General features: G+C 41.5%; 2 protein-coding genes, 1 long non-coding RNA gene, 1 other non-coding gene and 3 pseudogenes across 7 annotated transcripts; 4 read left to right on the top strand and 3 right to left on the bottom strand.

Moving 5' to 3' along the window:
* Positions 1–6752: 6752 nt before the first annotated feature.
* LOC137226656 (large ribosomal subunit protein uL23 pseudogene) lies at positions 6753–7242 on the top strand (annotated as a pseudogene).
* A 15874-nt stretch (positions 7243–23116) lies between these two features.
* Positions 23117–45583, bottom strand: LOC137223384 (uncharacterized). Its single transcript, XR_010942845.1, has 3 exons — positions 45191–45583; positions 41236–41315; positions 23117–24437 (listed from the first exon to the last, which is right to left on the bottom strand). It is a non-coding gene; the product is annotated as an uncharacterized lncRNA (long non-coding RNA).
* On the top strand, positions 32072–32707 carry LOC137206857 (calpain small subunit 1 pseudogene; annotated as a pseudogene).
* Positions 44856–61382, top strand: LGALS3 (galectin 3). Of its 2 annotated transcripts, none has more exons than XM_067735025.1 (6): positions 44856–44993; positions 51909–51930; positions 53379–53738; positions 55194–55282; positions 59119–59284; positions 61074–61382. In XM_067735025.1, the coding sequence occupies exons 2-6, from the start codon at positions 51913–51915 to the stop codon at positions 61227–61229; spliced, it is 789 nt and encodes a 262-aa protein (XP_067591126.1). In that variant the 5' UTR covers positions 44856–44993; positions 51909–51912; the 3' UTR covers positions 61230–61382. The 2 variants fall into 2 exon arrangements, with proteins under 2 accessions (XP_067591126.1, XP_067591135.1); XM_067735034.1 differs by lacking the exon at positions 44856–44993 and adding an exon at positions 47539–47665.
* LOC137208159 (U6 spliceosomal RNA) lies at positions 57850–57956 on the bottom strand. Its single transcript, XR_010935504.1, has one exon. It is a non-coding gene; the product is annotated as a U6 spliceosomal RNA (small nuclear RNA).
* Positions 61383–64715: 3333 nt separating the features above from the next.
* Positions 64716–103816, bottom strand: DLGAP5 (DLG associated protein 5). 3 transcript variants are annotated; one of them, XM_067734876.1, is made up of 19 exons: positions 103667–103816; positions 100824–101062; positions 98316–98509; positions 94680–94742; positions 93145–93229; positions 92952–93071; positions 91807–91877; positions 89691–89965; positions 88813–88937; positions 88292–88421; positions 85574–85659; positions 84651–84811; positions 78458–78550; positions 74904–75123; positions 71677–71860; positions 69847–69907; positions 68778–69021; positions 67891–67940; positions 64716–65235 (listed from the first exon to the last, which is right to left on the bottom strand). In XM_067734876.1, the coding sequence occupies exons 2-19, from the start codon at positions 101059–101061 to the stop codon at positions 65095–65097; spliced, it is 2541 nt and encodes an 846-aa protein (XP_067590977.1). In that variant the 5' UTR covers position 101062; positions 103667–103816; the 3' UTR covers positions 64716–65094. The 3 variants fall into 3 exon arrangements, with proteins under 3 accessions (XP_067590977.1, XP_067590983.1, XP_067590992.1); XM_067734882.1 differs by having other exon boundaries at positions 92952–93047; XM_067734891.1 differs by lacking the exon at positions 67891–67940 and having other exon boundaries at positions 64716–65231.
* Positions 101214–101471, top strand: LOC137226623 (large ribosomal subunit protein eL43-like; annotated as a pseudogene).
* Positions 103817–144179: the final 40363 nt, after the last annotated feature.

The following is a 144179-nucleotide window of genomic DNA, read 5'->3' as shown; positions in this document are numbered from 1 at the left end:
GTGTCCCCTGCATTGGCAGGCGGATTCTTAACCACTGTGCCACTAGGGAAGTCCCCATAGATTTATTTCTAACCCAGAAAAGCTGAAGTCTATATAAGGTACACAGGGGAATTTCAAATCAACTGCTTAGTCTATGGCTGCCTTAGGAAACATCTACATTTCCCAGCCCTCTTTAAGGCCTTGCGCAGAGCAGTCCCCTAGGGGGCATTTCCCAGGATGTGTTCTATAGAACACTAATTGCTAGATATATACCTCGAGTAGAGTTCCATGGGTCAGTAAGTTTGGGAACACTACGAAAGGTACCCCTACATGAGTGTGTTAAGGCACTAACAAGTCCTGCAGTAAAGAAACCCAATAGTTCCCACGTGTATTTTACAGGGACTTTTTGTTTGAATAATTATATTTCTATGGCAAGACTACAAGAGGGTATTGCTTATTTTTTTTAAGATTTATTCAGTGTACACCATGTCCAAAGTAGGTGAGTGTGTCACAGAGAGATGAAGGAATAACAGATGGGGAGAGTTTAGGACATTTGGTGTATAGTTTTAATATATTTAATTCTGTAGACGATAAGAAATGGATGGATAAACTCATAAGATACATCAAGTAAAGGTCAGAATTAGTAAATAGAACATGTGTGGGTTAAACATTGATGAAAAGGGGCTAGAAGAACCAAGAGTACATGAGGTAATAAACATACATGAGGGGCGCCTGGGCACTAAATATTCAACGATACATTCGATATCAATATTCATGAGTCCTTAATTCGGCCACCCATTAGTGATACCTAGTCTGGCTCCATGTGCCCTCCATGGCTGTTCAACAGACGATTTGACAAGCTACAACTGTGGCTATAACTTCATGTCTCCAACAGAGCAAGTATGTATCACTGACATAGGACCCCCTAGCTCGAACCTCAACTCTAGTCTTTGTATCTGCATTGCCAGCAAGCAGGGAAAGCTGACACAGCACAGAAAGAGAAAGACAGAAGTCCTAGGAACATAGCACACCCCAGGATTTCAGTAGCACAGTCCTATCAATTCCACTGGTCCCTATCCTAAGTGTTTGTTTAACGTAGCCATTTCCACTCCCTTGTTTCTCACAGTGTGTTTTACGTTGACTTAATAAACTTTGTGATCCAAGCCCTTCGATTTGGTGTGTGATCTTTTATATTCCATGAACCCCGGGATAGCTTGCCTAGTAGTGTATTTAGAGGCTACTATTGGATGAAGGTAATTTTCCACGTAACAGAGTGACACACATAGATTTTTTAAAAATTAGCTAATCTAGTCAATAGCATTGGTAAACCTAGGCTAGATTGATCAGGAAAAAAAAAAAGGAAGAAAACACAAATTACTAATATTAGGAATGAGAGAGAGGACATTTCTACACATTCTGCAGATACTAAAAGAATAAGGAAATATCAACAACTTCATGCCAATAAATTCAACAACTTACATGAAAGTGACAAATTCTGTGGAAGACATAAACTATCAGTGCTCACTCAAGATGAAATAAATAATCTAAATAGCCCTATCTTTTAAAGAAATTGAAGTTGTAGTTTAATACCTTCCCATAATTGTACAGCCACTTGGAAAACAGCCTGGCAATTTCTTCAGAGGTTAAACCCAGAGTTACCATATGACCCAGTAATTCCACTCCTAGGTATACACTCAAGAAAAATGAAAACACATGTCTACACAAACAACTGTACACAAATGTTCATAGCAACATTATTCGTAATAGCCAAAAAGTAGAAAGAACCCAAATGTTCATCAACTGATAAATAGATGAACAAAATGTGGTATATCCATACTATAGAATATTATTCAGCCATAAAAAGGAATGAAATACTGATATACGCTATAACATAGATAAACCTTGAAAACATGCTAAGTCAAAGAAGCCAGTCACAAAGGACCACACTGAGTATGATTCCATTCATATGAAATGTCCAGAATTAGCAAATCCATAGAAGTAGATTGGTGGTTGCCAGGGCCTGGGGACAGGGGGGAAGTAGGGAGTGACTCCTAATAGGTACAGAGTTTCTCTTTGGCGTAAAGAAAATGTTATGGCATTCTGATTGCAGTAATGGGTGCACAGCTCTATAAATATAGTAAAATCCACAGAATTGTACCCTCTAAAAGGGTACACTTTATGCTCTATGAATTATGTCTTAGTAAAGCTATTATTAAATCAATCTATGTAATTCACCATATTAAAGACTAAAAAGGAAAAAAAATCATAATTGTATCAGTAGACACAGAAAAATACTTGGCAAAATCCAACATCAATTCTTGATTAAAAGAAAAAAACCTCTTAGCAAACTAAGAATAGAAAGGAACTTCCTCAACCTGTTATAGGGCATCTATAGCTAACATCATACTAAATGGTAAAAGACTGAATGCCTTCCCTCTAAAATTAGGAACAAGGGAAGGATGTCTGCTTTCATCACTTCTATTTAATATTGTACTGGTTCAAGTCAGTATAATAAGGCAAGGAAAAGAAATAAAAGACAATCAAATTGAAAAGAAAGTAGTAAAACTATTCATAGAGGACATGATCGTCGATGCAGAAAATCCTATGGAGTCTACAAAAATAGCTTATAAAAGTAATAAGTGAGGTTAGCATGACTCCTGGATATAAGTTCAATATATAAAAATCAACTGTATATCAATATATTAGCAAACAACTGAAACCTGAAATTAAAAATCGTACCATTTACCCTAATACCAAAAATGTCAAATGCAGAACAATAAAATTGACAGAAGTGCATGTCCTGTACACTGAAAACTACAAAATATAGCTGAGAGAAATTAAAGGAGACCTCAATAAATAAAGAGCTACTCTATATTTGTGGACCAGAATACTCAGTATTGTTAAGATGTCAATTCTCCCTGAGTTTACACATAGATTCAATGCTATTCTAATCAAAACCCCAGCAGGTTTTTTGTATAAAACTTGACAAGCTAATTCTAAATTTTATTTGAAAATGAAAACAATCTAATAGCTAAACAACTTTGGAAAAGACACAGTAATCAAGACAGTATAGTATTGGCATGAAGACAGATCACTGGGGGAAAAATAGAGTGTGGAAACAGACCTACACATATATGGTAAATTGATTTTTCAACAAACATGTAAAAGTGATTTAGTAGAGAAAGGATTGTCTTAACAGTGCTGAAATATTGCCTATCCAAGGGGGAAAAAAACTACTTTGATTCATATCTCACACCATACACAAAAATTAACCTAACATTTATAGACCTACATGTAAAACTTAAAACTATAAAACTTCTAGAGGAAAACATAGGAGAAATCTTTGTGACCTTGGATCATAATACCAAAGACATGACCCATAAAAGAAAAAATTGATAAACTGTATTTCTTTACAATTAAGAATTTCTATTCTTTGAAAGACAGTGCTAGGAGAATAATAAGACAAGTTACAGACTTCAAGAAAATATTTGTAAATCACATAAAGGATTTATATACACAATATATTTTTAAAGTCTCAAAACTCAAAAATAAGAAAACAAAACCCCATCAATATTGCGTAAACAATTTGAACAGATAATTCATCAAAAAGATGAATGGCACAGTGGTTGAGAGTCCGCCTGCCGATGCAGGGGACGCGGGTTCGTGCCCCGGTCCGGGAGGATCCCACATGCCGCGGAGTGGCTGGGCCCATGAGCCATGGCCGCTGAGCCTGCGCGTCCGGAGCCTGTGCTCCACAATGGGAGAGGCCACAACAGTGAGAGTCCCACGTACCGCAAAAAAAAAAAAAAATTTTATATATATATATATATGGCGAAAAAGAGCACATTTTAAAATGCTCAACATCATTACTCATTAGGGAAATTAAAATTAAAATCATAAAGAGATACTACTACATACCTATTAGAATATCCAAAATTAAAAAGACTGATCATACCAACTATTGTCATCAATGTGGAGCAGCTGGAACTCTCATATACTACTAAGGGGAATGGAAAATGGTACAACCACTTGGAAACTAATTTGGCAGTTTCTTGAAAAATTTGACATTTACCTACCTTATGACCCACCCATTCTACTCCCAGGAGAAACATAAGTTTGTGCCCATATAAAGACTTGTACACAAATGTTCATAGTAGTTTTATTTCTAATATTTCAAAACTGAAACAACCCAAATATCCATCAGTAGGTGAGTGGATAAACAAATTGGGGTATATCTGCCTAGCATTTGATATACTCAACTGCGGAAAATTACTAAGCAACTGATAGATACACTCAACAATACAGATGAATTTCAAAATAATGCTGAGTGAAAGAAGCCAAAAAAATAGTGCATACTATGTGATTCCATTTATATACAATTCTAGCAAATGCAAGCTAATCTGTAGAGACAGAGAGTAGATAGTGGTTGCCTGAGGACAAATAAATGGATTACAAAAGATATAAGGAAACTTCGGGGGGTTATGGATATGTTCATTAACTTGATTATGGTTTCACAGATGTGTACATGTTAAAACTTATGACATTATATACTTTAAACATGTACAGTGTATATTACATCTCAATTACTTCAATAAAACTGCTTAGGGAATTCCCTGGTGGTCCACTGGTTAGGACTCCGAGTTACCACTGCAGGTGGCGCAGGCTCGATCCCTGGTGGGGGAACTAAGGTCCCACATGCCTCGTGGCAAAGACAAAAAAAAAAAAAAAAAAAAAAGGAGTAGAAAGATCAGAGAATAGATAGAGTTTTCCAAAATAAATGGAGTACTTACTTAAAAAATAATAGCCAATATTTATTGAACATTTTTAAATGCCAAACACTATGCTAGTTAAGAGTTACTACTTCCTTTCATTCCCGGTAACTTTATGAGGGAGGTACTATTGTTTCCATTAAGTAGTTCACTCAGATTACACAAGCCAGTGAGATGCTAAGCCAGCATGTGAACCCTGGACCATTTGACTTCACTACCCACAATCATAACCACTTGATAACATGATTCCAGGAGGCCTTCAAGGAATTTAAAGTCCAGGGGAGACAGAGACACCACCCCTCCCCAACTACAAGAGAATAACTGAAGGGGAAAGAAAGAGAAATTTTAGTAAAGCTGAAACTAATCTCTTGCAAGGTTCCAAACCAGACCATTGGCACTGCATGGGTAAGGCTCTAGATACAGAGTCATGGTGCTTCTATAGGGCCACTGGAGAAGAAAGGGGCTGGCAAAAGATGGGAAGCCTCTATGTAGACCAAAGGAGATTGGACTGTGCACACTCGGTGCAGGCAGTCCCACCAGGCAGGGCTCCCCCAGTTTCTGCCCAAGTTAAAGACAGTCAGAAGCAACTGGGCAGACATTGCCTTATCCCACTTCAGGGATAAAGGGATAAAAAAATTTTCTGTTTTGTTTGTTTTTTATTAATTTTTACTGGAGTATAGTTGCTTCACAATGTTGTGTTAGTTTCTACTGTACAGCAAAATGAATCAGCTATACATATACATATATACCCTCTTTTTTGGATTTCCTTCCCATTTAGTTCACCACAGTGCATTAGAGTTCCCTGTGCTATACACAGTATGTTCTCATTAGTTGTCTATTTTATACATAGTATCAATAGTGTATATGTGTCAATCCCAATCTCCCAATTCCTCCCACCACCACCCCCACCAAGAGAGGTTTTTAATTGAAAGACCTAAGATTCAGAACTTCGGGTGAGTCCTTTCACTGCTCAGTATTCCTACTTCCTCATCTCTAAGATGGGAAAGTTGAACTAGGTGTTGCTGTGGTTCCTTCTAGGTCTCACATGCTCTGTCCCAGCCTGTTATTATGGTTTTCCCAAAGAGTATGAAGGCTCTGATGGCCATCCATGAAGTGTTTAGTAAGGTGACTTGACGTCTCTCAGCAGCTCTGCTGATTACAGGAAAATGTACTGCGATTACAAAGCAGCATCATTAAATGACTAAAAAGGAAAATCATTAACTTCAGATGCCTTTATATTATTAGTTACTTTTCTGATTACCAAAGTAACAGAGGTGAATTATAGACATTTAAGAAAATTCAGACTGTGAGGAAAGAGTTAACACAGCAGGTCTGGTTGCCTACTCCCTACCTGTCTTCAAGGACCCATGATTAACCCTTGGCCAACCACTGGGAATGTGGGCTTAGAGTGTTCTTTTTGTTAGTGATTGATGGGTTTCTTATACACACCTGGAGCAATGGACTGTGTCATACCTGCTTGTCAGGTTGCTTTGCACAAACATCAAAATCTATGATCTGCACCTGGTTTCATTATTAAGGTCGTGAGTTTCGGTTGTCATGGTTGGTTGCATAACAGGATATACCTATGTGACCAGCTCCCCATAAAAGCTTTAGACTCTGAGACTCAAACAGCTTCTATGGGCAAAGACATTTCACACGTGTTCATAGTCAACAGTAAGAGAAAGAGTACTCCTGTGTGACCTCCGAGAAGGAAGGACATCGGAAGCCTGTTTTGAACCTCTCTGGATGCCATTAATGCATGTCTTTCTCCTGCTGCTTTTACTCTGTACCTTTGTTATCATAAATCCCAGTGAGTATATAACCTGCTATTGGGTCTCGTGGATCCCTCTGATGAATCACTGGAGGAAACACAAATATATCTATGTATATATTTATGTATATATTTAAAAATAACTACGTATATAGATATATTTAAAACCCAAATCCCTCCACCTAGATATAGCCATCTGGCTAACTTTAAAAACAGGTTTTGACTGCACGAAGATGGCACGTAAGGCGAAGAAGGAAGCCCCTGTCCCTCCCAAAGCTGAAGCCAGAGCAAAAGCTTTGAAGGCCAAGAAAGCAGTGTTGAAAGGCATCCACAGCCACGAAAAAACGATCCGGACGTCACCTACCTTCCGATGGCCCAAAACACCGAGGCTCAGGAGGCAGCCCAAATATCCTCGGAAGGGCGCCCCTAGGAGAAACAAGCTTGACCACCACGCCATCGTCAAGTTCCCCCTGACCACTGAGTCAGCCATGAAGAAAATAGAAGACAGCAACACACTGGTGTTCATTGTGGACGTCGAGGCCAACAAGCACCAGATTAAACAGGCTGTGAAGGAGCTCTATGACATTGACGTGGCTAAGGTCAACACCCTGATCAGGCCTGATGGAGAGAAGAAGGCATATGTTTAACTGGGTCCTGACTATGATGCTTTGGATACTGCCAACAAAATTGGGATCATCTAAACTGAGGTCAGCTGGCTAATTCTAAATACCAAAGTTTTCCCTATAAAAAAAAAAACAACAACAAAAAAACAGGTTTTGACCTACTAAATCATCGTGTGAAAGTCCTTCTAAATTGTCAGAAGGCAAACAAAACTGCTAACTGATGATAAGCTGTATTGTGGCGTGAAGATTAAATTTTATGGAAGCCCCATATTAAGACTTAAAAGAATAATTTTGCTGTTTTAAATAATTACCAAGATTTATTGTACTTTGCTTTGGTGACATAATAATGGCTTAGTCCATTAAATTGGAATCCAACTTTTAAGCTTGATTGGGTTCTGATGGGAAGAAACAGGACACTCTATAAGAAATTGCTTTATAATATCCCCCAGGAACAGGTAGTGAAAAGCTGAGACTGCCTGTACATGAGAGTTTGGAGAGACAAGGTGGGGGGAGGTGAGCAAGATTAACTCCCGTGCCATGGACCCATCACTCTTTAAATCCCCTTCTTTGACAACTTCCCTCAATAATCTTAATAATAATAACTAACATTTACTGAGTACTTACTCTGAGCCAGACACTATTCTACGCACATATTTTGTCTTAATCTTCATAATAGCCTATTCAGTAAATATTACTATTTTCTCTTTTATACAAATGAAGAAACCAAGGCTAAATATAATTGAGTAGCTAGTTCATGAAGCTAGTACGTGAACTTAAACCTGAACTGAGAAAGTCACCTGCTATATACTTTGTGTCTCTTTACATTCAATATATTCAAATGAGATGTCACTGATATAAAATGGAATTCGGACTAGGTTTTGCATCAGTCAGGGTTCTCCATGGAAACAGAACCAACAGGAGATATATACACACACACACACACACACACACATATATAATATACACACACACATACATACAGTTGAAACGCTTGAACAATGCAGGTTTGAACTGCATGGGTCCACTTTTACCTGATATTTTTCAATAGTAAATACTACAGTACTACACGGTCTGTGGTTGGTTGAATCCGTGGATGTGGAGGAACTATGGATACGAGGGCTGACTATATACTGGATTAAAGTGCACACTGTTGAAGGGTCAACTGTATACACACACACACACACACACACACACACACACACAGTTTTACCTTAAGGAATTGGCTCACATGATTGTGAGGACTGACAAGTCTGGAATTTGTAGAGCAGGCTGGCAACCTGGAAATTCAGGGAAGAGTTGATGTTGTAGTATTGAATTCAAAATCTGCAGGCTGGAAACACAGAGTTCCTATGTTGCGGCCTTGAAGGAGAAATTATTTGGGAAACCTCAGTTTTTGCTCTTAAGGATAAGGCCCAGCCACATTCGGAGAGTAAAAAAAGGACTGATTTAAATGTTAACCACACACAAAACTAACCATCATAGTTGTGATCTTTCGTTTTTGAAGAGGAAAGGAAGGGTGGATCCCCAAATGTGATTTATCCAAGACTAACCCCAAGATGAACCTGCTCCCAAATGAACGACCAGCCCCGTGTCACAAGCCCCTCACCCTAGCCACAGCCGTGCAAGTGTGGCCTTGGCCAGAAGAGGGCACTGCCATCTACTTGTGTGACTATCTGCTTGGGAACCAATAGGGTGGAAGAGGTTTTGACACGACTTTCAATTAATTATTAATTTTGACAGCCCCTGAGTTAGCATAGTACAACCTTTGGGAGAATAAATGGCTGTGAACTTTTAGCGTCACTGTGAGACCAAACACCTCCCTGACATTACTCAAACCTGACATTCAATAATGCAAGAGGGTGTGGAATGCTCGTGTCCTTTGGCTCTCCTGGTGCCTTAAAACTGGCCCAGCTGGGCAGAGTCAAACCAAACAGATTTTCCAGATCAGGACAACTCGGGGTGATGCAGAGGAAACAAAGAAGTTGGGCACTTGGGGACTGAGAGGAAAAACTGGGAGGACCCCTGGGGCTCCAGGCAGGTGAGGAATCTTCTGGTAACATACAGAGGAGGACAGGCTTGGGAGGTTACTCTATGTGTCTGGGTTTGAGAGAATAATATTACAGGCCCCTCTGGCAATACCACTCTGTCTAGCAGAGCAGTTAATCTAATCTCTGGATTCTTCATTGGAAACGGAAATTCACACCAGTATAGTTGTTCTTTAGTTCTCATTAATAATTAAAAGTCTCCCTCCCCTGCTTCCATGTTAATGACAGCTTCCATTCATGCAGCTTGAGACTTTGCAGAGGGCTTTCCCACCCACAGCAAGGAATAGAGCAGGTACTGATTATTTCCAGTTTACAGTTGAGGAAACACAGAGAGTGAGTGGTTTACTCTGGCTCCCCTGTAATCCAAGCCTGGGAGGTGACCAGAGGTCTGGGGCCTGATCTTAGCCCTGTGCTCTGTCCCCTATCAATACTACATTCCTGGGCTTCCCTGGTGGTGCAGTGGTTAAGAATCCGCCTGCCAATGCATGGGACACAGGTTCGAGCCCTGGTCTGGGAAGATCCCAAATGCCGTGGAGCAACTAAGCCCGTGCGCCACAACTACTGAGCCTGTGCTCTAGAGCCCGCGAGCCACAACTACTGAAGCCCATGTGCCACAACTACTGAAACCCACACACCTAGAGCCCCTGCTCCACAACAAGAGAAGCCACCGCAATGAGAAGCCCGTGTACTGCAGCAAAGAGTAGCCCCCGCTTGCCACAACTAGAGAAAGCCCACATGCAGCAATGAAGACCCAATGCAGCCAAAAATAAATAAATTTATTTTTTAAAAAAAACCCACTACATTCCTAACTCTTGCCACTGCTGTTTCCAAGGTCTGTTAAAAGCTGAATGTAGGGCTTGCCTGGTGGCGCAGCGGTTGAGAGTCCACCTGCCGATGCAGGGGACACGGGTTCGCGCCCTGGTCTGGGAGGATCCCACATGCCATGGAGCGGCTGGGCCCGTGAGCCATGGCCGCTGAGCCTGCGCGTCCGGAGCCTGTGCTCCGCTCGCAACGGGAGAGGCCACAACAATGAGAGGCCCGCGTACCGCACAAAAAAAAAAGCTGAATGTATGCAAACCCTGTGACTCAGCAATTCCACCTGTAGGAATGTATACAGCAGAAGTGGGTGCCCACAGGCACCAAAAGGTATGTGCAAAACTGTTCATAGCAACATAATGTGCAATAGCCCCAAATGAAAACCAACCCCAAATCCCACCAACATAGAATGGATAAATTGACTGTGGTATACTTCTATCATGAATTCCATGTGGTAATGAGAATAATGAACAGAATCTATGCAAAATGTGAATAAATTTCACAAATATATATAAAGTTCAAAACAGTCAAAATTAATATAAAGTGTTGAAAGGTTAGTGGTTATACCTCAAAGGACTAGTAAATGGGAGGGGGGGGATACAGGGGTCTACTGGGGTGCCAATAATGTTCTACTCCTTGACCTAGGTAGGAGTTATGTGGGTGACATAGGTGTGTTCACTTTGCACAAATTCACTAAGCTGTATGTTTATAATTCATGCACTTTTCTGCATGTAAGTTACACTTCAATGAAAAGCTTTAAAATCCTGATTTGTCTAAATAAATTACTTTTGCATGAGCAACTTTAGTACTGCTCAAACGTAGCTCATCCCTGATTAAAGCAGACTTGCTTGTTGCTCCGCTCTGACAGTGACCACACCACCATTCCCCAGAGAGTTCCCAAAGGTTTGAGAGAGCAGGTCAACATCTGCCTTTGCAGTTGTGCATGCAAGAATACATTTCAGGAGGCTGCCACATGGGAAGTTCAGCCCCTGCCTCCACTGCTACAAACATATGTGCATTCTGTGTGTCCAGAAAGTAAAAAAGAAGGAAACACACAAGCAGGATAAGCCAAACACAGCAAACATCTCCCCCAAATGGCAAAGCTCCCCGGCCTGTCCCATTTTTAACAGCCAATGACACTAGCACTATCTTGCAGGAAAAACAAGAACTCTAACCCCAGCACCCTAAAGACGCAGATGGCACCTCTAGACAAGAGACCCAAAGCACAGGGCAGCAAACTGAAGCTGTTCAGACTTCCATGGTAGGGCCCGGTGAAGTCATAAATGGAACCAGATTTCCTGTTTCCCAGAGTACAGCCTGCTTCTCATTAGCCCTTACTGCTTCTTACAGGGCCAGGGGGCTTGAAAATCTTAAAGGACAAAAGTACAACAACACGTTAGATCAAGGACTGGCTATCTCAATCCATGGGCCAAGGACGTTTAGTCTAGGGCCACACACACACACACACACACACACACACCATACTCCCTGGCTCCCTCTGCTGCTTTGGAGAGCTTCTAACACCACTTCAGCTCCTTGTATCTCCTATGTCAGTTCCCAGGGGCAAAAGAGTGAGGATCTTGAAAACCACTTGGATAGGCAGCCACTTTCAGACTTTCTCCAACTGGATTGCATTTGGAAAAGCTGGCCTTCTTTTCTTCCCTCCCAACGGTCAGAGGGACACTAGCCATACTTTTTGCACCTTTGCATGATGTGGTGGTGTTGCCAGAACTCTGGAAGCTGGGCCATAAGGTATTCTCGACCACAACAGCAGAAAAATAGGACGAAAGCAGAGGTCAGGACTGAGCCTGCTCGAGCTCTTCCAAAGCCTAAGTGAGTACTGGCCGTAGTGGAGACACCCTAGGGTATGCATAGCTGAAGCCCAACACCAGGAGTCAGGTAGATGGCACAACAACACGCACACAAATGAGTTCACTGCAGCACTGTCGTCAAAGAGAAAAATGAGAAGCAAGTGAAGCATCCAACAACAAAATGTGTTACATTATATGATCTCATTATATACAATGGATTATCATGCAGCCATGAAAAAGAATCAGGCAGCTCTATACTAACTAACACAGAAAGTGGTCTACACTTTAAAGTTAAATGGTAAAGGCAAGTTGGCGATAACTACATATAGCATGATTCCATTTATATATTTTAAAAATCCTGTATGCATACACATATAATCTCACACACGCTAGCACTGTTAAATGATCTAGAAGGATACACACTTATCAGGTTACCTCTGGGGAAGGGAATGGAAGTAGGAGGTGAGGGGGAATCTTTCCAAATTTGCCATTTTTTGTTTCTATAGTATTTGTTTATGCTGTACCAGTAGCTCTATAGTAATTTAAAAAGCAATCTAAAAAACCAAGGCTATGGGAACGGGGTATGGAGGAGGCACATCTGATGGGGGTGGTCAGCACAGCCAGAGGCTTCTGTGGGTCAGGACCAAGGGCTGGGAAGTAGATTCACCCAGAATTTTGGGAGAGGCTCCAAGCTCTTGGTTAGGCATAACAGATTTTTCTCCTGTTTTCCCTCTTTGGGATCATGTGCTCTTGGTTCTCTTTGGGTCACTTCCAACCCAAGGCAGCTGGAGGAGAAGAGCCCCTCTCTAGTAAGGCCCAGGGAGGATGGCTGGGGCCCATTTGGCCTGAGGCCTTCAGAGGAAACCTCCTTTTCTCCTTGGTGCACATTTCCTTGGGGTTCTTTTCCTGGGCCTTCGCCACCCCTGGACAAGATCTCCAAGGGCTGAAGAAAAGGGCCCCCAGCACTGGGCCAACCTTTAGTCAAGCCTACTGTTGTTCTCTTGGGGAGGTTTTTTAAAAAATATAAGCCTCAAATATAGATATACACATTGAAATATAGAATAAATGCTTTGTTATGTTAGCAAATGACCGATGCTGGGTAAAATGGAAATTTTCACCCATTCTGGAACGAGTGTAAATTGGTTAAAAGCCTGTCGAAAAGCAACTGGACAATATCAAGAGTCTAAAATATTTTCAGGAACTTCCCTGGTAGCGCAGTGATTAAGAATCCACCTGCCAATGCAGGGGACACGGGTTCGAGCCCTGGTCCGGGAAGATCTGACATGCCGCGGAGCAACTAAGCTCATGCGCCACAACTACTGAAGCCTGTGTGCCATAGAGCCCTCAAGCTGCAACTACTGAAGCCTGCACACCTAGAGTCCGTGCTCCACAGCAAGAGAAGCCACTGCAGAGAAAGAGTAGCCCCCGGTCCCCACAACTAGAGAAAGCCCGTGCACAGCAACAAAGACCCAGTGCAGCCAAAAAATAAATAAATAAAATAAAATATTTGCATACTATTTTATCCAGTAATAAAGCTTCTGGAAATTTCTCCTAATGAAATACATAATGCCTCAAATAGGAAAACTTATGTGAAGATTGCTCTCATTGTTTCCTTTTATTATAGCTAAAAATTGGAAACAAACTAAATGTGCAACAAACAGCAGGTGACTGGTTAAATATGTGTGCTCGGGACTTCCCTGGTGGTCCAGTGGTAAAGAATTTGGCTTCCAACGCAGGGGATATGGGTTCGATCCGTGGTCGGGGAACTAAGATCCCACATGCCACGGGGTAACTAAGCGTGCGCGTCACAACTACTGAGCTTGCGCGCCTCAACTAGAGCCCGTGTGCTGCAAACTACAGAGCCTGCGCGCTCTGGAACCTGCGTGCCACAACTAGAGAAGAGAAAGCCCGCACGCCAAAACTAGAGAGAAGCTCGTGCGCTGAAATGAAAGATCCTGAATGCCACAACGAAGATCCCGCGTGCCGCAACAAAGACCCGACACAAATAAATAAATACATACATACATACATTGGATTATGGTTTTTTTTTTAAAAAAAATATGTGTGCTCCATGGAACATTGCACAAAAATTAAAATTATAAAGAAAATTTGTAATAATAAGTTCAAATGTACTAGTGATGGCCTTGTAGCGCTTTTTTTATACAAAAGTAATTTTGTACTTATATAAAAGCTCATTTCATAAGAAAGAATAAACATGTTCAGGCCTCATCCCAGTCTAATTAAATCAGAAGCTCAGGAAGCGGGGCCTAGACATCAGAATTTTTTTATGTTTCCCCAGGTGACTCTAATTGAAGCCAAGGGTGACAGAGAACCATTGGCTTTAGATCAAAGTGAGACCGCCCACTTCAGTTGTGGCCCAGTCCAGCTCAACTGGATGGAGTTCTACATGGGGTACTGAATGGCCTATGTTCCCCTGGCCTTGTCTCCAAATATAATGACTAGTGGGTTGGGTGGTGGCCCCCCCCAGTAGGAGGCTAATCATAAATTTGAGATTAGGGCCAGATAGCTTTACACTTTATCACAACCAGCAGGCCGGCAGACTCATTAGGAAGTAGATAGTTCAGATAATCTCAGTAAGATGCATGAGGTCAGAACGGGGTGAGAGGCATGGCAGAGGCAGATCCTCCACAGCTAGGCACCTGAGCTAAAGAGTTGGAACCAAATCCCGTAATGTATGTCATCTGTCGAGGGGGGGATGCAGCCCTACAGAGCCCCTGGCTGCCTGCCTGCTGGTGTCAACCTCCACAGTCTTGCTAGCAGGGATAAAAGCAGAAAGCTTCAGAAGATTTGCCACTAGGAGATTCTGGTTTCTACAGGGCTCTTTAGAAGAAGCTGTGACAGCAAATTTGCTGTTGGGCCAAAGGAAACAAATGAAAATGGAATAGGAGAGAAAACTCAGGAAAGGTAGACAGCAAAAGGGAACCATCAGCAGAATATAATGACCCCTTTATGGCATCCAGGCTCCCTGTTGCCTGTAATTCCACTATGAGATTAATTCCACTTGGGTTATTAAGAATTGCCCCTTCATAGCTGTCCTCTTTGAAAATGTGGACTCCTAAAAGGAACGACACTTTGATTCAGCAACAATTTAATGGAATTAGCTCATGATTTACTCAGCCAATTTGAATGCCTACTCTGGGCTTGGTACTGCACTGGGAACTGGGATACAGTGGAAGGAAGACCTCGTTAAAATGACTAAGAAGACTCCATTTATTTTTTTTATTTATTATTATTTTTGGCTGCGTTTGGTCTTCGTTGCTGCTGTGCACAGGCTTTCTCTAGTTGTGGTAAGCGGGGGCTACTCCTCGTTGCAGTGCGCGGGCTGTAGGCACGTGGGCTTCAGTAGTTGCGGCACGTGGACTCAATAGTTGTGGCTCGTGGGCTCTAGAGCGCAGGCTCGGTAGTCGTGGCTCACAGGCTTAGTTGCTCCGTGGTGTGTGGGATCTTCCTGGACCAGGGCTCGAACCTGTGTCCCCTGCCTTGGCAGGTGGATTCTTAACAACTGTGCTACCAGGGAAGTCCCAGAAGACTTCATTTAATTCAGAAGTATCTACTGAACATGTCTTGTCACCGGACAGGGAGCTGGTGCTGAGACAGGAGGAAAACAACACTGTTACCTCCCTCAAGGAGCTTCTAACCTTGCTTGGTTAGATATTCTTTGGAGCTGCGTCAAAAGTCCAGTAGGAATGAGGGGTGTAGACTAGTGCAGGAACCGAATCAGCATCTAGCCTGTAGGAGGAGCAGACTCATTGGCACCAGAGATTGCAAAAGACTGGAAGAGGAACTGGAAATCAAATCTGGGATTGCCAAGGAAGAGCAGCACAACAAAATCTAAGTCCAGGCACTGAGGTGGCATGAGCCTTGGAGCGGGAGAGCCCAGAGTAGAGCACAAGATGAAGATGGGGGTTCAAAACCAGGGCAGCTAATTGATGTCTTCAGACTAAGCAAAATACTGGAACAGTGGTTGCCTAAGGTGGGTGGGTGGGACTGATTGGGAAGAAACATGATGGGACTTTCTGAGAAGATACAGAGATGAATGTCCCATATCTTGAAAGAAGTGTGGGTTATGTGGGTACAGCTATTTGTCAAAAGCCGTTGAACTGTATACTTAGGATTTGTGCATTTCAATGTATGTAAATTTTACCTAAAAAAACAGTAAACAAATCGAACCTTGGTTAAGTTTACTTTTAGTAGTGCTAGGAATTAGCAATTCTGAAACTACAAGCTGTATATTCTTGGGCACGAGGTAAGTGGGAGTCTGATTTCCAATTGTTGGGGAGAGAAATTACAGATACAGAAGAGGTGTTTTTTGCATTGGAATTGGAGTTATCCATATAACTATATATGACTAATATAGCTCTATATATGCCTCCAATATATTTCTAATACATTATTAGAAATAATAATCTATTTATAGATAGAAAATAATCTATTTCTGTGTGTTTATGTAGGTAATATAATCTAATTCTGTCTGCTAAAAGGGACTAGAAGCAATGACACAGTGGGAATGAGCATATTTAACTCCAAGACCTTGGTTTCTAAATACCATTCCCCACTGAAGGAACCAGGGATCCTTGAGAAATGGCTTGTTCCAGGGTTGGGGGCAGGAAAAGTACAGGATGAGCCTGGAACATCTTGTTGAGCCAAAAAGTAAAGAAATACTCAAAGAATCATGTTGAAAGGACTCAGAAGCTAGCTTGATGGGGCTCCCACTGGCCCAATCTGGGACAATCTTGCATCAAAATAAATAATATTTGTAATGGATTATACCCCACTAAATAAAAGAAGAATCCATATTGATATAAATAAATAAATGAACAAATAAATAAATGGAGGTAAAGGGAAACCTCTTCACTACAGTAGAACACCAAAATAACAGAGGTAGAAAACTGATAGGGAAAAGTTTGACAGAAAATTGGATAATTACTGGACTTCCCTTGTGGCGCAGTGGTTAAGAATCCGCCTGTCAATGCAGGGAACACAGGTTCAATCCCTGGTCTGGGAAGATCCCACATGCTGTGGAGCAACTAAGCCCATACGCCACAACTACTGAAGCCCACGCGCCTAGAGCCCATGCTCCGCAACAAGAGAAGCCACCTCAATGAGAAGCCCGTGCACTGCAACGAAGAGTAGCCCCCACTCACTGCAACTAGAGAAACCCCGTGCGCAGCAATGAAGACCCAACACAGCCAAAAAAATTTAAAAAAAAAGAATGAGTCTCAAAAAAAAAAAAGGACAATTACAGAGTTGCAAAGTATGCCCCCCAATTACTTATTGACTACAAAGGAAAAAATAACAACTTCACAGTTATTATTAAGGCAGAAAGCACTTAATCAAGTAATCAAACCTAACAACGCTATATTGATATAAACCAATATCCAATACCATGTGCCTTGGATTGGGATTCTTGGAGAAGGACACACCAACAATTCTGTGATATTCCTGCCAAAAATGCATAACCTGAATCTAATCATGGAAACATGAAACAAACTCACATTGAAAGACATTCTACAAAATAACTGGCCTGTACTCTTTTAAAATGTTAGGGTCAAGAAACATAAAGAAAAGCTGAAGGAATGTTCCAGAATAAAGGAAAATAAATAGATCTGACAACTAAATGTTGTGTGTGATCTTGGATTTGGTCCTGGACTTGGAGAGAAAAAAAAAAAAAGTAAGGACATTTTGGGAACAATTGATGAAATAGATAGTAATATTGGATTAATGCTTAATTCCCTGATTGTGTTAACTGAACTGTGGTAAGAGAATGTCTTCCTGGAAAATGCACACTGCAGTGTTTAGCAGTAAAGGGGCACCACATCTCCAACTCACTTTTAAAAGGGAGGGAGGGAAGGAAGGGGTGGGAGGAGAGAGAGAGAGAGAGAGAGAGAGAGAGAGAGAGAGCGCCCAAGTGCAAATAAGGCAAGAATGCAAATAAATGGATCAAAGATTGTAGGAGCTCCTTGTACTGTTCTTGTAATTTTTCTGTAAAATTGAAATTGTATCAAAACAAAAATTCCTCTTTAGCAAGTGGTGCTGGGAAACTTGGACAGCCACATGTAAATCAGTGAAGTTAGAACACACACTCACAGCATACACAAAAATAAACTCAAAGTGGCTTAAAGACTTAAATATAAGACAAGATGCCATAAAACACCTAGAAGAGAACATAGGCAAAACATTCCCTGACATAAATCATACCAATGTTTTTTTAGGTGAGTCTCCCAAGGCAATAGAAATAAAAGCAAAAAATAAACAAATGGGACCTCTTTAAGCTTATAAGCTTTTACACAGCAAAGGAAAGCATAAACAAAATGAAAAGACAATCTATGGAATGGGAGAAAATATTTGCAAATGATGCGACCAATAAGGGCCTAAGTTCCAAAATATACAAACAGCTCATAAATTCAATAACAAAACAAAAAAAACAACCCAATCAAAGAATGAGCAGAAGACCTAAATAGGCATTTCTCCAAAGAAAACATACAGATGGCAAATAGGCACATGAAAAGATGCTCATCATCGCTAATTACTAGAGAAATGCAAATCAAAACTACAATGAGGTAGTGACTACCTCACACAGGTCAAACTGGCCATCATTAAAAAGTCTACAAATAATCAATGTTGGAGAGGGTGTAGAGAAAAGGGAACCTTCTTACACTGTTGGTGGGAATGTAAATTGGTGCAGCCACTATGGAGAACAGTATGGAGGTTCCTCAAAAAACTAAAAAATAGAGTTGCCAAATGATCCAGCAATCCCACTCCTGGGCATATAGACAGACAAAATATAATTTGAAAAGATGCATGTGCCACTGTGTTCATAGCAGCACTATTTACAATAGCCAAGACATGGCAACAAACTAAATGTCCACTGACAGATGAATGGATAAAGAAGATGTGAGATATAGATATATATAGATATAGAGATATATATATATATATATATACAGTGGAATATTACTCAGCCATTAAAAAGAATGAAATAATGTCATTTGCAGCAACATGGATAGACCTAGAGATTATCATACTAAGCGAAGTAAGTCAGACAGAGAAAGACAAATACCATATGATATCACGTATATGTGGAATCTAAAATACAACACAAATGAACATATCTATAAAACAGAAACAGACACAGAGAACAGACTTGTGGTTGCCAAGGGGTGGGGGAGGGGAAGGGAAGGATTGGGAGTCTGGTATTAGCAGATGCAAACTGTTATATATAAGATGGATAAACAACAAGGTCCTACTGTATAGCACAGGGAACTAGATTCCATATCCTGTGATAAACCATAATGGAAAAGAATATATATATGTATAACTGAGTCACTCTGCTGTACAGAAGAAATTAACACAACATTGTAAATCAACACTATATTTCAGTGAAATTTTAAAAATAAATTAAAAAAATAAAAAGATCCTCCCCAAAATGAAAGAAAGCAAACAAATCTACGGGTGTGGTCAGGAACCAGGAAACACTCTGGCACTAGCAGCCAAGAGGCCTGTGTTTCCTGCTGGGGCGGGAGCCAGTCCAAAGTATGGCCATTCCAGGGACTGCAGGAGGGGAGGGGTAGCCACCCTGTAGGGTAGGCTTAGTGGGCTGGAACTCGTGTTATGTAAATTTTGTCATCAACTAGACCACAAACTGGGGTGCAGTTCCTGGTAGAGCATGGAACTTATACCATCATGTCCTTATAGCAGAGAGGCCTTACAGCTGTTTTGTGTCAGATGACTCATAGATACGATGCAGCAAACAGAAAATCATTGGGAAATGTGTGAACTGTGGTCAGATTTCATCTCGTTTTATAAAACTGACTATTGTTTAAGTCTTCTGCTTTTGTTACAGCCCATCTAGAGACAGAAATGTGTTTGCATGTTTGCAAGGAGGCCTGAATTTTTTAAATCTGGTAAAAGAGTTTAAGGTTAAAAGAATTTAAGGTAAAATAAGTCAAGGTTTTCCCATTTAGCAGTAGCAGGAATTAAGGCATAAGCTTTCCCTAAGCAATTCCTTTCCAAAGAGAAGCATATGTTTAAACGTAATTCATTAATATCTCTTCTGTGGCCATTATCCAGTGTTTGGCCTTCTGCCACAGCTCTAGAGCACAGTGATTTCTTTTTCTCTGTCATCTCTTTTTTTCTTTTTGGCCAGAGATTCTGAGAATCTCTAAATCGCTAATTCTATGATTTCCTCTGGTTTGCCCCCAAAAACTTAACAGTCTGATTTTTTTTTTTCCAGGAAATTGATGCCCCACAAATCTAAGACCAATTAGCTGAAAATAAGACAGGCTTCTTCACACAACCCCTAGGTGGATATCACCACTGCCTTTTCTCAGAGTCAGAGATAGCCAAATGGATCTCACGGGCTTCCCTGGTGGCGCAGTGGTTGAGAGTCCGCCTGCCGATGCAGGGGACGCGGGTTCGTGCCCCGGTCCGGGAGGATCCCACATGCCGCGGAGCGGCTGGGCCCGTGAGCCATGGCTGCTGTGCCTGCGCAACCGGAGCCTGTGCTCCGCAACGGGAGAGGCCACAGCAGTGAGAGGCCCGCGTACCGCAAAAAAAAAAAAAAAAAAAAAGGATCTCACTACAGAAGTTCTTCCTAACCCTTAACTGGTGCCGGGGAAAGGCCAAGAGTGGCTGCAGTGTTGGGGAGTGGGACACACCGGAATTCACCTTCCCTTTCCCTCTGCCTGCCTGTGGGGAGTGTTTCTGACTCGCGTCCCGGCTCAGGCAGGGCTCTGGTGGCCTAGGCAGCACCTGGCCGACGTTAGAGGGGGTGCTGCCCCAGGAAGGCCTACAACACACAGCTCGTTAGAGCGAGGCTGAGTCGTGGGGTATGGAGGCTGTTGGGTCCCATTCCTGCAACATAACAAGCAAACAGAGTACTGGCAGAGAAAATCCAGACTGTGGAGTCTGTAAAACTTTTTCAAGGCCAGTTCACGAAGGCATTCACCAGGTCTGTGAGAGTGAAATAAAAGGTTAGCAGAGCCGGTCAGAACTGCACAAGGTTAGGTTAGCCCGGGGCTGACCTGAAAGAAGAGGCCTCTGGAAAGGCAAATACCTTTCGGGGTCTGAAGTCTCCAGCAGAGGGAGGGCATTCAGCCTTACTTATAAAAAGGGCTAAAGGGACTTCCCTGGTGGCGCAGTGGTTAAGAATCCGCCTGCCAATGCAGGGGACACGGGTTCGAGCCCTGGTCCAGGAAGATCCCACATGCCACGGAGCAACTAAGCCCATGTGCCACAACTACTGAGCCTGTGCTCTAGAGCCTGTGAGCCACAACTACTGAAGCCCACGCACAACAAGAGAAGCCACCACAATGAGAAGCCACCACAATGAGAAGCCCGCACACGGCAACGAAAAGTAGCCCCCAATCGCCGCAACTAGAGAAAGCCCACACACAGCAACGAAGACCCAACTCACACAAAAGTAAATAAATAAATTTATAAAAAGTTTAAAAAATAAATAAAAAGGGCTAAGGATTGAGAAGCGACCTCTCTCAGGGCGACTGGGTAAATCTCTTACAAGCCTCTGGGCTCCAGCTTTAACTACTCTTGGTCTTGAACTCCTACCAGGACAGAGTTTACCAAAGCAGGATGTAGCCCTTCGTACCCTGAATACCAGGCAGAGAGGAGTGCTTTGAAACTGAGATCTGTTTCCAGGGCATAATTGGTTCAGATCTCTGAAACTGGAAGATGAAAATACGGTACACCTGAGAAGCAGGTTTGCTGGAACCTGAAGGTTCACGTAGAATAATTGAGACAGACCTAACTTGTTTTCTTCCTAGCTTAAAACTATTTCTTTCAGGCAATGATCTGAAGGGGAACACCTGGCCCTGAGACCAAACTAAGCGTTCATCCTTACAAGGAAATGTTTCCGATTGATCAAATAGTAGGAGTCCACGCAAGCCGAGAATGCGGAGGCTAACACACTGGTGTGATGGCCACGCCCATCTCCGGTATGGACACCACCTCCCCAACAGGACATCTTGAACCTGGCATTGAATATGCTATGAGAAACATGAAACATGTTTGTTTTCACTCTCATGATCAAACGGTGAGAGATGCTTTCTGCCTTCTTTTTTTTGGCCATGGCACGCAACTTGCGGGATCTTAGTTTCCCGAGCAGGAATTGAACCCGGGCCCTTGGCAGTGAAGGTGCCAAGTCCTAACCACTGGACCACCAGGGAATTCCCACTTTCTGCCTTCTTGCCTTTGGTTAGTTTTCTCCCATTTCCCAAGCTTGGCTGAGGAAAAGAAAAGGTAGGAGAAACCTCGAAAGAGAAGAAACTTCCTCCTGTCCTCTCACAAATTTCTGTTCCGCTCCTGTGGCTGCGGAGCCAGGGCCTGGAATGGGTAGTCTGCTCACTCACATTCTGGTCATTTTCTTTCTAAAGTAGGATGACTAGCACCTCCACTTGTGTTGAACGTTTCTGTCCAGGGCCTGTGTATAGTCCTGCAGATGTGTCGCTGGCAGCAAGGAGGTGCCAGGTTTGGCAGTGTGTGGTGAGATGCAAGTCCCTCTTGCCTCTGGGAAAACAAGTCAAAGGCATGCCTTACTCAAGGTAGGCAGACCCCCTCTAAACCCAGTATTATGGGATGCAGAAGAGATGAGAACTAACATTTGTTGGGGGCCAGCTAAGTGTGCTGGACACTTGAGTTATATTCTCACTTAACCTTGCAACAACTCTGGGGCAGATGGCATTATACCCATCTTACAGATGAGGAAACTGCAGCTGTGTATTTGATAAGGTACTAGATGCAGGACCTTAGGTAACCAGCAGAGTTAGGACTTGAACCCAGGTGGTACACGCAGAGGCCTGTGTGCTTTCCAAGGGGCTGTGCACGCTGTGCTTGCCTTTTCCACTGGCTTGACCTCCAGCCATTTGGTCATCTCTGGTCACCCAGAGCATCTTCAATCTTCCATGAGTTTTTGCATATTGTCGGGAATGATGGAGAGGTCACTAGTGATTTGAATTTGATTTGAATTTCACCTTCTAGCTATATTTGATTTGAATTTTATATTTTAAATATACCTGGATTTCATTTTTTAACATACATTTAAAACTATAATTAAAAACACAAACATGCAGCTGTGTTAGCTATCAAATCATAACAATGGAAAACACTGGCACATAAACTTTTTTTTTAATATCTTTATTGGAGTATAATTGCTTTACAATATTGTGTTAGTTTCTGTTGTACAACAAAGTGAATCTGCTATATGTATACATATATCCTCATATCTCCTCCCTCTTGCGTCTCCCTCCCACCCTCCCTATCCCACCCCTCTACGTGGTCACAAAGCACCGAGCTGATCTCCCTGTGCTATGCAGCAGCTTCCCACTAGCCATCCATTTTACATTTGGTAGTGATTATATGTCAATGTTACTCTCTCACTTCGTCCCAGCTTCCCCTTCCCCCCCGTGTCCTCAAGTCCATTCTCTATGTCTGTGTCTTTATTCCTGCCCTGCCACTAGGTTTATCAGTACCATTTTTTAAGATTCCATATATGTGGCACATAAACTTTTGCTGACAAGTTTATGAGCAAATCCTGGGATAGAGTTTCTTGGGCCCTCCCTGCTTCTCTCTCTTCTCCCTCTCTCTTTCAGCCAATAGGACTTTGAAGTATAATTTACCTACAGTCAAATGCACAATTCTTAGGTATACAGCTCATGAATTTTCACACATATATACTCCATATAACCGCCACCCATATCAAGATATAGACAATGTCCAGCACTGCAGAGAGTCCCCTTATGCCCTTTCAGGTCACTGGCACCCTTCTCCCATCACCATCTGACTCTACCACCATAGACTAGTCAGTCATGTACCACTGATTAGGAAGGTTATGGGTCTGCACTGACCTTTTATGTCTGTTCCTGTAACAAAGTTCTCCAAAATGCAGCACTCAGTCACACCAGACTCAGAAGCATCTATTTGGTCCCTGCTCTTGTCAGGCCTCAGTGATCTTTCACAAGTGAATGCGTAACCTGTCACCTGGCTCTACTGCTTATAAAAAGTGTTGGGTAGTTCATGACTGACTTTTGTATCCTGGACAAGAAATTCAATAGTCTTAATTATGATTATCTGGAAATTTTTAAATGTTCTAATACTCCTTTTTTCAAATTTCTGGATCAGTTTAAATAACAGGTGATTAGGCAAGCTGTTTTTGTTTTGTTTTCTAATAAATATTTGTTTACTCTTTGCAACTAAAATAATGCATAGAAGTAAATTAAATGCTGAGCTTATGTAAGATTGCAATGGTCATACCTATATTAATTGTTCCAAATTTGGTATTCATCAAGACAATAATTTTTCCTCATAGATTAACTTTACAAGAAGTGAATGTTAAATAAGTTTTAACTTTAAATGTATACAAAAAATTATTTAAACATTAAAAAAAAATTAGGGTTCATATAAGATTTGTCTGAAAAAGTTATAATACTAAAAATTTGCAACCCACATCCTGGGACAAAATATTTCTAGACATAGAAACTTGATGGCCCTTAAAGTACCTGGATTTTCTCTTCTTGACATGCAGTTGATCTCAGGCTTACATTCTTCTGGACCGCCCTTGTTCTTTTCCTATCCAGCTTGAAGTGATTTCTCTATTTGTGGGAGCAGTGGAAACAAGGTAGTTAATATTCTACCACTTTCACCAGGAGAACCCTACCAGTCCCCTTCCATGTAAGACTGGTTTTTGAAAGCCCCTTTTGGAGAGTGTGTGTACGTGTGTGTGTGTGTGTGTGTGTGTGTGTGTGTGTTATTAACAGCATTAGGGATTGCTGTTCTTATTCTGTGTAAGTGAGAAGTATTTTTCTATTCTTAAAAAAAAAAATAGTGAGACCGTTCTCAAAAGTCATTTCCTGAAATAAAGTGGGGAGGGAAGGCATGGGCGTGAGGGCAGTGAGTCATCAGAAGGCAGCTTGGGGAGAGCACGGGGTTGCTGGCGTGAGCTGGGGGAGCCTTGCTTAATCCTGCACAAGCCTCTCCGATCAGTGAGCTGAGCAGGATATCAGGCCCTTCTGATGTGAGAAGAGGGCCTCGTGAGAGGTCCAGAGGGGGCTGATGTACAGGATGGTGGGCAGCTGGGGGCAGCTGGAGGTACAGGGGGAAGGCAGACAGACAGGTCCTGGGATTTCGGCGGGGGCCACTCAGCTGCTGGAAAATGAGGCTCAGAGAGTTGCTTGGACGTGTGAATCTGGACTTAGGATAGACCGTGCCGTAACACTTGGTTAGGTAACACACACTTCAGGCACCCTGCACAGGGATGTGAACTGGATCATGGGAAAAGGCAAGACTTCGAAGTGCAAGAGGGCAGAGCGAGCATAAGGGGGCAACTCTACCATCAGCGCACCAGCCTGCGGCCCTGAGAGGAATCACGGGGCTCTCAACTTGGACTTGATTCAAGCAATTGCAGAGAAGAAGGGCCAAAGGGCAACCAGGAGGCCCTAACCAGAGGAAAAACCGAGGAGGAAGTTCTTAAAGAGGTTGCAGAATCCATGGTTGGGCAACTAGGGGAACCCAGTTCTGCTCCCAGCTAAAACTGGAGATCATGACTCTAGCAGCTGACCCTGTAGGTGGTGGGTGAGTGGGAGGATGATATTCTAGATAAAACCTAACTGACAGGGGCTTCCCTGGTGGCACAGTGGTTAAGAATCTGCCTGCCAATGCAGGGGACACGGGTTCGAGCCCTGGTCCGGGAAGATCCCACATGCCGCGGAGCAACGAAGCCCGTGCACCACAACTACTGAAGCCCGCGTGCCTAGAGACTGTGCCCTGCAACAAGAGAAGCCACCACAGTGAGAAGCCTGCGCACTGCAACAAAGAGTAGCCCCGCTCTCCGCAGCCAAAAAAAAAAAAAAAAAACTGACAAGTCCCACTAGAGCTTTGAAGAAGGAATTAGGAAAGAGGGACCACGAGTTGCCTAGTCCCACTTGTATCAAATTTAGAGTAAGTCCCACATGACCAGTGACTTAGTCTAAGTTTTTTAGTCTAAGGTTTTTTTTAAAAATTAATTTATTAATTTATTTTTATTTTTGGCTGTGTTGGGTCTTCTTTGCTGCGCACAGGCTTTCTCTAGTTGCAGTGAGCGGGGGCTACTCTTCGTTGCGGTGCCGCAGGCTTCTCACTGCAGTGGCTTCTCTTGTTGCACAGCACAGGCTCTAGGCACGCAGGCTTCAGTAGCTGTAGCACACGGGAACAGTAGTTGTGGCTCACAGGCTGTAAAGCGCAGGCTCAGTAGTTGTGGTGCACGGGCTTAGTTGCTCTGCGGCATGTGGGATCTTCCCAGACCAGGGCTCGAACCCATGTCTCCTGCATTGGCAGACAGATTCTTTTTTTTTTTTTTTTTTTTTTTGCGGTACACGGGCCTCTCACTGTTGCGGCCTCTCCCGTCGCGGAGCACAGGCTCCGGACGCACAGGCCCAGCGGCCATGGCTCACGGGCCCAGCCGCTCCACGGCACGTGGGATCCTCCCGGACCGGGGCACGAACCCCTGTCCCCTGCATCGGCAGGCGGACTCTCAACCACTGCGCCACCAGGAAAGCCCCCAGACAGATTCTTAACCACTGTGCCACCAGGGAAGCAGCTCAACTGCTCTGTCATTTGCTACCTTTGCTATCTTCTATTTCTCAATAATTAGGAGTGCATTGCAGTGAATAACAGTGGTCAAAAAATCAGACTGCCTGGCTTCATACTCTAGCTCTGCCACTTATTAACTGTGTGGTCTTGGCCAAGTTTTTTTGTTTTTATTTTTGTTTTTGTTTTTAGCCAAGTGTTTTTTTTAATGTCCCTGAGTTTCTATTTCTTTAATTGTGAAGCAGAAATATTGATAGAAACAACTCATGACATAAATGTGATTAAATCAAATGTAGAGCCTTTGGCACACGGTAAGGGTTCAATAAACATTTACCCATTGTGGTGATGAGGCTAGAAATAATAGCACTAGGAGTAATGATAGCGACAAACCAAATGGCAGTCAGGGACTTGTTTCAGGGATGGGAGAGTGGAAGAGAAGTTGGGAGTGGTGCCCTATAGGTTTGGGCTTCCTTCCGTGGTTAATCTCTGGGCACCTCATCATCCCAGGTTGGTTCCCTTAAGCCTGCACATAGCTCTGGAAATCCTCCTTTCCTTCAGTCTCTACATTGGAACCATGACAGTGGATTCCTTCTACTGCTGGGACCCTGACTGATCCAGTACCTGATGGTGGTTGTGTGTCTTTCCATCAGTCTTTTGTGCTAGGACTCAAACCAGCCCCTTCTTCCAACTTCCCCCCTTGGCTGTGGGTAACAGCATCTGACTTTCAGCCTCTGATTTGTCATCAGATTAGTCTTCCTAACTCTGGGGCTTTCAAAATTTTTTGGCCATGACTCACAATAAGAAATATATTTTAGGGACTTCCCGCGTGGCTCAGTGGTGAAGAATCCGCCTGCCAATACAGGGGACCCGGGTTCGAACCCTGCTCCAGGAGGATCCCTCCACATGCCGTGGAGCAACTAAGTCTGTGTACTACAACTACTGTGCCCTAGAGCCCGCGAGCCACAACTACTGAGCCCTCGTGCCACAACTGCTGAAGCCCGCCCGCCTAGAACCCGTGCTCCACAACAAGAGAAGCCACCGCAATGAGAAGCCCGCGCACCGCAATGAAGAGTGGCCCCCGCTCACCGCAACTAGGAAAAAGCCCATGTGCAGCAACAAAGACCCAATGCAGCCAAAAATAAATAAATTAATTAATTAATTAATTTAAAAATATATATATATATATTTTCTTTTTACCTCACAACCCAGTACACACATACAAAACACACAAAACAATACTGCAATCTGATATTTTTTTTATCGTGAGACCCACAAAATTGAATTTGTGAGCCACTAATGGATCATATCCCACAGTCTGGAAACACTGCCCCCCACAGAGCTTTAATCACGTCACTACCCCAGTGAAAGATGTCAGTAGTCCCCATCATTGACTGAATTTAGTACAAGTTGTTTGACCTGGCATCAAAGGCTTCTATAGGATGCCCTCAATTTGTCTGCCTAAACATTTCTCTCCCTACCTCCATTTATGTCATTTTAACCTCTCTGAGCTTTTGTGGTCTAATATATAGAATAAGAACAAAAATATTTCTCCAGCATGAAGGCCAGGGGTAGACCAGATGATACGTTAAGTTTCCTCTTTAAGGGCTATAATTCTGGGATTCTAAGTGCCCAATATCCAGTAACCAAACATATCTCCTCTCTGGTCTCCATACACTCCCAGATCTATGCTATCTATGTTCCTATTGCCCCCTTTAGCCATCTTCCTCCATCTCCCTCTATCTTCCTATGTTGAAATCCCATCAAAGTCTAGCAAGGGCAAAGGACACAGGAAGGAAGGATCAGAACATACTCAAGCAAAGCAATTAGTCCCCTAAGAGTGGAGCCACTAAGGCTGGTATGTTACACACAGGTGGGAAGAAAGATGAGACTAAAGAGGTGGGCTAGGCTAGATTATGCCAAACCGAGACCCTCAGGCTGAGATTTCATCTTAATTTAGAGGTCATGGGGAGTCACTGAGAGTTTCTGAACAGGTATGATATGACCAAAGGTGAGGTTTAAGAAAACTGATTTGCCTGGAGCTGGGGCATCAGAGGTTTTTCAGTAGTAAAATTGACATAGCCTAGATGTAGTTGGTCTCATGACAGGCCGGGTCAGGGATGGATCCCAGAAATTCAGGCAGGCCGCATCAAGGAGGTTCAGCTTTGGCCACAGATAAGCATCCTGGAGAGCCCAAGGAACATGGTGTCTAGTTATAAGGAGCAGACTTGAGCAGAGGGCCAACAAGGTGCCTGGCTTCCACCAGCTCTGGCAACACAGTGCAGGGGCCCAGCCAAGAATCGGGACTCAGGGGCAGGAGGCCAGTCCTTGACAGGGCTGGTGAGAGCAAAGCTTCTGGCAAAAAAAGAAAAGAAACCACACCCTTTCCTCAGATCCTGTATGTGACAGTTTCTCTGCCAAGCACTTTTGCACACTGGCCTATCGGACTCCAAAGCCTGAAGTGTGAATGACACCAAACTGCTCCCAGTGTCTCTGAGGACAAGAAGTGAATTCTCTCTCCTCCTGTGACCTGGCAGTGCTTGTACAGAGTAAGCCTAGATAAATATTTGTTGGATCGAACTGAAAAGAGATGATCATTCCTATCACCCCATGGATATTGCTGCTGGTTCGTCTATCTTGACTGGTGATTCTTGATGTCCTGGGCCTTACGCTGTTTAACTGAAAGAGCCTGAATACCAAAGCTCTGTGGAGGATTATACTGATACTCTGAATTCATTAACCTAAACGTATTTCTGGATGAAAGGCTTCAGGTGTGGCTTTAACGACTGACTATGTGTGAACAGCCAAGGGAGAAATGAGCGTTAGTGTCGTCTTTCATCCCAAAGGCTTTGCGGGGCAGCGAGAGCTCAGCTCTGCAGCAAAACAGGAGCTATAAATCATCATGAGATTTGTTTCCCCTCGTGCAGTGGGAGAAACCTGCACTATCATTATGTCTCTTTTCACGTGCCCTCTTCCAGATATATCTTGGTCTCCCCACCACCCAAGGTGCTCAGTAGATGGGTGGAGCCATTCGAGGAGCAACCGGGGTTGGGAGGAAGCTGAGTCTTGTGCTAGAGCTGTTGGGCTCTGTGTGGAGCTCACTGCAGCTCTGGCAGCCCTGGCAGGGGTGGTAGCAGCTGGCTGTGTTCCCTTGGAAGCAGTACATTCTCGGGGGGCGAACAGGAGATATATGACTGCCAGGAAAAGGGTGTAGAACTGTTTCTCTTGGTAAACTGTCCATAATCGTGTATTATTCAGACTCCCTGCCTCCTAGTTATTCAGTCAACACTTACTTACCAACAGCCCCTGTTAGTAAGAGCAAGAAAGCAGAGCGAAGGCAGGTTAATTCTATCTTTGAGGCTCCTAGGATATTTAAAAAATGAACAATGGCTAAATAAGATTTTAAGTCATAGTAAGTTTTAATGTTTGTGTATTTAAAATTAAAATTATATGATGAATACTGTCTTCTTTCCCTCCTGTAACTACAGCTTTGTGTCTGAATTCATAACCTCATTTGCAGGTAGTGCAGAAGTCCAAATTTGAGGCTCTTATGAATATGGGAACTGGATCTCTTGCCCTTAAACCCCCAGGCCTCCTGCCTTGTTGCCTACCAGGCCCAGGTGCACGGAGGACTGAACCACAGTTCATATGGCTTTGACTAACATCAGACCGTCCACTGCATCCATTCAACCACAGAGGCTCCCTTTGACTTCAAGTCTGGAGCTGTGAACTGCCCTGAGGGGCTACACCCAGATGCAAGACTCTGTCCTTGTCTGAAGCACGTCTCCTGGGTCATGAGAGTCTCTACTGCCAACTCAATGCAAGCCAGTAAACCATGCTACTTGGCTTGAGTTCTATCTATGTTTTCCTCACATGCACTTAAGCTGTGAGGACGCCCTATTTCTAAATGCTTGGACACACTCACCTGTAGCAACAGGAGACGAAGGGATTCCCCAGAGAGGCTCTTATGCTTAGGCACATGACACATACCTCTAAACCCACTGAGCCAGGAATAGGAGGTACCCTGATGTCCAAACACAGAAACACATGATTTGATGTCATTGTGATAATATGAGGAACCACCAAGCATCCTCTTTTAAAACACAGCCAAAGGGACCTAACCCAAAACATTAACACATCTACTCCGTAAGATTTTGGCTTTAGGGAACGATGGTCAGAGGGACCCATTTCTTTGGGATGGCTGAATCTGCCTCTTATCCAGCTTTGCGAGGACCCACCCTGGGGGCTCCTACAAGGCCAACTGACCTCCGACTCAAAACCACGTTGGATTTTCCTCACTCAGACCTTTCCTCTAAGAATCTCAAATCTGTTTCGAGAGAATGAAGGAGTTAGCAACCAACCTGTACAGTCCCCATAAAAAAAACAGCGGTTCTGTCTCTTCAAGAAGTGGGAAATCTGAGGCCCTAGGGCCTGTTCTGTGTCCTGGGGTGGCAGACCTGATTCCTGCCCCAGAGTTCACTGACAGTTGAAAATATAATGAGGTGGTGAGGAACGGGGAGTGACGCAGTTAGAGAGAGCTGTCTAAAGATCTCAGTAACCTGGAAACTACTGACGTGTAAAAGTGCCTACTGTTCCGAAAAAGCAGATAAGCAGATGAGAAAGAGCAGAAGGAATAACATAGACTCTATAGTATCATTAAAGGAATAAAAATGTTTTTTACAAACCTCATCTTAATTATAAGGAGGTACAAATATAATGACGAAGCTGCAAGAATTATGATTTTTTTTTGGCAAAAAGCTATGCAATTTTGGGGCTTCCCTGGTGGCGCAGTGGTTAAGAATCCACCTGCCAATGCAGGGGACACAAGTTCGATCCCTGGTCTAGGAAGATCCCACATGCCGCGGAGCAACGAAGCCCGTGCGCCACAACTACTGAGCCTGTGCTCTAGAGCCTGTGAGCCACAACTAACGAGCCCGTGTGCCACAACTACTGAAGCCTGTGTGCCTAGAGCCCGTGCTCCACAACTAGAGAAGCCACCGCAATGAGAAGCCCGCACACCGCAACAAAGAGTAGCCCCTGCTCGCCACAACTAGAGAAAGCCCGTGCGCAGCAACGAAGATCCAACACAGCCAAAAATAAATAAATTAAATAAATAAATTTATTTTTTAAAAAAAGCTATGCAATTTTGTTTCCTCACAGGCTATGTCAAAGGGAAAACACTGAAAAAAATTTTTTTAATCCCAAAGGGAAAAAAAGACACAAGTGGAAGAAACACTTTTTTCCCAGACCTGATCGCACTTACATTTGAAAAAATAGTGCACCTGTATTTATTTTAGAAAGTTTCCACCTATCAGAGAAATGCTAGAAGACAAAGCTGGTTATTCTATGTTTGTCTGGGTGTTATCTCTTGAAAGAAAAGTATAAAAGAAGTACCATATCCATCATTAGTCACTGAGCTTTAGAAATACTTAGTCACATCACTTTTAGTGTGTATTTCTAAAGGAAATATTGACTGTTGCCTTTCTTTCTTTGTCTTTAAGAGTGAAAATTCTGGTATAGCTTTTATGTGAATTCTGGTGGATTTGATCATAACTGGACCACCAGTTTCTCTCCCCACACCTGCACTCTTCATCACCTTCTTTATCACCAGTTAAAAAAGATTGTCTCGGGGCCTGGAGGAAGAGGCTTGTCCGGTAAGAACAGAATGGGTGAGGCGTCTGCGCAGTACAACCCAGAGCCCCCGCCCCCTCGCACCCAATACTCCAACATCCAGGCCAATGAGAGTGAGAAGGCCCGGCAGTTCCGGAGGCTCTATGCCCAGCTGGCTGGAGAGGACGTGGAGGTCAGTGCCACAGAACTCGTGAACATTCTCAACAAAGTCGTGACCCGACATCCTGATCTGAAGACTGATGGTTTTGGCATTGACACATGTCGCAGCATGGTGGCCGTTATGGAGTGACACGACCGGCAAGCTGGGCTTCAAGGAATTCACGTACTTGTGGAACAACATCAAAAAGTGGCAGGCCATATACAAACAGTTTGACATTGACTGTTCAGGGACCATTGGCAGCAGTGAGCTCCCAGGGGCCTTTGAGGCAGCAGGATTCCGCCTGAATGAGCATCTCTACAACATGATCATCCAACGCTACTCAGATGAGGGAGGGAACACTGATTTTGACAACTTCATCAGCTGCCTGGTCAGACTGGATGCGATGTTCCGTGCCTTCAAATCTCTTGACAAAGATGGCACTGGACAAACCCAGGTGAACACCCAGGAGTGGCTGCAGCTGACCATGAATTCCTGAACGGGAGTCACAGACCTGCCCCCTCATCACCTCGCTGTAGGTTATCTACTCCATAACCCCTCTCTTGCATCTGTGCCAAGCCCAACATTTGTGTTGCTTGCACACCCCAAGGGCCCTTCTCTCAGTTCTGGGAGGATCACTCCAGTCCCTACACATCCTGGCACACCCACCCAGTTACCACCCAGGCAGCTGAACTCCAGGCCATAACAGGTCACATGCCCCAGTGCCTTTGTCTGTACTCTGCTCCCAGCCTGCCAGGCCCAGGAGGAAATAAATGCACCCTAGTTGCTGCTCTCTCTGGAAAAAAAACAAAAAAAAAGATTGTCTCCACCCCTTGCTATCAAGAATATTAGTCCTAGTGACTCCTTCCTTCATGTCTAAGAAAAGGGGATGCTATTTAACCATTTATTCACTTTATTCAACATGTATTCATTCAGTGCCTGGTGGTGTTTTTTTTTTAAAGACCATTTTTATTTTCATTTATTTTTTAATTAATCTTATTTACTTTTGGCTGCGTTGGGTCTTCGTTGCTGTGCACGGGCTTTCTCTAGTTGCAGCAAGCGGGGGCTACTCTTTGTTGCGGTGCAGGGGCTTCTCATTGCGGTGACTTCTCTTGTTGTGGAGCACGGGCTCTAGGCACGTGGGCTTCAGTAGTTGTGGCGCGTGGGTTCAGTAGTTGTGGCTTGCAGGCTCTGAGCACAGGCTCAGTAGTTGTGGCGCACGGGCTTCGTTGCTCCGCAGCATGTGGGATCTTCCCGGACCAGGGCTTGAACCCATGTGCCCTGCATTGGCAGGCGGATTCTTAACCACTGCGCCACCAGGGAAGTCCCAGTGCCTGATGTTTCCCTGGGCACTGTGGATAAAGTAATGACCGAAAAAAGACAGAGCCTTGGACTGGTGGTCAGAATCACACCAATAGATGTAAATTACACTCTGTGATAAGTGCTTATCTTTCCAAGAGGAAATTCTCCCTGTTCTTAATTTGTCCCTTTTGCCTCCTTGTATCCCAGCTGCTTCCCCTCTCCAACATCAATCTCATCCACCTTCTTCCCTGTCAGCAACGTGCTCTGGTTCTTCCCTTTTACCCTGCCTCCAAACATCTTGACAGAATAGTTTTATATTCCTCACCTTCTTTTCAGCCAGCAAACCATGTAAGTTGGTTTCCATCCACCCCACTCTACTGAAATGCTCTCTCAAGGTTGGCAACAAGGATCCCACCATTACAAATCCTCATCGCAGCTTCATCGTGGCTCTGGCATCGTGGTCCTCTCCCAGGACCTAACACCCCAACTACCTCCATCTGCGAACGTTCTTCCCTACCAGACGGTGCTCTCTTCTTTCTCCTTACACTGCCAAGCCACTGGTGTTCCCAGGGTTCTGTCCTCAGCCCTCTCTGTCTTCTCTCCAATCTGGGAGATGCCATTCACTTTCCAAACGTCAGTGACACTCTCTTTAATCACAGCTCCAGTTTGGGTCTCTCCTGGGCTCAGATCCATATTTCCATCTCAGCCTTTACTCTTGGATGCCCTGTTGAACTTCAGATCTAAGGATGTGCAAAACAAAATTCATGGTTTTCCCTCCCACCCTGCTTCTCCATTTCTATCACAATCAATAATATCATTTTCCATTCAGGCACCCAAGTCAGAAGCCTCCAAGTTACCTGTGATCACACTTTCCTCCTCATTCAGGCATTCTATCTGCCATTGAGTTCTACACCCAGAATGTCTATCCCAACAAGGGATGGCAAGTAGGTTTCACCTAATGTACCGACTCTAACCAGTTAGTAGTGGCTGCCTGGAGGAGCACTACTGTGTTGGGAAGGATGCTGAGGCAGCTTGTGGCCTAACCAAGAAAAGGCACCGTGATCAGCTATCGGTTCTACTTTGGGTGGTGGTACACATGCCAGGTATTTGCCATCCAGCTCTAAACCTTCCCTGGTGAACAAATGAGATCACCCTTTACCGTTCCCATTACCCCTGCTCTGGATACTCTCTTAAAACGTATTACAGGGCTTCCCTGGTGGCGCAGTGGTTGAGAGTCCGCCTACCGATGCAGGGGACGCGGGTTCGTGCCCCGGTCTGGGAAGATCCCACATGCCGTGGAGCGGCTGGGCCCGTGAGCCATGGCCGCTGAGCCTGCGCATCCGGAGCCTGTGCTCCGCAATGGGAGAGACCACAACAGTGAGAGGCCCGCGTACCGCAAAAAAAAAAAAAAAAAAAAAATGTATTACAATAGTCTCTGGGGGTTGCCTCCTTTCAATCTCTCTCTTCTCCACATCATCAATCATCCAGACCTTGGTTTAGCTCTCCGAAGCAAAGATCTATCTATTCATGCCTGTTTAGAAAGGCTCCCTCATACCAGAATAAAGCATACAGCACTAAAGGCCATTTAGACTCTAACTACAGCACACCTACCTACTGCCATATGCCCTGTGCCTCCCAGGCAGTATAGCATCGCGGTTCACGGAACAGACTTGAGACTGCCCTGCCCGGTTTCAAACTTCAACTCTGCCACTTTGGTTGTGTGACCCTGAGCGAGTTATTTGACTCTCTGTGCCTCAGTGTCCTCATCGGCAAAATGAGGAGAATAATCCTACCGAGCTCATAGGGATGAAATGAGTTAAAGGATAGAAAACACTAGAAGAGCTCCTGGCATGTGATAAACCCAATATAAACATTGACTCCTATCACTGCTACTACGCCTGGCACACTTACCCCAGTGACTCTGGCCAAGCTGTTTCCACTGACCCTGCCCCACCTTTCCTCACTCCCAGGAAGAATACATGTTCCTTGCTCTGTCCTCCCCCAGAATGTGTCATACTCCTCAACTCCAGCGGTTATCACAGTGTACTGTACTTAGTTGTGCTTTTTGTTTTTTTGGTCGAGCACAGCATGTGGGATCTTAGCTCCCCAACCATGGATCGAACCTGTGCCCCCTGCAGTGGAAGGCGGAGTCTTAACAACTGGACCGCCAGGGAAGTCCCTGTACTTAATTTTTTTTTTTTGCAGTACGCGGGCCTCTCACTGTTGTGGCCTCTCCCGTTGCGGAGCACAGGCTCCGGACGCGTAGGCCCAGCAGCCATGGCTCACAGGCCCAGCCGCTCCGCGGCATGTGGGATCTTCCCGGACCGCGGCACGAACCCGTGTACCCTGCATCGGCAGGCGGACTCTCAACCACTGCGCCACCAGGGAAGCCCGCTGTACTTAATTTTTAATGTGTGTGCCTGACCCAATAGTTGGGGGCTCCTTGAGGTCAGGGAAGGTTCATGAGAGAAAGTTTAGAGACGGATGGGTGGGTGTCTTATTTACTTCTATGTCCTCTACTTCTAACATGGTGTCTGGAAAATAGTAGATATGATTACGTCTGAATGACGACATGATGGATGAAGGAAGAAATGAGTTGGCAGAGGCAGAAATGAGCACTGGGTAGTGATAACGATTATAGTTGAAACTGTGGTTTATCTACAAGGGAGCTAATAAATAACAGTCAATCTATTGGAATCCTATATCAGTAGCAGGTATATTTGTTCTTACTTTTACACCAGTGCATCACCAGGAATCGATTACCCACTTCTGACCTTTTCTTTGGCCCCAGAAAGGGCTTTTATTCACCTAAATGTTATAGTGCACATTCTCATCTCTATAAACACGAACTGCATTCTTCACGGCCCAATTCCAACGTCACCTCCAATTCTATGCTAGATTTAGCACAAACAGAAGCTCCTTATTGGACTGTAAGACCCTTGAGGATCCCATGATCATGGCTATCAGGAGCCTGTCAATCCTGCTCTAACCCTACAGTTAATGATAAAAAGGGATTTGGAGAGCTTTGACTTACCACTTGGATTAGAAAGAATTAGGTCTCTTCTGAAAAGTACTTATCACATCACTGCCTAACACTCTGGGTATGATTCAGAATGTACTTTTTTTTTCTTAACATTTTTATTGGAGTATAATTGCTTTACGATGGTGTGTTAGTTTCTGCTTTATAACAAAGTGAATCAGCTATACATATACGTATGTTCCCATATCTCTTCCTTCTTGCATCTCCCTCCCCCCACCCTCCCTATCCCACCCCTCTAGGTGGTCACAAAGCACCAAGCTGATCTCCCTGTGCTATGCAGCTGCTTCCCACTAGCTATCTATTTTACATGTGGTAGTGTATATATGTCCATGCCACTCTCTCACTTTGTCCCAGCTTACCCTTCCCCCTCCCTGTGTCCTCAAGTCCATTCTCTAGGAGGTCTGGGTCTTTATTCCCGTCAGAATGTACTTTTGTAGGCAATAGATTTCCACAGTTTATAATAAACAGCCAGGCATACTTATATGCCTCTTAGCTTCTCTTCGAGATTTACCACCTTGGTTCTGCCCTTGTGGGTTCAGGGCACATGGCATGCCCTTCAAACATGCAGAGGGGGGAATCCTCCTCCATGTTCTCTTATTTTCTGCACAAACCAGATCTCCCAGTTCATTCCACAGAGATATTTGTTTGCTGACCAGCAGATGCATTGAAAATATGCACAGCACCTTGCCAGTGTGCAGATTGGAAGGACCTGTGGGCAGGAGCCTGTCAACTCTGTTCCACCCCACCCCGCCACAGCCCTGGCAATGTCCAGAGTTCCCTTTGCTCCGCAGACGAGATGCTCATCTATAGCGGCTGAAGTGCTTTCCAGCTGGCCTTCTCTTTGCTTCCCCTAACCTAACAGACTGGCAGGTTGGAGAAGACACACACAGAGAGTGTATTGACTGTTCCAGTTTTAGCCGAAGGCTGAGGGAAATCCACGTAAAGCAAGCCTATGTGATTCTGTGCTGGGGGGAGAGGAGGTTGCATAATTTGGGTGTGTATATATGATTTGGGGAGGGAGAAAAGAAGAGGATAGAATCTGCTGAGGGATAGGTGGGGAGAAAAATGACAGTCCTGGAGAATGCAGCAAGGTGGAGGCCGTGAGTATTTGTTGGGGACGAAGACCAGATAACCGTGAACCTGAGCAAGCCTGGGCTGACAGTGGACAGGCTACCTTGTAGAGAAGGTGTAGCCCAATGCCAAGTTCCCAGAAAAGACCTCCCAAGAGCAGGGTGTTCCCCAGTCCCCTGAGTTGTGGATGGGCGGTGTGAGATTCAGCAGGGAAATCCTGGAACATGAGTCAAATAGCAGCAGCTATGGCAACAACACCGAAAGCCAGTTCTGGTTCAAGTCTTTCTTTCTTTCTTTTTCTTTCTTTTTTTTGGCCATACTGTGTGGCTTGCAGGATCTCAGTTCCCCAACCAGCGACTGAACCCGGGCCCCAGCAGTGAAAGCCCGGAATCCTAACAACTAGGCCACCAGGGAACTCCCCCAATTTTTTTTTTTTTTTTGCGGTACGCGGGCCTCTCACTGTTGTGGCCTCTCTCACTGCGGAGCACAGGCTCCGGACGCGCAGGCTCAGTAGCTGTGGTGCACGGGCTTAGTTGCTCCGCGGCATGTGGGATCTTCCCAGACCAGGGCTCGAACCCATGTCCCCTAGCATTGGCAGGCAGATTCTCAACCACTGCGCCACCAGGGAAGCCCTCTCTCTTTTCTTTACTCACCCTCTTTGCTCCCTTCTTTGTCTACTCTCCCCTGGCTCTCTCTAACAAAAGCTCCCCTCATTCAGGCACCCTCAGGATCTTCTGGCATGCCACCAGCTTCCTCAAAGTTCCTCCTCCCCATCCTGGTGAGAGGCCTCTCCCAGGGTCCTTGCTTTCACGGCAGGGTCCTAAAAATCTCTTTATCAGTAGAAATCAGCCAAACTATCGCTCGAGGGCTAATACTGGGCTTGTCCCTTATTTCAAATAGCATAGTGATTTGTATATAGTAGTCACTCAATGATATTTTTATTGATGTTATTAGATTGCTTTTTACACTTATCTTGGAAGAGTTTTATAGGCTTTGGGTAGGATACTGTTGACTCATTTACTGCATGTATACAAATTATAAATTCCTAGGCACACCCGATCATAGCAAAACCCTTTTGTTAGCTCTAAGGGGCATGGATCTGACACCAAAAAGCGGTGCTTGGGGATGTGCAATTAAGGAAGTGAAGCGAAAAAGAAGTTTGAGCACATGATGAGCCCACTAAGTAGCAAGGGCATGAGCTTTATCTATCCCTGAAATGACCGAGGATTACTGGAAAGAAAGGCAAGAGGGTGACTCCTCTCTTGTCTTCATAACAACTGCTTTGGCCATCCCTTTTTCTTATTACCAGAGGCTAGCCCTCTAAGGACAGCGATGCCACTCCTCGCCCTGTGGCCTCATGACTCAGTCTTAAGATTTACAGCATTTTCTGAAGAGGCAAAGGCCCTTCCGGTCGGTAACTCCTTTTTAATACTCATAGGTTAGTCACTTACTATGGATGATTCTTTCAAGTCAATTGGTTGCCAGGCACCCTCTTCAGAGAAGGGGTTATATTTTCATAAACAATCCCCAGCATACAGTGACTTCTATGTATAAGCCTAGAGGGGACAGCAATGAAAAAACAGTACCAGCCACTAAGGCACTTTCAAATGCATCCTAAAGGATGCAAGACACCTTCCCAATTCCATCAAGTGAGTCCTTCATGTGCACACTTCCCTCCTATGGTAGAAAACTGGATGAAAGAATTCATCTTTACACAATGAATTATTTGGTTATTTTAGAGAGGACGGGAATTATTTAGGAACCAGATTATACCTGGTTTCCTCCCTAGTTTACATAAGCCAGTCCCTGCAAGGATTCACTGCTCCGTGTTTGTCTAGATAAGTTGTAAAAGTCAGGACTTCTGTTCTGTTCCTAGACATGGATGAGCTTGGATAACTGTCACTTTCCCTGACAGTAAAAATGAGATGATAATACTTATGTATGTCTTCCAACAAAAGGATAAGACAAAGTTAAAAGGAGAGTATACATAATTTGACTTTCCTGTGCAAAATGTACTAAGGAGGGGCTTCCCTGGTGGCGCAGTGGTTGAGAGTCCGCCTGCCGACGCAGAGGACATGGGTTCGTGCCCCGGTCCGGGAAGATCCCATGTGCCGCGGAGCGGCTGGGCCCGTGAGCCATGGCTGCTGAGCGTGCCCCGGTCCGGGAAGATCCCATGTGCCGCGGAGCGGCTGGGCCCGTGAGCCATGGCTGCTGAGCCTGCGCGTCTGGAGCCTGTGCTCCGCAAGGGGAGAGGCCACAGCAGTGAGAGGCCCGCATACCGCAAAAAAATTTAAAACGTTTTTTTTTGCTTTTTATTGTTTTGTTTGTATTTTACAAACATAGCAACCTATTAATTGAATTCTTCATTATTAAAATTTTAATCATTTTAAGAGGCATTAAATAGTTAACTAAGAGGGAAAAGCACTGAAAGTGATAAAATCAAACGGCCACAGGGTTTTTCTCCAGTGCTCACACTATGAATTTATTTACTTAGCAAATGTTGAGTGCCTACTATGTGCCTCTTTGATTCATCAGTGAATAATACAGCAAAGAACTCCGCGGTCAGGGAGGGGAGTAGAAGAAAGTCAGGGGGAACCAACAATAGACAGTAGGTACAAGAAATAAATCAATTCTGTAGCATGCTGGAAATTGATAAATACCATGAAGAAAAGAAAAATTAGAGCAGGGTAAAGGGGGACCAGCAGCACGAGGAACTGGGGAACTTTTGAGCTGCAATTTTGAATAAGGTGCTAAAATATTGAATAGTAGACTCCTGGAGAAGGGCCATTCGAGCAAAGACTTGAAGGAGGTGACAGAGTCGGTAATGGGAGGAGAGAGTTTCACATATGGGGACAGCCAGGCAAGGATGCTAAGCTCGGAGTGTGCAGGGATGGAACAGCTGGGGGCCCTTGTGGCCCCAGTGTGTAAGCAAGGGGAGGAGAATAGGAGGGAAGTCAGAGTTAAACTCCAAATATAAATGTTTGCTTCCTTCAACTTTCTTAGGGGCAATACAGCTTTATATATTACATATCCTTCATTCTCTGACATCATAAGGCCCACGCAAGCAACACTGTCAGGCTACCTGGGTCACCTTAATGTAATGTCGGAGTTCACAGGAACGTTGCAGTCCATCATGAATCATATATTTTAAAAACATTAATGTATTTTAGTTTTCAGAGTTATTTACAGATACATAGAGTGATAAATATTTATATATCTAAATATATTCTGCGGACATAACATGTAATTTGGACTTTTCATAAATTTCTACCCTTCGATCCTATTGTATCAGAGATTACACCACGAGGCCACATTTCCATTTTCCACTTTGGTTTACTGAGTGAACTCATTGCCCAAAACACAGAACACATGTAACTATCACCAAGTTACATCACAACTCCCAGTTGGCCAGTTCTAGCGAGGCCTCCTTTGTCCCACTGTGGGACTATGCTTCCCATAGTCCGTTCTGGCACAGAGCAGAGCCCTCCGCAGCCCCTCCCCTGCTCAGTTCACCCCAAAGAAGTAACCTCTGTGGACCCTACTCATGCTAACAAACCAGTGTGCTGGCCACCTCACCTCACTCCCCTACCCCCCACCCCAGCCCCTGGCAGATGCAGCCTCTGCCCGCCCCTTGGGAAATGTCCATTACCTACATGAGGGAACTCCCAGCGCCAGTGGGTCTTCCCGGTGAGAACGCCAACGTCGGTCCCAGGAGTCTACTCTGGAAATCTGCAAAGAGCCAGCAAGTCCTGGGGTGTGTGCAGAAGGGGAAAGGACAGACGCCTTATACCCCAGAGCTGTATTTTGTCACTTGGGCCTTGATGCTACTTCTCAAAAAGCTTTCACAAAGACAGCCCCATCAGCTTCTGGCCCCATTCCTCTCTCCCTGGGGCTCCAGCCCAGCAAAAGAGGCTGGACTGGAATTGGTTTCGACATCCCCTCCCTAGTTCTCTGTCCTTACTCCATTGTCTAGCACCAAGTCCCTTCCTCCTCTAGCCAAAAACCCAAAAGCTCCCAGACACAGGTCAAGCAAATACAGAGGCTTTCTCACATATGCTATCAGCCAGACACAGAATCCCACTATAAGACAGAAAACTGTCCCTCAGAATTGAAACACTGGAATCAAAAGAGCAAGTCTGCTCCTCTGTTCTTTCAGAGATCATTTCACGGTGAGGTCAATTCTTCTTTCCTTTTCTGAATGATCCCCTCCAACTTCTAAATCTACCAATTTTTGGTGGTCTGCTGGCAGTGGCGTTTTCCCTCCCTCCCTCCCTCCCTTCCATCGTTCATTGGTGTATTCTTTGCCTCAATCTGTGGAATAGCAAATCCCATTTCCAAAGGCTTATTTCTTAGACCCGGACATACTTTCAACTTGATCTGTGTTGTGATCTTGGTCATATCTAATTCTCTATGCCTCAGTTTTTTCATCTTTAAAACAGGGATAAAAATACCTACCCCCCCATATATGCATGTAAAGAACTAGATATAATACAAAGCACATAAGAAGTGCTTGATGAATAGTAGCCATTAATATTATCTAAACTTCATTTACATATACACATAAAATGAGATATATTTATGTATAATGGATATATATACATATATATATATATATATATATATATATGAAATGATTACCACAATAGTTACCACATCCATCACTTCACATAGTTACCTTTCTGTGTGTGTGTGATGAGAATATTTAAGATCTACTCTCTTAGCAACTTTCAAGTATTGTTAACTATAGTCACCTTGCTATACATGAGATCCCAGAACGTATTCATCCTGTAACTGGAAGTTTGTGCCCTTTGACCAATATCTCCCCATTTCTCTCATCCCCCAGCCTCTGGCAACCATCAAACTATGTTTCTGTTTCTATGAGTTCGACTTTTTTAGATTCCACATGTGAGTGAGATCATTTCGGTATTTGTCTTTCTCTGACTTACTTCACTGAGCATAATGCCCTCAAGTTTCATCCATGTTGTCACAAATGGCAGGATTTCCTTCCTGCCATTTTTTATGACTGAATAATATTTCACTGTGTGTGTGTGTATGAATGTGTATAGATATAGAGACAGTATATAGCTATAGATATATATCTCACATTTTCTTTATCCCATTCATTCATCCACGGACACTTAGGTTGTTTTCAGGTCTTGGCTATTATAAATAATTTTGCAATGAACATGGGGGAGCAGATATCTCTTCAAGATAGTGATCTGATTTCCTTTGGATATGTACCTAGAAGTGGAATTGCTGGATCATATGGTAGTTCTAGTTTTAAGTTTTTGAGGAACTTCCATACTGTTTCAATTTACATTCCCACTAAAAGTACACAAAGGTTCTCTTTTCTCCATCCACATCGTCTCCAACACTTATCTCTTGTCTTTTTGGATAACAGCCATTCTAACAGGCATGAGGTGATACTTCATTGTGGGTTTGATTGGCATTTCCCTGATGATTAGTGACGCTGAGCACCTTTTCATGTACCTGTTGGCCATTTGTATATCTTCTCTGGAAAAGTGTCCGTTTGGTTCCTCTGCCCATTTTTTAATCAGATTTTTTTTTTTTTGTAATTGAGTTGTATGAATGAATTCCTTACATATTTTGGATATTAACCTCTTCTTTGGATATATGATTTGCAAATATTTTCTCCAATTCTGTAGGCTGCCTTTTCACTTTGTTGATAGTTTCCTTTGCTGTGCAGAAGCTTTTTATTTATATATTGGCTGCATTTGGTCTTTGTTTCTGCACGCGGGCTTTCTCTAGTTGTGGCGAGCAGGAGCTACCCTTAGTCGCGGTGCACGGGTTTCTCATTGTGGTGGCTTCTCTTGTTGTGGAACACGGGCCCTAGAGTGCATGAGCTTCTGTAGTTGTGGCTCGCTGGCTTAGTTGCTCCACGGCAGGTGAGATCTTCCCAAACCAGGGATCGAACCTGTGTCCCCTGCATTGGCAGGCAGATGCTTAACCACTGCGCCACCAGTGAAGTCCCTGTACAGAAGCTTTTTAGTTTGATGTACTCTCACTTGTTTACTCTGAGCTTTTATTGCTTGTGCTTTTGGTGTCATAGCCAAAAAAATCATTGCTAAAATCAATGTCAAGGAGTTTTCCCCTGTTTTCCTCTAGGACCTTTATAGTTTCAGGTCTTACATTTAGGTCTTTAATCCATTTTGAGTTAATCTTTTTTTTTTTTTTTTTGAAGTATAGTTGACTTACAATGTTTCAGTGTACAGCAAAGTGATTCAGTCATATATATATTATTTTTCAGATTCTTTTCCATTATAGGTATTACAAGATATTGAATATAGCTCCCTGTGCTATACAGTAGTTCCTTGTTTTTTATTTTATATATTGTAGTATGTATCTGTTAATCCCAAATTCCTATTTATCCCCCCCTCACTTTCCCCGTTGGTAACCATAAATTTGTTTTTGATGTCTGGGAGTCGAGTTAATTTTTGTGAGTCTGAACTTAAAAAGAAATTCATCTTTGACATCCTTAGCCATTTCACTCAGCTATTACCCAGCTAAATGCTACCAAACAAATACCATTTCTCTTGGAAGCATCACTACTTGTTGTAACAACCTTTTTGTAGCCATAGCTTTATTTTATTTAATTCTTCCCTCCTTTATCAGGACTCTTCCCAATAGGAAGTGGTTCACCATTTCAATCATTCATTCATTAAACAAATATTTACCAAACACAGGGTAGATGCTAAGGATGCAGTGGGGAGCAAACAGCAAAACAATTTAGGGCTCCTAGTCTGAGGTGTGGACCCACATCACTGTTCATAAAGGGAATGAAAGCAAGGCCAAGAACAGGGAGCATCTCACCTAGCATCTCAGAAAACTGTGACCCAAGTCACTGTGCGAAGGCTTTGATGCTGAGAAGGGATTTAGGTAAAGTAAATGCAGAAGGGCTGAGAGTGCCTGAGATTCAGGCAGAAAAAGAGTAAACACGGTTAAAGCAAGTAAGCAAGCAAAACTCCCCAAAGAAGCACACACAAAAAGCTTCGCAGACTCTCCCTATCTTGGTCTGAGGAGTTAGCAGGTGAATCTGGTGAGAGGGCGGTGAACTCCGATCTCCAGCGGCTGCGGAGGGGACCGACTGGACGCTGCGGGGATGGAGGCCTCGGGTCAGGGTCCCACCCGCCGCTGTTCCGAGTCAGGCGTCTCCTCTGCGCCCTGGAACCGCGGCGCCTGGGCGCCCGGGCGTCCAGCGAGGACGGGGACTCGCCCCGCCTGGTCCGCAGAGCGAGGCCGTGGGTGGCAGGGGTGGCGGCCCCGCCCCGGGAAAGGCGGGCCTGGCCCGGCGTATTTGAGGCGCAGAGCCGGCCGCCGCCCAGCCAGGACGACAGCACCTCTGCCGAAGCCACCCCCGCAGCGCGCGAGCTAGTGCCGAGGCGTCGGGTGAGTGGCGCGGGGCGCCGGGACTGGGGCGCGCACGGGCTTGCTGGCGGCTGAGCCTGTCAGGGCGAGGGCGCCCGGGCGCTGCTCGGTGCGCGGCCGGGGCTTGACTTCCTGGAGGCCCGCGGGAGGGGGTCGCCGAGAAGGGAGAGCGGAGTCTGAGACTCGGGGAAAGTTAGCAACGCCTTACAAGGACTCACCTGCATTTACTCGAGGCGGACGGGTGTGTTACCCTCTGAGGCGACTGGGAGGCTCAGCCCCGGCGTCGCGCCCTCCCGTCGTCGGCCGCCCAGGGCCGCCGGCGGTGAGCGGCGGGCGCGCGCGCATCACCCCAGCCGCGCGCTCCAGCTGGGCGGGAGGAAGCAGGCCTTCCTGCCCCCAGTCCGCAGAGGGTACTGCTCCCGGACTCTGTCGGGCGGCTCCACGACCCCTGACTTGGCTGTCGACCACTTGATCTTGCTGTGGGATGGGAATGCGCCCTGCTACCTGGCCAACAGGGTCAAGGGCTGCAGCCTCTCTCAGGATGCTGATCCCGTAGAAAAGGGTGCTGCCCCAAGGCTGAGTGGACATGTGCCCGGCTTGACAAAGACCGTACACCCTCAGTTTTTGCAAATCAGTGACTCATCCCTGTCCAGGTTTGGGCATTAACGATCTGTGCCGGGGATATGTGGGGTGTGGCACAATGTTGGTCCCAGGGTGCAGAGGCCTAGCTGAGGCGGGGGTGGGGAGGCTTTTCAAACATGTTTGAGCATTTATTCTGGATTGTGAGTTGCTCAAATCAAAGCACTAAAATGCATGCATTTTGAGGAGTAAGAGCTCAGGGACACAGGGCTTGAGGCCGTGCCTTAGGCTTCATTCATGCCCTCCCCTTAGCGATTCCTATTCCAGATACCGTGGAATATTTGTAAACTGACTCCTGGGAGTTGGGTTGCTGGACAATGAGGACAGTTGGACCTCAGTGACCCAGTCTGTTTCTAGGATTCTGGAAAGGGAATGGAAGAAAGGCTCATTTAGTTCTGAAGAAAACGATAGCAATGAAAATTGACCTCTTGGCACAGAGCATGAGAGAAAATTTTCACCAGCTTCCAAAATTCTGACTCATTTGCCTCAAGTTTATCTTTCATACTAGGAAATTGTTTCCATAAAAGTTAAAGTTTAATAATAAAAATTTATTGTTCCACAGTAGTCTCCTTTTCAGACATTGACTTTGAATCCCTAGAGGAGAGTCTTTCAATCCTTTGATGGCTATGCCTCATCCTTGATCTATGGGAGATTGGAGCTCTTTCCTAAGTTAATAATGTGTGGGCGTTATACTTAGAATCAGCATTTACTTCATATTCTTGGGAGAAGTTTGATGATGGGTCTTGAATGTTTTGAGCTTAGAAATATTAGGTGGTGCCTCACCAGTTTACATAAGAAGCAGAAAAGAAGGAGCATTGACCCCAAAAGCTAGTTTTTTGGGGGGTTTTTTTGTTTTTTTTTTTTTGCGGTACTTGGGCCTCTCACTGCTGTGGCCTCTCCCGTTGCGGAGCACAGGCTCCGGACGCGCAGGCCCAGCGGCCATGGCTCACGGACCCAGCCGCCCCGCGGCATGTGGGATCCTCCCCGACCGGGGCACGAACCCGCGTCCCCTGCATCAGCAGGCGGACTCTGCGCCACCAGGGAAGCCCTGGTTTTTTTTAAAGACATGCTTTTCTTTTGTAAGTCACCAATGCCTTTTTAATTTTTATTTATTTATTTAAATTTATTTATTTTATTTATTTATTTTTGGCTGTGTTGGGTCTTCGTTGCTGTGCGCGGGCTTTCTCTAGTTGCAGCGAGCGGGGGCTACTCTGCGGTGCACGGGCTTCTCATTGCGGTGGCTTCTCTTGTTGTGGAGCACGGGCTCTAGAGCGCAGGCTCAGTAGTTGTGGCGCACGGGCTTAGTTGTTTCGCGGCATGTGTGATCTTCCCGGACCAGGGCTCGAATCCGTGCCCCCTGCATTGACAGGCGGACTCTTAACCACTGCTCCACCAGGGAAATGCAAAAGCTAGTTTTAAAAAAAATGGAATAGCAAATTTCACTCTGTTGAGGGGTCCTTAATCAATGACATTTTGCTATGCCACAAATATGCAGAAGTGCTTTATAAAGACTTTTTACTTACTGCTAGTGAGGTCAAAGGCCAATATTGGTCTCACCTGTGATTTAGATACTGTTTGCCTAGAACCTTCATCAGTCAGACTCTAAATTTTAACTGTAATACAGATATTTATTCATATAGTAAAACTTGAGACTCTTATGTTACCTTAAGTACCAGTTGGCTTGTAAACTTCATATACCTGAGACTCATTGTAACTGATCTAAAACTTAGCCTCTCTTTCCTGTGATAGTTTGGGACACAGGCTTCTCTGAGGACAGCTAGTTAACATTTTGTGTCTGGTGCCTGAATGGGTTCTTCTCATTAAATTCTGAGTGGTAAGCCTGCCAGGGCAGTAATTCCAATGTGCTGCTGACTAAGTATCATGTGTTCTCTCTTGACTGATGTTCAGCTTTTCCATAAGGGAAAAAAAAATCAGTAACTGAGAGGCACAAAGTAACTTTACCTTCCTTGATGCTGAGGAACAATGATGAAAAAGAAATCCTAGTAAAGGACCAGTTTCCTTTATTCTAACCAGCATCATTGAATTTGGCTTTGGTAAGTGAGCGTTCCTCAAGGCCTGTTCCGTGTTTCTGTAAGTCCAGGACGTAGACTGCCTGTCCTGTGTTCTTTGGGGAGGAGTGTGGACAGTGCTTGGGGTTCTGAGGAAATACGTTTGTGATCTACTTCCCTTACAGCTCGTATAAAAGTTGGGGCCCTTTGTGGGCAGAAATTTCAGAAGTGCTCCTGGGAACCCTGGCAACTGAATTAATTGCTGCATGGGCCTAGAATAGCTTAGTACAGTGGATAGCTACTCTTTATGAAGGGCAGAGCTGCAATTAACAACCGATTAAAGTGGCCTGCGTTCTGACTCATGTTTAAATTCCTTATTCCAAAGCAATACTGAACTACTTTCTGTAGGTTTTTCCAAATGTGAAGACTCAGGTAGTAGTTTTTAAATGTTTTTGTCTTTGACGTAGTGTTTCTATCCTGGCTTTTCAAAATTCTCTGATTCTGGGAATGCCAGAGTTCACAAACCTATAGTACCTGTGGAGTGGGAAGATTTTTTAAATTTTACATTTGATTGTCTCTATAAGCTACTCCTCTAAAAAAAAAAAGAAAGAAAAAGAAAAAAAAAGAAAATTTCCAGGCAAGTAGGGAAGATATTTACCCAAATAGATGTGTGTTTTTTTTTTATTCTTTTTTTGGTTCCTTTTTTTGTTTTTAAGTTCTAAGGTTGCTAACCTTGATTTCAAAAGAACATTGGTTAAAACCTGTTTCATCAGAGATCTGATGGTTGGGAGTTGACATAATCAAAACAATGCATACCCAATTTTTGGAGAAGTAAGCTTTATCGGTTTAAATGTGGTTATAATTAGCAAAGTGACTGTGCAAAATGCCATCCTTGTATTCAATATCACTGCACACTGAGTCACCCAGCTAGTTTTCTGACAAAAACATGATTTTTTTTTTAACTTATTCATTTTATTTACTTATTTTTGTCTGCATTGGGTCTTCGTTGCTATGGGCGGGGCTTCCCATTGTGGTAGCGCACAGGCTCAGCTGCTCCACGGCATGTGGGATCTTCCCGGACCAGGGCTCGAACCCATGTCCCCTGCATTGGCAGGAGGATTCTCAACCACTGTGCCACCAGGGAAGTCCCCATGATCTCTTTTTAATTTGTTTACAATTTCAGCATGTTTATGCAGTTCTGAATGTTTAAGCCAGAGAATGAATTTCTAAATGAAGTAACTAACACTTTCGAAGGACTATAAAATTTCAAAGTGTGAGGTTTTAAACTAGTGTAAAATCAGCCTGAATTAGGAGTCAGGATGCTTGGACCCTGGTCCTTGGCCTGCCAATGACAGAATGACTTTGGGTCACCACATTACCTCTCTGAGATTCAGTTTCCTCACCTTTAAAGTGAGGATATTAATTTTTCCCTGTCAATCTCATAAGATTATTATCAGAATCAAAATAGGTAAGGTATGTGAAAGTGCTTTGTAAACTGAAAAGCACCACATAAATGCAGGGTGTCATTATTCTAATGGGCTTGTCTAATGTGTCACAACACAATCCAAACTGTCATCCTTGGTGTCATGTGAAACACAGTAGAAATAAAGTGGAATCTGCTTTGTTTCTTAAATTGTTTGGGGCTAGTTGGAAAATAAACTGAATATGCTTGAACAGAAACTTTGAAAAGAATAAATGTTACATTTTAGAAATGTAAATGTCTTTGTGTGAGTTTCTGGTTATGATCAGCCTTTAAACACATCTAAGTTTAATTGGATTTATGTTAATACGACACTTTATGAGGCCAATGGAACAGATTTAGCTAGTTTTAACAATTGAAACTACCTTTCTGTTTTTTATTGACCTGCATAGGTACATTTATGTGAGGATACATATGCTAATTAGCCTACACCAGTGGTTCTCAAACCAGGCACAATTTTGCCCTCTTCCCGCTTCCCCCAGGGTTATTTGGCAATGTCTTAAGACATTCTGCATTATCACGATGGCGGGGGAGGGGTGCTACTGGCATCTTGTGTGTTGAAGCCAGGGATGCTGCTGCACATACCGCAATGCAGGGGACAGCCCCTCCCTACAAAGTATCCCACCTGAAATGTCAGTGGTGTGAGGTTGGGAATAAGCCTGAACACAATGGGGATATTTAAAAGAAGTCAAAACACTTACAGTGTTATTGCTGAGGCTTTGATACGTTGCCCAGGAGTGTAATCAAAGGAACTAAGCTTTCTGCCCACTATGAAGTTCAATATTGTTTCCTACTGGCATCCAAAATGAGAAGCTTTATTTTCTTGACTTAAGAAATGTCCTTTCTTTCTCTTTAACAACTCTTAAGTTCTTTCCGGGGTAGCAGCACAGTTTTCAAGGCAGTGGTAGCCTTTTGGGGAAGGAAGCACAGAAGAGCACCTGACTTTTGCTTTAAAAGGTCAAATACTATATACTAAATACAGTGAATATAAGCCCTGGGAGAGTCACCGTGACTTCCTAATCAAATTGCTAGCAGTTTCCACGTTGGAAGGTGGGCACAGTGGTAACAGTGACAACCTGAGTGTTTCCAAATATATTTGAGAATGCCCAGATTAAAAGAGATGTGCAAAAAGAAAGAGTATTTTATCCTACAGCAGAGTAGGATAAAATATCTGGTGTATAAATAAAGCACACATTAAGTTCTAGGAGGAGGTCTGCCTGTTTGGTTTTTTAACAATAAAATCTAATATTTTACATTTTTAGGACCTATCAAGTAGCCACCATTTACTCATTTATTTTAAGAATAATAATTGAGTAACTATCACAAATAGGCGACTTAAGGAAAAAGAGATTCTGATTGTTCAAGTCCAGGTAATTTTGGCCACAGCACCAGTGATCCTGAGCTGAGAAAACTCACCCAGGCCTGAGGAGTCCAAAGCTACTCTCCTCCCCTCACCGCTAGAGAGCACCAGCAGCGGGAGCAGGTGTAAAACATCGTGTTTGGATGGGGCCTTGGCACAGGGGGAGGAGCCGGAGAAGCAAGAATGATGTCTCGGGGCTACCCTTTGAGGCAGCTGTGGGCAAGGCCAACCCTTTCTGGTAGCATCCTACCCAAAAATATTTTCCTCCACATTGTCTGACTTTTTTTTTGCGGTACGCGGGCCTCTCACTGTTGTGGCCTCTCCCGTTGCGGAGCACAGGCTCCGGACGCGCAGGCTCAGCAGCCATGGCTCACGGGCCCAGCCGCTCCGCGGCACGTGGGATCTTCAGGGACTGGGTCACGAACCCGAGTCCCCTGCATTGTCAGGCGGACTCTCAACCACTGCGCCACCAGGGAAACCCTGACTTTTTTTTTTAAACCTTAGTTGTTTGTTATACTGCCAGACATTTCATTTGGAATAACAAGTATCTTTAAAAAAAAAAAAAGGGAATCATCTTGTGCCCGCCTTTCTTCTTTATTGCTCCACATCACAATCTCACCTTTCCTTCAAGGCTTAGCTCAAGCAACACTGTCTCTTCCCCTGTTAGAAGTCATCTTTCGAGTTGTGACTTCCCACAGCATGCAGTCTGGCTCACAGCGTCCATCACTTGTGACCCCCTTCTGGCCTCTGGACCCTTTGGCCATACATCTTGGTCGATTTCATCTTCAAACCCAGACAGGAGCCACCCGGTGCCTGGCCCAGAGTAGGCATAAATGTGTACCAATGAAGGAATAAATCAACAGCAGCAACTAGGTCTTGGAGGGTGGGGCGGGGAAGGCAAGGGTTGTCTTTCAAATCTCAGTAGGAAGAACCAACCGCTTCCTCCCAAAACCCAGAGGAGGGTGTGGGGCTGTTAGAGGGAACCGGAGGGGAGGTGGGTGAGATTAATGCACTGAACACTTTTTATGAGGTGGTAGAAAAAGAACACAGGAAGGAAGGTGAAGGAGGACCAAAAACCCAGGACCGTTTACATTTGTTACCTAGGAAAGGAGCAGAGCATTTTATTCCCCCCTCTCCCACCTGCGTTGGGTCGCCTGGTACTCCCAGGATTCAGGCCACAGGCTAGTGTGATTAGAGTTTAAAGGTATGAGTTAAATAGGGCGTGGTGATCCAGGTGGAGTGCATCTCCGCCCTTTGATGAGACATTTTTGTGGTTCCCCGCTAATGATTTCAGCATATTTGAGGAATAGACTGGCTTGTGTTAGGAGAATGCCTGTACACTGACTAGACCTGCACAACGAGCTGTTTGTGATGTTAAATTCACACGGAAACCAGTGAAATCTTTTAGGATCAATAACCTGTGTTTGTTTGTTTGTTTCTCCTTTCAGGAAAATGGCAGACAGTTTTTCGGTAAGTGTTTTATGTCTGTTTTCCTACCCTAATATGTATACAGTCATGCAGGTTGAAGGTTGTTTTTTTTTAACCACTCAAGTTTTCCTAACTCTCCCACCACTTGGCTTCCTCTGGCCTCACCCGTCCAATGAGGGCTTGTTAGCTGGAGTCTTGTTTTTCCAGCAACAGATTTGGGAAGAAAGCCAGGAAGAGAGAGGCCTGGGCCTCACTAACAGTAACCCCTTTACCCAAGGCCTAGGACAGACGTGGGTGGATTCCACTGGCAGGAGCTGAGAAACCAGCTGAACAAAGGGCAGTGTGGTACAGTCTGAGCATCCTGATTTTTTTTTTTTTTAAATCCTGCAGTGCCCTCTACTCCTCCTTTCCCAAATGCTGGAGTAAGAAGCAGCCAAAATAAATTCCTATTAGCATGCTTATGTATTCTCAAATTCCTTAACAGAATGACTCACACCACCTACAGCCAGGAGCTTGAGTTGTTTTCTAAATCCGGTTTACTTTCCGTCATCATCCAGCCCTCTGTTTCTCTCTCCCCCTCCCCCAGACCCCATGGGCTCCCTTCACAGCCTCACTCTGCTGCCCCGATACCAGGTCTGGGGTTGGGTTCCTGATGCACCAAAGGGTCAGACAATCCTGGCAGATCATATTCAATCAACATAGAAGTTTTTACTGAGTATCTTCCATGTACCACCTAGCACTCTGCTAAATACTGTAGATGTCAGAGAGGGAGAAGGCAGAGTCTCCTCCTGGAGAGAAAGGACACAAACCAACACTGGCACAGCATCTTGCGGTCTATAAAGAGCCGTCCCAAATGCTGCCTCATCTGTTCCTCACAACAATCACATGAGATAAGATCATTATCCCTGTTACACAGACAAAGACACTAAGTCCTGTACAAGTAGCATGATGGCTCCAAGAGTTTGGGGCTCTTGAAGGATGGCACTGGATTTCAAACCAGATCTTGTGATTCCACATCCCTGTGTACAAGGCAGCTTCTCTGATACTAGCCTGGATGCCACTAAGTGGTGACTAACCTGGTGCACCTGAAGTGCAGTAGACATCCAGCCAAGGGAAGGCCAAGGCAACCAGCGCCAGCTTGGTGGAGGTTTTCCAGCCCACATGCATCTTGATTTTCATGATTGTTTTTCTCGTGTCAGAAAGTATGTGCTTTTACACAGAGGATGGCTAGCTCCTGACTTTAGCAAATTACGAAAAGGCAACCCTTAATGATCTGAGACGATGGGAAGCAAGAATAGAGTGATCAAGCATGTATAATCCTAAAGTCTAATTTTAGTCTTAGGAACTCAAAACTAATAGGTGGGGGAAATTTTATTGATATGAATTTCATATCTTCAGCATGTCGCTCTAATTCTTAGATCACATATTCCTGAAAATTCTGTTGTGGTGAATGTCTTTCATCCTATAACTGTTTATGTCTTTCTTTCCAGCTTAATGATGCCTTATCTGGGTCTGGAAACCCAAACCCTCAAGGATGGCCTGGTCCATGGGGAAACCAGCCTGCTGGGGCAGGAGGCTACCCGGGAGCATCCTATCCTGGGGCCTACCCTGGCCAGGTACCACCCGGCCCCTACCCTGGCCAGGGGTTACCCCCAGGGGTAACCCCTCCTGGGGGTTACCCAGGCCAGGCACCTCCAGGGGCCTACCCTGGCCCAACTGCACCTGGTTATCCTGGACCAACTGCACCAGGTGCCTACCCTGGGCCTGGGGTCTACCCACCTCCTGGACAGCCAAGTGCTCCTGGAGCCTACCCTGCTGCTGGCCCTTATGGCGTCCCCTCTGGACCCCTGGTAAGATGGTGTTAGTCATTTCGTATGCTTGACTGTGATCAGGACAAAGCTAATGAAGCCCGTAGCAATTGTCTGGAGCAGTGGTGCCATCACTTTGAGGTGCTGTGGCTGGGAGCTGGCTCTGGGTACTGACCTGCAAAGGGCTCCTGGGAGAGCTGAAGCTTTAAACTCACTGCTTACAGCTGCTTTGCAAGGACCAGCCACAGTGTATGTTGGTCCAATAGAAAAAATTGCTGCTCGTGTTGAGTTCAATATGTGTACTGTTAAAGAGAAGCTAGTGCATCTTTTAAAGGCATCTGTAAAGCAGCTTTAATATAAATCAAGTTAAGATCATAGCAATGGGAGAAGTTTTGGTTATTATTATTAATAAACACTGAGTATATAACAGGTGCCAGCTGTGTGCTTCTACATGGATGATCTCATTCAACCCCATAAGCACCCTCTAAGACACTGTTATTATCCCCACTTCACAAATGAGGAAATGGGGCAATAAAGAGTTATACAACCTTCCCATGGTCATAGAGGGAACCTTTGGGGGAACCACGGTAATCGGGTTTTTAAAAACCTTCTAAAGATAATTTTGTCATCTAAGGATTAATTTTTCACTTACATTAAAACCCATTTTAATAAATGAGTTCTAAGCATAAAACTCTGTGGGGCTCCAGCCACATCTCAGACACAGACCCTTCCCTTCCAAATAGTGTAGTTGGGAGAAAAGATACAGATATGAGGAAAGAGTTCAATAGCACAGGACTATTGAGTTCCGGGAGGAAGCACAGGACTAGTACAGATCAGACAGATCAGTGCTAGAGAGAAAAGACTTGGGTGATGGTTGAACCCAGGGGGAAACAATTTTACAGGAAAAAGAGAAGAGGCCAAGGACAGAGCATTGGGAATATTTACAGCACCTTGAACATAGAAGGTCAAGAAATATTTGTAAAATGAACTGGGGAAGGTATTAATTGGAAAGTGTCCATTCTACAAATATCAAGTACCTGCCACATTCGAAGCACTCCTCAGGGCCTTGTGTGAGTGGAACATAGGGGGCCTCAGAAGCCCAGAAGGTACCACAGTGCCTGCCCACAGGGAGCAGAACAACCTGACAGAGAATGTTATATGACAAGGATCTTTCCAGAAAATAGGTCAAGTGGATGAGTTATAGATTGGGATGGGCCTTGTCATGAGAGATACAGTGCTCCGAAAGGGAACATGTTCTGCCTTTGGCACCAATTAACTGATGGCCTTATTCTCGATTATTAGCTGCAGTTGTGTAGGGAGCCTTCTCTCTTCAGGCCCTGGGCAAGGTGGCCTGAGAGTCTGAAAAGATGGCTAAAGTAGGATTATGTGTTATTCACACGTATTAAAAGTGGCTGAACTTTAGCGATATCTTTTTCTTTCTTGCCTCAAGAAAACATTACTCTTTAGTGATATATATATATATTTTTTAATTCCCAGAATGTGCCTTATGACCTGCCTTTTTCCGGAGGAGTCATGCCTCGCATGCTGATAACAATCCTGGGCACAGTAAAGCCTGATGCAAACAGGTAAAGAGCAAAGTCAGCAAGTCTAACATATTTACTGATTGCTTTTGGAATAAAGGGTGATCTGTTTTGAATTTTGATAGAGTTTTTAAAATTGCACATTTAGAATCTTGGCTATACCATAGTTTGGGATTTCCCCATAAATCAATACGCATTCCCACCAAGAAGACAAGGTTTCCCTCACTAAATCTTGTGTTTCTCCCAGAACCAGAATAAAACAGAGTTCTACTTTGTGAGGACCAAGAGGAAGAGCAGGAAAACCCATTCTGTTGGTTCTTCTAGGCAGTGAAAGCCTTAGAATTAGAGCCTTTGTAATGTAATGTTTGGCCATCCCTCCACCTCTGAGCCATAGATTGTCTAAAACACAAAGCCCATCAAAAATTAGGGTCAGGGACTTCCATGGTGGTTCAGGGGCTAAGACTCCATGCTCCCAATGCAGGAGGCCGGGGTTTGATCCCTGGTCAGGGAACTAGATCCCACATGCCTCAACTAAGAGTTCTCAGGTTACAACTAAAAAAGATCCCACATGCCACAGCTGAAAGATCCTGCATGTCGCAACGAAGATCATGCGTGCCGCAACTAAGACCCGGTGGAGCCAAATAAATAAAAAAAAAAAAAAAAAAAAACTAGGGTCAAAGACAAAAAGATGTCTAGTTGATCTGAGAGCTTAAATATTATACCTCTCGGGGCTTCCCTGGTGGCGCAGTGGTTGAGAGTCCGCCTGCCGATGCAGGGGACACGGGTTCGTGCCCCGGTCCGGGAAGATCCCACATGCCGCGGAGCGGCTGGGCCCGTGAGCCATGGCCGCTGAGCCTGCGCGTCCGGAGCCTGTTGCTCCGCAACGGGATAGGCCCGCGTACCGCAAAAAAAAAAAAAAAAAAAAAAATTATACCTCTCTGTCCTCATAGTGGTACAAATCTCCCTGCAGTTGTGCAGATCTTGGTGCACTCTCAGATTTGTGAGCTTGGCCGCCATTTCCGTCTTCATACCGGGTGAAACAGCAGTCACAGATTCCCACGTGTCAGCCTGGTCTACAGATGATAAGTGACAAGGTGGGGAACCCCAGTCTTCTGAGTAGACACTGTTTACTTAAAAAGTTTGAAAAGACTGCAAGTTAAAGACTTTGTAAAAATAAATCAGCCTCTGCCATTGGTACTGGTGGGGTGAGCTCGGGGCGGGTAAGACTTTGAGCTCACTTAGGAAAATCCATGCTGATTTACGGGCTGCCCTGGGATGCTTGGCTCTGGTTATCACCACTGGTTATATTTATATATAATACAAGCAGGCTAGGGCTATCCTGAAGCTGTTCAGTATGTCTGTCCTTGAGGTTAGTAGTACTATTAAAGCTCCTAGATTAATTAATATGTTTCTGGGTCTTATGGACAGGATACAAAAGGTACAAATTCCAGCTGTGTACACAGGTTTATTTAAGAATCTATAAACAGCCCCTGTGAGTGCCTGTCATCTTGATCCGCGTGAATCGGCAGGAGCAACCTCCTCTGTTACCAGGAGGTGGACTCAGATTCTGATCTGATCGTTTTACATTCAGCTAACCAGTTCACTCCACCTCCAGCCAGCCTGCTCTGGTTCTACGTGGTAGTCACTACCCTAAGCCAGCTCTTCCTTCCACACAGCCTATACAGCTTCTCTCAGCACAATACTTCCCTACATAATAAAGCTTGTCTCACAGCAAGTTACACAACATATATATCCTCTGCCTGTGTCCTTATCCATCTTGCCTCCCAAAATAACATAGGACCCAGCGCCCTGATCCTCTGCAGACAGCACTCACGATTTGGTAATATCTGCTCTCCTCCTGCTGCAGCTGCTGTCATGCAGGACCACACTGGTATCTTTGCCTTATTTATGACTGTTGCACTAAAAAGGTTAGTTCCAATAACAATAGAGATGTCGACTGAGACTGTGGCAGGTCAAAACCAATTTTGGTTGAAATGATTAAGGTGGTAGTAAACTGAGAAATGTATTGCTTTGATCTGCAAAATCTATGTGAGCAGTTACACGAAAGAAAAAAATCCGTACGGCGGTAGAGTTGACAATTATCTTCCTTTTCACAGCTGAGAAAATACAGGCATTGCATATTTAGTCAAATACAACTTCTATTGCCATTTGACCATATTGGTCCTTTCCCTGTGAATTTAATCATTGGTGGTTGTATGTGTCTGTTACTGGGTGAATTAAATACCGAAGGAATCATTGTTAGTAGGTCTAGAAAGCAGACCTTGCTTTTTTTTTTAAATATTTTACTCAATTGAATTTTCTTTTTTAAAAAATTTATTTTTATTTATTTTTGGCTGCGTTGGGTCTTTGTTGCTGCGCACAGGCTTTCTCTAGTTGTGGTGCACGAGCTTCTCATTGCGGTGGCTTCTCTTGTTGTGGAGCACGGGCTCTAGTCACCCATAGTTGTGGCACGTGGGCTCTAAAGCACAGGCTCAGTAGCTGTGGCACACGGGCTTAGTTGCTCCACGGCACGTGGGATCTTCCCAGACCAGGGCTCGAACCTGTGTCCCCTGCATTGGCAGGCGGATTCTTAACCACTGCACCACCAGGGGAAAAAAATAGAACGCTTCATGAATTTGCGTGTCATCCTTGCCCAGGGGCCATGCTAATCTTCTCTGTATCGTTCCAATTTTAGTATATGTGCTGCCGAAGCGAGCACACCTTGACTGTTTCATGTGTAGAGAGTAAAAAGAGAATTACAGCTGAATAGAAGGATCTGACCAAAGACAACGAGGCCAAAAAACTCAACACATAGTCTTGTGTACTTTGAGATACTGTGGTAGTACATCGAATACCGTAGTCCCCCCTTATCTGAGGTTTCGCTTTCCACGATTTCAGTTACCCAGGGTCAATCGCGGTCTGAAAATATTAAATGGAAATTCCCAGAAATAAGCAGTTCATAAGTTTTAAGTTGCCACCGTTGTGAGCAGCATGGTGAAATCTCACGCTGTCCAGCCCCATCCTGCCCAGTACGTGAAATCATCCCTTTGTGCAGCAATATCTGGCCTATTAGGCACTTAGTAGCTCTCGGTTATCAGATCCACTGTCGTGGTACCCTGGTGCTTGTGTCCAAGTAACCTTTTACTTAATAATGACCCCAAAAGCAAGAGTAGTGATGCTGGCAATTCATATATGCCAAAGAGAAGCTATAAAAGCCTCCTTTTAAGTGAAAAAGGGAAGGTTCTTGACTTAATGGAAAGAAAAAAATTGTATGCTGAGGTTGCTAAGATCTATAGTAAGTACAAATCTTCTGTCCATGAAATTGTGAGAAAGGAAAGAAACTCATGCTAGTTTTTTTTTCTTCCTGTCATACCTCAAACTGCAAAAGTTACAGCCCCAGTGCATAAGTGCTTAGTTCAGATGGAAAAGGCATTAAATGTGTACAATATTTTGAAAGACAACATTCACATGACTTTTACAACAGTATATTGCTGTAATTGTTCTATTTTATTATTAATCTCTTACTGTACCTAATTTATAAATTAAACTTTATCATAGGTATACATGTATAGGAAAAAAGTGTGCGTGGATAGCTAGCCAGCTAGCTAGCTAGCTAAATAGATGTTTGGTTCGGTACTATCCATGGTTTCAGGCATCCACTGGGGTCTTAGAACATACCCTCTGCACATAAAGTGGAACTACTGTACTTGGCCCAGTATACTTCCCAGTTTGAACCCATTCTCTGGTTTATTTGCTTTCTGTTTAGAAATTTTTCCTGTATTTTATAAATGATTTGCTCTTTAGAAAATTTTATGTTCTTCACTTGATACAAATGTACAACTTGAATAATTTTACTAACTCTGGTCTTTGGTTTAAAACAGACTTGCTTTAGATTTCAAGACAGGAAATGATGTCGCCTTCCACTTTAACCCACGCTTCAATGAGGACAACAGGAAAGTCATCGTTTGCAATTCGAAGCTGAATAATAACTGGGGGAAGGAAGAAAGACAGACGGTTTTCCCATTTGAAAGTGGTAAACCTTTCAAAGTAAGTTATTGCTACTATTATTTATTGATAATGTATATTTCTCATGGGGAATCACTCTTAAACCACAATGCACAGGAAATGAATTTTCATCAGCTGTCCTGGGACACCTAACCAGTACATCTGCTCTCCATACCAGGGGACAGGTCTCAGAAATAGTGGCACTCTCCCCAACTCCATTCAGGCACCTTACCATCACCCGTTACCACCCTTCTGAGTTTAAGCTTTTCTGGAAGTGAGAAAAATAGCATCTTTAATAAAAAAAGTAGAGAGTCTTTATGGTACAGTTGGGCTGAGACTTAATTCCTCAAAACAACATAGTTAGCATGGCAATCAAAACAAAATATTGGATTTCCCTGGTGGTCCAGTGGTTAAGACTCCATGCTTCCAATGCAGGGGGCGTGAGTTCAATCCCTGGTTGGGGAACTAAGATCCCACATGCCGTGTGGCATAGTCAAAAAAAATAAAAAAACCTAAAATTTTTAAATTCTAAAAGTAATACATACTTGTTTTATGAAAAGAAAAATTTATAGATTTTAAAAAATTAACTAAAAAGTCCTCCATCCTTTACTGCTTCCCCCATCCTCACAAAGGTTTCAACATGAGTAACTTTCCAGTGTTTTCTATGACAAGCAACACACTTTTCATTTTTAAGCACTGCTTCACAAATATTTATTAGGTCCACAGTATCAGGTAAGGGTTGACTATAGATTGGATTATAAAACAGCTAGACCGGGCTTCCCTGGTGGCGCAGTGGTTGAGAATCCACCTGCCAATGAAGGGGACACGGGTTCGATCCCTGGCCCAGGAAGATCCCACATGCTGCGGAGCACCTAAGCCCGTGCGCCACAACTACTGAGCCTGTGCTCTAGAGCCCATGAGCCACAACTACTGAAGCCCGTGGGCCTAGAGCCTGTGCTCCGCAGCAAGAGAAGACACCACAGTGAGAAGCCCGTGAACCGCAACAAAGAGTAGCCCCCACTCGCCGCAACTAGAGAAAGCCTGTGCGTAGCAACGAAGACCCAACACAGCCACATATAAAAATAAATTAATTAATTAAAAAAACCCAGCTAGACCGCCAGCTCAAGGGCAGGGTCTAACAGGGACCATATTCTACATTTGGTGGACATCTTTCCTTATGAGAACATTGCCACCTAATAGTACTTCATTGTTCAGATGTGTAATAATTCAGCCTGTACCCTACTGATGAAAATTTGGAGTATGGAAATATTCCAAACAAATAAAACCGGGAAAGTTTTATTTATTTTACTAAAATACTGTGATAACTATCCTTATAAATCTTTGCTTCCCAGAATAACTTTACTCAAAGAATATACATGTTTAAAATTTAGATAAGGATATTGCCAAAGTGCTGCTTCCAAAAGGATGTAAGGATTAACACATCCTCTAACTACTGGGAGAGTATGTTTCCCCTACTCTTGCCAAAACTGGTTATTATCAATCTTCATAACATTTGCCACTCTTAAGTAGAGGATTCCTATTTTAGCATTTAGTTTTAGTTTTAGTTTTAGGTGGTTGAGGCCATCCAAAAACTTTACCTAATCTTTTCCTCTGTGGCTTCAACTATATATCCTTCTAAAAATTTTATCATTTTGTTTTGTTTAAATCTTGAATAAGTTGGAGTTTATTTTTGCTGTAAAGTTACTTTTTCTGACTTTAATTAGTTCTACAATTGATCATAAAGGTGAAATGCTGGACATCCTGAGCTCAGGCCACACTGGTTTTGTGATGAATGGGCATTCCTAACAGTTTTGTGTACGTGCCATTTCAGATACAAGTCCTGGTTGAAGCTGACCACTTCAAGGTTGCGGTCAATGATGCTCACTTGTTGCAGTACAATCATCGGGTGAAAAATCTTGGGGAAATCAACAAACTGGGAATCTCTGGTGACATAAATCTCACCAGTGCTTCGCACACCATGATATAAAGGAGCAGATACTTTTTAAAGAAATGAAATTGAACGTAAACCTTACACATTTAAAAGTTTCATGTTCACTATGAGTGAAAAATTTTACCTTTATTCATCAATGTCCTTCTTGCAAATCATCCATTTAATAAAGAGTTACCTGTCTTCACATGTTATTTAATTGGGGCAGTTTATTCTTGATAATGCGCAATGGACTCAATGGAAAAGGACTCAATGGAAAAAGAAATATGTAGCAATGTTAACACTGCATCAGAGTCTCCCAAAGTTTTCAATATTTGCTAAACTATTTTTTAAAAAGGAGGGACTTCCCTGGCAGTGCAGTGGTTAAGACTTCGCCTTCCAATGCAGGAAGTGCAGGTTCATCCCTGGTCAGGGAGCTAAGATCCCACATGCCTCATGGCCAAAAAACATAAAACAGAAGCAATATTGTAACAAATTCAATAAAGACAAAAAAAAAAAAAAGTAAATAGGAGTAAATACTACCCCCAAATTAACCTCTCCAACAGATGCTACAAAGAAATTGTTCTATTTTCTTACTTCAGGAAACATAATATATTCAGGAAATGAGAAAAGCAGAAAGAAAAAGTTTACATATAGGCGACCCATAGACAATTACTGGTAGCATTCTGGTATATTTCTCTGGACTCCTTTTAACTATTTCATCTCTCTAAACTATACTTCACTGCTTTCAAATCAGTAATGGATACCAATATCAGACAATCTTCCCGTGGGTTCTTTTGGTTTTATGAAATCTCCAGATTTATAGAGGGGAAAAAAAGTAGGTTTTTAATTAGAAATGTAATCAGCTTGAAAAAGTTAATAGTTCCCATTGGTAATACTCTCAACCATGCCTTTCCTCATTACCAGCAAGGCCAAAGATTAATATAATTTCAAAACCAGGGTGTGCTCACATCACCTCATTTTATAGGAGACCAAATATTATTTGATCTATTATTGTTTCTACAATACCATCTTCTCAAGTATTTTTTTGCCACAGGTTGTGTCCCCCAGGAGGCAAAGAGATTAGAATGCAAGAGGTTTATGAAGGAGTGCCCTTTCTCTCAACAGGTGTGGAGACGAGAAGGCACACAATTAGGCAGAGTAAGAAGTTGAACATCCATGCCTCAGCCTACACTATAGGGGTTATGAGCTGGGATGATGTTTTAGAGCTGTCAAAAGGGGGATGCCTTCATATTTTCACTTCAGTCAGTTGATACAGGCCACAGTCTGATCTTAGGAAACAGTCTGATCTTGGGTGAAGTGGCTTTCTTCACCTGAGACAGTTCTCACACGGGATGATTCCTAAGGACTGTCTGCTAGCAGCAGTTATAGCAACTAAAAAAATGAGTCCTTCAGTCCTAAAGTGGGATGTGAGCAGCACATCACGTCTCATTTCAAAAAGTATGTTAATTCCTTATTCTAACGTTCTGATCTTGACTGTTGTACTCCAGTGATTAAACAGAAGAACATAGTAAGCTATGGAGAAAAAAGGGAATTTGGTTTATACAAAATTACTTAAATCCTCTGAGCCTTGGTTCCTTTGTCTGTAAAATGAACTGTATAATACATTTTATAACACATCTTTTGTCTATAAAATGGGTTACTATGACCATTGAATAAAATATTGTTTGCAAAGAGGTTGTCATATAGTAGGTCCTCAATAAATGGAAATTCCTTTTTTTTTCTTTTTGGAAAGGCTCTTGTTCTACCCAGTTTTCTTTCATTTTGTCTTTAAAGATTTTCTTAATACCTCATAATTCTAGAGTCCAATAGCCCAAGGACACTCTCTCTAGTTGTAGGACACATTGATGGCTGCCTACCCAACTCATTCCCTGCTTCCTAACAGTCCTGGTTTTACCCAGGTATAATCCCAGATAAAATAGGGAAACCTGATTAGTTTAAGCAAACCCCAGCTGATCTGCAGATGGAGATGTGGCATTAGCTGGCCTAACCAGACTAAAGGGAAGGACACAGCTCTGATTACCACTAGCACCATCATGTGACTCCAAAAGGACCCAGCTTTAGAGACACTGACACCAAGGATGCCAGAATGAACTATGAACAGATGTTGGACTTCGATGGCATCACTGAGCTGTTGATTATAAAGTGCCTGAAATCACCCTGACAACTTGTGAAATAATAAATTTCCTTACTGTTAGGCCAATTCGAGTTCAATTCATTATCACTTAATAGCCAAAAGCTTTCTAAATGATTCAATAGTACATCTTATTAAACCTACCAAAAAATCATGTTTACTCATATTGTTTTATTCTCATCTACTTTATCCTTGAGGGCAAACATTATTTTATTGTTATGTTGCATTTTAAAAAAAAATTTATTTATTTGGTTGCACCAGGTCTTAGTTGCGACAGGCAGGCTCCTTAGTTGTGGCTCCAGGGATCCTGAGTTGCGGCTCGCCAGCTCCTTAGCTGCGGCACACGGGCTCCTTAGTTGTGGTATGCATGTGGGATATAGTTCCCTGACCGGGGATCGAACCCGGGCCCCCTGCATTGGGAGCTCGGAGTCTTATCCACTGCACCACCAGGGCAGTCCCATTGTTGCATATTGCTTTATATAGATTCTAAGTCTTGGGTTGCTTTGTACCCATCTCTTTTACATGTTCATGGCCCTGGACCCTTAGAAAACCCTAACTTTTACATAAAATGTTTCTTTGTTCTGAATGTCTTGCTTGGATTATTCATTAATGGGCTGTTAAAGCTGCTTTTATATTTTGTTAAGACTAGGCATTCTGAGAATATGCTTCTAAACCAGCACCTCACATAGTCTCCTAACTGCTCACGTGGGCTTGATAATAAATACTGTCTTTTCCACAAGCCTAACATACCTTCCTCTGACAACAAAAGTAGATGTGCTTTCCCTTCTTGTTTGCAAACTCTTCACCTTAAAGGACTATCCATAAAGTTTCTGCTTGTTTGGTGAATACCTCGAACACTCACCTCATTTGCAAACAGAAATAACTGGATCCAGGTCTGGTGACGAGCTCTAGCTACAATGAGTCATCTTGGTGCTCTGTTATTCTGATCACCCTGTCTTCTACAAATCCTGTAGTTAAGAGTTTCATAAAAGAGAAAATATTTCGAACGCATTAAGTGATTGATATAATTCTCTTTAAGGGAAGGCAGCATTTCCTTCAAAGGCTGTCAGTCACGTCAAGGGGAAAATGAAAAAAAAAAATACAAGAATTTAATGGGAACCGCTTATAATTTAACCATGTGAAACTGCAGCATGTAAACTGACTTCAGAATCCAGAAAGCTCATCTAAAGAAACTCAACGTACCCTGGAAAATGCACTATGCAAAGCTGTTCAACATCAACAAATTTAAGAGTTCAAATTAAGAATAAAGTATAAAGGAATGCAAATATTTCTGTCAGAGTTTAACACTATATTTTGATTAAATGAAAGAATGTTCATAAGCTCTGAGTAGGTATACTTAACATTTAAGCTTATACATTTTAAACAAGAGAGGCAAGGCACAGTACATTTTTATTCTGCATGGTTAATATACAAAATTTCCCCACTTCCCTTGAGACACAGTATCATATCTAAAACATACTTTGATGAACACTGAATATTGAAATAGTATACAGTTGTTCCTCTGAATCCTGGGGTGGGGGGTATTGGTTCCAGGACACCCCCCCCCATACACATGCACAGATATCAAAATTCAAGGATGCTCAAGTCCCCAACAGTAGGCCCTCAGTATACGGAGGGCTGCTGTATGACACTATATAAATGGATTGAATAGAAGTGAACACAAATACATATTCTTCAACTTTTCAATATTCTAAGAATATACCACAGCACTGATAACATGAAGAAAAATGTCTGGATTTATTTTTAAATTCAAAATTCTTCTGGTTGATCTCCACTGAGGGGCTTTAGAGGTGAAAACGTAATCAGGTTACCACCAAAGGGAATGTGTCTGGTACATTCTTGATGTCTTCTTTCCACCTGAGTGAATGTATTACTGCAGTTTAGGCCTGGCTAGAGAATAAATTTAGAGAAGTCACTAAAGTAACCATCAAGAGTTTCACCAATTAAGTTTTCAACATTGCAAATTAGTAATGGATTAACTAATAATATAAATGACGTTTCTTATACACAATAAAAAGTTATTAATGACATGATTATGCTACTTTCCATGGATCTAATTTCAAACATATAGTTTTTTTTAACTGAAAAGCATATTAGGAATATACGCCTTAAAAGGTGATTAGTAATATGTAAATGGACTTCAGCAACATATGCAGGATGAATAAAACTGAGGCCACTTATGCAGATTCCACAAATCCTAGTCCATATAATTGTACTTAATAGGTCTTTTACTAGTGTGATCCTGCTGGGATCCTTTTCTTTGTTCCCTCTCAAACCCTACTTCAAGTTCAAATGATGCACAGAGCTAGTAATAATGTGGGTCTAAAATAGACAGGTGGACCTATTAAAAAAAAAATCCAGCAAAAAAAAAAAAAAATCCAAAAATATAACTTCTAAAATTTATGGAAGTGGAAAATAATTCACAGGGAGACTAAGTTTTAAGATACTAAGATTTATCAACAAGATAATATATGATAACTGTGAAGCAATTTTAATCATTTTACTAATGTATCAAAAATAGAATATTATGATTCATTAACATCCAGATTTATTTATAATACCACATATTATCAGAACCAATCATTCAGAATTCAGCTCTGAGAACAAGATTAAATCAGGTTTATATAACTTGGCCTTATGCTGAAATCCCTGTCTCTCTAGGTCTCAGCCTAGGATTAAAGAAACCCAAGACTGGGACTTCCCTGGTGGCGCAGTGGTTAAGAATCCGCCTGCCAATGCAGGGGACACGGGTTCAAGCCCTGGTCCGGAAAGATCGCACATGCCGCGGCAACTAAAGCCCGTGAGCCACAACTACGGAGCCTGTGCGCCACAACTACTGAGCCCGTGCGCCTAGAGCCTGTGCTCTGCAACTTACAATGAAGAGTAGCCCCTGCTCGCCACAACTAGAGAAAGCCTGCACGCAGCAATGAAGACCCAATGCAGCCAAAATAAATAAATAAATTAATTAATTAAAAAAAAAAAAAAAGAAGGCTTGGACTGGGACTTCCCTAGTGGTGCAGTGGTTAAGAATCTGCCTGCCAATGCAGGGCACACGGGTTCCAGCCCTGGTCCAGGAAGATCCCACACGCTGTGGAGCAACTAAGCCCGTGTGCCACAACTACTGAGCCTGCACGCCTAGAACCCATGGTCTGCAACAAGAGAAGCCACCACAATGAGAAGCCCGCACACTGTAACGAAGAGTAGCCCCCGCTCACCACAACTAGAGAAAGCCCATGTGAAGCAACGAAGACCCAATGCAGCCAAAAATAAAATAAATAAATTTATTTTTAAAATAAATAAATAAAGAAGGCCAAGACTAAGAAGGAACAGTGTGGTCGCAGTAACACACTCCGTTCAGCTCCTGAGATGTAGCCACCCCAGAAGGCTGAATACAAAGAAGGCATCTTCGAAAGATAATAAAAGTCAACATATTCGGAGGTCCTTAAGGAATTAGTGGCTTAAGGACGCCAAGCATTTGCCAGGCTTCATGAGGTTAACAAAAATTGTTTGTTTGATCCTACATTTGCCTTAATGAATTTTTTATATTCTGAGATCGAAGATTAGCAAACCAAAGCCACTCCCTGATTTATTTTAGCAATTGGTCCTGGAAAGTTTCAAGGTAAGGTTATAAACCAGAGTTGTTGACCATGGCCACATGTTAGAATTGCCTGACAAACGTCCTAATACAGATCATTGAAATAAAAATATCTGGCAGTAGGGGGTGAAAGCCAATGCTGTAAACACTTAGTAGGCAAGAGAGCACTATTCCATTCATGCCCTACTATTCAGTGCCAGCACCCATGAATGCGAATCAGACAGCTCTGCCTAAAGAGGAATTTATAGTTAATAAGGGAAATAGATTCCTGAAAGTACAATATGTTTTAGGAATACAGTATCATTTATTCATATTATACTCTTAATAAGAGATTCAATGTGTGCACTGTATGCATTGTGCACCTGTGCCTATACAGAAATTAACATGCGAGAGATGAGAGCTTATACAGGAAGGCTTCACAGATGGGCAAATGTCTGAACTAGATTTAAAGGCAAGAGGTCACTAAAAGTAAAGGCTGGGGAGCTTCCAAATAAAATAGCAGGACATAAATATAGTAATCTAAAAGAACTAGAATGAAAATAAGCAATGACTGAAGGTAGGACAGACATTATCTCCCCAACTGTAAGCTTCAAAAGTATAGAAATCTTGCATTATATTTTTCATACATCACTGAGAACTACCCAGCATAATCCAAGCTACGTATTAGATGTTCAAGTATTCAACCACTTTGTCACAACAAATTTGATACATAAACCATATAGAGAATTAAATCTTCAGAGTTTAATACTAAAGCACACTATATTTTAAAGTATTAATATAACAATACAATTTTTCCCATTTTGAGAAAAAATGAATAAAAGTGGATTTCAGAGTAAATAAAACAATGACAAGATGTAAACTTTGCACGTAAATTGAAAAGTGAGTAATATTCATTTTATAAAACAAATCTGGAATATAAAGAACTTTTCAAATCAAGTTGGAAAACTTACTGAATCAAGAAGATGGCATTCAGTAGTGAGACTTTTATTATCCAACAGTACTGAAAAACAAAAAGGAATAATTTTTAACTTTTAAAGTAATATTCTCGCAGTTAAGTGTTGTTAGAAAGGAACAAAGCCTTGAAAGATATGAAAAATTCCATACATCATATGCTAAGAAAAATATGGATCATCTTATGCTATAATATTTTTTTAAATGTAGTTAAATTTCTTTGTAAAATTCTCATCCTTAATTTCAGTATAAAAAAAGGCTTCTATAAATAAATCTCATGCTTGTAATTTAAAGGTACCCAAAAGATGCTAGAACATAGCTGGAGTGCCTTAAATGTCTGACCAAGGTTATAATGTTTATTTTGCCTTAGACCCCAGCCAGAAGGGCACCATGCAGTAGCAGATGAAAATAGTAGGTGAAACCATCACACATTATATTATAACAAAAATACAAGAGCCATTTCCTACTGAACAATCACAACACAGTAGGTAGGAAAAGGCACTAGGGCAGAAAAAGAGGGTGTTTTGAAGAAAGGTTTGAGGATGTTTGATGGAAAAGAAGAGAACTAAAGAAACTTCAGGGAATTTTTCTGAGTCTTCACAAACAACAAAGGATGCCACATAGTTAGGTCTAATGTAAAGTGCTGCTGACATCCAATATGGATTAGTATCTGTTGTTGATTTTTAATGGGTCTACCTCAAAAGGTTTGGGTGGATAGTAGGGTACCACAACACAAACTAATTCTCACAAGATATTTACTGCAAGTGTCCAATTTCTCAACCTTCATTCTTGGAAACTGTATCCCGAAGTGTTTATAATAATCTATACTTTAGTCCAAGTTCATTTATTTAACAAAGCCTCATTTAAATATATTAAAAAACTTTACCTGACTGAGAAATTTTAGTTTCTTCTTCCTGTGAGACGTTATTTTGTGATGGTACATTTTTTTCAGGGCTAATCATCAAAACGTCCTGTGCTGTAATTGAATTTAGCTCCATTCCATACACAACATCTGAAATTTCTTCCTTTTTGTTAGTATTAACATCATCTGCCGCTTTGCCAGCAAGGAGAGCCAAATTCATTCTTTCACTAGGCAAACAATTTATTTCAAAGTTTATCTTATTTACATCCTGGAAGTAAAAATGTTATTACATTTAATTACCCCAAATTGAAATAAACAGAAAAAGTCTTATTGCTATTAAAAATAAGAAATAATACAAGGATGACATTCTGAGCACAAGCTAAAGAACACTGTAAATCCTACCATCTTGCTTCTTGAACAATTAGATCAGATAATATTACAGCAATAGTACAAATGAAGGAAAGTTTCTCAGCAAGTACCAACAGTCCAGCTCAGAGATTGGCAAACATTCCATGTGATAGGCCAGGTAGTACAGTTGACCCTTGAACAACATGGGTTTGAACTGCGAGGGCCCACTTATACGCAGAATCTTTACAATTGTAAATACGACAGGATCTGTGGTTGGTTGAATCCACGGATGCGGACCCACAAATATGGAAGAACCAAGTATAAGGGGTGCACCAACTGTAAGTTATACGTGGATTTTTGACTGTGCAGAGGGATGGCAACCCCTCATGCTGTTGTTCAAGAGCCAACTATAAATATTTTAGGCTTTGTGATCCAAAGAGTCTCTGCACAAACATGAACACTCTACCGTTATATTTTGAAAGCAGCCAGAATCAATACATAAACAAATGACTGTGGCTGTGATACCATAAAACTTTATTTACAAAAATAATCTTGATGTGAGCTGAAAACCAAATTGGCACTATGATCTCAAACAAGCCAAAGGTCTTTGAAATAAGAACTGTAATTCTATATGACTGCTTTAGATTTCCAGTGGAAATTCTGGAGGTTGTTTATGGAATTACTATATATAATGATATAAATAGATAACATACTGGGCTACCTAATGCACTGGTATAGGACTTACATGGTTTACTTCAATTAAATCTTGTAATCCAGGACACTTAGCATCTTCTACTATGCTGTTCCTGAAAAAGGAAAAAAGCAGCATTGTACTCAGATAATTAAACATTTTGCTATGTTTTGACTTGTGTTTTGAGACTATCCTTTATGGGTCAAAGATGCAGCCTCATCCAAAATCAGGCCTGTTCCAAATAGATTAGTTTTGGATGACAGCTACTTCAGGATGGCCTTACAAACCAAACACATTTTCCTCAGAAAGCTCACAAGCTGTGACCGTGCTGGTCAGTCTGCTGGCAATCTTTTGAACCTCAGCCAAATCCAGAGCCACATACTAGAAAAGTCAGGATAAAGCTTACTTCTGGGGGATTAAAGCATCAACTCAATTATTGTATGGCTGGAGTTGCCTACCTTTACTTGTTAGCTAGTTATAGCACAATATATTCTAATCCTGAAGTTCTTAACTTGCATTTTACTAGAAACATTTGTCTCAACCTCTTGGAGTCATTTAAAAATATGTATATATACTCTATTTTTCTGGTTTTCAGCTTCACTTTGCCTTCATTGTACAAAGTTGTTTATTTGTAAGATGCTCTTTCAGGACTATTATCAGAAATAAAGTAAAAAAATTTTTAAAGAGTACTTGTAATATCACTTAAATACAATTTTGGATCTTCTTAGTACAGGATAATGAACTACAGGGTACACAAAGTAAAGTAACTTGCATTTAAGAAATGACAATAAATTGGTATTTTATAATCCACAGATTTGTAAAACATCTAAAATAATTTAATCCCTACAAAGGCTAAATATACTTTAGTTTATACTGAAAACTGGAAATTTTATAACTTGTTCCATGAAATATTTAAAAAGAAAAACTTTCATTTGTTTCCCCATTGAAATAGTCAATGCATAGGGTGTTCTTTATTTTTGACAACCTTGTTTGGCGTGACGGCAGAATATTCAATGCTGTCCCATCTCCAGATTAATAATAAATCCAACAGTCCTATCTTGGCTCCAGACTACAATTTTATTTCCTACTTAAAGTATCTTTTTCCTATTATATTTCTGGTACATTTATGTTCCACGAACAAGGACTATATAGGTAATTTTGATGCATCTTTGCAGAGGCAGTACTATGTAGCATAAAGAATGTAGGTAACATCCACTCTCACCAACTGTAAGCTGAATTTGGGTAAGTTACTAACTTTTCAAGTTTCCTCATTTTTTAAAAATGGAGATCTAGTACCTCACATGGTTGTTTTGAGGATTAAATGAGATAATATATGATAGGAACCTTGAACAATATCCAGCCCATAATAATTGTTCAGTACATATTAGCTCCCCCTTGTCTCACTCTGCCATCTGTCAAGTCAGCAACCTCAAGGTACTTTCTATAATGGCCGGTACAAAAGTGCCTACCTCTCAATGACACTGCAGGGAGGTATCAGCACTGTTTTGTGGATGATGAATCTGAAGCTTAGTGAGTTAATTAAACTTGTCCTGAAGTTTCATAGCTAGTATGTCATAGAGCTGGTTTTGAGCTCAGATCTGTCAAGCACCAAAATTTCAGGCCGTTTATCAACAAAGAACACTATATTACTTCTTTTCTTCTTGGTTCTGCAGCATTTACTTTGCCCATCTAGATATGACCATTTACCAATCTGAAATGTGAAGCCCTAATTTCCTCATTTATAAAATAGAAGTATTGCCTATACGTTACAGGGTCATTGTGAAATTTAATAAACAATACATATCTTGCATACTTAACCAGGTTAACAATCTGAAATGGTATTTAATGTCTGCATCTGTTAAACCCTTAATATTAAAGAAATACCTGTTTCCAGGAATATTTGAAATCAAAGTCTTATCAACATGTTCACTTTTGGTGCCCTGAGGATCAGGATTCTCTGGTGATGTGGTTTGTCTTAAAACGCCCATCTCAGCCCTGCTCTCAGACGCAGCTTTGCTGGCAGACTTAGGTATTCTAAGTCGTTGAGAAAGACATTCAGAAGAAAGTCCTAGAAGATGAGAGAAATCATCTTAATACCAAAAAGCTCTTTCATTCATTTTTCACTATAACTAGGAAGACAGTGCAAATTCTTCCTATTCCCCTACCTTTCTCCTATAAAATAATGTTTGTTAAAGTCAATGCCTGGGACTTTCAGTTAAAGATAGTACTGAATACACACACTAAACTGCTTCCTCTTGACATCCCACTACTATAAACAGTAACAGATAATCTTGAAAGGTTGAATGCTACAAGGACAAAGCATCCTTTTTTTTAAGGTCAGTGGCTTTTAAAATTTGAAATATAATTTTCAAGGACAAAGGAAACTAAACCAGAAACAACAAAACTCAGAAAAATTTGGAAGCGTAATATAGATAGATGAGTGGTATATTACTTAGTAGACTCAAGAAAATAAATCCTAAGCCACTAGTCAGGAAAGATGTGAATCAACCCAGTTTATACCGCAGCACCTCTCAAAAGAATTGGTGGCCTCAAGAATCTCTGCAAGCAGAGGTAAAAACAGGAAGATTGGTTCAAAGTCAGTTTAAAGAACAATTAGTCCAGATTCCTTTCCTCATTATGCACAGCTGGGAAACTGTCAACAACCCCCTCCCACCACCAAGATAAAAAAAACTAGAGGCTTATCTCCCCAAAAAGGTGAAACAGGGCATCTCTGGTTTAGGGGATAAGGTTGAGAGACGGGTACTATATGGTAAAGGGGGGATTAAATGAGTATTATTTAAATTGTTGATACACTCAGTTTCCCTCCCCCCATGTGGCTCCTGAAAGACTGGAAGCCAGAATTATACCCTCCAGGCAACAGCTCAGAAGGATCTTCTCTGGGGAATCTAACTAGCCCATGAGAAAAGACTTAAATACAGTGATGATGTGCAGGTTCCCAGCATAATGGTGCAGCTAAATCACCCCACAGTAAAGACCTTATTACCCACACGCTGCCGTGCAGAGTCCCGCTCTTAACCATGAGCAAGCAGTGAATGATCATCAGACACCCGATGGAAGACTCTAATAAAAGAGACAGAAACCAAAACCAAACAGATGAGAGTACCTTGGAACAAATTATCCAAGGGGAGAATACGTAAAAGCTATCGTTAACGTCTGTAGAAAAATAAGACAGTGCACTTACGAAACAAGTACAGAATGTTATAAAATGGAACATTCAAAGACTAAGAAAGAGTTCTTGGGAATTAAAAACATGATAGCCAACAGGAAAGTTGAAGAAATTCAGGAAGTAGAAGAAAATGACAAGTACAGGAAAGAATGATAAAAACAGTCTATTTACCAGGAGAAAGATAAGAGTTTCTGAAAGATCAGAGAAAACCAAGGAAAGTACATCAAAGGAATAATTCAAGAAAAAAATCTACACCTTGTTTAGAGAGGGCTGTAAACAATACCCCAAGACTCCTTTAAGCATTGGAAGTGGTTGCCTTTAGGAAGTGACAAACGGGATGAGTGGGGCTTCCTGGGGGACTTCTGTCTTGTAACAAACCTCATATAAACTATGAGTTCTACAATTAAAACTCTATTGAGTTCTATAATTAAAAATCAATTTCAGAAAGATCAATTTTGATCAAAAACCTTGATCTCTCTCGTCATAAGTACCAAGATGGCTCCCTGAAAGAATAGACAGTGGTGGGCCCATAGTCATGGAAACCACTAGGATCCTTGGGAAGTAAGTAACAAGGACCCATGCCATTAGCAGTGAGGCGATTCCTGGAGTCCAGGGAGTGCAGCTGCTTGGGGTAAAGGAAACACACCAAAACCACCCACTAGGTGTGATACCTAAATTGACAGGGAGGTAATAATATACTTGAGGTGATGAATTTACATTTTAATGTAAATATTAAGTAGCAACTCAAGTTTATTGTCAGAAATCTTCCAAGTGGACACAGTTAAATAATAGGAAAAAAAATCCCTTCTCCTGATTAGTACTTAAAGAGGACTTAGCCCCTTTCTCCTTGAAAATAAACATCTAGCACTTAAAGCATTAATAGAAGTGTCAGGCTTCCCTGGTGGCGCAGTGGTTGAGAGTCCGCCTGCCGATGCAGGGGACATGGGTTCATGCCCCGGTCCGGGAGGATCCCACATGCCGCGGAGCGGCTGGGCCCGTGAGCCATGGCCGCTGAGCCTGCGCGTCCGGAGCCTGTGCTCCGCAGCGGGAGAGGCCACAACAGTGAGAGGCCTGCACACCGCAAAAAAAAAAAAAAAAAGTCTACCAAGATTGAAGAAACAGATTACCTCAACTATGACCTCTCATTATATGGCTTATACATAATTTCAATCTAGGTAAATAAATTCAATCTAATAAAGATAGCCTATGAAAAATAGCTATTGAAAAATACAACCAGAGTTAGAAAATCATAAGAAGAATGGTTTCCTGAAGTAGTAAAAGCTGGTTACACTGCAATATTTTAAAATTAGGAAAATGGGGGACTTCCCTGGTGGTTCAGTGGCTAAGACTCCACGCTCCCAATGCAGGGGGGCCCAGGTTCGATCCCTGATCAGGGAACTAGATCCCACATGCCGCAACTAAGAGTTCGCATGACGCAACTAAGACCTGGTGCAGCCAAATAAATAAATTTAAAAAAATTTTTTTTAAATAAAATAAGGAAATTGGTACATTTACTGTACTTCAAAAAGATAAGAGGAGGGGCTTCCCTGGTGGTGCAATGGTTGAGAGTCCGCCTGCCGATGCAGGGGACACGGATTCGTGCCCCGGGCCGGGAAGATCCCACATGCCGTGGAGCAGCTGGGCCCGTGAGCCATGGCCGCTGAGCCTGTGCGTCCGGAGCCTGTGCTCCACAACGGGAGAGGCCACAACAGTGAGAGGCCCGTGTACCGCAAAAAAAAAAAAAAAGATAGGAGGAAAATTTTTACTCCAAATGAAAATTAAACCAAACCCACCTTCCATAAGTTATTTCTCAGAAATCACAGAAAACACATAAATCTTCATGTGAAAACTATTTTTCACCTCTTACACAAGCTCCCATCCAACCCAAATATTTCCGTTTAGTAGTCTCAGCAGAAAAACTAACCTGAGAATGATTTAACGGGACTTTCAATTCTGAAAAATCCAGCATCAAACACTATTTTATCCACTTCCTTTGGCATTGCAGAGGCTGCTGCCTCAGCATGTTCTTTCTGCTTAATTCTCTCTCTCACTGCATTTTTTATGGCAGCTAGGCGATTTCTAGCTGCAATTCTTCCACCATCATCCTGTTTGGGTTTACTCACTATACCTGAGACAACTTTTTTCTGTGAAGAGAAATTATGACTTATTAAAGGGATTCATTACCATCTTATAAGAAAAACAAATAAGGCATACATGAAATACTCAACACATTCATCATATACTTACCAAGCTCCTAATACGTGCTAAAATGCTTGCGGGGGGGGGGGGTGTTGGACTTCCCTAGTGGCGCAGTGGTTAAGAATCCGCTTGCCAATACAGGGGACACAGGTTCAACCCCTGGTCCAGGAAGATCTCTCATGCCACGGAGCAACTAAACTCGTGCACCACAGCTACTGAGTCTGCTCCGAAGCCCATGGGCTACAACTACTGAGTCCGAGTGCTGCAACTACTGAAGCTCGCGTGCCTAGAGCCCATGCTCCACAATAAGAGAAGCCACCGCAATGAGAAGCCTGCGCGCCGCAATGAAGATGGGCCCCGCTTGCTGCAACTAGAGAAAGTCCACATGCAGCAACGAAGACCCAAAGCAGGCAAAAATTTAAAAATAATAAATTTTTAATAAATAAATAAATAAAATGCTGGGGTTCAAAAGGTAAAGGACAAAGTTCCTGCCCTCAAGGAGTTCTCAGCTTCACAGTGGAAGAGCTAAATAAGGACACTGAGAAGAATAAATGTCGTGTTAGAAATAAATTCAGAGGGCTGAATTTATCAATTAATCAACCTTCAGAGGCACCAAGAAGGCTTATAGGAAGTAGCACCTGAGCTGAAATCACAGCTAGGTGGGCTACAAGATGGGATGAGGAAAGGGCTAGGTAGAGAGAATAGCATGTTTGCAAAACCAGGAATGAAAGAAAGCACAGAGGAGTTGGCAAGAGGTAAGTAACAGCTAATTATGATCCCTCACATGTAACCATTTTGAGGAGCTACATTTACACAGAGGACAAAGGAATAGAGGTTACTGATGATTTTTAATCAGGAGGTTAACATTATCAAATTTGCATTCTGGAAAAGTCACTCTGTGTCCAGCCTGGAGAATGGATTGGAGGGTTACAAGCCAGTTAGGAAGGCGATTACTTCAGTGATACTGGAAAAAGATGCTAGCAGTTAGATAACGGAGGGAAAAATGGAAAAAAGTAAACAGATTCAGGAGATATGAGGAAGAATTGAGAGGACTTAGCAATCTTTTAGATACGTGGAATGAAGGTGGTGAAATACAGAAAGGAAAGGACCACAGAAGATAGCCAGGTTTCTATCTTGGAGGCCTGGAGGGATGATAATACCATTCTCTGAGACAGGGAAACATCGATGTGTGTGAAGATGATTTCAGTTTGGGATACACAGATTTTAAAGTATTACTGTGTCAGCAGTAAGAGTGGTTTGAAATACAGATTCGGGAATCATCGCCGAGTGGGTAAGATTGCGCATGAAGAATATGGAAGGAGAGAAGAGAGTTGAGGTAGGAACTGGAGTATCACAAACACTTAAGGGATAAATGGAAAGAAACTTGCAAACATGACTGATAAAAAGGGACAGAGGTAGGAGGAAAATCAGTATAAAATAATTTCAAGAAAGAGGGAGTAGACTGTATTTAATACTGCAGAGGGACTAGATTTTATAATTAAGTACCTAATAACTGCAGCATTAATGGATCAATAACCTTGGTTATAACTGTTCTGGAAGCATAGAGGGGGTGAAGCTGAATTGCAGTGAGTTGGAAAGGTAAGTGGGAATCAAAATAATAAAGACAGAGTATAGACAACTTTTTCAGGAAGCTTGTCTGTGACTGGGAAGAAAGAAATGGGAATGGGGGAAGGGGAGGTACAGATAACTGTGTACCCTCACAGTACACAGATGTGGCCCTCACAGGTTTAGCTGTTGTTGTTTTGCTTTTTCCTAATGTAAACAGAGATAAGACCCTTAAACATACCTAAAAACTGATGGAAAAAAGAGGGAAAGATGAAAACAGGATAAGTGATGGAATGAGAGGCAATGAATAGGAGGTAGAAGGGAATGGTAACAAAGTATAAGTAAAAGATAAATTTTATTTTATTTGTCCAATATCTTAACAGTAGCCTATAAATAAAGTAGGAGGAGAGAGACACCTGGTGACAAGGGGCAGAATTACAAGGCTCTGATATACTGCTGTACTGATACAGCCATTATCTGCATCACTGATGATATTAATGTTTCCAGGACTAAGTACTCAATAAGAAATATCCACAGTAGCTTCAAAATGTTCAAGCATCCTTCATTGTTTAGTAGATTTAAAACTCGTTCAATCAATTTTGTCAATGTCCTTTGAGTCTCTGTCATAACAATTAGTAAAATAATTTTATTAAAATGTTTCTTTAATACTGTAACAGCTTAAACTCCTAAGGATTTAAAACAGTTTTGCTATGGATTACATAGCATGATAAAGTACCAATCTAGAAACCTGATTTTATAACCACAGACATTTTTCTAAAATCTAAAAGGAAAACTGGCAATGCTCTACTGTGGTTTGAGAAGCATTCATCTGAATCAAAAACTCTGAGTTTAAAACATTACTAGAAAAAATTCTACAAATAGATAAGAATGGAAGTTATCATGATAAAGTAATAGGAAATTTTACAAGACAAAGTATAGGGAAGAAGACAGACATTCTAAAGAGCCATTGTTCCTCTTTCTTTTCTATTTAAAAAATTATTTCAGGACTTCTGTGGTGGTCCAGTGGTTAGGACTCCACGTTTACATTGCAGGGCGCCCAGGTTCGATCCCTGGTCAGGGAGCTAAGATCCCGCAAGCCACTCGGCATGGCCAAAAAAAACCCAAAAAATCTTTCATTTTGAAATATATCACACAAAAGCACAGCCTACTGGATAAGAATAGGAATTCTGGAATGAGAAAGTCTGGCCTGAAACCCAGCTCCACCTTGGACAAGTAACTTAATCTTTCTGGGCCTCATATTCCTCAACTGTAAAATGGGGATAACAGTACCCACCTCAGGAGGATTGTTGAGGATTAAATGAGTTAAAACATGTAAAGTATTTGGAACAACATTTGTCACATACTAAGCATTATATAAATTATCTAATTCTACCATTATTATTACCAAAAAATGTATAAACACAATTTAAAGAATAAAACAAACACACACACACCCACTATGTAGCAACTCAGAAGCTCTCAATCAATCACAGCCCCAATTCAATCATAGCCCCTATCCTTCCTCCCTCCGGAAATAACCATCCTGAATTTTGCATTGCTCATTTCCTTTCTTTCTTCAAAGACAATCAGCACATTGTAAGCAATATATGAAACTTATTTTAAAAAATGATAAAAATCTGAAGCTAAATGTTTATAAAGCTTGAAAATAAAATTTAGAGTAGAAGAGTCTATATTAGAAACCCACAAACTTACCCGAAAAACTTTTTTGCTTGTATTGTTATTGTTTTGCCACCCAGATTCCTCAAGTTTGGTCAGATTGTTGAATTTTTGATTTACGTCTTCTACCTATTAATAAATAAAGCACAAGTTTATCAGATTAATGCTAACCACATTAAAATTACAAACTAATAAACTGAAGCTTCAAAAAAATTGAGAATGGCAACATAAAATTAGACTAAATCACCCTGAATTTAGTATTCAAGTGAAAAACTCTTATAGTAAAATTGTTCATTGTTCTTTTTGGTCTTACAAACCTTCAAAATCTACACAAAGAATGTCATATATGGGGGCTTCCCTGGTGCCACAGTGGTTGAGAGTCCGCCTGCCGATGCAGGGGACACGGGTTCGTGCCCCGGTCCAGGAAGATCCCACATGCCGCGGAGCGGCTAGGCCTGTGAGCCGTGGCCGCTGAGCCTGCGCGTGCGGAGCCTGTGCTCCGCAACGGGAGAGGCCACAGCAGGGAGAGGCCTGCGTACCGCAAAAAAAAAAAAAAAAAAAAAAAAAAAAAAAAAAGCCATATATGGATAACTCTCCTAAATTATTTTTGATCACTAAATGGTAGGAGAGATATCCTAAATGTTTTTGTTTCCTAAATTACACAATATGAATACAATCTCTCTCTTTGTTTACAGGACATCTTGGTTGCTTCCAAGTTTTGGCAATTATAAATAAAGATGCTATAAACACCTGTGTACACATATTTGTGTAGACATATGTTTTCAACCATTTGGGAAAATACCAAGGACTGTGATTGCTGGATTGTATGATAAGAGCATGTTTAGTTTTGTAAAAAACTGTCAAACTGTCTTCCAAAGTGGCTGTACCATTTTGCAATGTACCACCAGCAATGAATCAGAGTTCCTGCTGCTCTCCATATTCACCAGCATTTGGTGTTGTCAGTGGTTTGGATTTTTGCCATTCTAATAGGCATGCAGTGGTAGCTTATTGTAGTTTTAACTGGCAATTCCTTAATGATCTACGATGTTGAGCCTTATCTTGTCATATGCTTACTTGCCATCTGTGTATCTTCTTTGGTGAAGGGTCTGACCAGGTCTTTTCTCCATTTAAAAATCAGGTTGTTTGAAGGGTTCTTTGTATATTTTGATACAGATGTTTATATCAAATATCAGATACATCTTTTATAAATATTCATTTCCCAGTCTGTGGCATGCCTTCTCATTCTCTTCACACAATCTCATTTTAAAAGATTCAAATAATATCCCCATCCTTCTGGTATTTCCAATCTCCTCCAACGAGGTAACCACTGTCAACAGTTTGGTAAACTTGCTTCAAGTCCCCTTACTATGCATTTATATTCATATGTATTCTCAATCTCTCTCTCAAAAAAAAAATTTAAACGTCAAAACGACTCAGGATTACATTTATGATCACTGATTTTCAACAAGTTGCCACTGTAATTCAATGAGGAAAAGACAATCTTTTCAAGAAACAGTACTGGGAAAATTGGATATCCTCAAGAAAAAAGATGAATTTAGACTCTTATCTACAGCATACAGAAAAACGAACTACAAATGGATCACAGACCTAACTGTAAGAGCTGAAACTGTAACACTTTTAGAAGAAAACATAAGAGAAAATCTTTGTGACCTGTGGTTAGGCAAAAAGAGTTCTTAGACATGTACACAACATAAAAGAAAAAAAGTTGATAAATTGAACTTCATCAAAATCAAAAACATTTGGGACTTCCCCAGCAGTCCAGTGGTTAAGACTCTGCTCCCAATTTAGGGGCACGGGTTCAGTCCCTAGTCAGGATCCTGCATGCCGTGCAGTGTGGCCAAAAAATACAAAAATCAGAAACATTTATACTGCAAAAGACATCATTAAGAAATTATAACAGAAGCCACAAATTGGGAGAAAATATTTGCAAATAATATTTCTGATAAAGGACTTGTATCCAGGATATATGAAAAACACCACTCAGTAATAAAGGCAAACCAATTTAAAAATGGGCAACAGATTTTACTAGACATTTTGCCAAAAAAGACATATGAATGGCTAATAAGCACATGAAAAGATGCTTAACATCATTATCAAAACTATAGAGACAGTTCTCACCCACTAGGATGGCTGTATTAAAAAAGACAGACAATAACAAGTATGGATGTGGTGAAACAGGAGCACACATTGTTGGTGGAGACGTAAAATGGAGTAATCACTTTGGAAAACTGTTTGGCACTTTCTTAAAAAGTTAAACATAAATTTACTACATGATCCAGCAAAATCTAGGTATCTACCCGAGAGAAATGACAATATATATCCACACTGATATTTGTATATGAATATTCATAGAAGACTATTCATAATCACCAAAGAGTAGAAACAATATAAATGTCCATCAATTGATAAATATAGATACAAGCTACAACATGGATGAACCTCAAAAACATCATGCTAAGTGAAAGAAGTCACATACAAAAGACCACATATTGTATTATTCTACGTAATGTGAAATGCCCAGAAAAGGCAAATCTACAAAGACAGCAAGAAGATTAGTGATGCCTGGGGCTAGGAGTGAGAATGGGGATTGACTTGCAAATAGGCAGGACGGATCCTTTTGTGGTGCTAAAAATGTTCTAAATTTGGATTACGGTCACGGTGTGCAACTCTGTAAATTTACTGACAGTCATTGAATTGTACACTTAAAACAGGCAAAATTTTTTTAACATCTTTATTGGAGTATAATTGCTTTACAATGTTGTGTTAGTTTCTGCTGTATAACAACGTGAATCAGCTATATGTATACCTATATCCCCATATCTCCTCCCTCTTGCATCTCCCTCCCTCCCACCCTCCCTATCCCACCCCTCTAGGTGGTCACAAAGCACTGAGCTGATCTCCCTGTGCTATGTGGCTGCTTCCCACTACCTATCTATTTTACATTTGGTAGTGTATATATGTAGTTGCCACTCTCTCACTTCGTCCCAGCCTACCCTTCCCCCTCCCCGTGTCCTCAAATCCATTCTCAATGTCTCCGTCTTTATTCCTGTCCTGTCTCTGGGTTCTTCAGAACCATTTTCTTTTTTTTTAGATTCCATATATATGTGTTAGCATACGGTATTTAAAACAGGCTAATTTTATGATACACAGATTGTACTTCAATACAACTCTTAAAAAAAAAAAAAGGCCCCAGCAGCCAGTTTGAAGAGGCTGTCATTGGCCAAAGCTGAGAAATGAGCATCAATAAAGACAGTAACTGTAAATAATGAAAACACATCAAATATCTTTAAATCCATATATTAACAATGATAGTAAGAAACACAGAATTAATTGACCACCATCAAAAGATACTAGTTAACCAACTCATCAATATGAAAACTGGTAAATGTATAAAAACTGCTCACAAAGTAATGCTTATATTATGACTACATAAACACTATTCACATCTGGGCCATAAAGTTATTGAGACTATTATGTTCCCTTACTCACTTTTCTCTAGACGTAATAATTGTTTTGCTTTTTGTTTGCTTAGTTGTTCATGTGTCTATCATCGATTCAGTCTAAACTCTGCACAGTAAGTATAAATCTCCTCTTAAGGACTTCCCTGGTGGCGCAGTGGTTAAGAATCGGCCTGCCAATGCAGGGGACACGGGTTCGATCCCTGGTCCGGGAAGATCCCACATGCCGCGGAGCAACTAAGCCCGTGCGCTACAGCTACTGAGCCTGTGCTCTAGAGTACTAGAGCCACAACTACTGAACCCATGTGCCACAACTACTGAAGCCCATGCAGCTAGAGCCCGTGCTCCGCAACAAGAGAAGCCACCGCAGTGAGAAGCCCACGCACTGCAACAGAGTAGCCCCTGCTCGCCACAACTAGAGAAAGCCCACGCGTAGCAACAAAAACCCAATGCAGTCAAAAATAAATAAATAAAATAAATTTTAAAAATAGAAAAGAAAAAAAAGAATGCATTAAATCTCCTCTTAATAAAAAACAAATCAGGTATTTTACTCAGTTCAGCTTTCCAGAGACAGGTCTGGTAGAGCCCCTGGTCCCCTTGTGCTGATCAAGAAGTGCTGCTTCCTAAGCATGCTTCACACATTCTTGTCTCCCCTCGGCCTCAATTCTCTTGGCCCCTTGCTGGGGATCCAACCTACCTCCTCCTCCATTCTTGGCTTACTCCCTCATTTTTGTGAGGTACTTTCTCACTTAGCTTGCTAAGAAAGAGTGCTTGGGAGGTAAAATCTGAGACTGTGTGTGTTTGGAAAATGCCCTTCCACCCTCACACTTGATTGGTTGGCTACAGAGCTCCAGGTTGGAAGTTATTTCCCTCAAAAGTTTGAGGGCATTGTTCTCCCAGCTTTAAATGTTGCAGTTGAGAACTCCAAGGCTACTGTGATCCTTGACCCTTTGTATGAACCTTGTTTTCTCTCTGGAAGCTTCTACAGTTTTCTCTTCATCCCAAGAGTTGTACAGTTATACTTAATGGCATACGTTGGTGTGGGTCTACACTTGATTCACAGTGATAGGCACTCAGTGGGCTCCTTCAATCTGGAACTCATGTCCTGCAGTACTGGAGAAAATTTTTAAACCATTTCATTGATGATTTTCTATTTTTTCAGTACTCCTTTTCTGGAATTCCTATTATTTGGATACTATACTTCCTAGATTGGTCCACTTCCTCCATCCAAATACCTTTCTTCTTATTTTTGCTTTGGCTTCTTTCTTTCAGGTTTGAGGCTTTCTTGAAATGTCTAATAGTTGTTGACTATAGGTTCCTGAAATAGTAATTTATATGCTTATTTCTAAAATGTGCTCAAAAAGCTACAAAGTATCATCTCCTCCCATGCCTTTACTGATCTTCCTAGTGATTCCCTCTCTCATAGCACTTTTTTTTTTTTTTTTTTTTTGCGGTACGCGGGCCTCTCACTGCTGTGGCCTCTCCCGTTGCGGAGCACAGGCTCCGCACGCGCAGGCTCAGCGGCCATGGCTCACGGGCCCAGCCGCTCCGCGGCATGCAGGATCTTCCCGGACCGGGGCACGAACCCACGTCCCCTGCATCGGCAGGCAGACTCTCAACCACTGCGCCACCAGGGAAGCCCTCATAGCACTTTTTTACATTAGATTGGAATGATATATTTTGTCTAACTCACTAATCAAACTACAAACTCCTTTGGGGCCGAGAATGTGCCTTATTTTATCAACTCCTAGTGCAATGTCTGGCACACGGTAGGAACTCAGTAACTGCTGGATGAACGGAACTACTAAAGACTAGATTTACTCATCTTCTCACATGTAGAATCATTACAGATTATTCAACAGTTGAATATAATCTCAGTTTCCAACCCAAATAGAAATCATACTGACAATATAGGGGAGGAGAAGAAATCAGTCATCAAATTTAGACAGCACTTGGGACTTCCCTGGTGGTCCAGTGGCTAAGACTCTGCACTCCCAATGCAGGGGGCCTCGGTTCGATCCCTGGTCAGGAAACTAGATCCCACATGCCGCAACTAAGAGTTCACGTGCTGCAACTAAAGATCCCGCATGTCACAACTAAAAGATTCCCGAATGCTGCAACTAAAAGACCCCGCATGCCACAACAGAGATCCCATGTGCTGCAACTAAGACCCGACGTAGTCAAATAAACAAATAAATAAATAAAGTAAAAATTTAGACGGCACATTACAGTTTATTAAGGTGCTAATATCTCATTTAATATTACAGGCACAGGGACTTCCCTGTTGGAGCAGTGGTTAAGAATCTGCCTGCCAATGCAGGGGACACGGGTTCGAGCCCTGGTCCGGGAAGATACCACATGCCGCGGAGCAACTAAGCCTGTGCGCCACAAGTACTGAGCCTGTGCTCTAGAGTCCACGAGAAACAACTTCTGAAGCCCGTGAGCCACAACTACTGAAGCCCACGTGCCACAACTACTGAAGCCCGCGTGCCACAACTACTGAAGCCCGCACACCTAGAGCCCATGCTCCACAACAAGAGAAGCCCCCGCTCGCCACAACTAAAGAAAGCCCACGCTCAGCAACGAAGACCCAATGCAGCCACAAATAAATAAATACATAACTAATATTACAGGCACATAAGTAGCTAATACTAACCCTTTTATACTACTGTTACCTCATTTTCAAAAAATCCAAAAAAACAAAAAAAACAGACTCAAAGTTAACATATTCAAAATACTTGACCACATACCTGAAAACTAAGCATATCCCAAAATCCATCCAGATCTGTACAGGTAGTTTCCTTTTCACCTCGTTTATATTCACAATTGTCCACCAGTCCTTCAAACTGTTTGAACCTTTCTTTCATAAGGAGTCTTGTTTGACCAACTGCTGTGCGAATAAGATCTTTAGCTAAAAGAAATATGAGGTTTTTAAAAGTTAAAGGACAAGACAGGACCTTTACTGCAAGCCAACCAGCTGATAAGACGACCTCATTCCAAATATCCTACAGTTACAGAATCAAATTCTTACTTTAAAGCAAAACAAAATTATCTACTACAAAACTTTGTCATACAAATATTGAGCATTTACTATCTGCTTCAATTCCTGCTAAAAATTATCAATATACATTCTCATACATATTGCTACACAGTAAAGAGCATTCTACCTCTCCTTGTATTTTATAAGAATTCAACGTCAAACTCACTGCACATCAGTATCTAAGGACTGATGTGGCAGTACACAAATGACTTTTTTCTAAATAGCTTTCCTGAATAGGTAAGGTTGGAACTTTTCAGAAAACTTGATTGATTTTGATTTGATTTCATATTGATTTAGGTAATTTTTGTTCAGAAAATATTTTTGTATACTTAAGCAATACCAACTATAGCTGTCATTCATAAAGTCACAGTAAAAAAATCTAATAATAAAATAGGGAAATGTCTAACTCTCAGGAATCATAGTCAATATTCTAACTACTTATATCTTTTAAGTCAGGTACCATTTTAGCACAGAGATATTAGTGAACATATGTGAGATATGAAAAATTCTTGCTATTTTGAATAACAATGAAATTATAAAGTTGGACAACACTGGATTTTTGTGTTTCAAATAAATGTAACCATATTAAAAAAAATAAAGGTAAGACATAAAAACATATAAATGTTCCCTCACCGTCATCTGGAATGTCCAATTCAAGCTTTCTGTCCCACTCAAGGCAGTGTGAAGTTAACTTCTCAGTTTCTGACTGGAGAGTATTTCTAAAATGATGACATACATTAGCACTATGACAATTATACAACATTAACTTCCCAGAGCTGATGCTTAATTATTTTATGAAATGTGATATGTTAAAATCCATAAATACAATTTGATATTCTATGTATGTCTATCCTTCCACACCTAAAACTTAAGTGGATGGTTAATGCCAAGAGCCCATTTTTCAAGCTAATATTTCTAGTCTTTTCTGTTCTTATTTTTCAGTGGCTAAGCAGAAAGAATCAGACATTCCTTAGTTCTGTTATTTTCCATGAAACTAAGGCGAATTCAATTGCCAAGAGTAAGATGAAGTTAAAAACTGTTAAGTCTCAAATTACTGTAAGTCTCAAATTACAGTGATAGGGCCTTAAAGATTCTATTAGGCTTTGCTTGTCCAAAGGCAGTGGTTCTCAACTGGGTCAATTTTTCCTACCAGGGAGTATTTGGCAATATCTAGAAGCATTTTTGATTGTCACGAACTGGAGGAGTGCTACTGGCCAGGGATGCTACAAAACGTCCTGCAATGCAGGGGACAGACCCCACAACAAGAATTATCCAGTCTAAAATGTCAGTAGCGCCAAGGTTAATAAACCCAGGCTCGGGCTTCCCTGGTGGCGCAGTGGTTAAGAATCTGCCTGCCAATGCAGGGCACACGGGTTCGAGCCCTGGTCCAGGAAGATCCCACATGCCACAGAGCAACTAAGCCCATGCCCCAGAACTACTGAGCCTGCGCTCTAGAGCCCGTGAGCCACAACTACTGAGCCTGCGAGCCACAACTACTGAAGCCCACACACCTAGAGCCTGTGCTCCGCAACAAGAGAAGCTACTGCAATGAGGAGCCCACGCACCACAACGAAGAGTAGCCCCCGCTTGCCACAGCTAGAGAAAGCCCGCGCGCAGCAACGAAGACCCAACACAGCCAAAAATAAATTTAAAAAATAAAATAAAATAAATTTATAAAAAAAAAAGAAACCCTGGCTTAAAATTTAAACTATTTCTTTACAAAAACATCCAAGCAGGAAAACTGAGGATAGTTTTTCTTAGAAGAATAATTTAGCTGCCTATGTCCAGTGGCAACAGGGAACAGCTTAATTAATGAGAAAGAGACCTGGCTTGGATCTGACATTATTTAGTTGGATAAATTGTTTATCATCTCAATGTCTCAGTTGAACAACACAGTGGATTAGCTAATCTCTGAAAGACCTTATAATTCTAAAACATTATGCTCTAAAAACAATTGAAGTGGTTCCCCAAAATATAAAAAGATACTCATTCATAATAGAAAGAATGGATATTAGAATGTCTCAGTTGAACAACACAGTGGATTAGCTAATCTCTGAAAGACCTTATAATTCTAAAACATTATGCTCTAAAAACAATTGAAGTGGTTCCCCAAAATATAAAAAGATACTCATTCATAATAGAAAGAATGGAATTCCCTGGCGGTCCAGTGGTTAGGACTCCAAGCGTTCACTGCAGGGGGCACAGGTTCGATCCCCGGTAGGAGAACTAAGATCTCATACACCACACAGCGCAGCCAAAATAAATAAATAAATAAATAAATAATAAATAAATAAAATAAACTAGAGAAAGCTAATATTTTTTATCTGTTTGATTGGTAAAGCTCAAAAATTGTTAACATTGTATTGGAAAAGGTATGGGAATTTTCTTGCTATATTCACTCAAAGATAACAGAATGTAATCATTTTCTGTGTGATGTGGAATGTTAAGGCCTTTCTCGAAATGCAGGCCTCTGATATGCTTCCAAGGCATTTAGGTGACATGTTGAAGTTCCCCAAACAGGATGTTAATTTTCAATTCAGTTAGAGAAACATAATCCTATCTCATAATTTGGTGGGCCAAAGAGCCTCCTACCATCTCCCATTATCCTTCTTTTATAAAATAAACTTTAATTTAGTTCTTTGTGGAGGAAAAAAAAAAGGTATGAGAAAATAGGAACTCCCATACCTTGCTGGGGGGAATGTAAATTGAGGTCTTTATATACTTGTACATGAGAAAATTGAAACATAATACAAGTTTGTTGTTGGCAGCCTTGATTGTAATAGTAAGAGACTGAACCCAATGTAAATAACCACCAACAGGGACCTATTAAGTAAATTATGGTATATCCATATTATTGGATACTATGTGGCCATTAAAGAACACACACACACACACACACACACACACACACACACACAAAACAACATGAGAAAGCTCTTTAAGTACTAAAATGGAATGTCTACTACATTTAACATTAAATGAAACAATATTAAAATATATATATATATATATACATGTTTATGTTAGTTTACATATGCATTATCTACCTCTGGAAATATTCACAAGAAATGAGTAACACTTGCCTCCGTGGAAGGTTCAAACTATCCCCTGGGAGGCAGAGTTGGGAAAAAGACTTCTCACTTGTACCTTTTTCTACCTTTTGAATTAGGAACCACATGAATGTACTAGTTACTGAAAAAAAATCATTAAAATTTAAAAGATAAATGAAAATCACCAAAATTCAATTTCCCCCAACTCATCTATTATATTCAGGTTAAAAATAGTATAATTTTGGTTTTAAATGTCTAGACATTGATACAAAATTCTTACACTAGGAACAAATGGACAAACCTGAAATATGGCACATCATGCTGTGGCTGAGATATCTGATCTTGATTTACTTCAAGTGATGGGACTTCTTCTTTTATTGAAAGGCCATCTGAATTTTTATTAGTAGTTTCATTTTTATTTAAAACATGTTCTATAGATTAAAGAAAATATTACATATAAATTTCAAAGCAGCAACTCATAAAATGACATCCCCCACAACACAAATTTTTTTAAAATCCTTTAATTTTTTTCAGTGTTGAATTTTAAAATTTTATTTCTGCCTCAATGATTTCATTCACCACATATCCTCTAAAGTGTCTCCTATATTCATCTCCTCAAATTTACATTTATTTCCCCCCATCTTCTCAGTCTGTATTCCTTATTCCAACTCTTTCTCTCTCCAGATATCTTTCCCCATGTTTTCCCATCTCTCCTGACCCTGAGATCACATCCCTGAACTATATGTTGAAAAGGGCTCTAAACAAATGTCTGATAAATCACAATCCAGAAAAGCAAGTAAAAAATTAATTAAAATACAATACCTTTATTCCAAACTGTTAGAGAACCCAAAGGACATTGTAGTTTACTTGAATCTTGATGTACTGTCTTGGCAGAGAAAGTTTTACATTTTTGTGCCAAGATTTCTTTTGTTGCTACAGTCTTATCACTAAAAACAATAGCAAAAAAATACTTTATGAAACATGAGCCTCCTATATCTAACTGAAGGATTTCAAAATGATGTTACTTTTTAAAAACCTGGGATTTAATAGAAATATGTTTCTATTTTTTTTTAATGTGTCTTTCTGGAGGGGAAAAATTTAAACACCTATAGTGGAATGTCCATCTTTACTAATTATAATGAGATCCAAAGGCTGTGAAGATCTCCTCACGGAACATAAGCGCTCATAGTCTTGGATGCTGCTGAGCAGTTTCTAGTAAATTTGCCGCCAGCCAGTCTTTGCAAAACAACCTTGCTGTTTCTCTTAATGATTCCAACTGATTTTCCCCCCACTTTGCAAGTTAATTATCTTTGGCTTTAGAAGTAGTTTTTCTAAAGTAATACTCGGCAAAAAAACAAACAAAAAAAACCCCAAACCATGTCTGAACTACAGTACTATAGAAATCTCTTCCTTCTAAACATTTATTTCTAAGTATTATAATAAAGACACTTATAAAAAGCAAAAAACCACAAAGTGTACCATGAAAATAATGATAAGAACAATGTATAGGAAATACCAAAACTGTCAAATACATTACTGTAGCCTTCTGAAGAATTTTTTTAAAAGACCAAAGTTTCATGATTTATAATTAATATAATTTACTAACTAAATATTAACTTTTAAAAAGCACAGGACAAATCTAAGAAAGGCATTTGTTATCCATCTTAGCAAGGAATTCATTATTAACATTAAATTCTTACACTTCTGTGTTTAAAGGGGTCCAGGTATAACTGGGTGTCAAGAAAGCACTGGCACTTCTGGGAGTCATAGGTGTTACTTGATAGGTCTTCAGACCATCTAGTGGCTGAAACATAAAATCTTTAGGTGCAAAGGAATTCTTCCCCTTCATTTTTGCACTATTTGTCTTAGATAAATTTTCCATTTTTGATAAGACACCATCTGGATCCATTCCAATTGTTGTACTGGTTTGTGAATCCAAAGTACTTTCTTCACTATCAACTTTAAAAGAAATGGCCTAGATGGGAGGAAACAGAATGGAGTAAGAATTTCTCTTCTGGGGATATATTCAAACCAATTTTTACAGGCCTGAAAATATGAAAGTTGAGCTATGTGTCCCTTGTGCATAATTTAGGAGAAAAAAATAAATACAATTAAATGTAAATATGGAATCAGTAGCCAGCTAACTAAACCACTGTCATGATCCAGAGAGACACAGAACCAATCCTCATTAAAAGGACTAAATAATAGGTTTTAAGTATTAAAATTAAATATATGAAAACTAAGGTGGAAAAATTACCCACCTAACAAACACCTACCTTTTTATTTAAATTATGTTGATAATTACCATGGTTGAGAATCAGAAATCCAATGTTTATTGGATGACTACTATTGTCAAGGACCAAATCCTCTTTTAAAATCACCTTGATTATAAATAAATTTATCATGAGAAAAATATTTTTCAGTGTGACGACACAGTGAGATTAACCATATAAAATGTGAAGCTTATTTTCTCTGTCAATTTAATTATTTGGTTTTTTTAAAACTGAGATATAACTGACATATAACATTATATTAGTATCAGGTGTGCAACATAATGATTTGATATTTGTATATACTGCAAAATGATCTAGACGATGAGTCTAATGAACAACTGTCACTACGCAAAGGTACAATTTTTTTTTCTTGTGATGAGAACTTTAATGACCTACCCTCTTTGCAACTTTCAAATATACAACACAGTATTATTAACCATTGTCACTATGTTTTATAGTGAATCCCCAGGACTCACTTTGTAACTGGAAGTTTATAACTTTTGACCACCTTCACCGATTTCACCCACCCATATAAACATAATTTTTAGAGGTTTTTACATTTCTGATTTTTAATTTTTAGTTAAGAATCTAGCCACATTTCTTATACTTTGGCATAACTTTTTTTCTTTTAAAATAAATTTATTTTTGGCTGCGTTGGGTGTTCATTGCTGCACACAGTCTTTCTCTAGTTGCAGTGAGCGGGGACTACTCTTCATTGCAGTGCATGGGCTTCTCATTGCAGTGGCTTCTCTTATTGCGAAGCATGGGCTCTAGGCACATGGGTTTCAGTAGTTGTGGCATGCAGGCTCAGTAGTTGTGGCTCGCGGGCTCTAGAGCTCAGGCTCAGTAGTTGTGGTGCACGGGCTTAGTTGCTCCACAGCATGTGGGATCTTCCCGGACCAGGGCTCGAATCCGTGTCCCCTGCAGTGGCAGGCGGATTCTTAACGACTGCGCCACCAGGGAAGTCCCTAACTTTTTTAAGGTTAAGGAACTGTGTAGCATGGATTATAAAACAAGGCATTGGGGCCTCAAAATTGTGGCTCTTTTTTGAAGACTCTACCATGTACTATGGTAGACGCTATCAGAAATGTTAGGTTATTTAATTCTTAAAACTACTCCATGTAGGTATTACAGGTTGGAGATGGGAAAACAAATTCCTAAGTTGTCCAAGGTTATATAGCTAATTGGAAGCAGAGACAATATTCAAACTCAGGCCTAGCTGAATCCAAAGTCAATGCATTTCACCCTACTCCATCCTATCTCTTAGCTAGTTCCCACATGAAGGTTTCGGTCAGCTGTGTTTTTATCACTTTTCTCTATTTCCTGTTAATCAAATTATGCTTTCTCTACCTATAAAACTCTGAGGATAAGACACCTGAAAAACAACAGTAAATCCTCCTGATGCTTCTTTATGGTTCAAGAGATTTTAACGCATGTTGTAAGTTATCTTCTTGAAGCAGTTCTATATGCTTAATTTCAATTTTATGAAAGTAGTAGTGAGATTTTCAAAGTACCTAGAAATAAACAGATGTTTATACTCTACCTTGTCAGGTTTTGTTTCTATCTTTTTGGCAGGTCTTCCTTGATTTGGTGCCTCTGTTTCTGCTTCATTAACTAAAATAAAAGTGAAATAAGCCATCCATTTAGACTAGATAAAAAATGCTGCATTAAAAGTACTAATTTGGGAAAGGAAAACAGGCAATAGGAATGTATGTCAAAGAATTTTATGATTAAAAGTCACATTATAAAATAGGAAATAAATAGATGAAATTTCATGCCAAGTTTAGGCCATCTGTTTTCAAAACAAAAGTGTTAAGGTATTTTACCTTTTGCCTCTGAATATGAAATATGTATTTATTATAGAAAATTAGAAAAAATTTTAAAAAGCACAAAAACAACAACAATCAAAAATTTTACCCAAGCTTACACTACTCAGTGGTAATCACTATTGACACTTCAGAGTACATTTTTCCAGTTTTTTCCTATGTTCACATTCACATACATATTTTAGAATTTCAATCATACTGTTCAGGGTTTGAGCTGATTTTCTTTGCCCACTTAATACGATTAACCATGTCATTAAGTGTTCTTTCATACATTGTTCTTAAATGGTTACATTGTATTCCACCAACTGGATGGACTGTAACTTATTGGGGCCATTAATTTTTCACTTTGAAGCACTGCTTACACCAATTCAGTACTTCAACATTTGAGCACCCACTGGGATATCGGGGCACAAAACCTATCTTCCTCCTCTCCTACTCAAAAAAGTACATAATGATTTTAAAAATTGAACACAGGGGCTTGCCTGGTGGTGAAGTAGTTAAGAATCCACCTGCCAATGCAGGGGACACGGGTTCGACCCCTGGCCCGGGAAGATCCCACATGCTGCGGAGCAACTAAGCCCGTGTGCCACAACTACTGAGCCTGTGCTCTAGAGCCCAAGAGCCACAACTACTGAAGCCAGTGCGCCTAGAGTCCATGCTCCGCAACAAGAGAAGCCAATGCAATGAGAAGACTGTGCACCACAATGAAGAGTAGCCCCCGCTGGCTGCAACTAGACAAAGCCCGCGCGCAGCAACGAAGACCCAATGCAGCCAAAAATTAATTAATTTTTAAAAATTGAACACAAAGAACCTCAAGTACCAAAACATCCTAGCTCAGTCACTGATCAAGAAATGTTCTTACCATTAGTAGCCCTTGTCACTGGCTTTCTTGCTGTAGTAGGCGGGACTGTTCTGGCAATCTGCTTTGCTGCTTGAGTAGCCGATCGAGTCATTCTCACTGGCGGCATTACAGGTTGTATAGCTGTGGGAACAAATAATAAAATCAAATGTTTGTGGTAATTTTAAATTATTGTTGTGGCAACATCAGAACTTACCTTTTTTCTCTTTGTCCAACACTTTCTTTTCAGAAGCCTGTCTTTGACCAGGTCGGATTGCTCGAACATCACTCCCATTATCAATCTATTCAAAATATTAGGTACTATGTGATTTAATTGCATAATGAACCAAACCACCACATTTTTAATGTGTAAATCGACCCCTCATCTGAAACCTGATATTGTAAATGACTCAGCAAAAAACCCACTACCCCAAATAAAATGAGATGAAGAAACAAGTTTTCCATTATATACATTTCCTTACAAGCTTTTTCAGAAACCCAGAATTTAGAAAATGCTAATAACCTAAGCTATTAAAAAAATAACTGACTATAATCTTCTGAGACTCCTTAAACATACCAGGCATGTTTTCAATTCAAGACCTTTGAATTTTGTCTAGAAAATTCTTCTCCTGGAAGAAAGCTCTTTCCCACAGTTCACTCTTCTATTTCCTTAAAGACTTCATTTAAAATGCCACCATCTGGGAACTTCCCTGGTGGCGCAGTGGTTAAGAATCTGCCTGCCAATGCAGGGGACACAGGTTTGAGCCTTGGTCTGGGAAGATCCCACATGCCACGGAGCAACTAAGCCTGTGCACCACAACTACTGAGCCCACGCACTGCAACTACTGAAGCCCGCATGCCTAGAGCCCATGCTCTGCAACAAGAGAAGCCACCACAATAAGAAGCCTGCACACCGCAACAAACAGTAGCCCCTGCTCGCAGCAACTAGAGAAGAGCCTGCGCACAGCAATGAAGACCCAACACAGTCAAAAATAAATAAATAAATTTATTAAAAATAAAATAAAATGCCACCATCTGAGGCCTGATCAAAATTCCACCCTACACCTACTTCAAAACTCCCCACCTCCCTTCTTCTTCTTTTTTTTTAATCTCCCCCATAATACTTAATACTTTTGACCATCTGACATACTATATAGTTCTTTTTTTAGTGCTCTCTCTCACGTAAGCTCCTTGAAAACAGGGAATTTTGTTTGTTTTGCTCAGTTATATTCTAGAGCCTAAAGGAACATGGTAGTGACTCAAATTCATTGAATACATGAAACTTAGCTTCCTCACCTGACAAAGAGGCATACTATTTCCCTCTTTGCCCACTTGACTTTATTTTAGTAATCCTCCTAATAAGTTTATCCATAACCGTGTTTTGAAGACCCATAAGTTTATAACACTCACCCTGTATGCTTTATATCCCTATCTGCACTTCATGGTGACATGGGATGCATAATAGAAGCCCGGTAAACAAACAAACAAAAAAGAGTGTGGCACAGAGTTTAGTATAGATCTCATAAGGGATGTCTGGGCAAAGAATATTTTAAGTGACTATTTCCTTAGCATCTAGCCAAATCTGCTCTGCCACCATACCAAAACAGTGATTTTGGTAGTACTATTGACTCTAGTAAAATAATCACTATGCTTGAAGATGGTATTAGATTAAAAATAAATTTACTTACTCTGAGGAAAAAAAAGTACAATTTGTCATTTTAGTAACAATGACTTACTAACTATCAACTTTACCTTTGTCAGCTCCATTTGGTCTTTGGCCTTTGACCTCGTAATCCGTACAGAAGATGGAACAGCCTTAAAACAGTCAAAAGAAGATAAAGTTAAAAAAATAAATAAACTGGCAAAATTTACTTCCATGTTTCATTATGAAATAAAGTTTCCATTTTAAAGTTAAATTTTATCCTTAATAATTTATGGCAAAAAGATACTTGCTAACTTAATTTTTTTTTAATTTAAATTTTAATTTTTTCGGCCGTGCCGTGCAGCTTGCGGGTCTTAGTTCCCCAACCAGGGATTGAACCCAGGCCTCTGGCAGTGAAAGCACTGAGTCCTAACCCCTGGACTGCCAGGGAATTCCCTAAGTTATTGTTTTTTCTGGTTCTGGCTTGATTTAAATTATGTTTAAGTTAATAACTTCAAAACTTACCCATATTTTTCAATGAGGAGAGAGAAGAAATTTCAAAGCATATTTTCCAAGTATTAGGATCCTCATTAATGTGATTAGCTAGACATATTTAAAAGGGGGTAGATGAACAAACTAGAGTATTAGGATCTTTTGTTTTCTGTTTATGAAAAGATACTGTACAGCTTACTTCCCTAGCTTTGACAATTTGCCTTCAAATCTCATGATTATACCTGTCCATTGTCAGTAAGAAAATGGAGACCTAATCACAAAATGTGAAAAAAATTTAGCATGAGAAAGACCAATTAAAAAATTATAAGGTATTTATCAACTCTGTAAAATTTCTTAAGAAACATAATCAGGGACTTCCCCAGTGGTCCAGTGGTTAAGAATCCACCTTCCAACGCAGGGGACATGGGTTTGATCCTTGGTTGGGGAACTAAGATCCCACACGCCACGGCGCAACTAAGCCCATGCGCCACAACTAGAGAAGTCCACATGCAGCAACGAAAACCCAACGCAGCCAAAATTAAAAAAAAAAAAACAAAATCCACAACGATGTGTCTCTTGTTCCTCCTACACATATTTTTAAGATATTTTAAAATAGTTGTTTACAGTGTAGACCAATGATTGGTATCTACATATTCCTAAAAAGACAGCTTAAATCTAATCCCAAGAGGTCTTCTTTGATGTTCCTCCAAATATAAACAATCTATCCTTCCTCTAATATAAAGAACATATTTATCTGTATCTTTCCACCATGAACTACAGTTTATTAATTTTGGTCTCTTCTACAGTGTCCTAAGATCATACAGAGTAAATAAATCAAAGATCTGTCAAATGAATCATTGAGATTCATGAAGCCTAGAAAAACAAGCAATATCTTCAGCCTTTATATTATTCAGTTCTTATTTAAATCAGGAATGAGTATACAGTCAATGAGATCTTTTATACATATCTTTAAATAGCAAATCAGGGATTTCCCTGGTGGCGCAGTGGTTAAGAATCCGCCTGCCAATGCAGGGGACACGGGTTCGAGCCCTGGTCCGGGAAGATCCCACATGCCGCGGAGCAACTAAGCCTGTGCGACACAACAACTGAGCCTGTGCTCTAGGGCCCACGAGCCACAATAACTGAGCCTGCATGCCACAACTACTGAAGCCCGCGCGCCTAGAGCCCGTGCTCCGCAAAGAGAAGCCACCTCAGTGAGAAGCCTGCGCACCACAATGAAGAGTAGCCCCGGCTTGCTGCAACTAGAGAAAGCCTGCACAGAGCAACGAAGACCCAACGCAGCCAAAAATAAATAAATAAATAATAAAATAAATAAATAGCAAATCACCAGTGACTAGCAAGTTTACAAGTTTACAAATCCAACTGATCTGTTCAAACTTCATCCTTCCTGATTCACTAACCATTCTCTTTAGATCACTCCTCCTTTAGCTTCTATCCTCCATTTTAGCTCTGCTGCCACTCTGACCAGTCCTTTTCAGCATATCACTGCCCACCTAAAGGTGTTCTCTAGACCTCACTCTTTCATAATTTTATATACCCTAATTGGAATGGTCTCATTTAGTCCTATAGCTTAAGTGTCCATTCATACTCCCAATATCATATCCAAAATCCACATCTTAGCATGGATCCCCATCCTGATTTCCAAATTTTTATTCCCAACTGCCTGATGTCTAGATGGCCCAAATAGGATTTTTTTTAAAAAGGGTATTAATATTCACCCACTTAAGCTTTTCTTGCCTTCCTCATCTCTTCTAGCAGCAGCAAAATTTGTATTATTGATCAAACTATTATCTTCAGAATCATCATCTTATCTCTAACTTTTCAACTTCCTCCACCCCTCACCATCTACTTGGTCACCAGTCCTATCAAATTTATCTCTTAAGATGTCTTACATGACACCTGTTAGAATGGCTATTATCAAAAAGACAAGAAATAATAAGTGTTGGTGAGGATATGGAGAAACAGGAACCCCTGAGCACTGTTGGTAGGAATGTAAATTGGTGCAGCCACTATGAAAAACAGTATGGAAGATCCTCAAAAAATTAAAATTAGAACTACCATATGATCCAGCATTTCCAATTCTGAGTATTTATCCAAAGGAAAAGAAAACACTAACTCAAAAATATATATGTATCCCCATGTACACTGCAGCATTATTTACAATAGCCAAGACTTGTAAACAACTCAGGTGCCCATCACTTGAGTGAGGTGCAGGGTAGGTGAAATGGGGTGAAGGTGGTCAAAAAGTACGAACTTCCAGGTTTAAAATAAGTAAGTCCCGGGAATGTAATATACAGTATGGTGCCTACAGTTAATAATACTGTATTGTATATTTGCAAGTTGCTAAGAGAGTAGATCTGAAATGTTCTCATCACAAGAAAAAAAGTTTTGTAACTATGTGTGGTGATGGATGGTAACTAGACTAACTGTGGTGATCATCTTGTAATGTATACAAATAATGAATCATTATGGTGTACACCTGAAACTAATATGTCAATTATATCTCCAGAAAAATGATATCTTAAACCTATTTCTTTTTTTGGTTTTTTTTTTTTTTGCGGTACGCGGGCCTCTCACTGTTGTGGCCTCTCCCGCTGCGGAGCACAGGCTCTGGACGCGCAGGCTCAGCGGCCACGGCTCACGGGCCCAGCCGCTCCACAGCATGTGGGATCCTCCCAGACCAGGGCACGAACCCGCCTCCCCTGCATCGGCAGGCGGACTCTCAACCACTGCACCACCAGGGAAGCCCCCTATTTCTTCTTTTTAAACAAATGTCTCAGTCCACTTATCTCATCTCACCTATTCTATAAAGAATATTCACAATATAAACTCACAACTAGTCTTCCTATCTATAAATGCTTCCCTTTCTAGACTATAATCCTCAAGTCCAGCCTAATCTTCCCTGAGTATTACTTTGATAATGGTACAACCTCGTTTATAAACCTCCCCTGACTCTCCATATCCTAGAGGATAAATGCCAAATACTTTGGTATAGCATTCACTGTTCAGCCTGGCTCTACCAGCTGTCCTAGTTTTATCCAATCTCAACCTAAATACAGCTACATCAAGAGACCCTGTTTTCATCTTCTGAGTTACTATTATGTCATTCCCACCTCCTACCAGCTAATTAAATGAATAAAGGGACTCGGGGAAATGGTTATTTTAGTCATCTAATCTCCTAAAGAAAATTCCAGTTAAAAGGAATATATATCAAGTTAGGATACTAAACTTACCTTTTTTGGCTCAGCTTTCATAGTACTCTGGTTTGAGAAAAGAAAACTAGGAATATCAGGTCTATAAAGACCCACTTTAAATACTCCTCGTTTAGCTTTCTCTCTCTGCTCTTTCAATTTTTGAAGCTGCTTTTCTTCTTTGTATTTTTGGAGCATTTGCTTTCGTTGATCACCTAGAATAGTTTTCACTGACTCTAAGTAGGAAAAAGAAAAATACAATATATAAAACATTTCAGATAAAAAGTTAGGCAAACAACTTCTAACTTCAACTGTTGCTAAGAAATGCTTTTAGTAACTTCTTGTTAATTCCTTAGCACTTCAAGTTATTTCCACCCCTATTTTAAAATTCCTATTTCTTTCACCTTCATTTGTTCAAATATATAACTGTTTACTATGTACTAGGCATGTATTACTTCATGTTTAAATTAATTAGCTTCTATGATAGTCAGCCTCCAAGCTGACCTCCAGCGATTCTCACCTCCTGGTAGACATGCCTTGTGTCATCCCCTCCCATACTGAATAGGGCTGACCTGTGTAACCAAGAAAGTACTGTGGAAATGATAGAGAACGACTCCCACAACTAGGCCATTAAGGACATCACAGCTTTTGTCCTGCTCTCTCTTGGATCCCTTGCTCTGGGGGGAAGCCAGTGGCCACGTGGAACCTTAAGGAACTCAAGCGGCCCCATGGAGATGTCCACATGACAAAGAACTAAGGCCTCCTGCCAAAAGCCAGCATCATCTTGCTGGTAATGTGAATGAGTCACCTTAGAAGCAGATCCTTTACAATAATCAAAACAGGGACTTCTCTGGCGGTCCAGTGGTTAAGACTCCCAATGCAGGGGGCCCGGGTTCAATCCCTGGTTGGGGAACTAAGATCCACATACCACAACTAAGCCTGTGCACCGCAACTACTGAGCCCAGGCACCACAACTAGAGAAGCCCATGTGCCGCAAGTAAGAAGCCTGCGTGCCGCAACTAAGACCCGGCACAGCCAAAAAAAAAAAAAAAAAAGCCAATGTCCTTATAATGATGGCCCTCAGGGCTCTATGGGAGCTAAGCTGTTTGCCTTCTCCATCCATGCTTACCTACTTGCTTTCTCTGGAACATACCAGACCCACTCCCACCTCCAGGCCTTCGCAAATGAGGAATAAAAGATATTCTAATAGCATATTGACAAGGTTAAATTTTGTTTGAAAGATTTTGGTCAAGGAAAGAAGCATTTGAGAGGGTATGAGTAGAGGAAGGTAATGTCACCTCTTCTCAGACAGAAAATGTCTAGCTCTTCCTTCAAAGGCCATCCGATATAATCCTACGACCCAGTGTTCATTTTCTCTGAACTCCTAAGAGATGTTATTCTTTACTCTATCCCCCTCAACCACCAACCCACTTCCTTTGACCTTCAAACATAAACTGATCACTTCATCTCAAAAACAAAAAAGTACCCTACGACACTTTAATCCAATTCCTTTCTCTCACTTTCCTTTAGAATCACAAAAATGACAAATCTGGAAGAAATAGTTTAGCCCAACCTCCCCTTTTACAGAAGCAATTAAGCTGAATATGTTGAGTGTCTTGTACGTGTCACACATTACACTGGTTCTGGAAAAATGATAAAACTGAAGTAGTGAACACGTAAAACAACTTGACATCTCATTTCTTTCTCTATAAAACTTCTAAGACTTCATCTTTCTGCCATTTCTTCACAATTTATCCTTGCTTTATTTCACTGCAATCTAGCTCCTAGTGCCTGCTATATAAACACAACTAAATAGGAGTCCAATAAGTCCTTCCGATTAAATGCATGTCATTTCCCAGTTCTCTTCCTTCTTTTCTATAGCATCCCTTGCCTTCTAAGACAACCATTTTTATTATTTTTATCTCTTGCTGAGATCATTCTCTTTTCTGGTTGGTTCTTTCCCTACTAATTACCCCAAATCCTTTTGGGCAAACTACAGGGATGAATCCTTTGCTCTTCCCTCTAAGAAGTGTTCCCATTGGCAAAGTACCCTTACTTCATGGATACTTCAATCAGTTCTATTTTTATGTCCCTTATCAATTTATCTTGTCAATATTTATCTTATCCAAGCTCCAGAAGTAAGAACTTTAGGATTCCTGTAAGGCCATATAGGTAAAAAGTGTTATAATACTCCATAGGTGAATGGCTTTAGCCTAGCTAGGACGTCCACTGCCTTTACTTGAGTGCTTTTTTTTGCGGGGGAGGGGGGCACGCCAGGCAGCCTGCAGGATCTTAGTTCCCCCACCAAGGATCAAACCCAGGCCCCTGGCAGTGGAAGTGTGGAGTCCTAACTACTGGACCATCTGGGAATTCCCAACACAGCCTTTACTTGAAATAGACAGTATTTAGTTGTAGAAAACACCAAGTTATTTATTTAGAATGGCATTTCAAAACTCCATTCTTCTGGTCAGGGTTGTTTTTAACCTCAGGTATTAAACCAACTTTTATTCACTCTTCAAACACTTGAAATTACAATAGACTTTTACTTACTTGGCTTGACATCGGCCTTTTCTGGAACAAGCTCATGAGATATCTCATCTAATTCAAGAAGAATTCTACCTTCCAAGGTTGGAACGTTGACATCTTTCAAACCAAAGTGTCTATTTCGTTCATATTCCTTATGTCTGTTTTCTTTCTGAGACAGTGATTTCCTATGAGCAATTTTAGTTCTAATCATGTCGGTACTTAATTGCTTTTTGTGTCGACTGGCAAAATGTGATGAAGCCATCCTATCAGGAAAAAGAGAGAAAGACCAACTTACGTGAAATTTCATTTGATTATTTAAAAAGTTAGGATTCCAGTTCACCTCCCACCCCAGAGTCTTCTGAAAAAAAAAAATTAAAATACAGCTCTCTGGGCTCAGACCTACGTTGTGGCAACATGGCTAAACGCACCAAGGTCAGAATCGTGGGTAAATACAGGACCCATGTTGCCTCCCTCAGGAAAATGGTGAAGAAAACTGAAATCAGCCAGCACGCCTAGCACACTTGCTCCTGTGGCAAAACCAAGATGAAGAGACAAGCTGTGGGCATTTGGCATTTCCTGCATGAAAACGGTTGATGGTGCCTGGACCTACACCACCACTTCTGCCGTCACAGTAAAGTCACCAGAAGACTGAAGGAATTGAAGGACCAGTAGAAGGCCACCATTTGAAACATTGCTAGCCTATAATAAATGGGTTAATTTACATAATAAAAAATACAAAATGGAATAAATATGTGACTGAAGAGTGGGAAGGAGGTTATCAAAAGATAAAACACTACAACCTATTTTGAGGTTCTGAACAGGAACTTGCTTGACAGATGAAGTGAAGCCCAGGAAGCTAAAGTCCAGAATATAAATAAGAGGGTCTAGGCTTACCATAGAGAGCACTGCAAAATAGAGTAGGAAGTAAAGGTGAAAATAGGGATAGAGTATACAGAATAGTTTCCTTAACTTTCCCCTGGTGATGAATGCAGGCAGGCTGGCATTTTTTCTCAAGCCAAAAAACAAAACACACAAGATGCCTATTAGGTAGGTAGGAATGATAAATAGGCAGTTAGATATACGAGATTGAGAAAAAGAAGGTGTTTTTGTTTTTTTTTTTTTTGCGGTACGCGGGCCTCTCACTGCTGTGGCCTCTCCCGCTGCGGAGCACAGGCTCCGGACGCACAGGCCCAGCCGCTCCGCGGCATGCGGGATCTTCCCGGACCGGGGCACGAACCCATGTCCCCTGCATCAGCAGGCGGACTCCCAACCACTGCGGCACCAGGGAAGCCCAAGAAGGGTTTTCAGAAGTACCATGGTGATGCAGAAGGATAATCATATCAGCGTGCCCTGGTGAGGGCAAAATAAAATTCTTTTCGGCCATATAAGAAATCATACAGTTTACTTGGCATATGCTCTTTTCTTAGAAAGATCCTTGGGAGTCCAAGAAAGACAATGTCATGGGTTCCAAGAAATCGTGGATCCAACTGAGGAAAAGAAAAAAGGAAAGTGGAAAGTCTAAAGGCATCTCCTATACAGCTGGTATGGAGAACCAAGCCAAACTGGAGAAAGAGGATTGATTCTCCAGGGAAAAGTCTTGCCAGCTTAAAAGAGAAGGAGGAAAAAAAAAAAGGACGGAGGTCTGCCATTAGAAAGTTAGGGCAGGAATAAAGAGGTAGACATAGAGAATGGACTTGAAGACATGGGGTGGGAGGGGGAAGCTGGGGCAAAGTGAGAGTAGCATCGACATATATACACTACCAGATGTAAAATAGATAGCTAGTAGGAAGCAGCAGCATAGCACAGGGAGATCGGCTCGGTGCTTTGTGACCACCTAGAGGGGTGGGATAGGGAGGGTGGGAGGGAGGCTCAAGAGGGAGGGGATATGGGGATATATGTATGCATATGACTGATTCGCTTTGCTGTGCAACAGAAACTAACACAGTATTGTGAAGCAATTATACTCCAATAAAGGTCTATTTAAAAAAAAAAGATACAAGCACACTATACCTTCAACAACAAGAAGAGAGTCCACTAGAAAAATGCAGATAAAAAAACTGCACAAGAAATGCAACAAATTAAAATGTTGTATTATTTTAGGCAATCAACAGAGTATAAAAACATGAGAATTCATCTGACCTGGATGCTAATAACATTCTCCTTTAAAGGCCCAGGGGAAGTGACAAAGGACTGTGCTTTTTTAATCAAGAACTCTCCTCTACTATTTGATTTGCCACTTCCCGCAAATATTAAAGAAAATTAAAATTACGTACTAGGTATTTAAAAACACAGCAGAGAACTATACACGGCAAATAGAGAGAGAGAGAGAGAGAACTAACACCGAAGGCATATTTAATTATCATCTAAACCCTAAAAGGTATTTAGTATAACTGCCGTTATACAGATGAGGTAAATTAACTGCCCACATTTGCACAGCTAAAAGGTAGTGGAGCTGGAATCTTAAGCCAGGCAGCTGGCTCTTCACACACATCTAAGTTCTCTTCTTTGGCTGACTGGAGTTTCTTCCAGCTTGAAAGTCTAGAATGCCTTAGTTTTGCTTGCCAAGGTTGTCAACCCAGGCGTTTTTAGTTGTCATAGAACCTGGAAAGAGACACTGGAATAATGTTGGGGCCCAAAGCCAATAACGCCCCGGTGGTGAAATGATGCTGCTACACAGATCATGACAACAAATATTTACTCTTCCGAAGGACTGCGTCATCAGCTTCGGGAAGGACAGGTAACACGGTCCTAAGAGGAGCCTCCCCTGAGCGGCGTCCAGCTCGCAGCCGCCGGTCCTCCGACCCTTCTAGACCTTCTAGAAGGAAGCGGACCAGCGCCCTCCCCCCAGCTCCCCAGCATCCACCTACCTGAGGCAGCTTCTAGCGTGAAACCTCAACCAAACTAAAAGTAAAGGAACCCTCTGGGCCTGGAAGACCACCGCCGCCTCCGAAGAAGGAACGCCTACAAGACTCGGCAAAATTCAAACTTCCCACACCGAACTTCTGATTGGAGGTATTTTAAGCAACACTTCCTGTAAAAGTACCCGCCTCTTCCCTTCGCCGAGGCTTGCGATTGGTTAGCTCCTTGCTATGTTTGAATTGATTGAAAGGTGAACGGACCGTTCAAAGGGTGGCTGTGAGCTGAATCAATGGGCGGGTCCGCGATGCGATATTGATGAGGCGGTGAGCGGTAGGAGCACTGGGGCTGGCGGGGAGCTACAATGGCCGGCGGTTGAGCGGGCGCTACGCCTGAAACCGCCCTGGAGTTCCCGGGGCCTCGCGGGTATCCGAGAAAAGACCGAGGAACTCGGACGGAGGAGAGGGGACTCAGTCTGAGTCCTTATTTGATTACATAAATCCAGAAGAGCTTATTGGAATATTTTCTTCACTTAACGTTTTAAAGAAAGGGCTTATTACCACATCAAATTTCTTCTTACATTTTTACTGTTACCTTTCAGCGTTACCAGTATTTTTTTTTCTCGTCCTTTTTTTTTCTTTTTAAATAGAGGTAAAATTATCAAATACAGTGAAAAGCATAGTTTTTTTTAGTATATGATTTGATGAGTTTTGCTAAATGTAAACAGCTGTGTAACCACCACCCAATCAGGATATAGAGCATTTCCATCACCCGGTTCTCTCAAGCCCCCTTCCAAATCTCCCACAGCTTAGACAATCACTCTTCTGATTTCTATCACCTTAAAAATAGGAGTGGTAGATACTCTTGTCTGCCTTCTTTCTCCCAGTGTAATGTTTTCGAGATCCATCCCTACTGTTACATGAATCAGCCGTTGTTTTTATTGCTGAAAAGTATTCCATTGAATAATTTGCTTATCCATTCTCCTGTTGATGGATATTGGATTGTTCCAATTTTTAGCTATTATGAATAAAGTTGCTATAAACATTCTTGTACAAGTCTTTTTTGTGGTCATGTTTTATTTCTCTTGGGGAAATGTAGGTGTGGAATTTTTTTTTTAACTGAGTTCTAATTAACATACAGTATTAGTTTCAGGTGTACAACATAGTGATTCAATATTTTTATACATTATGAAATGATCACCACAATAAATCCAGTTACCATCAGTCACCATACAAAGTTGTTACAATATTATTTACCATATTCTGTGACATTTGTTTTATAGCTGAAAATTTTTACCTCTTAATCCCCTTCACCTATTTGGTCCTTTCCCTGACACTCCCTCCCTGGGCAACGAACAGTTTGTTTTCTGTGTCTATGAGTCTGTTTCTTGCCGCGGACCAGCCGGAGGAAGAGGATTTCACCGCCCAGGGTCAGAAGGGAAGGGGTAAGGAACTGAAGCAGTACCGACGAATGGGGTCAGAAGGACCAAGACAACTGATGGTGACAAGGCAAATTTTATTATGCTACAGTTGCAGATTATATAGACTAGAAAAAGGGAGGTTGGTTGCCAGATGGTGGTTTACATCATCTACAGACTGTCTCGGCTTCAAGGTTAACTTCCCTGGGAGAAAACCCGGAATTATCCAAAATAACCTGCACGTGCAGCGGGGAGACAGCTTTGCTTGTCTCATTTTACATTCTTTCTCATCTCTGGGCCCTGGTGATTTATCTCCCATGGAATGGAACAAGGAGGGGAACAAGTAGGGACAGTCCCTTCGAGCAGCGGCGGCATGCCTGGCATGTCCACAGCTTGCTCTCAAGGCTGACCGTTTCCCACAGTTTCTGTTTTGTTTTGTTTGTTTGTTTGTTTTGGTTTTTATATATAAATGAAATCATATGGTATTTGTTTTTCTCTGTCTGACTTATTTCATTTAGCATATTACCCTCCAGTTCCATCTATGTTGCCACAAATGGTGAGATTTCATTCTTTTTTAATGGTTGAATAACATTCCTGTGTGTGTGTGTGTGTGTGTGTGTCTGTGTGTCTGTGTATACTACATCTTATTATACCACCGACTCATCCATTGATAGACATTTAGGTTGCTTCCATATTTTGACTATTGTAAATAGTGCTGCAATGAACATAGGGGTATATATTTTTTGAATTATGTTTTCATTTTCTACAGATAAAAATCCAGAAGTGGAATCGCTGGATCATATGGTAGTTCTATTTTTATTTTTTTACGGAACCTCCATACTGTTTTCCATAGTGCCTGCACCAATTTACATTTCCACTAACAGTGCAAAAGTGTTCCCTTTTCTCTACATCCTTGACAACACTTGTTGTTTCTTGTCTTTTTGATAATAGCCATTCTGACAGGTGTGGGGTGGTAGCTCATTGGGGTTTTGATTTGTATCAATATTTCCCTGATGATAAGGGAGGCTGAGCACATTTTCATGTGTCTATTGGCCATCTATATGTCTTCTTTGGAAAAATGTCTATTCAGGTCCTCTTATTGGAGAATGGTACTAGAAACCAAGATCCGGACAGTAGGTGTGCTCCTTGCTACTAGGGAGTTTCTCAGCTGTTAGGGTATATGTATATACAGCTGATAGGGTATATATATATACAGATCTATAAATATTTCTATATGTAAACATCTGTACCTACATTAAGCTAATCATGAGTTCATGCTGATGCCTCCAACTCTAATCCATTACCACATGGATCATTCTAGCCTCCTCCCCTTGCTTATCTGTAACCTCCCACCCTAACAGTAGAAAACCTGGCTCTGTTGGTTGCCTTTCCATTTTCTTAGCATCACTGGTGAGCAGAGGGTTTAAGTTTGATGAAGTCTAATTTAAAATATTTTTCTTCTATCTTTCGTGCTTTGTTTCCTCTCTAAGAACTATTTGCCTACCACAAGATCATAACGTTATTCTCCTATGTTTTTGTTCTAGAAACTTGGTAGTTTTAGCTCTTATGTTTAGGTCTGTGATCCATCTTGAATTAATTTGTGTGTGGTATCTTCAATCTTTTCTCACTTTTTTAATACATTGTCCAGCATCACATGTAAATAAAATGTGTATAGCTGTTTGTGGGAAAAGTTCCCCCTGCAAAGCCTCAGATGATTTTTTTGAGTTAACTATAACTAAAGCACTTTAGTGCATTAAGAAATAATAAAGCAAAGCATAACATATGGAAGGACACAGCATTGCACGTTCAATCCGTTTAGCAGCAAGAGTGTGATTGGCAGCTTTGGTGAGAATTATTTCAGCTGAAGGGTGGCGGCAGAAACCATACTGCAATGAATTAAAATTTCATTAGGAATTACTGAAACACAGGCAGAGAGTATAACTGAGGAATTAGCAGCTTTAGTGATGGAAAGGACTTTGAAGATGAGTGACTTGTACAAGATCCCACAGCTAACTAAGTAGCAGAATCAGGACTCAAACTGAGGTATTTTCATTTTCATTTTCAAACATAGCTTGTTTCCGTGTTGATTTGAGAATGGAAAAGGGCATAGGCTTTGGGGTCAAATGGATGGCATTTAAAATGGCCACTTCACATTGGCAAGTTTTCTGCACTTCTCTGAATCTCCATTTCCTTATCTACCTCTTAGGAATGTTAGGAAAATTAAACGAAATAATTAGTTCCTGTTCCGCTTCCTACAAGATGCTGACAAAGTAAAGTTACTAGCTCCTTCCCCCAAGATCAATCTCAGAGGAGCTACAGAGAGAAAACAAAAAACAGCCAAGTTACCTGGTAAGCACCCAAATACCAAGGAAATAGAAAATTCTGGGGCAATATGGCTGTTCTGAACTGGTGTTTATGGGATAATGCGTATGGCATGGGGCTTAAGGCAATGGAGGATAAAATATGATAGAAATTGTTTGGCTTTTGTGTCATCCCTGCTATTCTCTTGGGACAAACTGCACCTGCTTCTATATAGCAGCAGGTACAGAGAGACAAACAGATATTTTAAGATGAGCAAATACCTTTGAAATATTTGTTGTTGTTTAAAAACTGCTACGAGCAAAGGAAAAGGAGAGCATATATTTAAACTAACCTAGAATGAAACACTCTAGATAATGAGATATGGAAAGTGGAAATGAAGGAAAAGCAAGGGATATGAAGATGTCATAAAATTCTTGTCTACTATATCATTTTTTAAAGTAGAAAACATAAAAAAGGTGAGATAAATTGAAATTACAAATTAAGATGATAGAAAAAGTTACAAAGATATCAATAATTATAGTAAGTATAAATGAAGTAATCTCACCAGTCAGAAGATAGGTGGGATTTTAGAAATCCAGACATATTCTGTTTAAAAGACATATGCCCAAAGCACATGGATATAAAGAGTGAAAAATAAAAGGATGGTATATACTATGTCAGGCAATAACTAACCAGAAAAAAGCTGGTACATGTTAGGGGTGGAGACGTTCATGGTGGAATGATAAAAGGTTCAATTTACCAAGCTAGAGCAGTCTGAGACATGTATGCACCTAACAAAATAGCTTCACAGTAGATGAAACAGATATTTATAGAGCTACAGAAAAAAATGGATAAATCCACCATTATTGTGAGCAATTCAATACACGTCTCTCATTATTGATAGGCCAAACAGACAAAATTTTAGCAAGGACATATGGAAGATGTCAACAAAACAATTAACAACTAGGCCAAATAAACATCCAACAATCAGAGAATACATATTTTTCTCAAGTATACATGGAACAGTTACAAATAATCATATATTAGGCCATGAAGAAAGCTTCAACAAATTTCAAAGCATATATGTACAATAAAGTTAGTCATTGAGGGACTTCCCTGGTGGCGCAGTGGTTAAGAATCTGCCTGCCAATGCAGCGGACACGGGTTCGAGCCCTGGTCTGGGAAGATCCCACGTGCCGCAGAGCAACTAAGCCCACACACCACAACTACTGAGACTGTGCTCTAGAGCCCGCGTGGCACAGCTACTAAAGCCTGCTCACCCTAGAGCCCACGTGCTGCAACAAGAGCAGCCACCACAATGAGAAGCCTGTACGCCACACGGTGAACGGGGGCTACTCTTCGTTGTGGTGCACAGATTTCTCATTACAGTGGCTTCTCTTGTTGCGGAGCACAGGCTCTAGGCGTGTGAGCTTCAGTAGTTGTGGCTCATGGGCTCTAGAGTACAGGCTCAGTAGTTGTGGCACATGGGCTTAGTTGCTCCGCGGCATGTGGGATCTTCCCGGACCAGGGCTCGAACCCGTGTCCCCTGCAATGGCAGGTGGATTCTTAACCACTGTGCCACCAGGGAAGCCCTGCCAAAACTCTTTAATGCTGACTCCAGGCACTTCTAATTATTTCTGTCCAAAGGAACCTGTGGTGTGTCTTACTTGTAACAGCATCAAATTTCAGGGAAGAACTTTGAAAAACTTCTTTATAGTCCCTTTATGCTGTCAGGGATGTACTTGGAAGATGTAGACGATAATGTCTCTATTTCACAATAATGATAGAATGTCTGCAAAGGGGAGGAAACTGGGCTGATCAGCCGTCCTGAGCTTCGATTTAGGGTAGCCGGGCCTGCCCTGCAGCTGAAGAGAAAAACTGGAATCTAAGAAAATCGAGAGTTCTTTTAGCGTGGCAGAGAATTTGTGGTACAAAAAAGGTGGTATAGGAGAAGAAAGAACTAAGGATATCGCATGCCACAACTACTGAGGCTGCGTGCCACAACTACTGAAGCCTGCGCACCTAGAGCCCGTGCTCCGCAACAAGAGAAGCCACCGCAGTGAGAAGCCCACGCACCACAATGAAGAGTATCCCCCACTCACCGCAACTAGAGAAAGCCTGCGCGCAGCAACGAAGACCCAACACAGCCATAAATAAAATTAAAGAATAAATAAAAATTTAAAAAAAAAGAACTAAGGATAATGTGAACCTATAAAATCTGCTTTCATTAGTTACCATCAAGGGCATGGTGATGAAAAAACTTGTTCTCTAAAATCATGGACCTGACCTATCCAACATGGTTGCCACCAGCCACATGTGGCTAAAATGTAACTAGGGTGACTGAGGAACTGAATTTTAAATTTTACTTAATCTTAATTAGTCTAAATTTGAATTTACAACCTGGTACTTGATTCAGTTATTAGAAAACTCAAGTATGTTTGGAACAACTTTGGTCCGTGAGTACACTTTTTCAACTGTAAATTTTATGACATCTAAATACAGATAAACTATTTCAATGAAAATCTAAACTCAAAACTGAGATCTGCTACACTGGATTTTGGAGACTTCGTATGAATAAAAGAAAGTGAGATGTCTAATTTAACTTTTTTTTTAATATATTGATTCTGTATTGAAATAATATTTTGGATAAATTGTGAATCTATTGAGTTAAAATATAATACTAAACTTAATTTCACCTGTTGTTTTTAAAAATTTATTTTTCTTTCTTTCTTTCTTTATTTCCAGGAAGAGCTTTATTGCTTCCGTGATGGATGCCCAGGATGGCTGCCACAGCCTGAGTGAGGTCCTTGAGCCTCACTTCCCTCTGGTCCAGGTCCAAGGACCTGGCAGTCTCATTGCTGAAACTCAGAACAGCTGCCAGGTTGGTCACTCCAGGCCTCAGGCACAGTCCTAGGGGTTGGTGGCAGCTGGGGGATGGGGCCCATCAGGCTGGGCCAGGCCTCACCTCCCAGGCTCTGAAGTTCTCTCTGCTCAAGCCCGGGGCATCTTGTTGGCTTAAAGGATGGCTCCAGGGTTTCCCTGTGGGAAAGCTGGGGGCTGCTGAGTGGGAATATCCCATCTGCTTCCCAAAAAAGCCAAACTGTGTCATGAGCTGGAGCGGGCTGGCCTGAGATCCTGCCCCCCTTCCCGGAGCCCGAGAGCAGGCTAGTCCTGGCACTCCCACTCTACAGGAAGCCCACTGGTTGGGCTTGAGGGGCCCTTCAGTGGGTCTCTTTCTGCACTGCCAGTGGACTAAACTTACATCTCCAACCTTATTGAAAAATAAATTAGCCCTACCTTCCCCCCACCACAAATTCACAAAATGATAATACTCTGAACACTGATTGGAGAAATGATTCTGGCAGCAGCCTTGCTGCCTAGTGTCCACCTCCTGCATGCTGGGCCCGCTGGGCATGGCCAGTGGCCTCCTGGTCCTCTGGCTTCGAGGACACAGGCTGAGAGGGAGACTGAGAGCTGGTGTCTGAGGCTGACCTCTGAGCAGACACAGCTCTGGCTGCCCCACGAAGGCCTCACCACTCACCCGTTTCTTTTTAATGTGGCTGTTAGAAAAATTTTAATTGCGTGTCTGGCTCACATTACATTTCTACTGGGAAATGCCATTGTAGTTTATGAGAAACTTCGCTGTCTGAAATATCAAGAAAAATGGAACGTCTCACTCCCTGTGGGTTACTTTGACACAGGGAAGGAGCCTCAACTTCCAACCCAGGGATTCAGAAAAGAGGTTTTTAAATGGTAGTTTCCAAGAAACAGGTAATCAGACCAGAATATGTCTAACAGAAGTTTAAAACACGTTTGCAACAGGAGGAGGCCAAGGCCATGTAAACAATGTTTCTCCTCAGGCTGTACAATTCCTCTCCTTTGGAGTGATCACTGCTTTCTTACCAGTGACATCGCCTGCTCTGCTTCTGCTTCCAGAACAAAGATGACAGAGAAACCTCAATTGCTAAAGTGCCCCTGTTCGTGACAGCACCAGTCCACAGTGGATCCCCGCTTCTTCTGCTCCCTCCTCAGCACCACTCAGCACTGGCCCATGCCCTGAGGTAAGCCCCTCTCAAGTCTCTCTTGCCCAGACATCCCAGGATCCCCGGGAGAGGCTGCATGCTCTCTTGCAGCAGCCAGTAAATTAACCAAACTTAAACCACAAGTGTGTTCCCGGTGGTCTTCGTCTGATGGGCTTTATCTGTGGACCTTTTGAAGTGGAGTCTTGAAATCTTGAAACTGGATTACCAAAAAGGAATGAATCATTCATTGATTCAAGAAACATTTATGATGTGAAGGGTGGAGTTTTAGAGTCCAGCCAACCTGGGCTGAGTCCTGGGTTGCTCAATGTCTGTTCTCAAACTTCATTGATGCAGGTTCTATCAATACCTACTTGGTAAGTTTGTCGTGATGATTAAATAAAATACCCTATCTGAAGAGCTCAGCAGAGCATCTAGCGCACAGCGAACACTTAAAAAATGGTTGTTACGGTTAGCTGACCACAAAGGGGAAAAGTTAGGATGAGAACCAAATCCTGTGGACATTCCTGTGTTCTCTGGACCAGCCCTGCTTCTGACAAGGCAGGGAGAGGGGTTTGGGTGGCAAATGGAATTAATTAATTAATTAATCAATTTGCCTGTAACAGTTAAAGTTGAAAGGAGAGTGAAAGGGCCTCTAATCTCCATTGGAATTAAAGGGTGAAGGAATTACACACAAAGGCTTCTCCTTTTCTGTTTTCCCAGGTTTTAAAGATGCTTTTACTTTATATGCTTAATAAACTTTATTTTTTAACATCTTTACTGGAGTATAATTGCTTTACAATGTTGTGTTAGTTTCTGCTTTATAACAAAGTGCTTCAGTTATACATATACATATGTTCCCATATCTCTTCCCTCTTGTGTCTCCCTCCCTCCCACCCTCCCTATCCCACCCCTCTAGGTGGTCACAAAGCACCGAGCTGATCTCCCTGTGCTATGTGGCTGCTTCCCACTAGCTATCTATTTTACATTTGGTAGTATATATAAGTCCATGCCACTCTCTCACTTCGTCCCAGCTTACCCTTCCCCTCCCCATGTCCTCAAGTCCGTTCTCTATGTCTGCGTCTCTATTCCTGTCCTGCCCCTAGGTTCTTCAGAACCATTGTTTTTTTAGGTTCCATATATATGTGTTAGCATAAGGTATTTGTTTTCCTCTTTCTGACTTACTTCACTCTGTAACTTAATAAACTTTTAATGCCTAGTGGCTCCAGGGTCCATGTAAACCAAGGCTGGGATTAGCAGGCTACCAAGATGAGTATAGCATAGTGTGGAAAGAGTATGGGCTTTGGCTCCATAGCTTTGGGTTTAAATCCCAACACTGCCACATTTTCAATCCATAGGTTAAAGGCCACATATGGCCTTGGACAAGAGACTCAATCCTTCCAGAGCCTCTGTTTGATAACACCTTCCTCATGGAATTTTAAGATAAAGATACATTATATAAAATACTTGGCAAATAGTAGATTTTCAATGAATGGTACTTTAAAATAATAACAGTGACAAAAATAAGAATAATAACAGTATCCTTGAATCTACCAATAGAAACTATGCGCACTTCTAATTAAAATATTGAGAAATAAACTGCAAGACGTATTGCTATCAAAAATTAGTAGGAAAGACAAAATTAACGTTAGTTGGTCAAAATTATAAACTGGTAAAGTCTTTCCAGAAAACAAGCATAAGAGGGCTTCCCTGGTGGCGCAGTGGTTAAGAATCCACCTGCCAATGCAGGGGACATGGGTTCGAGCCCTGGTCCAGGAAGATCCTACATGCCGCGGAGCAACTAAGCCCGTGCGCCACAACTACTGAGCCTGCACTCTAGAGCCCACAAGCCACAACTACTGAAGCCTGCATGCCTAGAGCTCCGCAACAAGAGAAGCCACCGCAACTAGAAGCCTGCACACTACAACAAAGAGTAGCACTACCCCGCTCACCGCAACTAGAGAAAGCCCGTGCACAGCAATGAAGACCCAATGAGCCAAAAATAAATAAATAAAATAAAGAACACTACCTAACATCATACACAAAAATAAACTCCAAATGGATTAAAGACCTAAATGTAAGACCAGACACTATAAAACTCTTAGAGGAAAACATAGGAAAAACACGCTTTGACATAAATCACAGCAAGATCTTTTTTGGCCCACCTCCTAGAGTAAAGGAAATAAAAACAAAAATAAACAAATGGTACTTAATTAAACTTAAAAGCTTTTGCATAGCAAAGGAAACCATAAAGAAGGCAAAAAGACAATCCTCAGAATGGGAGAAAATACTTGCAAGTGAAACAACAGACAGAGGATTAATCTCCAAAATATACAAACAGCTCATGGAGCTCAATATCAAAACAACAAACAACCCAATTAAAAAATGGGCAGAAGACCTAAATAGACATTTCACCAAGGAAGACATACAGATGGCCAAGAGGCACATGAAAAGATGCTCAACATCACTAATTATTGGAGAAATGCAAATCAAAACTGCAATGAGGTATCACCTCATGCCGGCTATTATCAGAAAATCTGGAAACAGTAAATGCTGGAAAGGGTGTGGTGAAAAGGGAACCCTCCTGCACTGTTGGTAGGAATGTAAACTGATACAACCACTATGGAAAACAGTAAGGAGATTCCTTAAAAAATTAAAAATAGAATTACCATATGACCCAGCAATCCCACTACTGGGCATATACCCTGAGAAAACCATAATTCAGAAAGAGGCATGTAGGGCTTCCCTGGTGGCGCCGTGGTTAAGACTCCGCCTGCCAATGCAGGGGACACGGGTTTGAGCCCTGGACCGGGAAGATCCCACATGCCACGGAGCAACTAAGCCCGTGTGCCACAACTACTGAGCCCGCTCACCTAGAGCCCATGCTCGGCAGCAAGAGAGGCCACCACAATGAGAGGCCCACACACTGCAACGAAGAGCGGCCCCCGCTCACCACAACTAGAGAAAAGCCCGAACACAGCAACGAAGACCCAATGCAGCCAAAAATAAATAAATAAATATATATATATATATATATATATATATTAAAAAAAAGAGAGAGACATGTACCACAGTGTTCATTGCAGCCCTATTTACAACAGCCAGGACATGGAACCAACCTAAATGTCCATCGACAGATGAATGGATAAAGATGTGGCACATATATACAATGGAATATTACTCAGCCATAAAAAGAGATGAAATTGAGTTGTTTGTAGTGAGGTGGATGGACCCAGAGTCTATCATACAGAGTGAAGTAAGTCAGAAAGAGTAAAACAAATACTGTATTCTAACACATATATATGGAATCTAAAAAAAAAAAGTGGTACTGATGAACCTATTTGCAGGGCAGGAATAAAGATGTAGACACAGAGAATGGACTTGAGGACATGGGGTGGGAGGGGGAAGCTGGGGTGAAGTGAGAGTAGCATAGACGTATATACACTACCGAATGTAAAATAGTTAGCTAGTGGGAAGAAACAACATAGCACAGGGAGATCGGCTCGGTGCTTTGCAATGACCTATAGGGGTTAGATAGGGAGGATGGGAGGGAGGCTCAAGAGGGAAGGGATATGGGGACATATGTATGTATATGGCTGATTCACTTTGGTGTACAACAGAGACTAACACAGTACTGCGAAGAAATTATACTCCAATAAAGATCTATTGGGGCTTCCCTGCTGGCCCAGTGGTTAAGAATACGTCTGCCAATGCAGGGGACATGCGTTCGAGCCCTGGCCCGGGAAGATCCCACATGCCACGGAGCAACTAAGACCATGAGCCACAACTACTGAGCCTGAGCTCTAGAGTCTGCAAGCCACAACTACTGAGCCCGCGTGCCACAACTACTGAAGCCTGCACGCCTAGAGCCTGTGCTCTGCAGCAAGAGAAGCCACTGCAATGAGAAGCCCATGGACTGCAAAAAAGAGTAGCCCCTGCTCAGCACAACTAGAGAAAGCCCGAGCACAGCAACGGAGACCCAACACAGCCAAAAATAAATAAATAAATAAATAAATAAATAAATAAATAAATAAATAAAATTTTTAAAAAGATCTATTTAAAAAAATTAAGATAAAAAAGTTAAAATGAAAATAAAGAAGTCTCCCTCCTGTTCCCAGCTACCACCTCTCCTCCTCATGCCCTAATTCACTTCCCAGAAATCACTCCTGTTAACAGTTTCTGCTTCATATTTCTTCAAGTTCTATCATATTTAACAGAATCTATTGATATTCTATTATAAAAGGTTAGGAATTTATCATGATCTAGCTACCTTTCCATCTCTGGATTTTATTGCTTATGTGTTATATTTTTATTTTCTAGTGGTTGCCTTATTTACTTTATTATTTTTTTTAGTTTTATTTATTTATTTATTTTTATTGGTTGCACCAGGTCTTAGTTGTGGCAGGTGGGCTCCTTAGTTGTGGCATGCAAACTCTTAGTTGTGGCACACATGTGGGATCTAGTTCCCTGAGCACGGATTGATCCTAGGCCCCCTGCATTGGGAGCACAGAGTCTTACCCGCTGCGCCACCAGGGAAATCCTGCCTTATTTACTTTAAATAACATATTTAAATGTTTAGGTCTTGATTTATCAAATTTAGTATGGGTTGAGTACCCCCAATGAAAAATGAGTATAATACCCTCCTTTCTATTTCTCTCTATCTACCTCCCAGTTTCTCTTAGTTGTATTCATATGTGTTTGAATTATATTGTATTTTCCCTTTTCCATTTCTCCATTCAAGCAAGTAACAGGCTCTGAATTCTAGCACTTCAGGGGAAGTATAGGACAGGGAGGAAAGCAGAATCAGCCTGTAAAATTTGTTCTGGCTTTTGTTTTCCATAAGCCTAAGCTCATTGAGGAGCTCAGAATTTGAGGGAGAAAGCTTGATGACATGGAGAAGCAGGATGTGGGGGTAGGCTTCTCCCCTAGAGATTCCATGAGGGTTGGGTTGTGGTGATAACTTGTGTGTGACTCAAACACTGCTCCATCATGGAACTCTGAGGAGAAGGTAAGCCTCAGAAGAGGTAGTGATGTCAGGTATCTGGAGAAGGCAGGACCCTAGCACAGGGTTCCCAACCTCTGCTGAGAGTCCCATGCCACACATGGGGCCTCAAAGGAGCAGAGACCTGCTGCATTGGAAACAATCATTCACTGAGGCTCTCGGTTACCTGGGTGTACAGATTACTAATGTCTGGACAGTGCCTGTGCTCTCTGATGCTTTGGCAACTGTATACCTTGACAGGACCCAGGGAGGGCAGAGAAACCCCAAGAATATCTGTGCTTACATTTCCCATCAATCAGGACTTATGGGGGAGGTTGGAAGAGAAAGGGAATACTTCCCAGAGGCAAAAATTAAATTGAAATGTAGAGAATAAAGTGATATTTCTTACATACTTGAATCTGTTCCCTGAGATTTATACCCTGCCACATGATTTTTAAATTGTCATGATTTATGACGTTTATGTGCACATCTGTAATATAATTATTAAATCTCCTGTGCTTTGGGCATTGTTTGATACCCAAAAGTGAAAATAAATAGCTAGCACATATGCTGTTATGATTACATAAGTATTATTCACTGTGAACCAAATATTGTGCTTGGACTAATTTAGAAGGAAACTGAATCCTACGACATTAAAAGTTTGCTGCTTAAATCTTTCCTTCATTTTTTCTGCTGCTGCTTAGTTGCCACCATTGTTGTATAACCTGATGTCTTGGATCCTTATTTTTGTGCTGAAGCACTTCCTCAAGTAATTTTTTTTCATGTATGGAGCATTAGTGGTAAATTTTAAATTCCCAGATATATTTATTTTGTCCTCATGCTTATTCGATAATAAGGCTAAGTTTAAAAAGTTCTTCCCTTAGATCTTTGAAGACATTACTGCACTTTCTTCTTCTGTTTTTGGCTGCGCTGCTTGTGGGATCTTAGTTCCCCTACCAGGGACTGAACCACGGCCTTTGGCAGTGGAGTCCTATCCACTGGACCGCCAGGGAATTCCCTCCACTTTCTTCTATAGTCTTACTTTTTCTCCACTTGCTAGAGATTAAGAAAAGTGAATTGGAGCCTCTACTTCTTGTGTGTTTCTATTTCTCCTTGTATCGCCTATAGTTTTTGCTTTATGAATATTAATGCTATGTTCTTCAGTGGATAGATTTTATATCTCCATTGTGAATTTCCCCTTCAGTATTATAAAGTATCTTGTTTAATGCTTTTTTGGCCCAAATTCTGAAGTTACTACAAGTCTGGCTTTGATTTTTCTCTGAGGCGCCAGTACTCTTACCAGAAAGCACCTTTCATAAACTGCACTGATTGTTGGCCCACGGACAGCTCCTCCCTTAGAATTTGCTGTTGCTGAGCCTCTTAGAAGGAACCTGGCTTGCCTTTGTCCTGAGATGCAATTTCTTCTCTTTTGATTTTTTTCATGAAATTCAAACCCATTTGCTTTCTATTTTCCAGGTAGTCCTCAAATTTTCTGGTACACTGATGATACTCTAATCATTTTCTACTGATACGGCTTTATGTTTTAAAAAATATCTGTCTTATTCCAGTGGGAGGGTGTGGGGTTGTCATGTGTCACAGTCTACACCTGGACCTGGAATTTTTCCTAGAGATTTTTTTTTTTTCCACACCGCACAGCTTGTGGGATCTTAGTTCCCGGACCAGGGATTGAACCCAGGCACTCGGCAGTGAGAGCACAGAGCCCTAACCACTGGACAGCCAGGGAAATCCCCCCTTAGAGAGTCTTAATAAACACCAAATTTATAGGAATAAAACACTGTTTAGCGTCTATCCATTTTCTTCTTCCTTCCTTTATTCTTCAACATGCATTGCATATGCACACAAAATCATTTAATTTATCATCTGTACACTTTTCCTTAATAGTCATTAAAATTCTCAGTGCCTTAGTTCTCTTTTCTCCTCATAAATGTAAAAACTGGAAAATGTAAAATACTGCAAAGACCTATTTGAATGATGTATCTCTAGTGAGCTTTCAAAAATTTTGGCATACATTTTAAGACATATTACTATACTATTATGTGGCCATTGTAGAATGGCATAACTCCAAAGGGAATTACAGCAATCTATAGTCAGAATTCAGTACAATAATTTTTAAAAATGAATAAGTTCAAAGGTTTGAATAAATTACTTGCATATAATTTTATTCTTATACTTTCCATACATTACAAGCTTCAAGGCATTTTACAGCTAGCAGCTGATATTATTTGCAATAAGTCATTTTTTTCTTTATATGCTAAATATACAAGCAGAAAATTATATATTCAATTTAACTATAAATATATGTGATGTCATTATCTACCTGATCTTAAATCCTCATTTTGTAAGATAAATCTTTTTTCTTTTTTAATAGAAACGTTAGTTCACTTACTTTGTTAACTGCATCAGAATCTGTGTTATCACTTTTCATTTTGGAAATCTAATTGTTGGAGTCCTTCTTTAAAGGAACCAAGTTGCAGTATAGCAGACTTACCACGTGGTGGCACACGAAAGCCCAGAAACAAGCATCATACAGACCTGTAACAGGCCTGTACTTAAAAATTTAGGCAGAGAGCTATCTTGTAGGTAGCAACAGGAAACAAACAGAGCTGTGAAACAGTCGTATTAGAAGATGCTAGGGACTTCCCTGCTGCAGCAGTGGTTAAGACTCCGTGCCCCCAATGCAGGGGGCCAGAGTTCAATCCCTGGTCAGGGAATTAAATCCCACATGCATGCCGCAACTAAGAGTTCACATGCCACAACTAAAGAGCCCTCAAGCTGCAACTAAGACCCAACACAACCAAATAAATAAATATTTATTTATTTAAAAAAATAAATAAAAATGCTAAAAATGTTCTATAACTTGATCAGGGTTGTGGTTACATAGGTATATACATATATAAAAATTCATCAAGCTATATATCTAAGATTTGTGCATTTTACTATATGTATATTATACCTCAATAAAAAAATTTTAAGTGATTATAAATGAAAAACTTTTTATATAAGCCACCTTAAACTTTTCCCTATTATTGAACACAACAACAACAAATTTCAGAGGGAGGACTTCCCTGGTGGTCCAGTGGGTAAGACTCCATGCTCCCAATGCAGGGGACACGGGTTCGATCCCTGGTCGGGGAACTAGATACTGCATGCATGCTGCAACTAAGAAGTCTGCATGCTGCAACTAAAAGATCCCACGTGCTGCAACTGATATCAGGCGCAGCCAAAATAAATAAATAAATAAATAAATAAATAAATAAATAAATAAATAAATATGAATATATATATATATTTTTTTTTTTTTTTTGCGGTACGCGGGCCTCTCAGTGTTGTGGCCTCTCCTGTTGCGGAGCACAGGTTCCAGATGCGCAGGCCCAGCGGCCATGGCTCACGGGCCCAGCCGCTCTGCGGCACGTGGGATCTTCCCGGACCGGGGCACGAACCCGTGTGCCCTGCAACGGCAGGCGGACTCTCAACCACTGCGTCACCAGGGAAGACCTAAATAAATATTTTAAAAAAAAATTTCAGAGGAGTACTATGTATTAACAATTTCCCTAAACATTATGAAACTATTTAATAATAGTTATTTTAACTTAGTGCAATACATTTAAAACATTCTGAAACTGTCAACGTTAAAATTGTCAATTGCAGTTAAAACTGGACCATCAACAGCACAGCAATACAGTGGATGGATAAATCATGGGTATAATCACATACTAGAACATTATACAGTAATGAGAATTAGGGTAGCACAGCTACATGCATCATCATGGATAACTCTCACAACACAAATTAGGTGAATGAAACAAGTCACAAAATCACTTATATATAAACTTTTATATAAAGTTCAGAAATAGTCAGAATAAACAATATTGTTTATAGATGCATGCATAGGTGGTAAGCCTAAAGAAACACCAGAATGATTATAAAAGGCAGAATAGTGGTCACCCCTTGAGGGGAGGGAGGACGATGCCATCTGCAGAGGAGAACACAGATGGCTTCTAAGGTCCTGGCATCATTCTGCTATATTTCTTCACCTGGATGGTGGTTACACAGGGGTTTGCTTTATAATTTCTCTTGAAGTGCAAAAGAGGTAGATTTAAAGGTAAAAATCCAATAATCAGGTTTTTTATAGTCCAGAAAGCCCAGGGGTTTATCTTCTGGCAAACTGAAAGTAGTCACAGGCACCTGGCATTATATGTGGGGTTGCCAGATTTAGCTAAAAAAATAAGAAACTACAGCCAATAACAATCAGGAAGCTCAGTTAAATGTGAATTTCTAGTAAACAAAGACTAATTTTTTAGTATGAGTATATCCCCATTCAATATCTGATCCCATGCAATATCTGGGATACTTACTTAAACTGGCAACACCAATTATGTGGTGGCAACACTAATTATGTGGCAAGTTGCACAGGCAGAACCAGTTCTCAGTGGGCCATTGAGTGGAGTAACCAGAGGAGGATCAAGGGAAGGAAAGAGGAGGAAGAAAAGTCCTTCTTTTTTTTTGAATTTTAGAATTTTTTTTTTTAATACAGCAGGTTCTTATTAGTTATCCATTTTATACATATTAGTGTATATATGTCAATCCCAATTCATCACACACACACACACTCCCCCACCACCTTCCGCTCTTGGTGTCCATACGTTTATTCTCTACATCTGTGTCTCTATTTCTGCCCCTCTGGTAACAAAAGTCTTAAAATAAATTAGCCTGATCCTAAACCCCTATTTGAACAACAGAGTAATGGATGTGCTGAGTTTAACCATTATGGCAATAGTTCAAAAGCAATGAATCGACATAAACTATTGAACAATTTCCACCAACAAAAAGCGATATCAGCAACTATTTAATAGAGCCACCAGTGTTTCTGCTAAAAATTGCATCTCTCTCACTGCATCAGCATCTGTTCTGATGATTTTGGATGAAGATATTGTGGAAGATAGCCCTGATGATGTTCATTCTGTGACTAACGTTTTTCTAATTCATAGGCAAGGATTAGTAGGAGCGTGAAGTTGCGAGGTTGTTTTGTTTTTATTCTACAAATATTCTCTGACAGCCAGAACCCAACTTAGACCCAAAGGACAGGAAGATGAATGACACAGACATAGTCGTTTCCTGTGGAACTCAGTGTCTAGGCCCTAAGGGACTGTAAGATGATGACAGACAGGAAGGCAGACATAGATAGACAGATAGATAGATAATTATGTGCACTAGGGAAAATATTATCTAGCAATATTGGATATCTGTTGTTTGCTGGCCAGCATTCCTCTTTCTTTTGGGAAATCGCCAGACCCAGTTCTATGTTATTTGGTTTGGGTGGAACTGACCCCAAGCCCATGACCACAATTGATGATGACTGACTCAAGGATAGGTAAATAATTCAACTATAACTGATGAACTCCCCGAGAGACATGAAGTAGAGGCTTCTGGAAAAGTGAAGCGTTCACTCTTGCCTTTGGTTATGGTCACTATGTTGCTAATTTGAGGGAAGCCATCCAGACAATCAGGCCTGTCAGATACATACCCACAGGGGGCATCAATTACAGGTGTAAAAGATAAAGTCAGCCCCCAGAAAAAGCATCCTGGTGACACTGTGGAGCCCTGATTCAAGATGAACTGAAACTCCTCACAGACTTTTCAGTTAAATTGAGCCAATAAATTCATTCATTTTTTAAGAGCAGTCTGAGTTTCAGTTTTCTATCATTTGCAGCAATAGAGTCCTAACTGATACAATAGAAGTCTAAGAGGAAATAAAAGATTTCTTTCCTATTCCCCAATATCCAGTTTCATCCCCTGAAGATAATCACTGTTACATTTCTTTCAGACATTTGTTTGCCTTTTCATGCAAATAAGACTGTATTCCACCACTTCCTTTTTTTAATCTTACGCTGTATTGTGAACATCTTCATTTGTCGATGCAAAGTAGTCTGTAAATGTATCATCATCAATTTAACGTCTTCCACTGATAGAAATTAATTTTTCCTCAGTTTTTACCTTGATAAACAATACCTTGATACATGTCTTTGTGCATTTATGCAATTATTAAAAAACTCTAGAAACGGAATTGCTCTTTCAAAGGGAATGTATGTTAACAATTTTGCCCTCCAGAATAATTACACCGATTCACACTCTTCTCAGAAACAGAACATGTTTCTCCTCACCATTGCGAACACTGCATTTTGTGAAATTTAAGAAATTTTGCCAATATGAAAATGAAAAGCAGTATTGTTTTCTTGATATGCATTTCTTTAATGAATGTATAACACACAAAACACAAATGGAGAGACCCGTACATACTTAGGCTATTTTATATATTAACTATTTTCTTATAAATTCCCCATTCATATCCTTTGCCAATTTTCTTTTGGGTCATCTGTCTTTTCCCTGTTGATTTGTCTTTATAAATTAAGAAAATAAACCCTTTGAAACCTCTCTGGAGGTCCAGTGGTTAAGACTCCACGCTTCCACTGCAGGGGGCATGGGTTCCATCCCTGGTTGGGGAACTAAGATCCCACATCCCACATGCAGTGGGGCATGGCCAAAAAAGAAAGAAAGAAAATAGACCCTTTTCTCGCATATGGTTTGAATATATTTTTCCAAGTTTGTTGTTTGTCCTTCAACATTTCTTTATTTCTCTCCCTCCCCCCTCCCTCTCTCTCTCTCTCCCTCTCTTTCTTTCTTTCTTTTACTTTCCTCCCTCCCTCCCTCCCTTCCTCTCTCTCTCTCTCTCTCTCTCTTTCTTTCTAGTATAACATTTCAAGCATACAGAAAACAGGAGAGAATTATGTAATGAGCACCTGTATGCCCACCATTCAGCTTTAAAATGTTATCCTTTGCAATTTTGCTTCACTTTTTAAAAATGAAATAGTGAAATGTTACAGATACAATCAAAGCTTCTTTTATATTCTCACTGATCCTATTCCTCTCCACCTCTCCCCAGAGGTAATCACCACCTTGAAGGTGATGTGCATCTGTTTTTGGAGACTCTTTATATACTTGAAAACCCCCTCTTATTCACCAAAGGTTTAAATATTTTCCTACGTCGTTCAAAAAAAAAAAGACAGCAATAACAAATTGACTGTTAACAGTTGTTCTCAAGTAAGTCTCATCGGGATCTGCAAGCATCTTTCTAAGATTAATTCACATTATTCCAATAGTAGGGCTTGCAAAGTTCCCGTGAGAAGCTCTTCACAAAGTGTGCCAGCCTTCTGATTAAGGTTGCTAATAAAGAACAAAGAGGAATCTACCCATCAAACTTGACTCAGATGAGCTTATGATTGGATATATTATATATTATACTATAATTTATTTTGACTCCAGGAGAATTTATTTTTTAAGGGGTCATAGGACCACATTTTGCCCACTTTGAAGCATACGTTAATTTGGGTCAAAGCCCTCTATATAAGCAGTGATGGTCATGGGGGCAGGGGTGTTCAGATTCACTTGAACATATGAAAAGAAGAAATTTCTTAAATAGTGATGAAACCATTGTGGTCATGTCTGAACATTTTTGCAGAAAGAATTAAAAGAGTTTAAAAAAATCTTTGAATAATCTCTAGTCTTTTGAAAATATTCTGAAACTTCTACCTCATTGTTTATTTTTTAAAACTATTTATTTTATTAAATAAATAGTTTTAAAATATTTATTTGGTTGTGCTGGGTCTTAGTTGTGGCAGGCAGGCTCCTTAGTTGTGGCTTGAGGGCTCCTTAGTTGTGGCATGCATGTGGGGTCTAGTTCCCTGACCAGGGATTGAACCTGGGCCTCCTGCATTGGGAGCATGGAGTCTTAACCAGGGAAGTCCCATCACTTCTTATTTTTAAAAGATCCCAAGTTAGGCTTAGCCTAAACAAGGGAGTCAACAGTGATTTTGACAAGCATCTTAAACAATATACTTCTATGGCTTTATACTTTTTTCACAGATCTCTTTTAAAATGTATATAACATAACTTTGTAAAATTGTAAAGTTTGTAAAAATTACTTCTTATTGTACATATTCTTCTGTGGCTCATCGTGGTTATTCAGCATGACTTCAAAATGTATCCATGTTGATACATGTATTGAATAGCTTGAGTTGATTCATTTTATCTATTCAATAGTTTTCCCTCCGTGAATTTGATTTTCCATTTTTAAATTAATAAACATTTAGATTCTTCTTTTTTCTTCTGGTAAAAACAGTGCTGCCTTGAACATATCACCTTGTGCACATGTCTGAGAATTTCACTAGTTTGTCTGACTGCAAGTGAAACTGCTGCTTTGTGAGTCCCACATCTCTGTACTGGATATTGTCAAATTGCTCTTCCAAAAGGTTGTATCATACAATTTCTATTTTCCCTGGCAGTAAATGAAGATTCCTGTTTACCCATATCTTTTCTGTTTCTGGTATTTTTGTTTTGGAGCTGTATAATTTTAATAGAAGTACTTTTAATCAAATTATTGCCTTGTGGCTTCTAGCCTCTGTGTGTGTGTATGTGTGTTATCATGTTTGGAGGGTGGGTTTTTGTGTGTGTGTGTGTGTGTGTGTGTGTTTTTGATCATGTTTAGTTTAGGTAGCTATTGCAGCTAACTTTCAAATATAGCTTTATTGTTGTTTATTTTGTTTCACAATGAAACAAAGAAGAGTGTTAATTTTTCAGAAATCTGGTAACCCTGCATCATGATGCTTTCCAAATTGTACAACTCTTTGCGTGCCAAATATTAAGAGGGGCTAATAGTAAAATTAAATTAAATTCAGAAAACTGTGATTTGAAAACTGTGCTAACCACTATGTATAATAGCCAAACATTTTTCATTGGAAGGTTTTCGCTCACTGTACAGAACCGGGTTATCTGATAAAGCATTAATAAGTGTGTGAGGTCCAGGGTGAACAGTTAATCTGGAAGGTTTCAGTACTGATGTTTCTTTCCTCCTATCTTCCTTGTCCTACTTCTTTTGAATAGTGTTCACTTTCTCTTCCTTTTCAGGTCAATCTTAAAGTTTCAGTACAGTTTTAGAGGTAACAAAGTTCAGGTTAAAATTTTTTGCAGTGTAAGCTCATGCAAGGCACTGAACTTTCTCATGCCATCCCGGCTAAAAAAAACTAAAACTCCAAACCTGTAGAATAACCAGATGTGACATTTGCTGAACTGTCCTGTATAAATAAGCAATAAATTACATAGTGAACAAGGACTATAGCAGGTGTGGTAAATTAGGAATGGCTTTTTGACATAAACTGATGATATTTTTACTTCTTCTGGAACAATCAGAAGTATTTTTTTTTTACATGCTCAATCTTTTTTGTGAAACTTTCTTTCATAACAGTATAAAATCTAGCAACACTTTATCACAGCATCCCTGGGTGGGAGGTGTTGCTTTCCTTCACCATCTATAAATGTCCCTAAATGAAGAATTTTTGCCTCAAGATGTGCATTCCTCCAAATTATTTGTGAAATTTCCTTTGAAGAGAGTCCAACTACTGTTGGAAAAGTTTAAATCCCGCATAAGGATAGTCATTTTGTTTTCCCATATTTCACGATTTTTAGAAGGTGGCAAAGTTTTTAAGCTTTTTTGTCCAGACCTGGGCTTTTTAATTTATTTTTTATTTATTTTTATTTGTTTGTTTGTTTTTTGTTTGCGGTACGCTGGCCTCTCACTGTTGTGGCCTCTTCCTGTTGCGGAGCACAGGCTCCGGACGCGCAGGCTCAGCGGCCATGGCTCACGGGCCCAAACACTCCGCTGCATGTGGGATCTTCCCGGACCGGGGCACGAACCCGTGTCCCCTGCATCGGCAGTCAGACTCTCAACTACTGCACCACCAGGGAAGCCCTGGGCTTTTTAAAATAAGAATTTGAAGAAAACCAGTCTTCACTCAAGACACATGGAAAGACATCCCTAGTTTACAACGTCTTCTCAGACCCTTATGGTAAGGTATCCATAATCCTATTCTCTCCACAGAAAACTGCAAGGCACTTTTGGTTACAATTTGTGTTGCAACTTCTCTTACTTATTTATTACCTTTTGGTTAATTATTGGAACTCACTGTTCCATAAATCTGTGCCTGTCTTTTACCTTCTGTTTGACTCCCTGATTCTTGACTCTCACCTTCCTTCAACTTCAGCTCTCAGGTGAAATGGGTAAACTCAGACTTGAAGATATATTTAATGTCTTAAATTGCTTTTATTATCGTCTTCGATGTTATATATAGAAAGAAGTTAATAGATCCTTTCTTTCACATCGGGAAATTATAAGTCAATCCTGTTTAGTAGCATGTGTCTCTCCATGCTCACTAATAAACTCATAGCAACTGATGGTTGGTATTAATCTCTTTCTAATTAGGGAAGCACATGCTCTCATATCATTCTGAATAAGAGCAATGGTGTTTAATTTCTCTGATCCTTCTCACTTTATTGTCCATTAAGCAATACATGATGATTGTACAGCTTGTCAGAGAGAGTATGGGATGGTAGAATAACATGGGATTTGGAATATATTGCTTGGATTTGAGTTGTACACCATAACCAAGAAATTTATCCCAGGAATGCAAAGTTGGTTTAATACCCGAAGTGAATTAATGTAATATACTTTATCAATAGAATGAAGGACAAAACCATAGATGTAAGAAAAAGCGTTTGATAAAATTCAATGCCCTTTCATGATAAAAGCAATCAATAAACCAGGAATCAAAGGGAACTTTCTCAACCTAGTAAAGGACATCTACAAAAGTCTTTCTTCTGGGAGCCCACACCGTCCTTTGCTCATCCATTCCGGAAACTTTACTTTTACCTGATTTTATGTAGAGAGGTCTGGAATAGTCCAATGTCTGGGCCTGGGTCAGACTGTCTTCTAAGTGTGGGACTCAGTTTTAAGAAGTCTACTTGCTCACAGGTATATGCCATATTATCCACTCTAGTCTTTATTAATAATAAAGGTGATATTTTGGTTCATCTCAGCCCCAAATGCCTTAGACTTTATATTATTCCTCAATTGGCTCCGAATTGAGGCAGGGAAGAGGGGTGATAGTGTTGGGTCCCTTTAAAGACCCCAGCGTGGGGCAATAGAAGGAGCAATTTACAGACAGGTTTTAGACATGCACAATAGTAATCACCAGAGTAATGACTAGAATCTTAGACTGTGTTTTAAAAGTTGGAAAGGATCCCAGAGGTCATCTAGCAGCTAGATTCTAACCCACAGGGGTTAAGTAATGTGTACAAGACTACCCGGCCATCTAGTGACATATCACAACTAGAATCCAAATCTTCTTTCAGCCCACTGCACTTTCCACCACACCCTGCTACTTCCTCAAAATACTGAGATAAAAAATAGCACATTATGCTGTTTGTTATCATCTTATCTGCTTCCATGAAGGTCAGAATTTTGTCACTGCTATAGATGAAGAAAGAAATGCACTTAAGTTAAATAACTTTCCTTCGGTAATAGTGCTTATCAGAGGTAGCCCTGGAAATGAAAAATAGTACTCTAATTTTAGTTCAAGGCTGTACTCATGAGATCATTTTTTCTGTCAAAATGCCAAACTGAAATAAATAGGAGAGTGGGGCAGCATGGAAATACAGTCATTGCAGCAGAATCTCTGGGTATGTTAATTCAGCTGACAATCTTTGGTTCCTTTTCTAGCATGATGTCAGAGTATGTTGTGGTATTAAAATTTCCTCCTTTAAGAATAGAAGGAAATAAGTAGAATGGGGTGTCACTGCCTAACTCGAAAGCCTGTGATCTTAATTAACTATGATGTTTACTGCCTCCTCAGTTTCATAAGGTGCAAAGGCAAAGGTTTAGACAATAAAATGAAAGTTATTCATAAAAGGAATAGAACTTAGCACTTGGCTATTACAGCTTTCTTTAAATAATCATTCCTGTAAATTTATTGGTGGAAACACAATAATGTGAAAGGAACACATAAGGCCACTGAGATGACAGCAGATCTGTTAATCAGGCCACTACTCTTTGCTTTTCTACAAAATCTACAAATGAATTTGATTTTCTACAAAAAAAAGGTCTTTAATCCTATCTGCTTGCCGTGTTGAGAAGTCATTCATTCATTCATATATGGTTTTTGAGCACCTACTGTGTATCAGGCACAGCTTTATGTACTGGGGGTAATACATAGATCTAAGTCCCTAATCTCATTGAGAAGAGGGTATTATGAAACATGATAAAATCCCTTATTTGCTGTTGTTAGAGGTAGGCATTATTCTATTTAATAAAATTGTAATATAGAAAATAGAATAGGAAAAAAACTGTGGTCAAATAAGTCTGGGAAATCATGCAACTATAGTCTCTTCTTAATGCTTCAAATTACACAGTGGTATATTAAAACCCCTAAGATATTAGCCAATAAAAGAAACTCTTTAACTCCATTTCCCTGACTTATTTGACCATTTAGGCTTTTTTTTTTTTTTTTTTCATTTTTGGGATAGCACTTAACCTCCTGTGGAATGAGTGTTCCAAAGAAGCCAGTTTTAGAAAATACTGAACTGTAAGAGCTCTTCGTATTGCTGTTTTTCTGTTTATATATGTTCTATGATTCTTTTTTTAAAATTATAGTTGATTTACAATATTGTGTTAGTTTCAGATGTACAGCAAAATGATTCAGTTATATATATATTTTCCAGATTCTTTTCCACTATAGGTTATTACAAGATGTTGAATGTAGTTCCCTGTGCTATACAGTAAATCCTTGTTGCTTATCTATTTTATGTATAGTAGTTTTTATATTCTATGATTCTATATCAGTTTTAGTTTTATTTTATATGGTTAAGTTTTGGAAGACAAAAATGGACCTGCACTTGCCCAAATACATAATAATAATCAACTATATTATATAAGGGTCTATTCGGGCTTCCCTGGTGGCGCAGTGGTTAACAATCCGCCTGCCAATGCAGGAGACACGGGTTCTAGCCCTGTTCCGGGAAGATCCCACATGCCGTGGAGCAACTAAGCCTGTGAGCCACAACTACTGAGCCTGCGCGTCTAGAGCCCATGCTCCCAACAAGAGAAGCCACCACAGTGAGAAGCCTGTGCACCACAACAAAGAGTAGCCCCTGCTCACAGCATCCAGAGAAAAGCCCGCATGCAGCAACGAAGATCCAATGCAGCCAAAAATAAAATAAAATAAATAAATAAATAATAAGGGTCTATTGGACATACTTTTTTTCTTTCCTTTTCCAGGTTTATTTATCTCTGTAAACCACTGTAACTTTTTAAAAAGTAGAGGGACTTCCCTGGTGGTCCAGTGGTAAAGAATCTACCTTACAACGCAGGGGACGCAGGTTCAATCCCTGGTCGGGGAACTAAGGTCCCACATGCCGGGGCAACTAAGCTCGTGTTCCACAACTACTGAGTCTGCATGCTGCAACTACTGAAGCCCGCACACCCAGAGCCCGTGCTCCACAACAAGAGAAGCCCCTGCAATAAGAAGCCCGCGCACCGCAAAGAAGAGTAGCCCCCGCTCGCCACAACTAGAGAAAGCCTGCGTGCAGCAATGAAGAACCAACACAGCCAAAAAGAAAAAAGAAAAGAAAGAAAAAGAAAAAAAACATCTTGTTATGTCTTTTAAATCTCTTTTAATCTACATGTTCTCCCTCTGTCCTTTCTTTTCCTTATATTTTATCTGTTATAAACTCAGTCTGTTTGGCACATAGACTGTTCTACCAACTGGATTTTGCTGATTGCACACTCATGATATAGTTCAGCATGTGTCTGTGCCCTCTGCATTTCCTAGAAGCTGGCAACTGGATCCAGAGGCTTCATCAGGCTCAGGTTCGATTCCTTTGTGTTCTTTTTTCAAGAAGTCTAGTTTTTCACTCTTTTTTCCTTTTAACATTAGCAGCCATTGATACTCAATATTTAGATTCATTAATTCACTGAGAGTTGCAAAAAGATGATATTCTGTTTCTACCATTTTGCTTTTATGTATTACTTTAGATAAATGATTGTCTAATGAGGTGCTATCTTTCATCTACTATTTGGTTATCCAATGGAACAGTTTTTACAGAAAAGGCAGGAAAAATGTTTGAGTTTTCCCTTCTACTTCCCTAGGTTTTGGTACAATGAATTGATTCCCTATCATGTTTTAAAATTTTCAATGAGGGCTTCCCTGGTGGCGTGGTGGTTGAGAGTCTGCCTGCTAATGCGGGGGACACAGGTTCGAGCCCTGGTCTGGGAGAATCCCACATGCTGCGGAGCAACTAGGCCCGTGAGCCACAACTACTGAGCCTGCGCGTCTGGAGCCTGTGTTCCGCAACAAGAGAGGCCGCGATAGTGAGAGGCCTGCCCACTGCGATGAAGAGTAGCCCCCGCTTGCCACAACTAGAGAAAGCCCATGTACAGAAACGAAGACCCAACGCAGCCAAAAATAAATAAATAAAATTAATAAACTCCTACCCCCAACATCTTCTTAAAAAAAATTTTTTTTCAATAAGATTTTTAAAATAGTATAATGAACTTAAACATATTTAAGGGACTTCCCTGGTGGCACAGTGGATAAGACTCTGCACTCCCAATGCAGGGGACCGGGGTTTGATCCCTGGTCAGGGCACTAGATCCCACATGCATGCTGCAACTTAGGAACCGACAAGCTGCAACTAAGGAGCCCACCTGCCACAACTAAGACCCGGCACAACCAAATAAATAAATAAACATATTTAAGAGATTTCAGTTTATTGCAACTCTTATCCATTTTTTTTAGGCCGTGCCCTGTGACATGCAGGATCTTCGTTCCCCAACCAGGGATGGAACCCACGCCCCCTGCAATGGAAGTTCAGAGTCCTAAACACTGGGCTGCCAGGGAATTCCCCAACTCTTATATTTTTTGAAGTTTCCATTTTCCCTTGTTTGACTGTGGGGACTCTTCACATTGGCTCCTTGGACATGATCATAATAGTTTTCAATAGCATTCTTGCCAGCTGGTATGTCAAGATGCTCCATTTTCTGCCACGGACTTTGAACCCTAGCATCAGCCATTTTCCCGAGGACTCCTGGTTTCTTTGAACGGGAAATGTTTCAAGACCACAACATCGTTGCTATTTCTAAGCCTCTTTAGTAGAATATATATTACCTTACAAGTTCATGTTCATATTTCTGTTTTAAATTCAGAACGACATAGTTTTTACTTAACCTCTTCTAATATATTACATCTGTATCTTCTGTCTTTCACACCAAGAACCCTGGTTCTCGAGGTAACAGGGGATGATAGAGTTAGCATATTCCATAGTTTTCATTTACTTTTTCCCACATGATACTAACAACCAACAACAGAATAACAATACTGGTTGTCTCAGAATAACAATACTGGGACTTCCCTGGTGGTCCAGTGGTTAAGACTCCGTGCTCCCACTACAGAGGGCACAGGTTCCATCTCTAGTCCCTCATGCTGCATGGTGCAGCCAAAAAAACAAACAAAATAAAAACCAAAAAAAAACACAAAACTAATACTACTACGGATATTAATATTACTAATATTATCACCAATTACTAAAAGAATAGAAAAGCTATCTAACCTGACTGTGGTGCTTCTTCTTGTTTTTATGTAATGTTTAAAAAATATGACTGCTTTCTGAGATATCCTAACCCTGTTCCCCTCAACTACTTTTCATCTGGATCTCCTCTTTACTTCATCAGTGTTGTCCCTATCCTTAGCAGTTTTTATTCCAAGGCCAGTAGTTTCTCCTCAGGGGTATGTCCTGGAAGCGAGGTTTGGTTGGTCAGCATTGAGAATTCATATGCGTGAGACTGTTCCCACCCTTTCAGGTCTTACGAGGACTCTATTGCACTCATCTGCTATTGGAATGGACAAAACCCCTCTCAGTTTCATTTGCTATTCTCAGATTGGCTTTCCAGCAAATATCTGTTTCTCCTTGGGATTCTCCAATTTTCTGGTTCATTGAATATCTAATTGATTGATTCCTCTCCTCTCTTGCATAGACTCTAATATCGTGGTCCTGTGGTTGTTGGTGATTTGTCCCCACCTGCTCATATTTTGTGGGGATAATTTATCATCTTGTTTTGTTGTAAGTGTTATCCATAGGTTTTAATTTTGCTTTTCAATTTCTCTGTTTGTATGTAGGGTTTTGAGAAGATCCAAAAACTATGCTGTTACTTCCTAGATGCCCAATATAACTTTCCATGGACTGAAATTTAATTATTTTTAAATTACACATTATGCTTTTTCAAAATAACTATTCTAAAATCATTTCACCCTTACAGAAAATTCTCAGAACAGTACGAAGGATTTTAGTTTGCCCTTTACACAGATTCTCTAATCAGTTGTTAACATTTTACCATATTTGTCTTATCCTCTCTCTTATCTCTTTCTCACTCAATTATTTTGTATGTGTAGTAAAATTCAGTAAAATCATTAAAATCGAGAAATTAAAATTGACACAAAACTACCATCCAACCCATAGCCTGCATTCGAATTTCACTAGTTACGTACCATTAAATCACCCGTTCCCTTTTAATCCTGGATCCAATAGAGGATCTTGTGTTATACCTAATTTTATGTGTCTTTAGTCTCCTTCTTGGAGCAGTTCCTCAGTTTTCCATGTCTCTCATGATGTTGACTATTTATTTATTTTTTGGCCACAGCACGCAACTTGCAGGACATCTTAGTTCTCTGACCAGGGATCAAACCCCAGGCCCACAGCAGTGAAAGCACCGAGTCCTAACCACTGGACTGCCAGAGATTTCCTGATATTGACTTTTTAAAAGAGAATAGGCCAGTTACTTTGTAGAACGTCCATCAATTGGAGTTTGCCTTATACTTATTATGATTGGATTCAGGTTATTCATCTTTTTGGAGAAGTACCAGAGACATGATGCTATGTTCTTCTCAGTGCATTATCAGGAGGCAAATTAGCAAGTGTTAATTTGTCCCATTTCTATCAGTGTTGACTATTATCATTTCATTAAAATGATGTCTGCCAAACTTCTTCATTGTAAAATTAATAAGTATCTTGTACTTATTAATTAATGCATTGTTAATAAGTATTTTATGGAGAGCTACTTTGATGTTATGTAAATGTCCTGTTCCTCATCACATTTTCACTCCCAGTTTTCATGTCCGTTGTTGGTTCTTTGCTGAACCAATTATTAGTATAATGGTTGGCAAATGGTGATATTCTAATTCCATCATTCCTTCTACATTTATTAGTTGGCATTGTCGTACTCTAAAATAAAGCTTCTATTCTTGCCCCATTTATGTATTTACATCTATTTACATCAGGATAGACCCATGGATTCCTTTTTTTTTTTTTTGCGGTACGTGGGCCTCTCACTGTTGTGTCCTCTTCCGTTGCGGAGCACAGGCTCCGGACGTGCAGGCTCAGCGGCCATGGCTCACGGGCCCAGACGCTCCGTGGCATGTGGGATCTTCCCAGACCGGGGCACGAACCCGTGTCCCCTGCATCGGCAGGCGGACTCTCAACCACTGCGCCACCAGGGAAGCCCCATGGATTCCTATTTTATCCAAAGAATCATAATCTGTTGCTTTCATTATTCATTTTAAGTTTAAATTGCCCCAGGGACTTCCCTGGCGGTCCAGTGGTTAAGACTCCGTGCTTCCACTGCAGGGGGCCTGGGTTCAATCCCTGGCTGGGGAACTAAGATCCTGCAGGTCACACGGTGTGGCCAAAAAAAAAAAAAAAACGTTTAAATTGTCCCAGATTTAGCTGACAGAAACTCTTCAGTCTGGCTCTTGTCCCCATGAGCCTCATCATTTTCACCACATGTCCTCATCATTTTTCGGGTACTTCTTTACTTTTATGCTCAACAAGATGTTCCAGGAACATATTGTACTTTCCCTGTCCCAGCCCTGAATTCAATCATTTCTTCAAGGAGTTCTGGATCATCTTAGTGGAGAACGATATTCAGAAGCCACCCTCTGGGTGCTAGGAGTGCTCATTACTACTAGGGGATCACTTCTTCCAGGCCAAGTTTTCTTCCTTTCCACATTAAGTCTAGCTCCCACTGTCTCAATATACTTACTTAATCTTCCTGTATGCCATCAATCTCCTGACCTAATGGCAGACTGAGACATCACCCGCCACTGAGGCCAACGTGTAGTGGAAGTGAGGCCTCTCCCAATCAGCCAGCTCCATTGCTCTTCCCACTATAACGTGTGAATTGCATTACACCAATACAAAGCAGATGAGATGCTTTTCAACTCATTCCTATTCTTTATGCAAAAGAGAGTATATCTGAAACTTGGGATTCCATTCATATAATTTATCGTAATTTAAAAGATTCATTTTACTGTAGAAATTAATGTCATAAATATTATAACTCAAATTTTCTTACTGAAATTTCTGGTTTTGTGTTTATGTGTTTGTTATGACACAGGGAGAATATTTGCTCAACTGCTTTCTGGGTGTACATCAAACAGTCTAATAGGCGACACATGACCAGTAGGAAAAAAATATAGTGAGAATTTTAAAAAATTCAATTAGCCACAAAAATCACTTCTTGTACTGAAAGACTGATCTTAAAAAGCTAACACAGAGCACAATGATGTGAATGTGTTTATTAATGCCACTGAACTGTACACTTAAAAATGACTAAGATGGTAAATTTTATATTATGTATATTTCACCATAATAAAAAAAAATGGGGGAAAAAAAAAAAAGCTAACACAGGGACTTCCCTGGTGGTCCGGTGAGTAAGACTCCACACTCCCCATGCAGGGGGCCCAGGTTCGATCCCTGGCTGGGGATCTAGATCCCACATGCATGCCGCAACTAAGAAGCCCACGTGCCACAACTAGGAGGCTGCATGCCACAACTGTGAGCCCGCATGCTGCACTAAAAGATCCCACATGCAGCAAGGAAGACCTGGCACAGCCAAAATAAATTAAAAAAAGGAAAAAAAGCCAACACAAATTTAACTCAATAAATGTGTCTCTAAAATATTAAAATGTTATTGTAAGCTTTGCCATAATCGATACCTACTGTTTGCAGATAATAACTTTTATCTGTATGAGCATCACTGCTTATAAAACACTTAACAACTATTGATATTATCTCAATTAATCTTTTTCCAGCTCTGTGAAGTAGAAGATATTATCTCCGTTTTACAGATAAGATCACAGGCTTATAGAGGTTATGCAACTTGTTAAGGACTGCCCAACTATTAGGTGGCAAAAATGGGATGTAAACATAGTTCTTTCAACACATAACTTATTGTTTCCTTTTCACTATTTCATTCCTCTGAATTGGGATTTTTCTCTCATTTCACTCCTGTCCTGTTGGCCAGATTGATTACAAATGGATAACTACTTTCCCAAGTAATTTACTAATTAGCCTGAGGTTATTCAATCAACTCAGATCTCATTTCTCCAGAGCAGCAGAGAGTGCTTGTCCCCCAATATTAATTTTCCCCTCATTCTACAGTAATAGAATGGTTAGCCGGGAAAATGGCCACCCAGAGTAAAGTTCATTCCCTAGCCTTGCTGGCAGGTAGGTATGATCATGTGGTAAGGTAGCCATGTGTGACAGCTTCTAGGAACCTTCCTTCACATGTGCCCCTTTGCCCTTTTTTGTTTGTCACTTCCTCCATCCTCCTGCCTGCAGGAGAGATCTTCCCTTGGACAATGAGAATTAGGGCTACCCCCTAGGAATGTCATTAGGGTGGTGAGCTAGAGCGAGACTTCTGGGTCCCAAGGACGTTATGGAGCAGAGCTGCTGTACCAATCCTGTGCTACAAAGTTCCAGACTCTTAATGGAGAGAGAGAGATTGAAAATTTCTACTTTGTTTAAGCTAATGGTACTTTGACTTGTCCAGTCACAACCTAATTCAGTATCCGTTTGTGGAATCCTAGTTATCTTCCCAACATTTGTTTCAGCCTTCTGCCATTAGGAACCCGCCTGGTGGTGGAGTGAGATTGACCATAAACCCCACAACTAGAGGTCACATGACTGATTACCAGCCAACCTGGGTTATTGCAATGTGAGGTGGTAAGAGTGATTGGTTCAATGATGAGCACCCAAGGCAATCAGCTTATGGCTTTCCCCTGGCCCTAGCAGTTGGTTCAGGTGTGATACAAACAGTGTGATGTTTGGGAGAAGGATGTAACCCTACATGTAAACACTGAAGCAGGTAGCTTTAGAGAAACTGGGGTGAGGATATAGCTGGCTTGTGGAGGAAGGTGAACCAAGAGAAATGTGGGAAAATGGTGTTTTCCCTAAGTTTGGACCAACCCTAAAGCCTGCCCATTTAGTGGTCTTTTCAGGAAAGTGAGCCAGCAAACTTTCAGTTACATTGGTTAAGATAATTTGAATTGGTTTTTATGTTATCTGCATCTAAAGACATCTTAACTAATATACCTTCCAATGGCTTCAGGATTATATCAGTATCCAATAATGTAAATCAACATTTCCAGGGAAGTTTTTTTTTTTTTTTTTTTGCGGTACGCGGGCCTCTCACTGCTGTGGCCTCTCCCGTTGCGGAGCACAGGTTCCGGACGCGTAGGCTCAGTGGCCATGGCTCACGGGCCCAGCCTCTCCGCGGCATGTGGGATCTTCCCGGACCGGGGCACGAACCCGTATACCCTGCATCGGTAGGCGGACTCTCAACCACTGCGCCACCAGGGAAGCCCTCCAGGGAAGTACTTTTGACAGGAGGTCCTAATTTAACACAGCTTGTTCATATTGGTGACCCTGTTGCTTTATTCTCTAATTTTATTTTCAAAATCTTGAAGGATCCTTTTGCAAAGGCTGAGGTGTCTGTGTTAAAGTTCAAATGTAGGGACCCCCCCCCCCCCGGCAGTGCAGTGGTTAAGACTCCACGCTTCCACTGCAGTGGGTGCAGGTTCCATCCCTGGTTAGGGAACTAAGATCCCACATGCCCTGCAGTGCGGCCAGAAAAAAAAAAAAAAATTCAAATGTAGAGTTCATCCTTTCTGGAAATATTCCTTGGTTTTCTTATGCTGTCTCATTTCTCACCTTTTTCTCTGCCAATTTTTCACATTGTTTCTGTACTGACCCCTTTATTTTATTTTCTCTGTTTTCTCTTCTAACTCCCTAAAGGTGGGCATGTCTTAATGTTTAGTCCTGGACCCCCTGATTTTCTTTTCTTTTTTTTTTTTCGGGCCCAGCCACTCTGCGGCATGTGGGATCCGGGGCACGAACCCGCATCCCCTGCATCGGCAGGCGGACTCTCAACCACTGCGCCACCAGGGAAGCCCCAGACCCCCTGATTTAATACGAAGTCTTTCTCAGAGGTGCTGCTCACTCTTATGACTTCAAGTCATGTCTTCGGCCTTCTCCTTTTGTTTCACGCCTCCATTTCCACCTCCACTACGAAGTACGGGAGCCACCTAAATGCAGTGTACCTAAAGCCTAAATAATTTTTCATCTAAAACAGCTCTCTCTAAGAAGTTTTCTATTTTTGCCTCTGCACCATCAGTCTCTCAGTTTCTCAATTTCAAAACTTGTCATCCTTATGTTCTACTTTCCCTTTTCTACCACATGTACCCTGTAACCAAAGTGTAGTTTCTTCCTTTGTGATGTTTTCAAGGACCACTACCCTGGCACAGACCTTCACACCCTCACATCTGGATAACTGCATTTATTTTCTAACTTGTCATCCTCTCTCTACACCTCCAATCTATTTTATATGTGAATTCTGAAAAACTGTCTTGCTAAAAAGCTGGGGCGAAGTAAGAGAGTGTCATGGACATGTATACACTACCAAACGTAAAATAGATAGCTAGTGGGAAGCAGCCGCATAACACAGGGAGATCAGCTCAGTGCTTTGTGACCACCTAGAGGGGTGGGATAGGGAGGGTGGGAGGGAGACGCAAGAGGGAGGAGATATGGGGATATATGTATATGTACAGCTGATTCACTTTGTTATAAAGCAGAAACTAACACACCATTGTAAAGTAATTATACTCCAATAAAGATGTTAAAAAAATAAAATAAATAAAAAGCTTTAAAGACTCCTTAAAGCTTTTATCCTGGCATTTAAGGCCTCCCAAATTGGTGCTTGCTTACATCAACCAGCACAGTGGTGTACTCATTTCTTCCCAACTGCTACGTTTATATCTTCTTTGCTCACATCCTTCTCCACTTTCCGAAATGCCCTCTTCCTTATCCATTGTCTAATGTTTCTCCTTTAAAGCTAATCTCAAGTTCTGCTTCCTCAAAGAAGTAGTTTTTAGGGTGGTAGGATAGAGGTCCCCTCTCCAACTCCTCCCTTTCTCTCCTAGAGTTAGATACATGTCAGGCCAGCCTAGTAGAAGACATCCAGCCTTTTAGTAAACCTTCTAGCAAGTGCAGGAAACAACTACAGGATTTTTAACCATATCTATGGATGATTGATTATTTTACGGATACCACAACCTGTGTGCAGACCACTAAGTTCTCTTTTTTCTCTTTCCATCTTGAGCCTCCAGGGTTGGAAACCCCAAGGGACTTGGTCAAAAGACTGACAACTGGCACAAGAAGAAATGGGTCCCTGAAGCCAGGGAAAGGGAGATTAAAAAACAAAAAACTCTGTAGCTATAGGGGAGGAGGCTTCTCTGATAAGGAGATGGGGGAGGGAGAGGTTGAGATCTGGCTCCAGTGAAGGAATTTGGGGAGTAGAAACTGATATAAGAAAATAGGTCAGTCCTGTATCTCCAGTGCTAGATGTTAAAGGCTGTTTTGCACATTCTTTCAGTCTGTGTGAACTGGACCTGTCTCCAAGTGGTAAGACTACTTGGGGACAAGTACAGTACAATTTCCTCCTTTCTAGAATATCAATATAATGTATCGGTCAGCATGCTGGCTGGAAATAAATGGCACACTCAATGGGGTTAACTGAAGAGTTTATACAAGGACTATTGTCAGAGTTGTGGGCAGGGTTAAGGGCCCCGACACAGTGCTGGTGAAGTACCCAGGGATTAGCAACAGCTGAGAGCTGTTACCACCATAGATCTGAAAAGGCAAGGGAAGTGAGCAGTGTCAATAGAGACTCGGGGAGCTGGAACCATGGAAGAGAGACTCCCTGGCAGTAGGTGCGGCCATAGAGTAACATGACCTCTGCCAGAACCACGCAGGGTTGTAGACAATGAGTTCCCATATCTCTCCTTCCCTCCCTCCCATTATCAGGAGCAGTGCTTCTCTTTGCCTATTCCCAAGGGAGTACAGGGCATGCAGTCCTTGGAGGTCACCCTTCTAAGGCACAGAAAGCAGGGCAGAGAAGAGCAGATAATGGATTTGTGGTGAGCGGACCAACCCAGAGTACCTCACGCACTGGAGTTAGAACAGCGATTGTTCCCTATTCTGAATCCCACAGCACTTAGGCTTACATCCTCGTTTCAGTTTTCAACAAACATCTCCTGAGCACTTCCCATAAATATTAGATGCTTTGGGATGAAATTAACCAGACGTGGGTCCCTTAGGAACTCAAATCTAATGGGCAAACCCTGGACATTTGGAATTTGCTTGGCTTTGGGGTGTGCAGAGGATTGCACATTTCAGATTGCAGGAGCAGAGATGTGTTCAGAGATGTCTTCTCTTGGGATGTGAGTTTTATGTCAGGCTCCTTTTAGAACTAGAACATTAGTCTGGATATTGTGGCAAACCTGGCAATACCACAATGGCTTTTGCAAGAATCACCTCTGAATCGGGTGGTGTGGCTCTCTGTTCCCTGCTCTTGTCTCTCTCCCTTCTTTTTTAAATTTTTTTTTGGGGGGGCTACATCGAGTCTTAGTTTAGGCATGTGTGATCTTTCATTTTGGCATGCAGGCTCTTCGTTGTGGCACGCAGGTTTCTCTAGTTGTGGCGCTCAGGCTCAGTAGTTACAACATGTGGGCTTAGTTGCCCCGCAGCATGTGGGATCTTAGTTCCCTGACCAGGGATCAAACCTGTGTCCCCTGTGTTGGGAGGCAGATTGTTAACCACTGGACCACCAGGGAAGTCCCTTGTCTCTCTCTATTCTTGTAACCCTACTTTTCTCTGTTTGCTAACTGCTCATCTCTTTGTATGTCTCCCTCAGATTCCCTGAGACAGGGTTATACTGTGTCACTTTGACCCTCTATGCCCCTATTAGAGTTCTTCTATAAGCCACTTCAAGGGCAAATATTTTCCTTATGTTTAGTCTATAGATGAACCGTTATGTCCTGTGTAGCCAGGTCACATGATCCAAGTATGGCAACTGTAATGAGCATCTGTCATTCACGGCTGCCCCAAACCTTCTGATCATTCTCTCTCCATAATCATACTTCCTCACAGTAGAAATCCTGCCTTCAGTGTGGAACCATTTCCCTTTCCCAGCTCTCCTTCTTGTTAGGGTGCAGACATGTGACATAAATTCTGCTAGCCAGATTCAAGACTTTGTTTCCGAATGGAGTTCTATGCGCAAAGAGGGGGAGGTCAGGGTATGCATTTTGCAGCTGCAGATCCTAGCAAATGTGGTGTGATTCTGGAGCTGGTGAAGTGAACCATAGAAACAAAAGAAGGGATGGGCATCAACAGCCACTCTTACTCTGTATCCCAGTTCCAAAAAGCTTTTAGTCTCCCAGAGGCTGAGGACTATGGAAAGAAAAGAAAAGGCCATCAAAACAGTTGACATCTCACAGCCAGAGGGAACTTCTTAAAATGCAAAGACTCCCTTCTGCCTCTGCTGTTGCCGAGGGAAGGTGTGACTGGGCTTTTCCGCTGTTCTAGGTGGAAGATATGGAACAGATAGGGCAGAGCTCAGTGCACAGCAGGGTCCAATCTACATCAGCTGATTCCCATCTGACCCAGAGATACACTGAGCTAGTCTAGCCCCACCTACCCTACATCCACTCACCCCAAGACACATGAGCAAATCTAGCCAAGATCAGCAGCACTGCCAAGATCAGCCCAGATCAGCTCACCCCCAGGTAACCTTGACACATGTAAGCAAGGCCAGCTAGGGACCATCAGACCTACTCATCCCTGACTAGTTAAAACCAGCCAATTCCCAGATGACACACAGTTTCATTGTCAACAAGATTGAGCTACTCATTGAGCTGGACCAGACCTGGGTACCCCATGATTCAAGGACCAGGCTCTGCATTGAGGAGACGCTCACATGGCCCAATACTCCCGCCACTGAGAGGAGCATCTATCCAGCACACAACAGCCCCTAAGATTCTCACTCTGAACAGCAGCCCCTGAAGGGCTTCTGGGTCATCAATCATTTTACCACTATATACAGGCATAGTTTGAAAATCATGCTTTCTTTGATCCCAGCTGGACTGCACATTCTTGAAACGTGAAGACTTTGAAAATACCACTTGCTTCTCCCTTAGTATTTTTTTAAAATTTTATTTAATTTATTTTTGGCTGCGTTGGCTGCTTGTTGCTGCCCATGGGCTTTCTCTAGTTGCGGTGAGAGGGAGCTACTCTTTGTGGCGGTGCATGGGCTTCTCATTACGGTGGCTTCTCTTGTTGCAGAGCATAGGCTCTAGGTGCGTGGGCTTCAGTAGTTGTGGCATGCAGTCTCAGTAGTTGTGGCTCACGGGCTCTAGAGCACAGGCTCAGTAGTTGTGGTGCACAGGATTAGTTGCTTCATGGCATGTGGGATCTTCCTGGACCAGGGCTCGAACCCATGTCCCCTGCATTGGCAGGCGGACTCTTAACCATTGCGCCACCAGGGAAGCCCTCTCCCTTAGTTTTAAATGTAAAATTAGTGAAGTTGAAACTCTGTAACCCCTTCAGCACTTCTCACTCACATTCAAAGGCCAGCCAGACACAAACCAAGGAAGGGAGCTGAGAATAGGGAGTTTTCTGTGAGCTTTGTGGGCAGGATAAGGCCTCCAAGGCCTCAGAATAAAATGTTTACTCAAAAAAGGGAGAGCCATTGGCCAATGTTTTACTGGCTCTTCTTCCCCACCTCTATTGAGGTCTATGCCTATTGCCAGCCACTGGTTTGGCTCTGGGCCAAATGATCTGGTGTCTTCTCTGCAGTCTGAGGTAGCTGGCAGGGTCCTGGGAACATGAAGTGTTCGAAGAGATTCTCTGTGTCATACCAGTCCCAGAGACACTGTGCCAGGTGGTGGCAGCACAGACAGAGGAATGCAGACCTGGCCCAGATCCTCATGGATTCCTGGAAATGATGTACTTATATTCATAGTCATAGTTTTAATTATTAAATGCTACTTTATGCAAGTAGACAGAAAGAACTGGCTACTGGAGTCTGTGCCCTTCTGGAGAAAGACATCTAGTTTTTGACAAGCTTAGCCTCATTCAAAAAGAATTTAGAAAAGGCTACATGCTGCACGATTCCAACCACATGACATTCTAGAAAAGGCAAAACTGCAGATACAATAAAAAGATCAGTGGTTGCCAGGGGTTGTGGAGCTAAAAGGAATGAATAGGTGGAGCACAGCGGAATTTTAGACCTGTGAAACTGTTCTGTATGAAATTGTACGGAGGGTTACCATTTGTCAAAGCCCAAAGAATGTACAACACTAGGAGTGAAGCCTAATGTAAACTATGGACTCTCGGTGATAATGATGTGTCAGACTAGGTTCATCAGTTGTAGCAAATGGACCACTTTGGTGGGGGATGTTGATAATGGAGGGGTGTGTGCGTGCGTGTGAGAGAGAACAGGGAGTGTATGGTAACTTTCTGTCCCTTATGCTCAATTTTGCTGTGACCCTAAAAGTGTTTTAAAAAAGAAATTTTATTAATTAAAAAAAGCAATCTGAAACTTACAGAAAAGTTGCAAGTGCAATACAGATCACATTTTATCTTAAACCATTCAGGAGTAAGTTACCAACCTGATGCTCCAGCAACCCCAAATAGTTTAAGGGTCTGTATAGGACATTCTCCTTCATAGTCACAATACAACCATCAAAATCAGGAAATTAACACAGATAATACAAACCAATCCTGAGAGCTCATTAAATTTTTTTTTTTTTTTTTGCAGTACGCGGGCCTCTCACTGCGTGGCCTCTCCCGTTGCAGAGCACAGGCTCCGGACGCGCAGGCCCAGCGGCCATGGCTCACGGGCCCAGCCGCTCCGCGGCATGTGGGACCCTCCCGGACCAGGGCACGAACCCGCGTCCCCTGCATCAGCAGGCGGACCCCCAACCACTGCGCCACCAGGGAAGCCCAGAGCCCATTAAATTTTATCAAATGTCCCAGTAGTATCCTTTAATGCAAAATAAAGGATCCAATTCAGGAAAAGAAAAAAAATGTAGAAGCCTCAAATCAACTTTAATGGATGCCACACTTGAGGACAAATGATCAGAAATATAAAAACTGGAAATCATTAAAAAAGAGTTGGAAATTTCCGATGCTTTTTTGGGGCTTAAAGAAATTGAGAAAAGAAACGGAAGAAGAGAAACGTAAACACTTAAAACAAGTTGAGCTGATGATTGACATTAAGAAAGATTCAGTCTTTAGAATGTTACCAAGTTCTAGCTCACTCTGCTCCCCGCAGGACAGGCCAATAAATCGGGAGACAAGGTGTTGAGGCAAGGAAGAGCGACTTTATTCGGAAAGCGGGCAGAAGGAGAAGATGGCAGACTAATGTCTCAAAATAACCATCTTATGGGCTCTGGGTGCCAGTTTCTTTTATAGAACAGAGAGAGGGAGGAGGTGAGGAAGTAAAGTTAAAATGCCATTAGTATTGCCTGGTTGGCCAGCATCGGGGATGGGATGTGTTACTTTCTTCTTTTCTGTAGCCATTCACAGGTGGGCAGGGTCAGATTGTCTCCCTGTGAGCTGATCAAAGGCACTTTAGTTTAAAATTCAGGCAGATGGGCTTCCCTGGTGGTGCAGTGGCTGAGAGTCCGCCTGCCGATGCAGGGGACACGGTTCGTGCCCCGGTCCGGGAG

The sequence above is a fragment of the Pseudorca crassidens genome, chromosome 1 (assembly GCF_039906515.1).
Source record: "Pseudorca crassidens isolate mPseCra1 chromosome 1, mPseCra1.hap1, whole genome shotgun sequence".
NCBI classification, from domain to species: Eukaryota; Metazoa; Chordata; class Mammalia; order Artiodactyla; family Delphinidae; genus Pseudorca; species Pseudorca crassidens.
This window is presented reverse-complemented; position numbering and strand designations above follow the sequence as displayed.

Excerpts from the sequence above, each read along its gene's own strand:
- LGALS3 (XM_067735025.1), top strand. Across the intron at positions 55,283-59,118 it reads GTAAAGCCTGATGCAAACAG|ACTTGCTTTAGATTTCAAGA; the intron begins GTAAAGAGCAAA and ends GGTTTAAAACAG. Across the intron at positions 59,285-61,073 it reads AAAGTGGTAAACCTTTCAAA|ATACAAGTCCTGGTTGAAGC; the intron begins GTAAGTTATTGC and ends GTGCCATTTCAG.
- DLGAP5 (XM_067734876.1), bottom strand. The coding sequence starts at position 101,061 with ATGGCTTCATCACATTTTGCCAGTCGACACAAAAAGCAATTAAGTACC. Across the intron at positions 98,510-100,823 it reads AAAGGCCGATGTCAAGCCAA|AGTCAGTGAAAACTATTCTA; the intron begins GTAAGTAAAAGT and ends TTTCCTACTTAG. Across the intron at positions 65,236-67,890 it reads AATGCCATCTTCTTGATTCA|CCAGGCCTAAACTGCAGTAA; the intron begins GTAAGTTTTCCA and ends TTTATTCTCTAG.